Source organism: Phacochoerus africanus, chromosome 2 (genome assembly GCF_016906955.1).
Source record: "Phacochoerus africanus isolate WHEZ1 chromosome 2, ROS_Pafr_v1, whole genome shotgun sequence".
Lineage (NCBI taxonomy): Eukaryota > Metazoa > Chordata > Mammalia > Artiodactyla > Suidae > Phacochoerus > Phacochoerus africanus.
In genome coordinates, this window is record NC_062545.1 from 254,195,446 (window position 1) to 254,316,790 (window position 121,345).

At 40.8% G+C, this 121,345-nt stretch overlaps 1 protein-coding gene across 4 annotated transcripts; it reads right to left on the reverse strand.

Annotated features, from left to right (window-relative positions):
* Positions 1–1,514: 1,514 nt before the first annotated feature.
* Positions 1,515–104,176, reverse strand: ECPAS (Ecm29 proteasome adaptor and scaffold). 4 transcript variants are annotated; one of them, XM_047768141.1, is made up of 49 exons: positions 103,927–104,176; positions 80,746–80,876; positions 69,550–69,666; positions 67,973–68,091; positions 66,684–66,833; positions 63,603–63,771; positions 60,348–60,487; positions 56,561–56,642; positions 54,757–54,876; positions 51,475–51,560; positions 51,169–51,247; positions 48,749–48,798; positions 47,669–47,735; positions 47,455–47,577; positions 45,234–45,337; positions 44,710–44,833; positions 43,715–43,795; positions 42,479–42,713; positions 41,811–41,902; positions 39,949–40,083; positions 38,978–39,140; positions 38,360–38,532; positions 36,878–36,979; positions 33,273–33,396; positions 31,744–31,889; positions 31,008–31,062; positions 29,592–29,706; positions 28,234–28,302; positions 26,901–27,018; positions 26,452–26,619; positions 24,227–24,306; positions 23,628–23,733; positions 22,603–22,650; positions 21,360–21,481; positions 19,399–19,549; positions 17,184–17,249; positions 15,897–15,986; positions 14,548–14,614; positions 13,878–13,969; positions 13,733–13,799; positions 13,311–13,502; positions 11,838–12,046; positions 10,953–10,996; positions 10,664–10,856; positions 8,476–8,614; positions 6,167–6,272; positions 5,598–5,686; positions 3,211–3,282; positions 1,515–1,798 (listed from the first exon to the last, which is right to left on the reverse strand). In XM_047768141.1, exons 1-49 carry the CDS (start codon positions 103,946–103,948, stop codon positions 1,659–1,661), a joined length of 5,532 nt encoding a protein of 1,843 aa, XP_047624097.1. In that variant the 5' UTR covers positions 103,949–104,176; the 3' UTR covers positions 1,515–1,658. The 4 variants fall into 4 exon arrangements, with proteins under 4 accessions (XP_047624097.1, XP_047624095.1, XP_047624096.1 ...); XM_047768139.1 differs by lacking the exon at positions 103,927–104,176 and adding an exon at positions 103,277–103,331; XM_047768140.1 differs by lacking the exon at positions 103,927–104,176 and adding an exon at positions 94,633–94,736.
* Positions 104,177–121,345: the final 17,169 nt, after the last annotated feature.

Sequence of the window (121,345 nt, forward strand, 5' to 3'; positions counted from 1 at the left end):
TTACTAAAACACACAATTCTATTTCCTATTTAGTATCAGCTAAGAGAATGTTCTGGTAATAAGCACATAAATTTTCCATTGCACACCCCTTTTCCAACCAGAAGCAACCCCTGAACATAACACATACAGCTAAGTTTGGTTACTATCTATGGCAGTGTTTTTTAAAATACAGCAACCCATTTATGAGTCAGGAACTTAATTTAGTGGGACTGAAGAGCATTCAAAACCATGGTGGGGAGCTGGGGGAGGGGGGGGGATCAAAGCAAATCACACAGAGTAGGTATCATCTCACAAAACACTTTATTTCAGTTAAATATTTTATATTTTTTTTCTCTCTCTCTTACACACACACACATGCACACACACTCTGCTCTGGGTCACAATGTAAAATGTCAGTTTTACTATGGATCATAGTCGAGACAATTTGAAATACTTTGGTTAATAGAGACCACCAAAAATAATAAACATGGAGTTTCCACCCTGGTGTTAATGTCAGGAAGGGGCCACTAAGTGTAAGCCAATTTCGTGCTTGGAATTCAAGTTGAACTAGAGTTCTCGGTTGACCTTAAGAAATACTTAGGTTAGACTTGTTTTTTCCCCTTACCTTACACCCTTAGGCAGGAGCATGAGCAGTATAAGGAAGAAACCCTATCTGCAATTATTTACTTTGAATGCCCTCATGTTATTCCCAGGCAGCTAATTAAAATGCTTTCCTTTCTATCTCATGGGCATAATGTTAGCATAAAAATGGGTGGAAATTTTTAATTTTTAATTTGTCTTTACAGTTTCGAAGTTATAAATGGTCTACACCAAAGCAGTCATGATTTCGTCGTTGGTTTGTGTTTTGCAAATTACATAACCAAAGATACAGACGGAATGAACACTCTCGTCCTGATCTATCTTCATCCGCTTGCAGAAGGACGACAATGAGAATTACCACATGAGGGTCAAATTTTCCCTCCCAACCGGTAAAGCTGGTAAATAATCATTCTCTGAAAACCAATCATCTAAACAAATGTGCAGCTTCTGAAGTTCAAGAATCCAGTGGTGCTTAGGGAATGGGTCAGTTCCGTTCTGCTGCAAGGACGGTTGTACCATCTCGGGAGTTTCTCAGGGAGGCCAGGGGTAGCACTGATTGGCAGCTGGTTGTAAAGGACAGTATCCTGGGCAGGTCATCAAACACACAGTTTCCAGCCTTGGCACAGGCCTCCGAAAGGAAGCCAGGTCATTTCATAGCCTATCTCTTCAGGGGTAAAGAAGGGGGTTTAAACTAAATGCTTTGTAGAACCCCTTCCAGAAATAACTTCATTGAATTTGGATGCAGTTCTAAGATGTTTATGCAGCTTCCTCTGCAACTTTGTCTATTCCTTTAATAACGGCTTTAAAATTCTTTCAACAGCTATTTCTGTCAGTCTCACCTACAACCACCTCTCAGATATCCAAGGTTTCATTTAGCTCATTAAGCCCAGATACTTTTAAAACATCAAGTAAAATAAAGCTAATAAGGAACAAAATTTAAGGCATTTTTTTTTTATTTCAGCCAAGGAATGATGCATGCTACAGATTAATCTTTACTTTTCCCCACTTGGTTTTTCAAAGAATACCACCATTTCAACCCCCAATGAACATGGCACTTGTCTGTTTCTTCCCCTTCTAATTTATTCTAGATTTTCAAGTGTTTTCTTCAGTAACGATGCTTTCTCCTGCAGCTCGGGTCTGCTGTCTGTCTCCATAGTTGCTAAAGACTCAATTAAGAGCACTCTGCACTCAGATGTCAAGCTTTCCCACTGTTTAGATTCTGAATGGAAAGAGAAAGAACAACAACAAAAGAATCCTTATAGAACAAGCAGGCAGAAAACCCAAAACTATTCTTTCTGCTTTTCCTCCACATATCCTATCCCCAAAATAAATGCAAAGCAACCCCTTGGTAACAGTTCTGTAAATAATGATCACAGGCTTAACAGCTGTCTCCAAATCTATTATCAACAATAACCTGGCCTATCAGGGAGTTTCATCCTCTGTCCCCTGATGGAACAAAGAGAATGAAGCAAGGCTGAAGCAAAGCAGGAAGCAGGAGGCCCTGAGGCAGGGCACACACAGTGACAGAACACCTACTGCCGCCACAGAGAACACCTCTTTATAAGACATGCACAGTAAAAACCATCTTTAATAAATTTCACAACTGCAAAGACAGTTTCAACAGATGACACTTTATTACTCCTTCTTTAAGAAAAGCACCAGAGAACCACAAGCACACTCAAAATTTTAAAAACTCAGAAAGCATGTGAGATACTAAATCTTGCTCATAAGTTTCTGACACTTTCTGGTGATGCGGTTTCAAGCAAGTTGTTTCACCATTTAGCCTCGCCTAGAATATATTCAGACAGATGTGGCAAACTGTGAGAAACTGGAGCTATATCTAAGTGCCTACCTAGCTCTTTTACTTCCACAAGGACAAAATGGATTATGAGACGTGTAGTGTTCCTGGGTGTAAAAGGCCTGTTTTATGGAGCACTCAGTGAGGTGCTTTAGCTGTAAGCAAAAATACAGAAATAGGAACAGTAAATATACACGGTTCCATCTTCCCCATTCTTAATCCATGGGGTTGAAATAATGAAAAAGAGGAAAAAGAAAAGAGGCCTCCTTTTGAAATCAGTAACAGATATACCACCAGGGAAAATACTAACAGTTGTCTTCTGCCATTGATACAACAGACCATGAGGTGAAATCTGCTTTTCAATAAGAAGGTTTAAAAAAAAGAAACACAAAAAAATACAGGATTAAGAGAATTGCCATCAACTTTGATGACTCAGGTAGATGACTGTTAAATGTTTTCCCAACTCCACTTCTCAGTGTGTCATTCTGCTTATTCACATGTATATGGTGAGTTCTGTGCCACTGACAGCCGTGTGCTATAACTAGCCAGGATTAACTCAAGATTCATGATGGAAACGAAATCATTTTTTTCAGATAACTATAGCTTCATAGTGCATTAAAAGTATATAAAATCAATGAATACCAAATTTAACACTTAATAAAATTTGACGGGTTTAACTATATATATTTCACTTCCATGTACATATGTATTCATTTGTATTTTAGTGTATGTGCTTATCAAAAACAAAAACAGAAAACAACAAAGTTCCTAAAACATATACCATCAAGTACCCTGGCTTTCTGGTCCTCCAATCGGAACTATCAAGAACTCACCTTCAAGTTTTTTAAGCAGCAATTCTATCACAGATAAAGCTTCTGTTCTCACAGATGAGTAGGTCTTATTTTCTAAGAAGAAAATCATATAGTTCACATTATTTGCTTTATATGCCTTACAAAGAGAATGTCAAAGATTAAGTTAGTATTACTGAAAAAAAAGACGCTCAGAAATGATAAATTCAGGGAAAGTTACACTTGTTCTTAAGTAAGCCTCCCTTTGCCAATTATCATCAAATACCTCAAATGTGCTACATGTCCACATGCCCTTTAAAAAAAAAAAAAAAAAAAGCCCTCAGCCAAATACACCTATCTCCACAATGAATGGCAATATTTAAAGGACCCTAAGCTGAAAATGAAAAAACACTATCTCAAACAGGTAAGTCATCTTCGCAGGAGACCTAAGAAAGGTCTTTAGGTTTGCATGACCTCTTCACTTTACCAAATGACATTACACAACACAGGGGTTAGGCCAACTCAGGGACACTGGCTGGTTCCCTGCAAAGACTGGTTTCTTAGCTGGCAATTCTTTATCCAAAAACACCTGCTACCTCCAAAAACTGCCGCTTAAATATGCTTCCTTGGTGTCTACTCTAGACACAGCATCTAGTTCACAGTGAAACTGTCTACTGAAAAAAAAACACACAACCAAACCCAAGACAAAGAAAGCTCAAGATGGGCTTATAACGTCCATGTCCTGTTACGCTTCAAAGTACAGAAGCACTTAAAAGAATGATGGTGACCTGGCAACAGGACACAGGAGTCGGATTGAAGGGACTTCCACCAGCTCAATCTGGGACAATCTGAGCAACAAATTAAGGAAAATAATTATAAACCAATAGGGAAATAAAAGAGTCCAAGAACTAGTAAGGATAAGAGGTAAATAAAACTTAGGGAGAGGGAGGGACCCTGCTTATGAGTGGATACCAACTGTCAAGTGGTAAATGTAGAAGAAGTGCTAGAGTTGGAAAATCATCTTAGTAAAAGCTGGTTCAGGAAAAACCCCATCAATGCCACGTCTAGAGAAGACACTGTGAAGAGGAGCAGTGCATCTGCAAGGTCCTGAAGGGCCTTCTCCCAGACGGCTTAGGAGACACTGTTCTGAAGAGGAGCCTGTTCCCCAAGTGGTCCTGAAGCGTGTTCTCAGAGGCTGCTTATTAGACAGAGGGGGGAAACCAGTAGCAGCAAGAGAAAACCGAGTAGTACCTTGCCTGGGTAATCAAAATAGACATGGCCACTGAGGGCAGATGGACACTGTGCCTACTGATGTGAGAGGACACAACCTCACCTACGGAGCAGCCCACCTGGGACTTCACAACCTGCATCTACAGACCAACACCAAGTGAGAAACAGTCTTTTTTTTTTTTTTTTTGGTCATGCCCACAGCATGTAAAAGTTCTTGGACCAGGGATAGAACCTGCACCACATCAGCAACATGAGCCACAGAAATGACAACAACAGATCCTTAACCTGCTGAGCCACAGGGGAACTCCCTGAGCAACATTCTAGTTTAAGGGATGAGGCAGGGTGGGGGAAGGGGGGTTCTTCAAAATTGTCAGTGTCATATATGACAAAGAAAGACTGAGGAAGCATTCCAGATTAAAAGAGACTAAGATAGGACAACTAAATTCACTAGATGATTCTGGATTGGATTCCTTAATGGAGGAGAGGAAAAAATTATATAAAGGACATTACTGAGTCAAATGAAAACCTAGAATATGAATGGTTAACAATAATCCCTCAATGTTATACTATGTCAAGATGGTATCTTTACTCTAGTTATATAAAAGAATTTAGGAGGAAAGGGGTATGATGTAAGCAATATACTTTCAAATGGTTCAGGCAAAATAATATATAGAATTGCAAATAATAAAGAAAATGAGGCAAAATGCTAACAGGTGACTCTGGGTAAAGGATATACAAGTATTACATGCATTATTTTTATAACTTCTATGTAAGTTTGAAATTATTTCCAAGTACATGTTTTTAAAAGCTACTTATCACAAAGCCTTTTCTAACCTCGTTGTTAAAATCCTAAACCACAGTTCAGATTTGTATAAGACATTCCAGTTTGGGGGGGCACATATTGAGTATATTAAATAGGAGAGTTCAGTAGTTGTTCCATAAATTTAGCTCCTAGTACAAAGCAGGGAATATTTGAAGCCTAACTCCTTGAGCTTTAAAATTAGAACTCCCTGGAGTTCCCATGTGTTGCAGTGGATTAAGGATCCTGCACTGTCACCGTGGCAGCTTGGGTCACTGCTGTGGCATGGGCTCCATCTCTGGCCCAGGAAATTCCACATGCCATGGGCGTGACTAAAAGTATTTAAAAGTTTTTTTAATTAAATTAAATTAAAATTCCTTATCAATGTCAGTTTACCACTCACCTAAAGAATATGTGATTGATTTACAAGTTTCAAGGAGAATTTCAGCCAAAGCCTCAGGATCTGCATGTTCTTCTTCTAAAAGCATTAATCTGTACAAGTCAGAACACAAGATACAAATACCAGTTACTAATAAACATTCCAAAAGCTTTCTGGCACATACAATTTCTAACTCTATGTATCACTTGACGATGTCACTACAGCTTTTAGCTTTAAAATTTTTTTTTAATTCCATTGATTTTTTTTTTTTTTTTCGTCTTTTCAGGGCCACACTGGCGGCATACGGAGGTTCCTAAGCTAGGGGTTGAATTGGCGCTGTAGCTGCTGGCCTACACCACAGCCACAGCAACGCCAGATCCAAGCCACAGCTATGACCTATACTACAGCTCAGGGTAACGCCACATCCTTAATCCACTGAGCGAGACCAGGGATCAAACCTGCATCCTCATGGATGCTGGTCAGATTGGTTTCCGCTGAGCCATGACAGGAAACTCCCCCAAAATTCCACTGAATTTATAATGCTAAGGGGTTGGGAAAGGTCAAATAAGTGACTAAACTATGAAGCAAATTACCCCTGAAAAAAGGCATTCATTGACTGTAGGACTCCTAGCTGCACTTTCCACGTGCTGAGTTTTAGCCGTTCACACATCAATTTGCACAGTTCCTGGCGATAACAACCTGGAAAAGACGACAGAACAGGGCAGAGCAGGACAGAGGGTGTGAAGGAGCAAAAGACAGATCGAGGAGGGCGAGAGAGAGGGACAAAGAGATGGGAGCAGAGAGGGACAGAGGGACAGAGAGAGAGGGTAGGAGGAGGGGGAGGGAGAGAGGGAGAAAGAAAACAAATACTTTAATTAAAGCCATGAAATCTCAATGACACTTCAGTAGGAGTTTATGCCTGATTCCCACAAACTTCCCTGATCAGAAATACCCCTTCCCCTACAAGAGCCTATGTTCATCTTCAAGGCAATAGCCTTCTCTGAGGACCTGACACAGAGGCTTAACCACACTGCCTTTTCCCTGTGAAACACCCTGAGTGATGGCCAGAGACAGCAGAATGCCGGGGGCCGGAAACTCCTCTCTGGACGCTCACATGATTCTACATGCTGCAGGCTTGAAGGAGTCAAAGGTGCTTTATCCCAAACCTGTCATGCCAACTGCACTTACTATTGTAAATACAGAATTGATATTATGCCAACTGATAAAACAGGGGTATCAAACTCAACAGAATAGTTATCTTTAAAATGCTGTAGAATTTAGTAAAGTTCACAAATGTAAAAATGGATGGTGGTTTAAAAAAAAAATCCAGAATTCTGCATCTGAATTGCTTCCTAAGAGACGATGATTTCCTTCCCCACCATAAAGAAATGAAACCAGAAATGGAAGCTGTAACATTATGAGGAAGATGTGTACGAGAAGCCAGTGTGGAACAAACTCTCAAAGGCCAGAGCCCTCCCCCTCGATGATAACCAGCATAATCTTACACGAAAAGACCTTTGTATATGTATCATCTTTTTATATAATGCTCTGCTTGAACTTTTTCTACCTATCAAGCAAAAGTTATTGTCCTAATGATATAAAGTAAGTGGGCTTTCACTGCAGCCCGCACTGTAATACCAAGAAATAAGACCTCTTACAAATCTGTTTCTTTTGGGAACCCATCCTAAACACAGCAAAAATACTTTCTGAAGTTCACACAAAAGATGGCAAGGCTCAAAGATCATCTTAAGTCTCATTTTAGAGACCTCCAATCAGAGAGAGTCAGCAGTACTTTTAATAAGATTCAAAAATATTGGGAGTTCCCGTCGTGGCTCAGTGGTTAATGAATCTGACTAGGAACCATGAGGTTGTGGGTTCGATCCCTGGCCTTGCTCAGTGGATTAAGGATCCGGCGTTGCCGTGAGCTGTGGTGTAGGTTGCAGACGCGGCTCAGATCCCACCTTGCTGTGGCTGTAGTGTAGGCCAGCGGTGTAGGCTAGGTGTAGTTCCTAGCCTGGGAACCTCCATAAGCCATGGGAGTGAAAAGGCAAAAAGACAAAAAAAAAAAAATTAAGACATTCAGCAGAACGCACCAAAGTAGCAATGCAAGGCAAACTTAAAAGCAGCATTATCCCGAGGTTAGGCTCTGTCCAAAGGACTCCTACTAACCGCAACCTAATCTATCAGTAAAGGTTTATTCTTTACCTACTTCATCTTTTGGAAAGACATGTTCAATTCTGAAAAGCTCTCAAAACTCCTGAGTTTCTCAGTGAAATAGAGATTTGCTCATTGAAGATTTGGTAACAAAGCCATTAATTTCAAGATGAAGAGACCCCACTAATAAGTTCTGTGGATTCTTCAGAATACAGTACCATAGAGAAGAGTAACAGAATTCTCTGTAGAGTCAAACTACCTACATAGAATGAATCATGGTTGTTATGAAGTCCTAACCCCAAATGCGCCAGAATGTGACTGTGTTGGGAGATAGGGTTTTTAAGAGACCATTTGGCTGGGCCCTCATCCAAAGACTGGTGTCCTTATAAAAATATGTTAGGACACAAAGACACAGATGGCCATTTGCAAGCCAGGGAGGGAGGTCTCAGAAGAAACCAACACTGCTGACACTCTGATCTCAGACTACTAGTCTCCAGAACTGTGAGAAAATAATTTCTGAAGTCACCTAGTCTATGGTACTCTGTTACAGCAGCCCTAGAAAACTAACACAACAGTCAGTGAGATTATCTGCCAATGTGGGAATGAAACTTCTATTAGGTAATTCTCGCGATTAATCAGTCAGGCTCTACGAGAAGCAGCAGCTGTCCTCCATCACACAGAACACCTCTGCTCCCATGAAGAAGCCCCGGGTTACAGCACTGCTCCAAGGGCACGGTCTGCTGCTTACGTTGGGTCTCCACATTTCGGGGCCAGGCTTTGCCCAGACTTTCAAAGGCTCCCAGCAGAGATTCCAGCTGGAGCTCCTTTTCCTTCTCATTCTCATCTTCGTTTTTGCTTGTCCGGACTCCAGTGCTTTCAGGTGAGTTCTAAGATGTGCCAAAGACAAGGAAAGCAAGTTTTAATTTTTTTTTTCCTTCAAAGTCATAGGAATAAAATTAAAACAATCAGGATACCAAAGTAGGGGAGGTTGACCAAGAAATAAATACTAAATTTTCTACCAGGAGTTTTCCTATTTGCAAAAAGATTTTGTAACAGAATACTACATATCTCCAATAAATTTTCAGAAGGAATCTGTAAGCAAAGATAAAAAAAAAACACCATACAGGTAGTATTTTGAGACCAAGAGAAAAAGACTTGCGTTAGAATCACAGAATTAAAGGAGGAAGAACTTGGTCAGGTTGTAAAAATAAATCCAAACTCCTTCTTAATAAGATATGGAAAAGGCTGAGAAGTGACTTGTCCAGCTAGCTGGTGGCATAAGCCATTTAAAATATACATCTTCCAGTAGTTCCTGTCGTGGCTCAGTGGGAACCATGAGGTTGCAGGTTCGATCCCTGGCCTTGCTCACTGGGTTAAGGATCTAGCGTTGCCATGAGCTGTGGTGTAGGTAGCCAGACTCAGCTTGGATCTGGCGTTGCTGTGGTTGTGGCGTAGGCTGGTGGCTATAGCTCCGATTAGACCCCTAGCCTGGGAACTTTCATATGCCACAGGTGCAGCCCTAGAAAAGACAATAAGAAAAAAAAAAGAAAAAAAAAGAAAAAAAAATATATATACACATCTTCCAAATCCATCCACTGTTATTATGCATGTAACAAAAATTATTTAAACAGGATTTTTTACTGAAAGAAAACAACTGCAAATTAGCAGCATCACAAGAAATAGACTAAGAATGCTATTTAAAATATTTTGTGTTTCATGGAATTCCCGTCGTGGCTCAGTGGTTCACGAATCCGACTAGGAACCATGAGGTTGCAGGTTCCATCCCTGGCCTTGCTCAGTGGGTTAAGGATCCGGCGTTGCCGTGAGCTGTGGTGTAGGTTGCAGATGCGGCTTGGACCCTGGGTTGCTATGGCTCTGGTGTAGGCCAGTGGCTACAGCTCCGATTTGACCCCTAGTCTGGGAATCTCCATATGCCGCGGGAGCGGCCCAAAAGATGCCAAAAAGACAAAAAAATAAATAAAAATAAAATAAAATATTTTTCATTTCACAAAAAAATAAACCATACCCTTTTCTTTGAACCAGTGCTCAACCTTCAAAGGCAAGTACTTCATTTTCCAAATGAAACTAAAGTCTGTTTTCAATCAAAGTCCCCCAAAACATGCCGAAGGCAGTCAACAGTGACACACTGAGCTCCGTGCCTTCACTCCGGGATGCCCAGGGTGGCGGCTGCACACACACGTGCACGGCAGAGCTTAGTACAGCCGTGATGGAGACCGTTCCTTCACTCCAACATCACTCACGGGAACTCACTGCTCCCATAGCCCCTAGTTGCCCGGCACGCAGGATGACACTCCTGCAACAAACTCATCTTTCTGCTTTATTTTAGAAAAAAAATAAAAACCACCCACCCTTCTCCCACGGAGGGGAAAGAGATACCCAGAATGAAGACTACTATGCCCAGCCTCGCCTGCAACCAAGTGTGGCTACTTGGCTAAGAACTGGCCTGTGAAAAGTTCCTTTGCGGATCCAGCACTGTCACTGCAGCAGCTTGGGTTGTTGCTGTGGCTTGGGTTTGATCCCTGGCTGGCAAAGTTCTACATGCCATGGGCGCACCAAAAACAAAACAAAGCAAAAGTAGCCAATGGGAAAGAAGTGAAAGTGCCCTGTGGCAGCTTCCAGGAGCTCTCTTAAGAGCGAAGTGACATGACCACTTTGCGCCTTCCTCCTTTCTCCATCTCCTCTGCCATCACCTGCCTGAACTGCAGATACACTACGGACCATGAGGGCAATGGCCACACCCTGGGATGGCGGAGCTGGGAGCTGGAAAGAGCCAGACTCCCTAAACTATTACGGGAGAGACAAATGTCTACCTTGTTTGAAGCGGTGAAATTTTGTGATTTTCTACAATTTGCTTTTTTTTTTTTTTTAAATTTTTAAAGTATAAACCAGACTTGAAAGAATATGGCAGTCATTACCTTCTTGATGAGAGGTATGACAATATCAGCAAACTCCTGGAATCTGTCTTCTTTGGTGGCCTTTAAGACATCTGCGGTACAGCTGATTGCTACAATCTTGTATTTGGGATTCTCCTTGCCACACTCCTTCAGAACAGCCTGGAGAATTTCATTTATGCTGGGCTGATTGGGCACAGGCTTTTCCAGCTCTGCACTACAGAATTCATACAAAAGTACCAGGACAGTTAATAAAGGCTGAAGCTTTCAGGTTCAATTTAAGAAATGGCATCGTCACTGAAAGAACGCTTACCTGCAAGCTGTCACCACACAGGCAATGGCTTTCAAGAGTTCCTCCTAAAGGGTTGAAAGATGAAGGGATACCATTAAGCACACACGTGTCAGTTACATTCTCCATGCTGTGTCTACAATTACTTCAGAAATATCTCAAAATTATGACAACAAAAATTAACCAGAGTCACCAAATCTTTTAAAACACTTTACTGTTTAACAAGCATGTGTGCAGAGTTTCACTCCAACTACAGAAGCAAGATACATATCTTCGTCTCTATTTCATGAAGCCTAGAGAACAGACCTGTTCAAGGTCACGGGGCAGAAGCATCAACAATGGAATCAGAACTGCCTGACTCCTAGTCCTGTACTTGATCTAAAGTACTGCCCTGGCCACTACGAACTTCCACAATGCCAAGTGGACTGTGTATGATGCCACAGTCTCATGTTCCCCACAGAGCTGTCATCGTGTGTAACCTACTATCGCCCTTATGTGAAAAATGACTATTACTCGTTCAGAGGCCCAGAGCCAGGCATCCTCCGCTCGGGGTCTAGACGTAGTCTGCCTTGCTACTCAATTTCACAGACACTCAATCATGACTGGTTCATGAGGTCAATGGGTGCTAAGACTTATCTTTGAAAGCTGCACAAGATAAATAAAAACCAGCCTCCAGCATTACTGTGCAGTATTCAAGGATACGTGAGTTATACTGATGAAACGTCACATTTGATCAGGCAGAGTTTACTCAAAGCTTCCCACTGCCTAGGAAATCTAATTCACAGAAACAATCCATCTGATGTCCCACAAAACGACATTCTAATTGTTACAGAAAATGACAAAGGAAAGACGAAGTCATAATCCTTTAAGGATACCTTAAATGTAACTGGGCATGAATGGTTCCTTTACCTTTCCTGCCCATGTTCTTCCAGCCAGGCCTTGCAGTAATGCAGTCAGTATCATCCCCAGATACGGAGGCACCAGGGAGCTGGTTTGTTTAGCAATGGATGCCATGGCAATTGCACCCTGGGCTTTCATTTTCCAGGACTGAGACTGTAAAGCCTTCTGGGCAATGGTTATCAACTCCTGCAGGTATAACCGAATGCCGCCAAAGGAACCTAAGTTACGAAAAGCAAAATTAAAGCGACTTTCAAGTGATAAAAATAAATAAATAAATAACTGCTTTTTCTTTTCTAAGTCTGGAATAAAAGTCCATGACCGTCAGTCTAAAGCAATGATTCTCAATGCTTATACCACATCGCTCTCTGAAAGGGAGAGAAAGTGGGGGGTGGGGTGTCTTTACAGGAGCAGGACTTCATGACCTTGGATATGGCCATAGGAGGGCCATCATCCATGCATGCGTGTCAAGGAGAAAAGCAGAGTTCAGAGGCATTACTGTAAATTAATACTCTAAGGCAACAACAACAAAGATATCACTGGACACTCTCGACTGAAATAAGCAAATCTCTGCTTCTCTTGGGCAGGTGCCATTCTCTCACGTGGGCAGCAATGAGGGAGGAAAGAAAAGAGCTCTGGGGCCAACTTGAGAACCCAGAAACCTGGACAGGCTTAGACCCCAATGGGACACACATTGTCAAGATTCTGGAAAAGTAACTGCAAAAGCTTATGAGTAAAAAATGCGTGGTTCAAAACCATATGATATCACTTATATCTGGAATCTAAAATACGGCACAAATGAACCTTTCCACAGAAAAGAAAATCATGGACTTGGAGAAGAGACTTGTGGTTGCCAAGGGGCAGGGGGAGAGAGTGGGATGGACTGGGAGCTTGGGGTTAACAGATGCAGATTATTGCCTCTGGAATGGATAAGCAATGAGATCCTGCTGGGTCGCACTGGGAACTATGTCTAGTCACTTAGGATGCAGCATGATAATGTGAGAAAAAAATCTATACATGTATTTGTAACCGAGTCACCATGCCGTACAGTAGAAAATTGACAGAACACTGTAAACCAGCCTATAATGGAAAAAAATACAAAACGTAATATATAAAAAAAGTTAAAATAAATAAACAAATAAATAAAACGTGTGGTTCTTAAGAAGGTTTAACGCATAGGAGTTCCTGTCGTGGCGCAGTGGTTAACGAATCCGACTAGGAACCATGAGGTTGCAGGTTCGGTCCCTGCCCTTGCTCAGTGGCTTAAGGAGCCGGCGTTGCCGTGAGCTGTGGTGTAGGTTGTAGACGCGGCTCGGATCCTGCGTTGCTGTGGCTCTGGCGTAGGCCGGTGGCTACAGCTCCGATTCGACCCCTAGCCTGGGAACCTCCATATGCCGCGGGAGCAGCCCAAGAAATAGCAACAACAACAAAAGACAAAAAAGACAAAAAAAAAAAAGGTTTAACGCATAGGCACTGCTTACTAACCAGGTACGTTTTCCTGCCACACCTCAGTCCACAAGTTACATTCTTCTTTTTCTGCTTTCTCCTCATCGGCAATTTCATGCATGCCTAGAAACGCCAAAGGCAGGACTTCTTTGGCATGGTTCTTCAGTACATCGGGGCTGTATCGTCCAATAGCATGAACAGTCAAAGCACAAGAGGTCTTGTAGACGGGTTCTGAAGAGAAGCGGAAAAAAAACCATCATCTATTGTTTTTAAGGGTATACCTATTGTTTTTAAGGGTAACTGCTCAACTTGCACCAGAGCGAAACAGATCAGTAAAATCAATTAGAAGTGTTTCTAGCAAAGCACATAAAATCAGAAAGGGTTAAAACCTGATTTGTACTTTTTCATTAGGTTCTTTACATCTAAATTAACAATAATATAAAGCAGGAAGAGAAAGGCACCTTCTTTCTCCATATACCAGCCATTGAGCTTCTGCAGGAGTTTCTCAGTGCTGCTATCCCGTGAGGTCTGAAAGAGAAACAAGCCCGGTCATTTCTCTGCAATTATCCATGTATAATTACTCAACAAATAAGAACTTCAACTCACCCGAACTAAATGGCCCATGGCAAAAGCACAGGATTTCTGAATTACACTGTTCCGATCTGTCAGGCCGCTAAGCAAAGCACTCATAAGTTTACCTAGCAGAAACGAAGGAGAAAAATCTAATACCTGGTTGACCAAATGCTCTGTTCTGTTCCTAGGACCAAAACAAACTTAACCCTATATTTAGTATCTGATTAATTCTGTGATAGTCTAGAACCCTGCATGTTACCTTTGTACTATCCATTTGCCTCTCTTTGCATGGTGTAAAATTAAAAATTAATCTGTGTCTAGAATATTGTGGGGCAAGTTGCAAAAATGAGAACTAGTTACATAAAGTTCATCAGCCCCATCTAGGAGCCAATCCAAGAAGAGAAAAATGCTGCTGTCAAATCAGCTATAGATGGTAATAAACAAACCCCACAGGACAGCCAATACTTTCACCTCCTTATACCACTAGGAAATCAACATTTACAAAACAATGGAAACTTGCTAAACTTGATCATCCTGTACCTCTTACAAACAGCAATAAAGGTAGAGGCAGGGGAGTCTGAGAGAAGAAAAAGTATACAATATCACAAGCATGTCTGAATGATCACACTTTTCCTTTTAAAACCATGTCACGCAAGACATGGCCTTACAAAAGCATCACCCCATGTGGTTTTGACAAACTCACCTGAGTAAGGTGTTAGGTCCTGGGGACACTGGGTAGTTAATGACACAATGACACTGGCACAGCCTCCCTACAGGGTTACAAAGGCAAAGGTCTAAATCTGACGATCATAATGTTCTATCAAACCCTTCGTTTTTAAGAGCCAAAGATTTAAAAGACATACACAGTCTAACAGCCCCTTTCAGGATTCAGTGTAGAAAGAGTAAAACTAAATTATTAACACGAAGATTTTCAAGACCTCCAGTAGAAGGTTAGGGTGCGAGCGTATGCTGCTCTCATACACTGCAAGTGCGAAAAAGACCGGTTCAATCTTTTGGGAGGACAACATGTCATCTTGTCCATCCTTGTTCTAGAAACTTAACTACAGGAAAGTAGCTTCAGATGTGTCTCATCACAGTGCTTTGTCAAAAAAGCTAAAAACAGGTGAGGTGTTCCTCAATGGGTTAAAATCAATGACGTTCCAGCCACACAAGAGTAGATGCACAGAAAGAGGCTGGAAGAAACATTTTGAAACAGTGACAGCAATGACCTCTGGGTGGTAAACTTACAGACAATTTTGATCATTCTCCTGATAGAAATGATATAACTTTAAGATACAAGCAAGTGTTAATTTTGTCAGGAGAAAAAATGTGAGCTGTTTGCTTTCCAAGGGGCGGGGATAGATCTGATCTTTGAAAGATCTTGCACAGGAAGACATTTTTCCATCCAAATACCTGCTGATTCCTCTGTGAAAAACCCCACTCACCACCTAAAACAACCATGCCTTGATAACTAAGTGAGATTTCCATTAATAACGGATATGAACGAGGACCCAGGCACATGTACACGGCAACCAGGGGACGGAAATGATTCCACTAAAAACGCAAGACAGTATTTACTGAGTAAGTCACGTTGTATATTCTGAATGAGTTACATGTTTTACGTTATTAGTGCAACCATAGAAACAAAACAGTTAATGTAAAATAGTATTAGACTTTAAGGGAAAAAAAGAGTAATTTCACTCAAGATGGCTGTTGTATTTTTGTGGCCCAAACTAATGAGGACGCACACTCCTCTTATGAAAAATACACTGACCTAGGAGTTCCCATCATGGCACAGTGGAAGTGAATCTGACTAGCACCTGTGAGGACAAAGGTTCAATGCTTGGCCTCACTCAGTGGGTTAAGGATCCGGCACTGCCGTGAGCTGTGGTGTAGGTTGCAGAGGTGGCTCAGATCCTGTGTTGCTGTGGCTGTGGTACAGGCCAGCAGCTATAGTTCCGATTAGACTCCTAGCCTGGGAACCTCCATATGCAGCGGGTGCGGCCCTAAAAAGATACATACACACATACACACACAAACACACTGACCTACCTTAGTTCCAAGACCTACACCACTTCTGATCAGTTCACACAATCTAGGAACTAGCTCACCCAGCACCGACACATCAAGATATTGCAGGCACTTTGGGAAGAGAATATATATAAAGTTAACCTTAGCAAATAATTAAATCAGTACCACATCTTCAATTAAAAACTGCCCATGTCAACTATGTACCCAACTGGTCTTGACATGAAGTTGAAAAACTGCTGGTTTGATTTTGCTCTGAGGTCAGTGTTAAAACTATACTACAAACAGGAAAACCATTCATCAGTGGTTCAACATTAAAAACAAAAGTATTTAAAAAAAAACTGATTTATAAAAGAGCAAACAAATAATGATTACCCAAAAAGAAAGGATCTCTCTGGGCCTATTTCCTCTTTACCAAGTCATATTTAATGTGAAAGACCTAGATTAAAAGTGACCTTCTTCCGGGGGCTTGCCCTATCGAACCACCTTATTAATAAAGTTGACTGCTTAGTTGAACTTGCTACACTGTATTTTTGAAAATATCATGATATATATTCTATTACTGAGGAGCATATCTATAAAGTGTTTGCTAACTATTCCTATTTCTTTAAGCTTTCTTCTCCCCCATCATCCAGCTAACATCCTTAGACCATATTTTGTAACAGTTCCCCAGTAAGCACTAAAAAAATTTCATTTTTCTCTTGTCCAGCCTCGTGACCAGCCAAGCAAAACCATTTCCAGCAGCTCACAAGCTCTCAGTTAACCACTCCAGGGCATGCGCAGCAGAGTCGGTTCCGTGACCTTAGCCTCTCCTAATCCTTGACTCCAGAAACATTACATCTTGGAACCTCCATGCCAAGCAGTTCCCTTCCTTCGTCTGAACAACGTATCGACACTGCTCAATTCTCTTTCCCTACCTTTTATGCTGCCTACTTCATCAAACACTTCCAGCTTACACCTTCCTAGGTCCTCCCAAAGACGGTGCTCAGGCAGAGACAAACACCTGAACCCTTCTAACAGGCAGGCTGAAACATACACAGATACAGATTTATAGGGCGATCCTTTAATATATTGTTCTCTTATGGAACACAAATCTGGATTAATGGATTCTACTATTTGGAAAAGTACTAATTCCATTTATTAATACAGGAGAAGAAAACAGAATTATATTAAGAAAAAACTAGAGTCACAACAGCTGCTTGACACACCCCTTAAATCTCTCCTTCAGTTAATGTAACCTGAAGACTTGGAACAATTACACTGTAAGGCAGGCGAACAAACTGAAACGTTGTCGTTACATGAGGCACTGACCATGTTGATTGTTTCCATCATGGGAGAGGATTTGGCAGCACTGAGTCGGGCACTATCCATCGCAGCCTGAGAACACAAATTCAAGCACATTCAGTCAATGAAGAACCTCCACACACTCCCACTGGGCTTTGCTGCCAAAGTAAAGAATATTTTTAAAAATAATGTGGAGGGATTCCTGCTGTGCTATACCAAGTTAAGGAGCTGGTGCTGTCTCTGTGGCCGCACGGGTTTCATCCCCAGCCTGGCGCACTGGGTTAAGGATCCGGCGTTGCTGCAGCCATGGCAGAGGCTGCAGCTACGGCTTGGATCCAATCCTGGCCTGAGAACTTCCACATGCCATGGGCGTGGCAGAAAAAGGGAAAAAAAAAAGTATGGATGCAACAAATTCAAATACAAGTCTGAGTAATTTCTTTTGTCCTACACTCATATACACGTAGAGGCAGCATCTCACCCCAGGTGAGACATTCAGACAACAGTGTGAAATTAACTGCAGTTAAAAAATAACAGTGTGGCTTTGAACAAGTTATCTAAGCCTTCTTGAGCCTCAGGTTCTCCAAGCACTAAAAAAGAAACAGACTAAGTAATTTTCTATCTAAGACACAATTTTTAATTTTACACATGCATTGCTTTAGCTCTGTGAAGGACCTTCATATCTACAATGGTATTTTAGTCAAACTATGGTAGAGGCTGACAACAGCCAGCGAAAACAAATGAGAAAAAAATAGGCATACAGAAGTGACCTGCCTAGGGCTGCCAAGTTTAGACTAGAATTTATGTTTCCAAATTCTCAACACCCAGGAGGTGGGAACCTAAGGAGGGGCATGATTACTGCTGAAAGAGGAAAAGAATGATGAATAGAGAAGAAACAGTACTATGAGACACAACGGGAAAAGAGAGTAAGAGATTAGGATAGATTGTTTAGGCAAGTTAAAAATCAAATAGTGCACTGAGAAAAAACTTTTACAAGTCATATGACAGTGATTTGATATTCTTAATAAAGACAAACATAAAAACATAAACAGTACAAAGACAGACATAAAACAGAAACATACAATCCACAGAAGAAATATAAATGGCTAACACATTATGAAAAGGCAATGGACAACGCCAGAAACAGGAAAGTGTAAGTCAGAACAATGAGATTCTTGCTTAGGCTGATGTTACTCATGTTGGCAAAGATGTGGAGAAATTAAACATTCAGAGGAGTTCCCGCCGTGGCGCAGCAGAAATCCATGGGGGAACCATGAGGAACCACGAGGTCACGGGTTTGATCCCCGGCCCCGCTCGGTGGGTTAAGGATCTGGCATTGCCATGAGCTGTGGCGTAGGCTGGCAGCTGTAGCTCCAATTCGACTCCTGGCCTGGGAACTTCCATGTGCGGTGGGTGCAACCCTTAAAAGAAAAAAGAAAAAAAAAAGGAAATTAAACACTCCTAACTTTTGACGCCACAAATCTCTCCCACAGAAATTCAAAATCATCTCACTGTAGAATGCTATACACACATTAAAAAGAATGAAATAGATCTACAAATACATGATATAGTCTTTAAAAAAAAAATCAAGTTACAGAAAAATTCATAGTCTGATTCTATTTTAAAATTAGCTTTTTTGGTTTTGTATCCTATAACTACAAAAGAATTTGAAAAAAAGACCCAAGAAGCTGCTGACAGTGGATATTTTGCTGGTAGGGGAGAGGCAACTCCTAAGGAATTACTTACTACTCTTCCATGTTCTAATTTTTCACAATAAATATGTTTCATCTGTAACTTTTTTCAAAGAAAAAACAACTCTGATCAGAGACTAGGGAACTACTACAGTATACCTAAAAAGCAGAATAATTTTGGATTATGCCAAAGTCTAGACACAAATCCTCCTTTTAGGGCAGGAGTGGTCCACAGAAGGACTCTGAGGGTGTAGACCCAACCCCTAAAAAATAAACAAACGTGTACCCAAAACTGTGTTAAATCAATATATTAATGCAGATTTTAAATGGAAGAGTCATTTTCCCTCACTTCACGTTAACAGTATATGAACTGCCTCCCTGCCAGCACCCCTAAAAGAATAATGCATGTGGTCACAGGAGTCGAGCTGATTCGGGAGTGGGGAAATATCCCTGGAGTTGGTGAGTTTGTCTAAGGGCCCTGCAAGGACTGTTCAGTATCTTAACAGAGCTCTCCCTTCATGATAACGAACAATATGTCTGTGTGGTCAACTCACCTTTTCTTGGTCTGTAGCCCGGAGGCTCAAATAATTGAGAACCTGGGGCTCCAATACACTTAAGGACTCCAACAGGGCTGGGATGAGTTTTGGTGCATGTGGCTTCAACATGGCTCCTGCACTTTTGCTGATCTTCACAAGGGTGTTAATGCTACAAACACAGAAAACACAACTCCTGAGTCTTTTAACAAAAGTAACAGGCCCTACAGGTCTCATCATGAGGATATTCTGCACTTTACTTCATTAAGGAACATACGTAGTCTTAGCTCTACATCGTTTTTATTGATTTTTTTTTTTTACCTTTTTGTAATAGAAAATTTCACACATATAAGAAAGCAGAGAGAACCATAAATGAAATTCTGTATATTCTCCATCCAGTTCAACAACTCACAACCTTCGACCAATTGTGTCTCACTTCTACATCTACTGCATATACACACCATACATACTTTTTTCCCTGCCATTGTAGTATTTTGAAACATAATTCCCTAACAGAATTTCCTTAACTGTATCGTTAAGAGATCAGGACTCTTTTTCATAATGAAAATATTTCACACCAAAAAACATTAAGATTTTTATTCATTATCATCTAATATCCAAATTTCCTGTTTCACAAAGGTCTTTAAGAGTAGGTTTGTTGGAATCAAACCCAGAGTCCATCCATGCATTGTAATTTACTGCACTTCTTAAATCTTTTTAACAGTGTCCTCCTCCCTCCTCTTCTGTTCGTATAATGTATTTGTCCTCATTGGTTGTATTCTGATGGTGTCACTTAACATGTTCCTCTGTAGATCTGCAGGCTAAATCAAGTTCAGGTTCAAACAAGAACCTTTCATAGGTGGTCTATACATGCCCTGTCTCATCACATCAGGATATAAATAAAGGCTGCTTATCTTTTCTTATGCGGTGAAGAGTGATCAGTGGGTTCAAGTTCAGTCAGCATGAACCAGCCATCCATGATAACGCTCCCTATCAGCCTTTCACCAGTGGATTGAGGCGCCACTAATGATCATTACCTGAATTATCTTACTGAGGACGGCAAAATGGTGATATCCTAATTTTACCATTCCTTTGCATTTGTCAGGTGAATTTTTCTAAAAAGAACTTTCCCATACCGACTATTTAGTTACCATGAAATACTGTTGGTACTATTAATTTGATCTAATTTCAAAAGTGAAATAAAAATGAAACAGATGAACTACCTAGATAGCATTCTAGTTTAAGGAAAAAAAAAAAAAACAGAATCCTTCACTATTGATTTTAATTTAAAAGAGCGACATACGGAGTTCCCCTCATAGCTCAGCCCTAAAAAACCCAACTAGTATCCATAAGGACTCTGGTTCGATTCCTGGTCTTGCTCAGTAGGTTAAGGATCCAGTGTTGCTGTGAGCTATGGTGTAGGTCGCAGAAGTGGCTTGGATCCCATGTTGCTGTGGCGTAGGCTGGCAGCTACAGCCCCATTTCGACCCCTAGCCTGGGAACTTCCATACACCACAGGTGCAGCGCGCCCCCCCCCCCAAAAAAAGAGCTGTATATATCTTAATGTGTAGGGTGTATTTCCTGAATACTTCATTGCTGCAGGTGTTAAATAGTTCTTTTTAAATCTAGTAATCTGTGATATATTACCCAGTGGTATAACCAACAAGCAAGCTCCTAAGTACTGGTGAGCATAACAGAATTGGAAGATTTGACTGCTGGGGGCAGAGGCCAGTGACAAGAAAATAACATACTTTACTCCAGGCAGAAGCAGAGAGGATAAAGCAAGATTCCAATGAGAACATCTCTGCAAAAACTGTTCTGACTCACAACTTCCCACAAAGGGCTCTTGGGTCACCACAACAGATTCTCCTTAACTCATTCCTCCTCACTTTCAAGAACCTAACATTCAAGAAACCCAATTTCTGCTGGATGGCCGATAACTAAGTAAATCTAATACATTCATTTCATCAGCTGATTCAAACCTGAGGGCTCGAACTTCTGTCACAGGACTCATCATTCCTTTGTCCAGAAGGCAAGGCAGAAGGACAGCAATGGTTTTCTGGCCAGCTGCTCCTTTGGCAGGGTCACACATTTTCACACAAACCTCACATACAAAGAGAATGGAAATTAGGGAAACTGACCCCACACCCAGTAAAGCAATCACCTGACAACACTTCCACTTTCCCACATCCACAGAGAAGACTGAATGATTACTTTCTACGAGACCACAGAGAGAAAAAGAAGAACGAGATCTGGGACTGAGTTCCTGTCTGCCAACAACCAAGCAGAAACGCTGGTAATATATTTTACTTTCTAAGCTTTGGGCTTCTAAGTTGTGGAACAGGAAACAGCTGAAGATGAAATGAGAAAACGTTTAAGAAAGCACTTTCAGGAAGCCATAAGGTGCCATTATTATCAGCAGCAGCAAGAACTTTGGGTAGCAGCATGACACAGATCAAGAACACAAATGCGGAATAAGAAACACTTGGTTTTAAAAAAATTTTACTGCTTATTAACAACATGATTTATGGCAAGATTTATATAGCTAGAATACATTAGAAGTCCTTGGTATATCACAAAATCAAGTTCAAGTGGGAAACTAGTTTCAAAAAGTCTGCCACCTCATAAATATGAAAGGCAGATTAACACATGTAGCAACAATAAAGAGCACAGATGTTGCTTGATCTAAATGTAATGTGCTCTTCAAGGTCAAGAGAAAGTTAGACCCTCTATAAAGGCCCAGAAAAACTTGCCATTCAAAGAGCTCAGAGATACACTTTGTTAAAAAATACTAGTCTCCTAATGTAACAGCAACCAGTTTCCCATTCACTGTCAAGAACAGTGGACTGTGGAGTTCCCAGTGCAGCTCAGCGGTAACGAACCCAACTAGTATCCATGAGGATGTGGATTTAAACCCTGGCCTTGCCCAGTGGGTTAAGGATCCAGCGTTGCCATGCACTGTGGTGCAGGTTATAGATGAGGCTTGGATCCTGAGTTGCTGTGGTGAGGGCCAGAGGCTGCAGCCCTTATTCAACCCTTAGCCTGGGAATTTCCATATGCCATCGGTGCAGCCATAAAAAGACCAAAAAAAAAAAAAGAACCGTGGGCTATAAACTGAAGCACTAACATAGCAACTAATGTCACTTTATGTGACCAAAAAATGTCATTAGTGTTACTGTCGCACAGAATCCTGTCCCACTTCACCCCCAAAATAAGAGTTTTCACCTTGCTCAGAGTTTTCAAAGCTAGTTCTGCTGCTTTTCGTACAGATTCCTAAAAATAAGAAAAGTATGGTGTCATAAAAGTCAACATTTCCTTCTCATTTACTGCAAAATGTGTATTTAACTACTTCCAACTCTACACAAATTAGTGAAAAATTCTACTTTCATTACCAGGTAAAAAAATTATGTTTCATTAGGCTCAATGCCCATTAAGGAACATGTTACCATGCCATACTACTAAAATGTTTTAAATTAGATACAACCTAGTTTGACCTTATAGAAATATAGCTATTAAGTATAACAGTTTAGAAACTGTGGAATCTGAAAGAAGGAGAGAATGAACTTCTTTGCAGAACAGATACTGACTCACAGACTCTGAAGAACTTACAGTCTCCAAAGGAGACAGTTTGGGGGGTGGGGGCATGCGCTGGGGTTGTGGGTTGGAAATCCTATAAAATTGGATTGTTACGATCATTGTACAACTATAAATGTAATAAATTCATTAATAAAAAACTAAACATAATATAAAAGCAAATGTATAAAGTGCTATATGAAGATTCTAAAAGACTTAAAAAATCTCTGATGAATAAAGCTAAAAACCAAAGTGCCTCGTTTTAGGTAAAATTGACGTATCTAAAATATAGACTGCCGAAGCAAAATTCAGAGAAAGTGGTCATGCATGTTATTTGGGAATAACTGATCCAACTTATGAAACTGATCAAAGGAGGGTTATCTTGGATTACTTCTAAACTGTTTCTCTGTCTCGAATCAACAGCATCACAAGATACCTATTCAAAGAAAATCAGGCAGTAGGTGTTTTTTTTTTCTTTTTTTTTGAAGTTAATTTAGATCTAAAGATACCTAAACTTGCTAGTTCACAGACACGTCAAGACTGAAACTTTGGAGGAAGATTCTAGTCTTTTAAAAAAACTGTCTGAACTTTGAATTCTGAGATACGTGATACAACACATTTTAACAATTCTGGTTTATATTATTCTACAAGTAAATGCAGATTTCTTTATATAGTACCTTTATATCATCTTGTACTCTAAAGAGAGTTTCCCAAATTTCTGGAAGTTTATCAATGATGTCATCTAGGGGTCTTCCTCTCAATAAATCATTCAGAGCTAAACAGCTGAAAATAAACAATTTGGTTTCAAATATATGACTAAGAAAGCTCACTATTTTACTACGATACATTCATATCAAATAAGAGGATGGATGCAGACTAGACTTCTAATCCTCACCGTTCACCCCAGGACAGCGGTGATGACTCCCTGCTTGGTGCCTTGGATGTACCACAGGCACACGGCATTTACAGTCATCAAATGTCTGCGTCCCGTGGCTATGATACAACTTCCCTAAGACAACACTCAGTTTTTACTTACCAGTGTACTTCCAGGGCCTAGCTCATTGCCAAGTACATAGCAGGCACTGAATAAACATACATTGTATATGTATAAATAAATGCCACCCTACAAAGTCATGAGAGTATATAAACATATCTTGATGTCTAAGTTAACAAGTGAGCTTGCACTTCTTTAACTACACAAAGTATGATACTTGGAAATTTGAAGGAAAAAAATTTCAATTTTATTTGACTAGTCTTACATTTCCAAAAATGGTACCTGGATTCTCGAACTCGCCACATATTGCTGGTAAGATTCTTAACCAAATCCTGAAGAATTTCTTTCAAATACTTATCCACCTAATGGGAGCAAAAGGATAAAAATGTAAATTCAATATCCATCAACAATGAAATGATTCATCTCAACAGCACTGTGTTTCTGTAGTAATAGCCTAAGCGTCTCTCTAGGCATCTCAGGCTACAACTCTCTCCCCACTTTAGTTGCTAAGGGCTGCTCACCTGATCATCCTAAAATGCAAAGTTGATCCCTTTATTTTCCTCAGCATGTGAGACAAAGTCCCAGCACCCAGGCGTGGATGCGAAGCCTTCCTGGGACCTGCCCAGCTCCCAAGGTCTCCTGTCCTGTCCCACTGCCGTCCCTTGGCACACACTCACTACCTCTACCTCTCCCGTCTCCTACCTGCTTGGCTGACTCCTACTTCCCGAGACCCGAGTCAGACATCGCCTTCACAGATGGGACTGGCCTACTCTGCCCCGGGTTTCCACGGCACCTTCTTAAGGACATCACACCCGAGGACACGGTATCTGTCCTGCCCCATCACACTGAGACCTCATTTAACCTGCCTTTGCATCCCCGGTGCCTTGCACTATGTCTGGCACATGAAGTATCTGTTCAGAATGAAGATGAATTTAATCTTCTAACCCTCTTTAGTTTTGATACATATGTATCAACTTGGAAATAACGAACACTGATTCGCTTTGTATGCTGAACCTAAGAACTTCAAAACCTATGGCTTTTCCACTCTCATGGACAGCAGAGGCTTTGTTATCCTCACTTATATGTAAGAAAACCAAGGCGGGGTGACTAACTCCCCTGAGATTTAGGTAACCGAAGTCTTTCCATGTCCCCATCTCCAGTGATCTCATCCACACCTGTGGCTTTACCTTCCATTCACATCTCCAGAGCCTAGGCCCGGGCCCTGAACCTGGGTCTCTGATGCCAACCGGCCTATTAGATCTCGGCTGCCCCATTGGCACCAAGTACTCTCCTGGAGCAAAAAAGACTCACCGACCCCTCCAGTGCCTACCAACATCAGACCGGAGAGAGAAGAAAAATCCATGTCATGCAATGCTCAGGGGTGGAGAGCCATGGGAAGGGTCATGGGGTTTATTTAAAGTGAACGAGGATGCCACTCAAGGATTTTAACCCAAAATGCAGCCCAATTTGCATTTTTAAAAATCACTTTCGCTGCTGGTAATTAAATGGAGGCAGGCAAAGAGATGGGAAAGATGACAACCTTCCTGTTCATCGGGGAAGAATTAGGAAAAAAGGGAGTGGATTCGAGAAATACTCTGGAGGAGTTCTCTCATGGTGCAGCAGATTAAGTCTACGCATTGTCACTGCAGCGGCTGGGGTCACTGCTGTGGCACAGGTTTGATCCCTGGCTCACGAACTTCCACATGCCATGGGCACGGCCAAAAAAAAGAAATACTCTGGAAGCAGAATCAACAGAATTTGTTACTGGATTCAGTCGAGGGTGGGGATAAGAGACAATAATCAAGGCTGACACCCAGCTTCCTGGCTTGGATAAATGGATGCATGTGGAGGAGAAGGGGGGGGAGAGGATATTTTTTTTAAGTCCTGTTCTGGACGTGTTAAGTCTAAGGTATCCTGAAACAACATCCAGGTGACAATGTCAGGCGGGCAGTGAGAAAGGCAAGTCAGGAGTACCAGCTGTGCCTGGGCCAGAAGTATACGACTGGGAAGCATCACCGTCTAGATGACACTTACAAGCCTTGCAACAGATGAGTTCACCTAAAAAGGGAATGTGAAGAGGGTAAAAGATACTCAGAGGCAAGCCCTAAGAAATCGTAATATCTAAAAGTGGAAGAGAATATGAGAGGCAGCCAGATGGGAGAAAACCATATAGGATAATTGCCGGCTTCCTTATCTAACTCTTCAACCAAGTGAGCTCCTTGAAGGCAGGACCCATGGCTGTTCTCCATGTATCGGCAGTAACTATGGACTATTTGTGTGGATATCCATTTGTGTGGATACACTGCCATTTCCTTAACCATCCACACAATGGATATTTAGATTGTTTCATTTTTGAGCTTTCAAAAAATGTTGCCATGAGTACCTTGAAAGATGGAAGCAAGGGATCCATTTGTTTGACCAAAAAAGCATACAGAGTAGAAAGGAAGATGAGGATGGGGTTACATCACGTGTGTCATCTCAGACAAACAGGGTTCACAGATACTTGCCATTGATTTGTCAGTGACCAGTGCATTCCAAATACTTGTCATGGCCTGTCGAATGCCAAGGTTGGGATCAAACTGATAACGATAAAGACGAGGAACTAGTTGAGGCAGGAAAGGAGCCAGTTGTTCTCCTGCTCTGGTAGCAATTACATTAAAACCAAAAGCAGCACCCTGAAAATAATAAGATGAAGTGGCTCAGATACACCTGCTCCAGTGAGACAGTAACATATTAAATATCACAAAATTCTCCCTCCCAGCCTTGTCCCTGAATAGCGTTTGATTTATTGGGTGTCCAGCTTCACCCATCAATAACAGCAGCTATGTAGTAGTCCAGATCGCTCTAATCACAGACTTCTACAAAACACACCGCATATCAATTGTCACTGTCTACCAATGCAGCAGGTTTAACTGAGAGGAAGGAAAAAATAAATCATCTAGCAACAGCACCTTACCTTCCGAGAGTTCCACATTGCATGATGGTTGGCTAGATTCATAAATTTATAGACTAGATCTGGCTGACTAAGATCACTTGCCAGAGAACAAAGCTCCTTGTACGTAGAGAGGCCCTGGCTTGAAAACAAAAAACAGAAAGTATGAAGTAATGTATTTCTTTACCTCCCAACTTATAAAAATTACATCGTGAATGTTACTAGGACATTTTTAAATTATGTTTGCAATAAATTTCTAATACTAAGTTATCTCATTACCACAGAGGTAGAGAACCAGGGTGAGGAAAATACAAGAAGTGGCCTAGTTCAGTGATCAGCAATGGCTGGCAAATGATCTAAGGCAACTGCAAGGCCCACAGGGGTGCGGCCCTCATCACCCCGAGAGGTGGCGTTAACTCTTCGGTACCTGTGCACAAAGCCCTCTCAGGATCCTCAGAAAAGACAACTTCTGTCTTCCCTGCATCTTTTCTAAGCTGGAGCATCCCAATCTTGATAACAACTTCTTTGGGTCCTGTTAACTTCCTTCTGAATAAATAATGTTGCTCAAATACCTGATCATTTGCATTATCTTGTGAAAAGTGAGCACTTTTTAAAACTCAGAAGGAGTCTAGAGAGGGGGTCAGTGAAGCTAAACATCGTGGATGTGAAAACACGGAGCTACGGCGAGATGCCCTGAGGCAGGGCTCTGCGGACGCCCCAGCAAGGCCCAGCAAGCTGCTGCTGGACCTGAGCCACTTCAGAAGAAGGGCGCAGTACGATCACAATGGAATAACAGTAAGAGAGAGGAACGAACTTGAAATGCCAAGTTGGTGGACTCCAAAGTGCCATTAAGAGCTGCCTCCCCAAAAACTCAGTAGGTGTCGATTCTTCTCTGAGGACCCGCTGGCTGGTAGTTGACAAAACTGCCCTCAGGCCAAGGTCAGGTCCTCCCCCAGAGTAGCCCACCGCCAAGGGCTAGTCAGTGAGGGTGTGAAATGGCCTGAGGAGGGAACACAGAGCAGAGCCTCCCACAAGGCCCCACCAGCCCAGCCTCAGAGCTCCTTGACAGGTCAGGATCTCGAAAGCATGGGCAGCAGCTCAGCCCCTCCTTGGCCACCAGCCCTGTCCTGCCTTCTCATTCCCCCGGGGTGACTGCCCTGTGGGACCCTTCGATAAACTTCCAGCACTCAGAGCTCCTTCTCAGTCTGCTTCCCAGGAACAGCCAGGCTCTTTCATTGACGTCTTCTCCCACTGACGCACAATGCTTCCCACAAGGGTGGACATCAACTCAGGGAGCGCTCTCTTCGCCGGACGGACAATGTCTCCAGGGACTGAGTGATGGATGTGGCCCACTTACCCATCAGGGGTTTTGCCGAGGCTTCCCCCTTGAAACACCACTGTCTCTCCAGAAACTTCATGTTTAGCTCTAAATGAAAACAACGAGCATTTAAATTAGCCTCAAACTTTTCATACCACCATTCAAGGACTGCACACATTTCATCTATAAACTGATAAAAATCAAATTCCCTATCAAGAATCTACGGTGTGCACGAGGTAAAAGTCAACTAACCCTTCCTGTTGTAACCGAGCAGGACCCTGTGAGGCCTTCCCAGGGTGGGCCCCCCAACTCAGTGCTCCACCTGCCTTTTTACCTACAGGAAAACTTTAGTCAAAGAACCAATTTAATCAGAGAAGTGAAAAAAAGAAAAAAAAATACAGAGAAAAAAGAAAACAGTAATAATTCAGCCATTCAACAAAGTCAACGACCTTCAGTTCTTCAAAGACTATACATCATATACTAAGCCATGTCCCTGAAGCTGTTTTGCAGGTGCTAAAGCCTCCACCAGGTGGAAGAGGTTGGCTGGATGCTGCCCACAGGCCTGTGGACCCCAGACCAGTCGGAACCAGAGGGTTGAGGATGCTGACTCCCAGTTACCTCACCACCCACCCATCAGGAAAACGTCCATGAGCTGCTGAGCCCCGCTCCTCAAACACCACAAGATTCCTCACTACCCCCTCCGAGGCAGGGGCACAGTCCCTGAGGCACTAGCCTGCTGTGTTCCCCTCCGTGCCTGGCAATTAAAGCTACTTTTTCTGTTGCCTCCAACTCTGTCTCTGCATTTCTATTTGGCATTCGTGTACACAGAGAGGCAGCCAATATTTCGGCAACTCTATCAGTCTGTGAATTTTGTAAAATGAAGTCTAGGGAGGACAAGTAGATGTAAAAACATCCCATACAAAGTTACACTGGATTAAATGCAGTCACACATTAAGAACCACCCCTCCTACAAGGAAGGTAACATAAGGCAGCAACCAATCACGAGGATGACTGCCCCTCTCGTCCTCTACGCACGTCAGACTGTGCACGACACACGAGCTCCCTCTCCATGTCTTCACTTCCAATTAGCCAACAGTAATTATGGTACTTCCGTAATCCAATGCCTTGCCTATCCCGAAATCATTTCATTTCCAAAACCTGACCTACTGGCATGTTTTTTTTTTTTTTTGAAGCAGTAATTTAGTGTACTTTCTAAACAGCATACATGAGATAATTAAACTGCTATCCACAGCATAACAATCAATGACTTGCAATGTAGAAAAGACTTAATAAACAGGAAAATCAAAAGCTTAACTCTCCTTCTTCCACTGTACATTCTCGGTATGTGCGAAACCAGCCCCGTGTGCTCAAATCTGAAATTTTCCAATTCACCGTACCTTTTGCCAGTCATCAGTGTTTCTACAAGAGTAGAAACCAATTCCTGTTGATCTTGTTCATTGCCCAGTTCATACACCAACCCAAGGCCTTTTGAGGCAACATCTTGGCTAAGTTCTACAGAAAAGTCAGACAAAACAATACTCCTTTAAGAAAAATCTGTCCACCGGCCATCAAGTGGAAAAAAAAAAAAATTAAACTTGTAACATTAACCCAAAATGTTATGAAATTAAAGGTACAAAAACATCTTCAACCTGCCTGTTTTGTTAACATACTAAGTCATTTCAGTGGACATGACACCAGCAAGTCTCTGTAAATGAGAACTACGTTCACAAAAGATCCAGCTCACAAACCAAGTCAACCCCGCTGGGCCGTAGCGTGCAATGCACAGCGACAGAGGACCCACGGATGCCAGTCACACACGTGAGGGGTAATCACAGGATTTCAGGACACCCACGCGCAATTTTTTAAAATGAAAAGTCAATATCAGATCACATGTTTAAAACAACTTATAAAACAAATCTACTATTTAAATAACACATATATTTTCACTGGCTTCAATCACAAGGAAAGGAATGAGAAGCAGAAGAAAGCTATTATTTGGTAGAAACACTGCTGTTAAAGAAGGCCTCAGCTCCACTTTTAAATGGAAAACTGATCTAATGAATGATCTAAATAACAAATACATAAGAACCAAATTTTCCATAGCCTTCTTTTATGTTCATTAATTAAGATTTTTTCAAAATTTAAAATACAAGTCTAGGGAGTTCTCATTGTGGCACAGAAACAAATCCAACTAGGAACCATGAGGTTGTGGGTTTGATTCCTGGCCTCGTTCAGTGAGTTAAGGATCAGGCATTGCCGTGAGCTGCAGTGTAGGTTGCAGATGTGGCTCGGATCTGATGTTGCTGTGGCTGCGGTATAGGCCAGCAGCTGTAGCTCCGATTGGACCCCAAGCCTGGGAACCGCCATATGCTGCAGGAGTGGTCCTAGAAAAAATTAATTAATTAAATAAAATAAAATACAAGTCTAAATGAATGTATCTACAAAACAGAAACTGACTCACAGATTTTTGAAATCAAACTTATGGTTACCAAAGGGGAAACGTGGGGAGAAGAGACAAATTAGGAGTTTGGGATTAACATATAAACACTGATATACATAAAACAGATAACTCACAAGGACCTACTGTATAGCACAGGGAAATCTACTCAATGTTCTATAACAACCTACATGGGAAAATAATTCAAAAAAGAATGGATATATGTATAATGTATATGTAAAACTGATTCACTCTTCTGTACACCTGAAATTAACACATTATATGTCAACTATATGCCAATAAAATGCTTTTTTTTAAGATTAAAAAAATACAAGTCTAGAGAGGTTAGCAAATCAATTATTTACCAATTACTTACCATCATTCTCTGACAAAACAGAAACAAATGCACTCTGAATTTCTTTAAGATGAGACTGAAAGAAGAAAAAAGGCATTTAAGAGCACTGAAGCACTACTTCCTTGCAGGAATAAGAATCTGGCTGTCAGGGAACACAGTATCTGCAGTCTTACAACCCAAGGCTGTCACAAACCCTGCCGTGCTCTCATCTTTGAACGTGGCCAAATTACCTAAAGGTTGTATGGCTTACAGGCAGTCTAATGTGCACAGTCTGATCCTCCCTGTCCTTACCGCTTCCTGACTTTACATCTTCAAGTTAAGAATCAGCTTCCAGCCCATATGTATCAGGTGCTACTCCTCATTCCTTCATGCATAGCTTATTTCGAAATATGCATTACTGGGACTTCCCGGCGTGGCGCAGCAGAAATGAATCCGACTAGGAACCATGAGGTTGCAGGTTCAATCCCTGGCCTCGCTCAGTGGGTTAGGGATCTGGCATTGTCGTAAGCTGTGGTGTAGGTCACAGACATTGCTCGGATCTGGCGTGGCTTTGGCTCTGGCGTAGGCTGGCAGCTACAGATCTGATTAGACCTCTCCCTAGACAGGGAACCTCCATATGCCACGGGTGTGGCCCTAAAAGGACAAAAGATAAATGCATTACTGGCTAATGGCCCTCATATACTTTCCTTCCTTTCAATTATAAATATTTCATAAACAGGTTCCAATAAAGCTGGGTCACCTTTAGAACATGGCTTACCTTCACTTCTTTATGGGCACTTAGCTTCCTTACAAGGGAAAGGAGCCAGATGCAGGCTGCTTGTCTCACATGTGGGTTGGGGCTGGTGATATGCTTATTTAAAATCACATCTAACACCCAGGGGACCACATCATTAACTTTGGCTCCTAGAGGAAAACAAAGAATGATGATAAGCAATTAAAACAATTGAATAGAACTTCATGAAAAAAATTAATTTTAATCAACATTTACTCAATGCAACAATCCCACAACATACTAAGATCTAAATGACTAAGGTGTTTAAATAAATTGCTGATGGACCTGATATTCATTTCAGAACCTGGCATAAACTAAATAACCTCTCTAAGGTCCTCAGATAACTTTAGTTCCCTAGAATGAAAAATCTCTCTAAGGTCCTCAGATAACTTTAGTTCCCTAGAATGAAAAATTACTGACATAATGGGGGAGGCTATGCATGTATAGGGGCAGGGGGTGTGGGAAACCTCTGTACTTTTCTCTAAATTTTGCTCTGAATCTAAAACTTCTCTTTTTAAAAAAACTACCTTTTTTTACTTATTCCTATTTTCTCTAGTGTTGGCAATTTTTCCTTCTCTACTGTATCTTTTCCATCTCCCATCTAAAAACTAAAACACAGAGAGTTCCCGTCGTGGCTCAGTGGTTAACGAATCTGACTAGGAACCATGAGGTTGCAGGTTCGATCCCTGGCCTTGCTCAGGGGCTTAAGGATCCAGCGTTGCTGTGACCTGTGATGTAGGTCAAAGACAAGGCTCGGATCCGAGTTGCTGTGGCTCTGGTGTAGGCCAGTGGCTACGGCTCCGATTGGACCCCTAGCCTGGGAACCTCCATATGCCTCGGGAACAGCCCTAAAAAGACAAAAAAAAAATTTTTTTTTAATTTAAAAATAAAATAAAAACACACAAACAAACCTCTATTGACCTCACTTTCCTCCTCCAACTACCTCAACATTGTTCTCCTGTCCTGTGTCCCTTCAGACTTCCTCAACCTCAGCACTACTGACATTTGGGGGAGGACAGTCTGTTGGGGAGAGCCATCACATGCACTGCAGGATGTTTAGCGGCATACGAGACATGTGACGTCACAGTCTCTGTAACACAGTCAGAAAGCGCATGCTCCCTGCCCCCGCCCTTGCAGTCATGAACACCCAGAGTGACTCAGCCTAGAGGCACCTGCAGCAAGACCTTCACTATGCGATGAAGCGCTAGGGGACACAAAACTTGGAACTGCTATGCCCTGACCTCTGGCACTGGTCAAATGCACCAGTGCTCATGAAAAGAGCACAGGTCTGAGGTAATGGACAGCTCACTCCCCTGCCTGCTCGCTAGAGCACTAGCCTACAGTTCTCGTTCATTTTGCGCACGGTCTCCTTTAACCAACTATTTGATAAAACATATATAAATACTGGGAGGGAGAGTTCAAATTGAACATATACATTTTTTGCTTCAAAGGTGATCACAAGAACAGAAGAGAGTTACTAGGGGTTATAAACCAATTAGCTGACTACGTGGTACCAGCAGGGGGGGTATATTCTTCCTCAGTCACCAGCCAAGCGTCCCGGGCGGCCACGGAGCTGGTTCCTATCGCAGCGCTGGTAATGGCTTCGCCGATAGTGAACTGAAGTTCTATCTGCTTGGCCTGCAATGAAGGAGAAAAAACCAGGAGTCAGAGAGAACATTTTCTCCAAGAAAAGGCCGCTGACCATCTTGACTCTCAGTGTGCTTTGTTTTCGCTCTTTTGCCTGAAACTCTCTCAGCGAACTGGATAGTTGGAAAATGAAACAGGCTAAGAGAACGGAGAACACAAGAATGACCTGAGGGTTCTTCTCCCAAGTCCATGTTGCCTGCTCCTCCATCAGGAGAAAACCACTAGGCGGTGCTTTTCAATCTTTGGAAGAATGGAACCATTTACTTAGAGGAGAAGCACACAGACCTAGGTAGAAATTCTGTCTCCCTCCAGTTACATACCCTTATTTAAATTCTGAGCCTCAACTTTTTCACTGGTAACATGAGCATAAATAACACCATCACACACCTCATCAGGCCACAAGGATTAAGCGAAGTTAAGGCACATGAAGCTTCTAGTAGACATCTGACTGCTAGTAACTGGACAGTAACAGCAGGCATTCTCATTTATTAACACCTCCTCTTTGCACTCTTAAATTACATGATACCTATCTGCAAGTTACCCTCAAATGGGTCAGGAAAACAACAAGGAATGATAAAGCAAACATGTTAAAGGCTAAAATTTGGTAAATATAGACAAAGGGTTAACAGAAGTTCTTTACATTATGCTTACAAATTTGAAATTGTTTTAAAAATCAAAAGTTAACAAAATTCTCAAATATACACTCAAATGTTTAAAAATCAGATTTAGAACTTTTTTTTTTTTTTAGGGCCATACTTGGCGGCATAGGGATATTCCTAGGCTAGGATTCGAATAGGAGCTGCAGCTGCCAGCCTACACCACAGCCACAACAATGCAGAATCTGAGCCACGTCTGCGACTTACACAGCAGTTCATTGCAATGCCAGATCCTTAACCCACTGAGCAGGGCCAGAGATCAACCCGTATCTTCATGGATACTAGCCAGATTCATTACCACTAAGCCACAACAGAACTCCAGATTTAGAAATTCCGACACGTTTCACAATTATGAATCACTGACTCATGGAACTGGACCTGTCTTAGCTCGCTTTGGTCTCTTTCTCTATTCACTGTGAACTGGAAGAGACTTAGGAACAGGAGAACAAAAAGAGAAAGAGGAACAAACAGCATGAGGGGTACAGGAGCCCTGACCTTGGGGAGAGCTCTGAAAAGCACAGACAACAGGTTAGCCTTTCCCAGGCTCAATCTACTAAAGGCTCTAGCCTTGCTGAGGTGTCAGGGGCTGATACCTCATGCTTCCTACTCTGAGGAAGAAAGATTTCAGGGCTTCAGTCCTACAGCTTCCCTGGTCATCTCTAAGCTGAGAAAAGGTATCTCAATACAGAGACTACCACATTAGAGATTCATTTCACATGCCTGTTTTTACCTGTTTACATGTAACAAGATTCCTGACATTACAAACAAAAACAAAACTCCCTAATTCCATTTGTAAAGTTAATAGCTAGACTCTGCTTTAAATACTCTAAAGATTGGGTGAAGAGATGCAACAAATCAGGCACATGGGGATCATTTTATCATCATTCTCTCTACTTCTGGGCATGTTTGAATTTGTCCATAATAAAAAGTTAAAAGAAACCAAAATTCTTACCCTTTCATCTCTCCATCATGTTTTGAGCTTTCCATATTTCTGTACCTCTAAATGCTTAAAATAATGTCTTCAGTAGCAAGTTAAGATCAAGACAAACCTTCATTTATTTAAACAAAACTGGAAGGAACCCATCTCTATCGTAGACTTAAAAAAAGAAAAAAGCAGGTATCACAAGCTTTTCCCCAAGAGGTTGCAACGTCAGTTGACATCCAGGGAGACTCATCTCCTGTCAAAAAACTTCACCTTAAAAATACTGAATCAAGAATGCAGAGACCTGGGGAGTTCCCACTGTAGCTCAGAGGGTTAAAGACCCAATGTTGTCTCTGTGAGGATGCGAGTTCCATCCCTAGCCTCTCTCAGTGTGTTAGGGATCCGACGATGCTGCAAGCTGTGGCGTAGGTTGGATCCAGAGTTCTCGTGCCTATGGCATAGGCCGGCAGCTGCAGCTCTGATTTGACCCCTAACCTGAGAACTTTCATATGCCACAGGTGCAGCCATAAAAACAAAGGAAAAAAAAAAAGAATGCAGAGACCCAAATCCTAATACAGGCTCTATCACTCAGCAGCCTTATCACCTAATCCCGCCGCCCCTCTTTCTTCCTTCTCATCCTTCAAGGCCCAGCAGCATCTTGGCCACCACACAGTAGGCACCAGCCCTCCCAGACAAAGACTCAGGCCCTCCTTTGTGAGCCCACTGCCTGACATGCAGTGGCTCTTCATTCAGTTACTCTTCCAAACTTTTTTGAGGTCCTACCACTAAGATCGCATCGCCAGGCCCCTCTTTTATAAAGGTGGAGAAGGTAGACTTTGCCCTCAGTCTAGTAGGCCAATAGAAATTATGGTAAATGTTTAAGAAAAAGTATGGGAGTTCCCGTCATGGCTCAGTGGTTAACGAGCCCAACTGCCATCCATGAGGACGTGGGTTTGATCCCTGGCCTCGCTCAGTGGGTTAAGGATCCGGCATTGTTGTGAGCTGTGGTGTAGGTCGAAGATGCAGCTTGGATCTGGTGTTGCTGCACCTCTGACATAGGCTGGCAGCAACAGCTCTGATTAGACCCCTAGCCTGGGAACCTCCATATGCCGTAGGTGTGGCCCTAAAAAAGACAAAAAAAGAAAAAAAAGAAAAGTATGGAAAGGCACAAAAGCACAGATAATTAAAGACTCTACTCTAGTTTGAGGGGTGGGGAGGTTTTCAGAGGGGTGCAGCAACAACCCGAGAAAGAAGAGGAGGTATGGGTCTTTCCAAAGCTCAGAGCAGGAGTTCCCTGATGGCCTAGCAGGTTAAGGGGTCCAGCGCGGTCACTGCTATGTCAGGTCACTTCTGTGGGGCAGGTTCCATCTCTGATCCAGGAATGTCTACAGGCAGCCTCCCACCCCCCGAAAAAAAAAAAAAAAAAAAAAAACTCAGAATACACAAGAACAAAGAGGCTGGTGTACAAAAATGTAAGTGACAAGAACCAAGGACCAATCAGGGCCAGATTAGGCCACATTACAACACTTATCACACTGGCCACCAACTATCTACTTGGAGGTCTCCTTCACCACACTGGACATTTCTGTAGACGACAGAAGCCAAGTCACTAGATTCAATACCGGCAACCACGGCCACCCAGCTGACTGGGTAACTTTCCCCTTCTACCCATGCCATACCACACTTTATCAAAAATCATGAGAAAAGGACTTTCCCACATAGGTGATGTACTCAATGCTTGACTACCACAGTAATGAGCCCAAGGCTAGGACTCAATAAGTACTTGCTACATAAATGAGCAAATGTTTAATTCAAAACCTCAAAGCATGCAAAATTCCAGCTAAAAAAATGCCTTCTGTTTGAATGGCTAACAATCAGATAGCAATATAAATACCTCCACAGAATCCATCAGACCTTGCAAGAGGAGTTTCTGGTGAGGAAAATCTCCATCTCCAACAGGAAAATATCCCAGTGTTTGGATAGCTCGTTCTTTCATCTGGAAGAATAGAAAATGTTTTTAAAAAACAAAGTATACAACAACTCAATCCCAGAACGTTTCCAAAATGAGAAGACAGGGAGAGGGAGTCTATCTATCTGCAACAGGGTGAGCATTTGGGGTTTTCTTTTTTTTTAGTATCCAGTTTTACAGCATTATGTCTGTAAGACATTGGAGGCAGAAAGAAAGAAAACTGAGTTCATTAAGAGTCCAGAGCTGCAAAAGAAAAAAGAATAGTCTTTAGGTTCATTTTCCTACAAACTGTAACAGTTACAAATGCAGGTTCTGGGCCCAGAGTCACAACTCGAACATGTTAGTACCCTTTACAGCTCTGTGATCTTAGGCAAATTACTCAACCTCTCTGTGACTCTATTTCCTTAACTGGGAAAACAGAGATGACAACTGTATCTACTTCACTAGACCTTTTAGGGATTCAATTAATTAATGCATGTGAAACATTCAGCATATGCTTGGCAGATTACAAGTGCTCAACCATGGATGGTAATGATCGTTAATAACAGCTAATAAATACTACACTTTGATCTTCTTAGAAAGTTTTAAACAGTAGCTAGATCAAGAATAAAGTTACATATTTATTAAAATTGTAATTAATTGATTTTTCTCCACATTAAATCACCTTATCACAAAGAAAAATTTTTAAGCCTATGAAAGTTTTTACTGAAAAATTATAAATGCCCTTTTCCTCAGAGATTACTCGTACTCTACTTACGAATGCCCAGATTTCTTAAAACCAAATTGGCTGTAAGAGGTTAAATTTAGATTTGCTCTAAAATTACAAAAATCAAAAAACTATTTCACAATGTATTACCTACTTTTTGCATGACAAAAGAAGTACCTGATGCATTTCACAATGACCCAAATCTTAATGGTTACAGGCCTAAACTGAAGTCACTGGGTCAAAAGCTGTGCACAAGTCATGCCCACTTAAAAATTCAACAGTCAGCTGGACTGTCTTTTGTTTTGTTTTGTTTTTTGTTTTTTAGGGCCACACCCATGGCATATGGAGGTTCCCAGGCTTGGGGTCCAATCAGAGTTGCAGCTGCCAGCCTGCACCACAGCCACAGCAACGCAGGATCCAAGCCGCATCTGCAACCTACACCACAGCTCACAGCAATGTCAGATTCCTAACTCACTGAGCAAGGCCAGGGATTGAACCCACAACCTCATGGTTCCTAGTCGGATTTTGTTCCTCTGTGCCACAACAGGAACCCCTGGACTGTCTTCTTTATGTTACCACTTGTTCCCATTAAACTCTTCTTCCAGGTGTAATGCCATCCATCCTTTCTATGATTCCATTTTTACTCACTTATCTGTGAATGGAAAGAATTTTAGAAAGAAGGATAAAAAGGAGAGACTTGCCTTATTTGTTTCTTTACTGGAGGGTATTCTATTTAGCAGGCTTTCCACAAGATGCAACTTGGTGAAGCCAGATCCCTCACTGGGGATGGGCAATGGACCATTTCTACCAATTTCACCCAGAGCTGTACAGGCAGCAATTGCCAGGAGGGGTGAAGTACTGTCCAAAAATGAGCCTGTAAGCATATTCAGACAAAAGAGAGAATTAGATATTATTACCCCTGTGATCCAAACCGACCAGCAAGGTACTCCAGATTTTTTAAAAGAGCAAAATGAAATCAAAGTCTACAACATTTTCCAGTTGATAACTTGTTAGCATTTATTTAGAAATAAAACACCAGAGAGTATTGTCCTTTCTTACTGTTTAAATTTTTTCCCATAATCATCTCTGTTAACTAGAAACACGCAGGGAAAAAAATATAGAAAAACTAGAGTATTTTCACGGTTATTAAAAACACAATTTATTGAGCATCTAGATTTTGTGAAAAAGCTTGAGTGTTTAGAGTGCAAAGCTATAAAAAGAAATTATAGAAAGAAATGTTACAATAAATTTTAACCTAATTCACAAAAATTTTAACCGAATTATGCTGACCTCCAAGTTAGCATAAACACATTCGTTACCTATAGTTTCTGTGGCACTCTGAATGAGTTCCTCTTGCTCAGGCAGGAAATCAGCATTTGTCTCCACACCTTGTTGCTCTGCCATTTTCATTTTCTTTTTAGCCAAATATCTTCCTACTGTGAAACCCAATGCAAGCAGGGATCCGTGCTGTATCTCAGGGCTCTAGATTCAACAACACAATAGCGTATGTGTCTCTCTCTCTCATACGTGTGTGCATGCACTGAAATAACTGTGTGTTTATTACAATCATCTCTCCAATAAAAACATCAGGCCAAAGAATAAAGTGACCATTTGAGGCCCCACTGGATGTTGATAAATCAATTAGCGCACATGAGAAACCCTGAGTTTCTAACACAGAGAATCCTGAGAAGTCAAGCTGAGTCCTGACTCACTTCGAGATTGAAACTCCCTAATATCACACCCACTCCAACTCTGGGCAAGGGGATTTCCTTGCCCGCTCTTATACACACCCACTTTCTTTGAGCTTATAACACTTATGACTACATCAGCACAATTTTCAAGTAAAATTTTCCCCTACTGCCAACAAAACACACCGAACAGATCCTATTACTAATCACTAAAAACCTCCAAACACAAGGTAGGCAATAAAAGCATACGGTTCCTACAATGTCTTCTGATAGGACAGGTACAATGAGAAGTGGCGGTGGATGGAGAGGAAAAAGGAACTAACATTTCTGAGCACCAAGCAGTACTAGGGCTTCCTGCGTATTCACTCCCCACTGTATTCCTAGCACTTGAACCAGTGCCTATGAGACACAAGGCACTCTAATTTGCTGAATGAACTGACAGAATCTATGTATTCTCCATCTCATTTAATCCTTACAATCATAAAAGCAAGGAATTTGTGAGTTCATTTTACAAATAAAAACCTCAAAACTAAAAATATATTAGATGCTTTTGTAAAACTATTTTCCACAAAAAAAAGAATACAGACAAAATGATAACATACGTGATTGTCCTTTGTCGTCTTTATAAGCTGTTCAATCATTGACTTCAATTCATTTCCCGACACAGTAGAAACCACCACAGAATAAAACAATGCTGCCAGTTCACGCATCTCTTCTTTACTGCTATTCATCAGACTCTGAGTGGTACAGAAAAAGAAATACATACAGGATACAAGATCATCTCCCTGCTGACAACTTCTAACATTTAAAGTTAAGAATAAGTTACCCATTACAATGTTCAACCTACTGGCATCTATGAGAAAAGAACTAGCTGTTATTTCAAAACAAAATAAAAGCTGTTACAGACCAAAATCTGACATGGATTTTCAGCAAAGATACAAAGCATAAAACAGGGAATAAATGCACAGATGACATGAAACAAAGGTCAGCACGTTTTCTATAAAGGGCCAAATCTCTTGCAACAATTCTACTCTGCCCTTGTGGTGAAGCAGCAATCACAGACAACAAATGGGTGAGTGTGGGCTCCAATATAACCTAATGGACACAATTTTCACACATCAGGAAGTTTTATTATCCTTTTGATTTTTCTTTTCAACTCTTTGAAAGTGTAAACATGGAGTTCCTACCACGGTTCAGTGATAACAAACCAGACTAATATCCATGAGAACGAGGGTTCAATTCCTGGCCTCGCTCAGTGGGTTAAAGATCCGGCATTGCCGTGAGCTGTGGTATATGTCACAGATGGGGCTTGGATCTGGTGTTGCTGTGGCTGTGGCATAGGCTGGCAGCTACAGCTCCAATTTGACCCCTAACCTAGGAACTTCCAAATGCAGCAGGTATGGCCTTAAAAAGACAACAACAACAACAACGAAGTAAACACTGGAGCAATGGCATCATCGTATCTCTGCAGCACCAGAATGCAGGTTTGATACCCCGCCAGGCACAGTGGGTTAAGGATCTGGTGTTCCCGCACTTGCAGTGGTAGGTCACAACTGTGGCTTGGATCTGATCCCTGGCCCAGGAACTCCATATGCCACTGGGCAGCCGAAAAAGGAAAAAAAAAAAAAAATGTAAGCACTATTTTTAACTTGCAGGACGTACAAACAGGAGGCAGGCCAGATCAGGTATGTGGACCGTAGGTTAATGAGCCCTGATCTACAAGATTGAAGGTCAAAAACTCTAAGATCATTTTAAAATTAGCAAATATGTACAAAGAATAAAAAATTTTTCTAAACTAGAAACAATTTCATAAGACAAGATTTTCCAGAAAAGTGCAAAACTCATCCCTGGTGGTAAATTACATTCATGCTTTCACACTTAGACAGATAATTGGTACATTTTACTGTAATTCAACCTGCATTTTCCAAAAAGAACTGTATTATGTAGCATGAGCGGTATACAAAACTATATGAGCCAGACCTGTACTAATGAAGATTATTCATTGTCTGAAATTCAAGTTTAACTGAGCATCTTGCATTTTTATTTGCTAAACCTGGCAACACTTTTGGTGTGATCATGGGACAAGATACTTTCTGAACACATCGCTGGTGGGAGTGAGCAATGGCACTGCTTATTAGGAGGATGTGTATTATCTACCAAAATTGCATCCATGTGTCCTCAGTTCCACTTCTAAGCAAATCCATCAAAAGACACACCCGCTCAGATTCAAATGATGAATTGTTCATTGTAGCCGAATGGAAGCACCCTAAATGACCATTAATAAGGATCTAGTTCTCCTGTGGCACAAGAGGTTAAGGATGTGGCATGGCCACTGCAGTGGTTCAGGTCACTGCTGTGGTGCAGGTTCAAGCTCCGGCCCGGGAACTTAAACATACCACAGGAGTGGAAAAAAATAAAATAAAATATACAGAATCAAAAAGGAGTATACATGCACAGGATATACCTTTATCCATTCTGTTTTGTCCACAAATTTAGCAGCCAGTTTTTCTGGATACACTGAGACAGCTTCCAACAGACAGTACATGACTGGCAAACCTAAATAAGAAGGAATTCAGAAATGTTTTGATTTCAGGAAAGTGGTAAACACACAGGGATCACTAAATTCCTCTAAAGCATAAGGCTACTGCTTTAGGAGGTATTCCCCAGTTCTATGAAATAAAAATTAACCTAAACATAGTATGTGATTCAATGTAGCAAATTTATAGACTAGTTGTCTAAAAAGATGCCCTGTTCTTCACACCCACTTCCAAAGTAAAAATACACTATCCTCTGTTAGCATTTCTTTCTGAAAAGAGAAATAGTGTATCAAAGATGAATCAGATAAGTTTAGAAAAGAAACCAAGATTAATATTCAGTTACAGAAGTGAAGAGATAAAATAATATCTTGCTATAAATTCTCAGCTGAGTTTATCTTTTCTTTTTTTTCGTTGCCAGAGCATGCAGGAGCTTGATGTAGGACCTCGGTTCCCAGACCAGGGACTGAACCCAGTCCACAGTGGTGAAAGCGCAGAGTCCCAACCGCTAGACCAGCAGGAACTCCCTCAGCTGAGTTTAAAATTAGATTTGTGCTTAAGCGCTTTAATATCTGTCCCAAACATCATGACCTCCTACCTCCAACACCTGCTAAGAGCTGCTGAAGCAGGCCAATGTAGATCTGAACGGGGTTGGTTTCCCCACTCTTGGAGGAGGAGGAAGAGGAGGAGGATGACGTCGCCTGGCTGCTGGACATTAAAGTCCGTATATAGCGTCCAATGGCTGGGGCGTGATCTTGCATATCAGCCAGACTCTGAGAGGTGGGTACCACTCCCGCACTGTGAGCTAGGCACATCCGCAAGTACAGAACTATCTGCAAACAAAAGGAAGAATACCAGATAAGCTCCTCGAGAAAATCAAGATGGGAGATTCTCTTCAAAGTGACAGTTCCCAGTTTTGATTCTCCCACCTCCTTCATCAAGCTATTCAACAATCCTCACAGAAGCTGGAAAGCATGACTCACTATGTGAGCTGAAAGTACCATAATGGAGCAAAATTTACATAACCAGCTTTTATAATCCAGAGAGTGCTGTTTTTTTTTAAACAAAGTTTAGTGGAGTTAAAATGCAAACTCAACTTTTAAAGTCTAAAATATGACAATGAAAATCATTATTTTTTTTAAAGATGTGTGTGAGAGAGAGACAGACAGACAGACTCTGGGCAGAAACCGGGGGCCAATGATCTATTTCTCTGGAATTCCAATTGCATTTAATCCCCTCTGTCGCAAGAATTTGAGAAAATGGGTTCAAATCATCCACAGAAGAGTAGCTAAGATGCCATAAAAAGCTCTGACATGAATTAGCCACAAAGGAGTCTTCTGGAAGCTCTTTCCTTAACAGCTAGAATAGGACAGGCAGCAATTTCACTCTGAGTACTCCGACTCTGAACAAGATTACCTCTTGCATTTAATTAAGGCAAGTCAGTGACTTAAACGAGAATTTCCCTTAGTAAATGTGAAAATTAAGTCTCTTAACCTTCAAAACTGCATCATCCAAATAATGTCAATATATTGTGGGCTTTAGAATTCAAATTTAATTTGCTAAAAATTCCCAAGAGCAATCAACGCAGAGCATCCAGTTCTTTTATGAAGAGAACTGTCCTGAGGTAAATATGAGTCTAGATTCCAGATCCCACTATGAATTAAAATAATAATATTTACACCAAGTACTGTTTTCCTAATGAAGAACCTGGTATAAAAGTGACATCACAACATGCATTTACCTAGAACTCAAAAAATTCAGACCTTTTTTTGACTGTAACATTCTCTTCAAGAACCTTTAGTGGAAGCAAAATAGAAATACACGCCAGTCCTACCTCTCCAAAGGCAGCCGGGTTAAATGGAAGGACAGTGGTCCCAGTCATGTACTTGGCCGGAGTTTTCATTCGATGGGAAGCCTAACAAAAATAAGCCCCCAAACCAAATTACTGAAAAACAAAGCACATGTACTCTTTCTCAGCCCAAATATAAACTATCCTCTAGCTACACTGTTTTCCATTCATTGTGCTTGACTCGCATAGACCTCAAACCCTAAGTGACAGGTGTGTTCCCTTTGGACTGGCTTGTTTAAAAAGAATAAACCTATAAATCAACTGTAATAAAAGAAAGAAAAAGAAAAAAGCTGCAAAGATGACATAAAAGCAATTAACACATACAATAAAAATAAACAAAAAGAATAAACCTACTCCAGGCATCTACTGACACAGTCACCCCAGGACACTGCATGCCCGTTATTTTCATTAATAATAGAGGTAGAAGGAAAACATTAGCACGAAAGCATCTTCTGACCCTAACTATGAAAGAGCTATAGAGAAGAGAATCGGGGCCACTACACAAAGACCCAAGTGACCCAAAACACCCTAAGATGTCTATCTAAGCAAAAAGCTAAGACCACTAGGAGAGGTAGAAGGCAGCAATCGGGGGGGGGGGGGGGGGGGGTCATGACTGCCAATACCCTAAAGCATTCTTAAACTTATGATGCCCCACATAGGGCCCTTACAAAGAGAAAGACATATTTTTAAGTATGTCATGCCAAGGGGAAAATTTTTAAACACAGCCACAACGCTGAAGAGCATAAAAGGAACAGTAAGTAATTCAGATGTGGGCAAAAGAATTTCATTACAATTGAGATTTATATTTTTCTCTTCATTTTGTACCTTCCTCTTAGTGTAAATAATCACATTGTTAGACACCTTATTACTGTTAAACATTTAGTGAGTAACATTTTAAAATATATCACCTAAAAAAAGTATGTTCATTTTCATCATACATTATATGACTCAAACTAATTATCTGAAGTTAAATGCCATACCTTTTCTTGGATATAATATACCATTTCTGGGAAAGACGGCATCTGCTTAGAAGAACTTTCTTTTCTGTTTCTACCAGGAAGACACCTTAATACTCGCTGTGCTTCTCCATGAACTTCTTCCCGTCTTTCAGAAAGACAAATAAGAAAAATAAGTAAATTTCACCAACTAGAAAATGATCATATGAAGATTAAGAACAGCAATTTTATTTGGCATCTGTCTTAAATATATTCTTGGCTATCTAAGCAAAAAGTCATAAAATACATGATAAGCAATTACTTATTTTTGGAAATTTCATGAGATCTGTAGAGCCATGTGGCTTTTATCTCTGATTTTTACCCACAGGAAAAAGCAAGACATGGTATGAGTACAGATCTATATATTACATCGAGGAGGCCATACTTTCAATTCGAATGACTTGCTTCTAAATTCCACAGACCAACACCGCAAACGACACACGTTTTAATCAATTTTCAAACAAATTTTAAATGAACTCGAATTCAAATTAACATTTTTTGAAACTTACGGATCTCCGGCAGCTAGTAAGAGCAAATATCTGGACGGTATATGATCTGAGGGAAACACCGTGCTGGCAAATTTCACAGCCACTTGTCGAACTTGAACTTCAGGCTATTTGACACACAAACACAGGCACACACACGTGAACAAAGAGATATAAACATTACCAACAATTCATTATAGTCAAGATAAGTCATTTTAATTGTAAACAATTAAAATTTAAGTTGCTATTTCAATTATCTTTAAATAAATAAAATCATTTAGTCAAGATCTTTAATCATGTTGTTTAGAAATCTTTGGACAATGACACTTTTTAAAAACTACTTTTATGGAGTTCCTGTCATGGCTCAGCAGTAACGCACCCGATCAGCATCCAGGAGGACACGGATTCGATCCCTGGCCTCATTAAGTGGGTTAAGGATCTGGTGCTGCCATTAGCTGTGGTGTAGGTCACAGACACAGCTCAGATCCCAGACACAGCTCAGATCCCATGTTGCTGTGGCTCTGGTGTGGGCCAGCGACTACAGCTCTGATTAGACCCTTAGCCTGGGAACCTCCATATGCCACAGGTGTGGCCCTAAAAAGACCAAAAAAAAAAGAAAAGTACTTTTATGATCTCTAAGAGGCCCCTCCCAATAAAACAGGAAAGCCTACAAAAACCACAGTCAGAGAATCTCTGTAGAAGCACATCCTCAGCCCAACGATAGGACCAATGTCACCGAGGCAGTTTCTGGCCACCACCCCTGCTTCCCCAACTCTCAAACTCTCAGGCACATGAGTGAAATTCAGATACTTCACAGGGAACACACACAGAACTTGCTTGGAACCCTTACAGATTTAAAACAAAATACCTCTAACATTTTTAGGTTGGAGTTCCTGTTGTGACTCAGTGATTAATGAACACGACTAGTGTCCAGGAGGACACAGGTTCGATGCCTGGCCTCACTCAGTGGGTTAAGGACCCAGCATTGCCAAGAGCTGTGGTACAGGTTGCAGACATGGCTCACATCTGGCGCTGCTGTGGCTGTGATGTAGGCCGGCGGCTACAGCTCTAATTAGACCCCTAGCCTGGGAACCTCCACATGCCACGGTGCGGCCCTAAAAAGACGAAGAGATTAAAAAAAAATAGATACTGTCTCATTCATTCAGGTGTTCCTGCTCTTTGGCATTCCCTGAGCTGTTGTGAAGGGCAATGAGGACTAGTCTATATGATTTAGCCCAGGGTAAATCATACAGACTGCCTTACATGTAGCCTGAAAAAAGAAAATAAATTACCTTTGCCTTGGAAATATTGTTATATGCTTTGATCCACATAAGTATAACCAACACCCACGTGCATTACACAAGCATTACATTTCCTTGTAAGGTTACCTACAAAAAGTTTTAAGTATTCTAATGTGCTTCCAAATAAGCCTGTATTTCTTTGTCCGTGTTCTATGACCATGAACCGTGTACACTGAACACCAAGAGCATTTGACAATGGAACTCTACATATAATAAACCCTCTGAGTGTACATAATTATCCTGTGATATTTCAATAGAAGCCAGATACCTTTCTGAAGCTTTAATAATTCCTTCAATATAAATGTATGAATATGATGGTGAAATTTCAAGAAGACACAATGCATGTTAATCTCACCAATATTTTACATCATTCCCTCTTTCTACTCCTAGAAATGGAAGACAAAGAGCTGACTAAAGCAACTGCATAATAAATTATTTTACATTGCATTTTTTCACTTTAAATATATTACATATTATGCATTGTGTATACATATGTGTATATATAACCACAGACATTCAAATTTCTGCTACCAACTCCCATAACAGGCAAAGAGGACTAGAAGGAAGAAGAATATGTATGATGGTACTGGCTGACTTCCTACAAACACATTTTGATAAACAAAATGTGTCTTTCTTTCCTTCTGCTTTTCCCCCCAAGGTTACCTACAGAATTCCACCCCAATGGACTGTAGCACTTAACTACCAGTTAAAACCAAAACACTTCCAACTGGAAGAACTATGGCATTAAGAACAGTTTTACAACAAGGAAGGCTTTAAACATAAGACCTTCTCCCCCCAAAAGAGATGCTAAATCACAGTCCAAGTAAAAGCAAATATTCCTCTTCCTTATCGAGAGTTAAGACAAAAAGCAATTTAAATTTTGATCTCACAAATGTAAAATGCAGACACTACCAGCCATGAGAGTTCACATGGTTGAAACCTACCTTTATTAAGTACGAAGCCACAAGTGCCTCCATGAGAGTCCGCTGTGCTCCTTCCAAAGTACTATAAGCTCCAACCATCATGGATAACGCTTCTTGAATAGCAAGTCGCGTCTCGGGCTCTTCCTATGACGATGATAAAAAGAATGTTTCCCCCCGTCGAGCTTCTGAGTGGGCATCCAAATAGAAAGCATACACTTGCCAGGTGTTTCCCTACCTTGCACAGGGCTTCAAAAAGCTGCTGCACGAGAGCTATGTCCTTAGTGAACAAGTGGGGCATTCGACTGTAAGAGAAAACGAGAGCATCGTTACTGTCACAAGTTTCCATGAGGTGGAAGAAACTGCAACTAAGCACAAATGTTCCTGAACTTGTACTTTCACCTTTGAGCATCACTGGATTACCTCCCCAAAGAGCCAAATACTTTTTAAGGTAAATATTTAATTCTTCAACCGTCTAATCCAAGTAACCCTGGATTAATACACATATTATCCAGATGGTATCATTATAATCCATGCATTCAGTTAACATTTCTGATTTTAAAATAAAGAAAACAGGTAAGACTAAATGGTATTTAAACTAAAGACTATGGTGATAAGGAGCTTTGTCACTTTGTGACCACACACAAGGGACAAGGTTTGCTGTGGTGTATGAGATGCTCTGGAGTGGCTTTCTTCTGAGTCCCAAAGCTCCTTCCCCTACACAGGGCAGAGCAAGACCCAGTCCACACAGGCCAATACGGAACGCGTGCCAGAGGTGGAGGCAGCACCTGGGGCCACTGAGGAGGTGAGCCTCTATCCCTCTGCTCTGAAATACAGAGGAAGAGGAAACCAGGAAGAACTGGGTGCAGGAAACTATACCAAGTAGAAGAAAAAAAAAAAAATCCACCTTCGGCAACAGGGTAACTCAGAATCATAAAATAATACTATCAGAAAAGATAATCCCTAAAAAAAACCTTGATTACAGAGATTATAAAAACTAGTAGGAAGTAGCAACAAGCACACTTAAGGTCAATTAAATGTCTCGAGGGTACAAGAAATGGAACACTTTAGATGACACAGTCCAGTTCAGAATCTCAATTCAAGACTGCCATTTAATATGGTGACATAGCTTCAAATGTAAATTAAAATATTTCACGTCATTATCCTTCTACAAGGAAAACATTTATAAACAACCTATGGTTATTAAATACATCTCCTTTCAGAATCATGACAAATCTATTCTCTATCCATTATTAAATGCCACAATTTTTCTTAGTTTACCGACAAGACATCTCTCACTGAAAAAGAGTTTACTCACCTGGAGAGTTTTCCAACAGCTGAATATGCCATTGACAGTAGCTTAGGGTCCTTGAAATTAAGGGGGGGAAAAAAAAAAGAAAAAGAAAAAAAAAAAGAACAAAAGCAGACAAAACAAAAAAACACAGTAAACGGCAAAACCTTTTTGCTACAATTAAATGCATTATTTTACTCCTTGTTAAACCTAGGCCTTACTCTGCCTACCTATATGATATCAGCATCTGAACAAATAAACAAAAATGTTCAAACCCAGAATAGATCACAGGACTAAAAGGAAAAACTAAACAAAACCTTACATTCCTGACTCAAAAGGAAAATACAGTGGTCATATGCGAAAAGGGTCTCTTAGCTGCCACTAAGCTCAGAATATTTTCAATATTATGTAAACTGCAAATACCAAAATTCTCTGCCAACATACTAGGAAAACAGCTTAACTTATGAGAAAATTCACCACTGGCCCACCTGACTAGGACCCACCCTCTCTCACCCCAAACTGTAGCAAACTGGGGAGCTATTGTCTAAAAATCTGCACTCTAGTAAACTTCTCATACCTACTACCATAAAAAAATTAAAGGGCTCATAGTATTTGGGTGAGTCAGTGAGGTTCCCACCTCAAGATACAGGTAGAATTTTACATGGTTTTATGAAAACCGATAGTCTGACGTTACTCAGAAGCATTACCCAGTAACACTGAAGTTTATACATTTAACATAGGATCCACACAGCTGCATGGCCACTCTTAGGGGTTTGTGTGTTGGGAAGACATGCAGGCATCATCTGGAGGTAAGAGGATTAGAGCCCTGTAGTTTATATGGTCTCTCTAACCTCTTTTCTTTCTTTCTTTTTCTTTCTCTTCCTTCCTTCCTTTCCTTCCTTCCTTTCTTTTACTTTGCTTTTTAGGGCCGCACTCACTGTATATGGAAGTTCCCAGACTAGGGGTCAAATCAGAGTTACAGCTCTGGCTTGCACCATGGGCACAGCAACGCGGGTTCAGAGCCGCATCTGCGACCTGCACCACAGCTCACAGCAATGCCTGATCCCAACCCACTGAGCAACGCCAGGCATGGAACCCACATCCTCAAGGATTCTAGTCTCATTCATTTACACTGTGCTACAAAGGGAACTCCTGAACTATTTTCAAAAATACTTTTTCTCCCCAAGCCCCAAAGTATTTTTATTTCTACCAACCACCCAAAGCATTTGACTGTCTATGTCATAAAAATAATCTGAGAGTGTCTCAAGGTCTTGTGAACCACGCAAGCTCTATTCAGAGGAAGACAGGAGAGTCAGACCTAACACTGCGCCAAACCACAGCCGCACACAAATACATAGCTTTCACTAATAATAATATCTACTAATATGCTTCACTGTGCTGAACAATTTACATTATCTCATTTAATCTTCACAATAATCCAATGAAGTGATTTTTTTTTCTGATAAAGAACAGAGGTCCAAAGAATTTAAGTAATTCACCAAAGAGCAAAACTAAGATTCAAACACAATTCTAACTCTAAATGACAAAGTGTTGGTCAAGCATGCATTCATGTTGAGCTAAGACTTCAGAAAACAATGCTAACTTCAGAGTTCTTGAAACCTTACCTTTCTTACCAAATTCCCCTGAAATACTAGAGATGGTAAGAGTGATATGGCAAGGAGAAATAGGATTTGAAAAATCTATAATCCAAGGAATCCTCCTCCCACTTAAAGAATCAAAAATTTACTGAATGCATGTTTTGACAGAATTTTGAATCAATAAAATCAGAGTCCCTAAGAATTAGCACTATTTCTCAAGACAAGCAAATCCAAATTGAACCATATGGAAACAAATCATAAAATTTAATTCTTTTCATTCCATTTTTGCACAGTGCCTAAAAGTAAATTAAAATGTACTTTTAAAAATGGTATCTAAAAAAAGTGTTAAGACAACATCAAGATCCTTATCAGTTTTGTTTTGTTTTTGTTTTTGTCTTTTGTCCTTTTAGGGCCTCAACCGCAGCATATGGAGGTTCCCAGGCTTAGGGGTCTAATCGGAACTGTAGCTGCCAGCCTACGCCACAGCCATAGCAACACCAGATCCGAGCCATGTCTGTGACCTACACCACAGCTCACGGCAATGCTGGATCCTTAACCCACTGAGCGAGGCCAGGGATCAAACCTGCAACCTCATGGTTCTTAGTTGGATTCATTTCCGTTGCGCCACGACAGGAACTCCCCTTATCAGTTTTTAACACTCATTGCCCAAAAAAGGGCAAAAGATGGCAGTAATTTCTAAAATTTGCATCAGTTCAATTTAAAATGTTAAGAAACAATGGAACAAGAGCAAACTTTAACTATATCAACATATAGACCAGAAAAGTTTACAATAGAAAACACTTTAACGTGTAAAGTATTAAACACAAATTAAAAAAACAAGTCACTTACTTCTTTATATTCATTGATTAGCTTGGTGAGGCCATTCAAAAGCATTGGACCTAATGGCTTAATCTTGACTTCTGGACAGCTTTTTAAAAAATAACACATACACATAAGCAAGATATAAGAATCTCATAACGACATCTTTCCAGGTGACTACTTAAAATAGAGACATAACTGAAGTTAAGTTTAGATAATCTATTAAAATACAAAATATTTTAAGAGAAGCAAACAGGATTTCTTTCTAGGTAAGATATACTTGCACCACTTGATCACTCCAGCTTGAAAACTTTACAAGTAGTTCAAAAGACTTACGTTACACAAATGTGATGTACGAATTGGAGAGATAATGTTCTTAATTTTGAATTTGTATTTGTACCAAAGAGTCCATCATACACCACCTATGAGAAAGGAACAATGTCACGAACACCAATTAACAAGAACAGCAATATACTGTGTTCAAATACTATTAAGGATCCAACAGCAGATCTTTTACACGACATCTTGCTCTTCAAAAACAATGCAGTTCTCGTCAATAAAATATTTTCGCTGAGAAAAAAGAATGGTTACATTTACATGTATGACTGATTCGCTCTGCTGTACACCTGAAATTAATACAACATTGTAAATCAACTATACTCCAATAAAGTTTAAAAAAATAAAAATAAAATAGATAACAAAAATGAAAAAAAAATAATACAGTTCTCTTCAGTACAAATATTTTCACTAAGCAACTCAGGAAGCCAATCAGTAGCTTCAATCGACAGTCTGTGAAAGTTCCTGTCATGGCTCAGGGGAAACAAACCCGACTGGTATCCATGAGGATGCAGGTTCAGTCCCTGGCCTCGCTCAGTGGGTTAAGGATCCGGCGCTGCCAGGGCTGTGGTGGAGGTCACAGATGTGGCTCGGATCTGACATTGCTGTGGCTGTGGTGTAGGTCTGCAGCTACAGCTCCGAATTGACCCCTAGCCTGGGAACCTCTATATGCCACAGGTGCAGCCCTAAAAATACAAAAAAAAAAAAAAATCAGTAATCTGTGGTGCAACAAACACAATGGCTGATGTTACAAGCCTGCAAAACTTGGAAGCAACAGACTTCAGGCTGCAGCAGGCCACCACCCTGTCACACAGGGGACATTAGCAGATAAGATCACTCTGGGGGGGGGTTAGATTTCTTAATTACACATAGTCATTCAGGACAAATTATAATAAAAGCACCATGGAAAATATCAAGATTAAAGTATTCTTCAAGTGTACAGTTGGAATATGGGTGCTCCATGTATTGAGGAGTCACACCTAAAAGGCAAAAGTTCTTGTAGTAGATGAGTCCTGGGCAGCATCCAGAAGGTTCAGACAGTACATCAACATCAAAGAAATCTACACTCCTCCACTTCCTATTTTTATAGGAAGGATAGTCTTACACTTAATTAAAACAAATGAACAAACAAACAAACACTTACTCTGGTTCCTAAAACTACTAGCAGCAACCTGATCTTACGTGACAATGTCGTGTGACTGGACACAGACTAGTACTGAGCATGTGCTGTGTAACTGACACTATGCAAGGTGCTGTAAGATATAAAAAAGGTGAGCACTGCTATCAAGTCACTCCGTCTTGCTGGGAAGTCAAGACATACATAAGTTAAAAACGACATAGCACAACACATAATTAAACACTACATTATTTGGCAAAGACTTTTTTTAGAAAATTATCTGATCAGCTATATTATGTAGAATCATATGGTAAGATGACAGAAACAAAAGAATTAGCATACTAAAGTTTTGTGGGAAAAAGTAAAATTCATGGCTCACATATTACACATGAGGAACTGTTCTAGGTGCTTTCATAGGTTCAAAATTGAGGTGAGATAATAGGTGCTTGGTTAAAGGTACTGATACCAGGAAAGAAGAGGCTCATCGGAAAGACGCTTTCAAGAACTCTGAGACTGACGGAGAAGTGGAAAAGAGAGGGGTAGGGCCCACTACCTAGGAGAATGGAAATGCTACCCTTAGAAATGAAAATGATATGAAGAATATTTATGGGTGATGAACAATGAGTTTATCTCTGAATACGCAAAATTTTAGTTGGGCTTATTTTGAAAACATAAATAACTACAAATAAAGTGTATACCTAGAAATATTTTACTACAAAACTCCATCTGTTTATTACATAACATAGTGTTACTACAACCAAATTTTCTGATCCAAAATTGTTAAGACATTTTCAAAATTGTTAAGACTTTGCAGGAACCAGTGCCTGCAAAGTGAAATGGAAGCAGCTCCGTGATTATCCTATGTTTATGGAGACACAGAGCAGCGTACTTGAAGTCGGTAAAATACTAGAGAGCTAGATGCTGGAATGAAAGCCGTGTCACCTACAAGGAGGAAGCAGCTGCTTAAACAAATAAGCCTTAAGAGGGAGAGATTGCTAAGAGAAAAGTCCACGACCACCACACGCGCACACCAATATCCACAGTGAGCAAGAGGAGAGTGTTCCTACTTTGGGACTGAAAGAGGGGCGAGGCAGGAAGTGGGAGCATTTCAGATAGCAGGGAGCACATTCGAGCAAATCCTGAAACTCGAGTAGATGTTTACCAGGCTACATACAGGAGCAGAGGCTCCGTGCCAGGCAAAGGGAGTATCGGGAGCAGAGACACAGAGCCATGAAAACAGCATAAGGTACAGGGTAAGGGGGTGGTGAGATAGGAGCCCAGAAGGGAAATTAACTGCTACCTTTCCACCATTTACTGAGACCTTCCTAACCGAATGAGCACAGGCTACTATGCTCTAAGCTTTCTACTTGTTCTCCCACTCAGTCCTTATAACAGTGCTACGAGGTAACTGCTGTCATTACACTCATCTTACAGATTTAAAAAAAAAAAAAAAAAAAATTTAAAGAAAAACAGGCAGACCCCTGAGGCTTACTTCAGAATAAAAGCAAGTAACTAATGATAAAGTTATACTCGAACGTTATCTGCCGCCAGAACTGAGCTGAGCTGGTCATCACCTGAGTAAAAGGCAAGGGCTTTTGCAGAGGGGCTTATAACCCACACCGACAGAGTACAAGGATTTCCAGCTGCGAAAAATAACTCTGGCGACAATACAGAAAACAGACTGGCCGTGGGAAGACTAGGGGCAGGGAAACAAGGAAGATGCCTGTGATAACCAAAACAAGGAGTGCCGACCTCCACTAATATCAGCATTAGATGTAGGGAGACGAAGACCTGGAGGCGGCAGGATCCAGGTGATCTGGCCACTGCCTTCACATACGGTTTCCCGTAAGGATGACTCGTTTTTCCATTTAAGTGACAGTTTAGGGTGGTACCATTTTTGGAAAAAAACACTCAGAAAAACACTAGTTTGAAAGGGACTATCACCATACCTTTAGGGGGAATAATAACCACAGAGAGTATATATTCTACAAGACAAATTTTAAAGTATTTTCAGCAGCTTAACTTGAGAAAAAAAGATGGAATTTCATCAATCATGTGATACACATCAACCTGCCTCCTGGATATCCATCAGTGCAGTTCTTTCTCTAATTAAACAGACACAGAAGCTATAAACAGGCCATTTTTCTCTGGAAAGAACGAGTTACCTGAATGTTAGCGGGGAACGTTTCTGCAGCTTGTCTAGAACGAAGAAGATGGGGGACAATCTTTAACTTGACCCTCGTACTGACAGGGTCCCTTTTCAGCTCTGGCTTCAGCACTGCTCCCTGTTGAAAATATGTTTGATCAAAATTCAACATTTCAAAATTATTGTGCACTGAAAAAAAAAAATCATGAGATCATCTAAACCAGTGGTCTCTCAAACTTTTGTTTCAGGATCCCTTTATACTCTTGAAAATTACTAAAGATTCCAAAAAGCTTTTGTTTATACTGGAAAAATCTATCAATATTTACTATACCAGAAACTGAAACCAGAAAATTTTAAATACTTATTCACCTTAAAATATTAAACTCATTATATATTTCTGTAAATAACACATTTTTAAGAAAAAGAAAAAATTACTTTCCAAAACAAAAAACTGTACTGAGTGGCAGTGTTCTATATTTTCTGTAAATCTCTTCACTGTTCACCTTAATAAAAGAAAGTTACTATCATGACCAATCTCATCAGAAACGTCTGTAGGTACTGACAGGCTGTCAAGCTCATTGTGATGAAAACAAATTACTCAAAACTCCAATTTTTGCTTAAAATCTCAACTTTCATTTCTGCCAATAAAGCATATTATTTTTCTTTAAGCCTCATTTTTTTCATTTTAGAGAAAATGCATGCCAAATACCCATCTCAAGAACCAGAGTTTGCCTATCTACTCTTAAGGTAAAATCATTTTTGCTGCTTCATCTAGGATATTTTTAAACTGAGTTTTATTTCTTTTTCTTTTTTTTTTTTAACCATGCATGCTGTCAGTGAGGAATAGAAGACTCGCTAGCATTATTTAATGACAAAGCTCTGATTCGTGCTAGGATCCCAGCACTGACACCCACCATCGCTTTTACACTATCAGTGCAAGTATCAACATATTAAAAAAAAAAAGGCAAAACAATTTGTCCTTGTGGACCTCTCTAGAAGTTTCTCTGTGATCTGACAAATGTGCACGGACCACACTCTAAGAGTCACTGATTTAAATCCAACTCCTTCATTTTCTATATGAAGTACATGAGGCCCAGAGCACTTCAATTATTTATGGTTTAGAAAGTAAGCAAGACAACAAATAACCTTGCATGTCAATACTTGGACTTGGAACACTTTTAAACATACCGAACTAAACAGAACTTACGTTATTAAGCAAACATCTTACTTCAAGACTTAAGAAGAACCAACCTACTGTTCTAGATCTAGACCAGGGGCCAACAAACTACAACCCACAGGCCAAATCTGAGGGTTACCACCCTCTGACTTGGTCAGGCCAGTGAGTTGAGCAGCTTTTACATCCTCAAATAATTTTTTTTTAATTGTAATAATGTTTTGTAAAATTGTATTTCATGAAGATAACATGAAATCCAAATTTCAGGATGAATAAAGCCTTACTGGCACGTGGCCATGCTCACTCAGTTATGTTCTGCCTCTGGCTGCCCTCATGTTATGACAGAGTTGAACAGCTGCAGCCGCAGATCTATACAGACAATAAAGCCTTAAATATCTATAGAAACGGTTTACTGAGTCCTAATCTAGACAATTATTATTTAAGCACCTGAACTGAAAACACCAGGTCAGGCTAAATATGTTGGCAGGAGATTTTAATACACCTACACCAGTACAGCTTAAAAGCAGTATTTCCTATAGTATAAGTTCAACTTAAGTAAAAATAACCAGGAGAAAATGTTCAGATATATAGAGCTCATGTCACCTAAATACTTTTTATGATGAGGTGAGAATAAACCAAAACAACCTACCTCTTTTGTCTTCAGCGGTATATCTCCAAGGTATACTTTGTACATCTTATTAATGATGGCAGGATTATTCCAGTCAATCAAGCTATAGAAGGTTTCAACAAAGCTTGTTAAATTTTTTTCTCCCATTTCAATAATTTCAAAAAAAATCATAACCCCAATATGTGTTACCCAAAGAAAAATGTTAAAATACACAAATAAAATAGCCAACGGACATTGTCGAAGGAAAGGGATTAACCTCTATCAAAGTTAGTTTCCAGATAGAAAAAAAAAGTCACTTATGCCACCATGATTCAATGTAAAACAGATCACAGTATCCAGTGGCCCAATGTGGTACCACACAAGAAATCTGGACTGCATCTCATTCTCAGGATCAATGCCATGGAGCAATTCCAACAGATCAGAGCCTTGGCACACTTGTTCTTAAAGCCCTAAGGCATGATCCTTCTGCTTAACCACTTGGGAATTCAAGATTGACAGGGAAAGTAACAAAAAACATTTTACCCATTAAAGCTACAACCCTAGGAAGATTGCATTCCTGTAAATCTGTGTCACTATGATTCCCAGTATATACCTTACCTACCAACACAAACTTGCAGTTTTAGCATCTAATTCTCCAGAGCAGGCATTCTGCCATTAGTCACTAAGACTTAGCCCTAACTGGGCCCCACAGGTGACTCAGAATACAACATGATTGGTGGCTGGCACCCACTCTCTGCAGGAGCCCCAAGACAGTCATTTTATAAACCTAGCAATAATGCAATGCTGCATCTCACCTGATTAGTAAGATTTAACCATATTACCTCCTCTCCTTTGACATGGGTTCTGCTTTCAAACCAGGCTGATTTTGTACAAACACATGATGCTGCTTGGACTGTTTTTCTTTTTTTTTTTTTTTAATATTTTTTTTTATTTTCCCACTGTACAGCAAGGGGGTCAGGTTATTCTTACATGTATACATTACAATCACATTTTTTCCCCCACCCTTTCTTCTGTTGCAACATGAGTATCTAGACAAAGTTCTCAATGTTATTCAACAGGATCTCCTTGTAAATCTATTCTAAGTTGTGTCTGATAACGATTTAATCATGAACATGCTTCAAACAAAATAAAATTAAAAAGAAAAAAAGAAAAAAGAGTCATCAAAACCATAAAATGTGGGCAAGGGATGTTAGGAAGTAAATAACCCTTTTTGTTTGTTTGTTTCTCTTCTTAATTTTAATATAGTAATGAAGTGTTTGAACTTACAGGACCATCAGGCTAAAACACACAATTATGGGAAGGGGTTAGCATACTTAAAAAACAGGGCAACCACAAGCCAAAACCAAATATTGCATTTGCAAAAAATGAAAAAAAAAATACACTCAAGCAGATAATAACAGGAGACCATCCAACCAAAAAAAAAAAGAAAGGAAGAATAGAGAACCATAGAATCAACTGGAACACGAGGTTCAAATGGCAATAAATAATCATCTATCAATTATCACCTTAAATGTCAATGGACTGTTTTTCTAATCCATCTCTCCTTTCAAAGTTTATCAATCCATCCCTTGTTTGGATATCCACAATTCCACTATCCTCAAAGACATTCTACAATTCGATTTTAGTTATTATTTACCTATATCTTTCCTCAGCTGATTGCCATTAACTAATCTGCAATCTCCACTTTTGTTTCCCTTCTGTATACTTCAGGTTTAGAGATTTTGACAAAACACGTACACACACAATCTTCGGAAAAACAAACAAAAATTTGGTAGTGCTTAACTGATAGGGACAATTTTCACTGTTCATTCTACTTTTCTTCTTGCCTTCTTTCTAGTTTTAGTTTTCTGATTACATGCTTGCGAAAATTCAGAAATAAGTAATATAGAAGTAAAATTTCTTATAATCTGCACCACATCCCTCTCTATTCCTTTTCAATAACCACTAACTTTTGTGTATCATTCTTTAGACTTCTTTCCTATGCAAGCAGAATAGATAAAGGTATGGCAGGGAGATAAAGAAACAGATCAATACTTAGATATGTCACCTGAAGAGACATTTGTGGATTTTTCTTTAATCAAGCGGGATATCTACATATGTTCTCAACTCACTTTTTACCTCTTAACAATGTTACACTATTTTTATGGAAAAATGCATACATATGTTTTAATAGACAAAACCAAAACTGATTAGCATACTTAAGTACCATATTCATATTTCCAACAATCCAATCCACTATATGGTGTAAAGGATAGGGCCAGTTCAAACACAACTAGAAATTTTAAAGGAAGATTTTTTTGATATTTCAAAACCAAATACATTCCTTGAAAGAGATACTAGGAAGATGCAGTCATAAGCAACATGAAGGAATCTGAGACTTGGGAGGGAATGCTGAGTACAGTCTAGTCCAACTTTTATCATTTTACAGTGATGAGGGCCTGATGAAATTGAGAGGCTTCCAAACTCAGACAATCAGCAAGAGGAGTGGTCAGAATTAACTCCAGGACAAACATGCTTCTCCTGCATGCCACCTCAAAGAGCCCCTCGGTAAGCCGTTCCCAACCACCACCACAGTTTGCTTATATTTCAACAAGCAAACTAAGACACAATGAAGTTAAAGTCCTAATTCTATCACATCTACTTGTATAGGTTTCTTTGGAGAGGGAAAACTACAATACATACCTTTAAGAAGGTTTTATGGTCTTATCCACATTCCATGATCTTTTAGAATTTTATTACATTAAGCATTAAAATAAATTCAAAAAAGAACTAGTCCATAATTTGATTTTTTTAACCAAGTATCTTAAATTTTTCATGTATTCTTCAGCCTTTGCAATGCCATTTTTAAAAACCAGTACAGGTATCCTTTTGTATCATGCTTTCTTCACTTGCCATTACTTGGGGGCAATTTACATGTTGCTTTATTATTTTTTATAATTATTTGGGCAGATATAAAATATTCCATATAGATCACACAGGTAGTTTACTTAACTATTTACCTATTATGGAAATCTGAATTTGTTCCTCTTTTTTTTTAACAATTACAGGAAATGATATAATGAACAAATATAACATTTTTCTAAATACAATGTTTTTCTCCTTTTGAATGATTCTCTTAGGAAAAATTCCTAGAAGATTCAGATAAAAGATTATAAAGACTTTTATGATTCATTACCTACTACAAACTGCTTTTCAAAAATTATTTCAATTTACAGTGACAACCAACAAGGCGTAAGAACAGCAGTTTCAACAGAAGCCTAAATGGAGTTATCAACTGTTATACAATTTTATTCACCAATGGGTACAAACTGGCACATCACTGTTTTTATTCTGCATGATTTTATTTCTTATATGGAATATTTTTACAGCCTATTTACTATTTGTATTTCCTCCTGTGTAAATGAAAACTGTTCAGGCACATCTTTTCACAGGACCCAATTTTCATCATATTAACCATAATACCTACTTATTCTTTATTAAAAGTCATCTCAAATGGTTAGAGATAGAGGAAAGATCAAAAACAAATAACTCCTGGGTTTTTCTTAATATCAGTTCCTAAAGTTCTCAATCCTTATGGTAATATTTCTAAACTATGACAATTTTAAACCATTTCTCCAAATGGTTTTCCTCTGTTCTTAGAATTCTGCTCTCTTGCAAACTGCCTTTATTACAAATTAGGTATATTTCACAATCTTACAAAATGGATGTCTCATTACACAAAACCCTAAAAGAACAAGTCTGTGCTGCGCGAGCTTTAAGAAATCTAGTCTGTTTTCCATTTGGAGGGTTAGAAAAGGAAGCCATTTACCTCTGCTTGCTTTTCAACTCTAGGTCCGCGGCCGTGGCCACACTGTGGCGTGTGTCACTAGAAGCAATCACCAGGTGGAGGACAGCTTCGAGTTCGGGCACCTGTTCGGCTTCTATGAATTTCACTATACCCAATTTGCACTGTAGATAAATGAAGGGAAGGCAAAGCACTCATCAGAGAAACAAAGACCACTGACCAAACACACTCGTTTAATGTATCAGTGTGGTCATAAACCAAGGATTACTAGAACAGGAGCCACTCCTATTTAAGCCTACAACGTGCCAGAGATGATACCAAACCATACATACTCATCAATTCACTTAACCTTCACAATCTATGAGGTATCATTATTCCCACATTTCTGATAAGGAAGCTGAGGCAAGGCTTAAGAGCTTAAGACATCATTAATAAATGATGAAGGCAGGGTCCAAACCCAGATGTCTCAGACTCCAAGACCAGCATGATATACAGCCTTCCTACTTAGCTTACAGAGCGACTCTAGAATGATGAAGCCTTGAACTGAAGTCCGAATCTGGAGGCTCCAGGTACAGTGAGGTTTGCTAGGGGTAAAGTACTCCATGGATTGTTTCGACAGTTCAAAAAGAACTAAACTCATTCCATGGAGTTCCACCCTACTGTTAATATACTCATCCTTGAACTCAATATTCTCATGTACTGAAAACAGTATGATTTCAAACATAAAATGCAAGTAAAATTCTAATCAAACAGTATTCAATCTAATTGGCCAAAACGAAACAGACTGAAGAGAGATTCTGCTCAGAACTTCATGCAACGTGAAGGAGCTATGAATTTCACTACAAATAACTCTATTTAGGATAAATACACCTGAAGAATAGAACTTTATCTTTAAAAATCAGTTACATAATAGTTCTCATGTATATATAAATTAGGATGGATAAAGCTTAAGGTTACTAAATGACAGAGGATACAATTTTTAAAGGTAGACAAACCTATCTACCTGGGAATTCCCATCGTGGCTCAGTGGTTAACAAACCCAACTAGTATCTGTGAGGACTCGGGTTCAATCCCTGGCCTCGCTCAGTGGGTTAAGGATCCAGCACTGCCACGAGTTGTGGTGTAAGTCACAGACACAGCTTGATCTGGTGTTACTGTGGCTGTGGTGCAGGCCAGCAGCTGTAGCCCCAAGGCTGGGAACCTCCACGCACCACGGGTGCAGACCTTAAAAAAAAAAAAAAAAGCCTGCCTTCCCTCCCTCTGTTCAACACAACTGACTTGCAACAAGAGCTACAACAGAGAAGACTCAAGCATTTACTATAGCCACAAAGTCAACGACACAAAGATATAAACAAAAAGTGTGCAAAGGAAACTGAAAACAATATTAATGTCCAGAAATAGGAGACTAGTTTAAAAAATAATATGATAGGTTTTGGAGTTCCCATCATTGCTTAGTGGTTAACGAATCCGACTAGGAATCATTAGGTTGCGGGTTCAATCCCTGGCTTTGCTCAACAGGTTAAGGATCTAGCGTTGCCGTGAGCTGTGGCATGGGTTGCAGACTCGGCCTGGATCTGGCATTGCTGTGGCTGTGGTGTAGGCCGGCAGCTGTAGCTCTGATGAGACCCCTACCCTGGGAACCTCCATGTGCTGCGGAGCGGCCCAAGAAATGGCAAAAATATATATATATGATAGGTTTAGACATATTTTATACAGGCATCAAAAAAGATGACATTGTTTAAAAACCTGATATACTGTTGAATGAAAAAAAATGAAGTTCATTAGTATATTATATGGTATGCAAAAATGTATCGTGTAAAATTAAATCTGCGTATACACACACAGAGCAGGCTATGAGTAAATGACACAGGGAGGCAGGTCTCCGGGTGGTTTTTAATTTCTCCTTATAATGTCTGTACAACTCAAATATTTACATTACCACTAACTTTATCATTAGGAAAAAAAAGCTGTTTTATCTGAAAGAAAAAAATGTAAAACAAAAGAGATATTTAAAAATTAGAGGAAAACGGCTTTCATCCTTGAAATTAAACTGTTCAACACTAGATCATGAACTTGACAAAAGGCACACAGAGGCCCTTAGATATTAGCAGACAATGACCAACATAAGACTATGATTTAATGTTAATAATTCTCCAGCACTTAAAACTAGCCCTCAGAGAGACTCAGATGCAAAGCCTAGTACCAGGAGCGAGACCTCGGTGAATCTCAAAACCTCCGTTTCTTTCCCAAAATGGAATTAGTTTAATTTCTGTACCTCATCAGGTTGCTGTGAGGATTAAATGAGATAATGTATTCAAAGTACTCAGCACAGACCCTGTCACATAGATCACACTTCAAAAGAGTAGCCTCTGTTGCTATTTACTTTTCTTCCTTACTTACTTACATTGTGGTTGAAGAAGAAGAAAGATCTATAAAACAGGAAGGCATTAATCTCATCAAACAGAACCCTCACTGAACAAATCACTCTATAAATGTGAGTGGCAAGAAATGCCCATGGCCTTTTTCCCTCTACGGGGAAGACTGTTTTGATCAGTGGTCACTCACACTGCCAAAAAGAAAAGGGTCAGGCCATTTAGACCGCCACGGAGAGATGATGGAAGGGCTGCAAGACTACCTCATGCCGCCTGAATTCCACAATAATCACAAACTCATCTCATCTGCTCTCCCCTGAGGTGCCTGATGACACAGACACAGTGTGGCACCTTCTCTGGAGAGCACCCGTTCTGTTTTTTTTTTAAAAAGCTGCTCAGAGAACATCTGTATCCTGTTTAAATCGAGAATAAAACTCTTCATGCCAGTTTTTCAACCCCCAGGAAGAAAAGAAAAAGGGCGTCATGCTTCCTCCCATATGGTCACTTGCTCCTCACTTTACACAAAACATGCGGCCCTAGAAAGCTGAATGATGTGAGATAATCTGAACTTTAACTGCACCAAAGCAGCTAATTATTAAATCTATAATTAAAAGCTAAAGTGAAAGAAACTAAATATACTCAGTTTGTAAGTGGGCTGTATTTTATACTTGAACTCCATAAGCACTATTAGGAAAACTAAAGAGCCTTTCCCACTCCTCCCTTTCCCTGGGGCTTGAACAAATAAAAAATGTGATGACAACAACACGAACATGAGCCATTCCTCTCAGGTGGACTGCACAGGAGAGCTAAACACACTGGCGGCAGGGCACCCATGCTTCCACAGACTTGACGCGGCCGGCCGCGGGTGCAGGGTTAAGTTCCATGGGAAACAAGCAGTGTTTGCTACCTGTTCCAGCTGTTCAGGTGTCCACGGGTTATCACCAATAACTCGTTTAGCTGCATAAAAGCTCATTCCTGGGGGAGGCTGTGGGATTCCAGAACCTCCTCCACTATTTGAAGAAGAACCCTGTGCTGAAGATGAATTTTGGCGACTCTGGGATTCATTTAACACATATCTGGAAAGGAAACAGGAATTTAAACTGGTCTATAAAAACACATATATACACACACAAGCACATGTAACACATTCAATTATACACTTTGCTCCCATAGAATTTTCCTATAAGAATAAACATTTGACATTAAATTCCATCACAAAGAAAAATTTTAAAGCTACCTTAAAAAGTACCTACATCTTTAGCAAATGAACCATGAGAATACCTCTGCTCAACTTGGTTACAAATGAACTATCACAGTAACCAACAATGAATACAAATATTTTGTTCACTCTCAATCTATAAAAATTGTTCTAAAAACCACTGACTCACTGTATTTTGAGTTTTTGGTTGACAAATAAAGAGAAAGCTTTGTTGATTGCAATGGGGTTTTTAAAAAAAAAAAAAAAAACTATTGGGCATTCCTGTTGTGGCTCAGTAGTAATGAACCTGACTAGTATCCATGAGGACTCAGGTTCAGTCCCTGGCCTTGCTCAGTGTGTTAAGGATCCAGAGTTGCCTCAAGCTGAGATAGTCACAGACACAGCTCGGATCTGGTGTTACATGGCGTTACGTAGTGGTGTGGCTATAATTGTGGTGTAGGCGAGCAGCTATGACTCCAATTTGACCCCTAGCCTGGGAACTTTCATATGCCATGGGTATGGCCCTAAAAAAAGACAAAAAAAAAAGTTTAAAAAAACCCCTACTGTTTTATACCCAAATCAGAGAATATTTTTACAGTCTTTCCCATTTCTGTTAGTTTGCAATTTACCTTCAATTCTCCTTAAATTCTTTATATCCCTATATTAGAAAACCCACTGAAGCTCCCGAACCACGTACCACACAAGCACATAATGCCCCACAATGAAAAAAATTCAAAAGGACCCAAAGAAGAAAAATCATACTAAGAACCAGCTCTGCCTATTACATGTTCAAAGCATAACTTTGCAGCTACTTATTTATTAACTTATCATACTATTTCATTTTTAGCTTCTATAGATTAAGAAGACGATTTCTGATCAATTTATTTAGAACCAATTAAACTGGTACTCCTCATCTACGAGACAAAAATTTTGATATAAATATTAATTCAAGTCCCTCTGAACTCTAAAATTCTATGCTGACAAATTATCAGACTGGATATTAAATTAAATACCCATTATAATAAAAATTAAAGAAAACACTTGGACCCTAACAGTACAGTCAATTATTCTACTTATATATATCATATTCTACATATACCATATTCATTCAGTTCCTAAATTCAGCTATCTAAAAAAAAAAAAAGCTGTTAAAGAATCACTTTAATATTTTTATATAAATGAGACAAATTTTTACTGGTACAAAAAATGTGAGGAATCACCGGCTTGGGTACACTGTGTGTCTAAGTTAAATTTGGATTTCAAACTTAAATCACCAAAGTCATCGTCGCTTGCCATTTTTGGCTGCCTCCTGATTTAAAAACAATAAAAGGAGGTTTTCATTTATTTCTAAGTTACAGCAAGACTGGAAGCAGTAAGTAAATCAAAATCAACAATTATGAACAGCTAACATAGTACAAAACACTACGCACAAGAGAGGACGATGGGGAGGGGTAAGACCGAGTCCCCACCGCCTAGAACAAGCTGAGACAGTAACACAACACACGCTGTTATCAGACAGACATGTCTGATACAGAACACGTTATCAGACGACAAAGACAGTGTAGGGAAATAAGAAATGCTGTGACAGAGATAGTGGAAGTTGCTGAAAATAAAGCTGCCAAATTAAAGGAGTAGGAGGAGAGGCAAGTAGGAGAGGAAAGAAATCGTACAGTGTCAACTCTCTTGTGGCTGGATTGAAGGACAGACGATCTGGAGCCCCACATGCCAAGCTCACAGCACACATTACATTTCTCATCAGAGAAGAAACATTACGGAGCAGTATTTTGGAAAAATATCTAGGGCAGCAGGACAACCCAGAAAATGAGTAGGGTGGAATGAACCACAACACGGGCACTATACCAGGGACCGGGGCTAGATTAAACTGGTCCTGATTACAGAGAGTTCCCAATCTATTAGGCAAGATGGACATGCCAACAACAATGCAGTAAAAACACAAAGTGGCATAAGATGGGTGTTCAAAGTTAGGAGGACACGGAAAGGAACGTCCCATGCCTACGGCAAGGAACTTGTGTCAGAGACAACAGGGCTGATGTCTAAGCTAGTTTGTGATGCTTTTGCGGAGTGGGTTTTTTGGCTGTCTCTTACTGTTTTCTTTCTTTTAGCATTTCTTTCCTTCTTCTTTTCTTTTTCAATGGGTAAGCACTCTAAGCAGAGAGAACGATTTCTCTTAAACCATAGACAGAGACAGAGTGCATGAAATGCATGAATGCATGTAATGACTGGAAAGTAACAGCCCAAGGACTTCAAGGTGTGACCTGATAAGATCTGTGTTTTAAAAACCGGGAAACACAGTGTTAGAGAGTTTTGAAGAAGAGCAGCTGGTGAGAAAGTCGTGACACGAGCTAAAAGGAGCTGAAACTAGATGGGAGCAGTGGGAATGGTTCCAGGCCACATCAAGAAGGAGGGAGATAGGACTGTGGAACTGATATTGTAGCAACAAGGAAGAGAAAGCTGGAGGCAATTTGTAATCATGTGCCTACATGGCTCAGAGAATCATCACAGCGCTGGTAGTAATTAAAGAAGAGAAACTATTTTTAAGGGAAAAGACTGATTTCAGGTCAAGTCTGAAAGCACAACAGCAGCTCCACACTCTAAGGTCAATAAGCAGTGAGGCTGGAGTGCAGAAGAGAGCAGGACTGCAGCAAAACAAATCTGAGACACAGTGATTTTCAAATGAAACCTGAATCACTGAAAACAGTACTTGATGCCACACAGTCAAAGCAGTCAAGAGCAAGGTTGCTTTCTTTCTTTTTTTTTTTTTTAACTTACCCATAAGGCATCAGAAGGACATCGAGCATGAAGTCCAAAAGCAGCTGCACAGTCTTTGGTTTCTCAGCAAGATTAAACGGAGAAGCTGATTTTGATGATTCAACAGGGTATTTCATGTGAAAAAGGGTTGGTATTAAAAGATGCATTAAGCTGAAAAAACAATTACATTTATTGCAACTATTTAAAAAAATAAGGTTTTCATACATGCAAATAACAGACAACAAAAAAAAAATCACATAAAGAAGTGGTGAATGTTGCAAGGGCTATTCATTTTTAATACCACTAATTTACAAAGTCCTAATCTAGGAACCGGCCTAGATTTCTTATTGAAAGCTCAGTATATTGAGTGACAAGCGACATTTAGCCAATCTGGCTCATCACCAAAAACACCTGAAAAAAAATGTACATAACATGGGCTCAGTGTTAATATCTATTAACACAAGAGATTTAATATTAAACCTTAGGTAAAGTTCACCTTATAACATGTCCTTTCAATAATTTTTCCCTTTCCATATTTAATTAAAATAAAGTCATTCTAAATCTAAAGAAATTAAACACCAATCATGTCAATATTTGAAATAAAATATTAAATTTCCACTGTGTGATTTTAAATAACATAGCTTCAGTAATTACTTTTTTCACTATACATCTTTTGCTATTAAACTACAAGAAAACAATTTCTAATAGTGTTTATAGTGCCTATTAATTTCACTTGTAAATATCTGTATTACAACCTTTTAAAATTACGTACGCTCTAAAAAGTGAACTGAAAACCTGACTTAACTCCACCTTTCTCCCACAACTTCCCTTCATGATTTTCACCATAAGGCTACAATATGGAACTTTTGGCCTAAACCTAGAAACAAAGGATGATACTCTAAACCTTCTCACCTCTCCAATTCCCATATTAATCCAAATGAATAATCAGTTCCTTAAGAAAACTGCTCTGAAACTTTATATTCTCCATGATAGAAATATTTGATTAAAAGCATATAACTCTAACTTTTACAATTACAGAAAATCCATTGAGAAGCAACTCACCGAAATAAAAACACATTTACATTGAGAAAGTTGTTAGTTCTATACATTTTTCGATATGCTCACAAGAAACTCTATAATTTAGAAAATTAACAAAACCATAATGTTGAGGTAAACACAGAACTATCAGGTCAAAGAGCTCAGCTCAAGCCTTGGCACCTGCCCAAGTGAAACCAAATGTGTGGACCAATTTCTAAAAGGCAGCTGCTGACTCTTGCAGGTGGGAAATAAGATAACTGAGGAAATCCTACCTGTCCTGCTGGGGCTGAGGCTTCCCCTCCATGGCAGTAAGAAGCGTAGGAGCCAGCTCACACTGTTTTTCCACTGGTAGGCGAGGATAGCCCATCTTAACATAAATTATAGTGAAATTCTAAAGCAATGAGAGAAAAGTAAGTCAGTTAGCACCAAAGAAACACTCTAGGATTTCAACCAAAACACGTGACTGATAACTTAGGCAGTTACGTTATAACAAAGAAAATGCACCCTTCCTTCCACATGTTTATCACCCGTTTGTTAGAGCTTTTGACCAATTAACTGTATCTCAGAAGGCAGCCCAGCCTCACTCAAAATATTTGCTTTGGGATGGGCTTCATACGAGGGAGCATGACCTAGTCTAAAGCACTTATACATCTGTCAAACCATCATGTTGTACACTTTAAATATAGTCAGTTTCATCTGCCAATAAAGCAGGGGGGGGGAAATTAAGTACTCCTATTTCAATTACTTTTCACTGAAAAGAAAGAAGTAATCATTTGACCTACCCAAACCTACATGCGACATACACATCAGCATCAGATTTCCCAGTTTCTTACATTAACCCTTTCAAGCTAAGGGGAGACCCCATGCTACACCCTAGGGTGCCATTTCCCATCTGGTTAGTCACTAAAATACCCTCAGTATATTGCGGCACTCTGGCTCCTCCTCACCCTAACAACTGACCAACAGATGATGAAGCGAGGGACGCTGAGTGCTGTTGGTTTGTCTGCATCACCATAACCCATGTAATGCCTCATTTTAAGCACAGTTGGATTTATGCATAAGACAAAGATTTGCTTTTCTGAAGGATTCTTCACTTTAGAACAGGACTCATAAAATTACTCCTTTAAAGACACTCTACTTGGCAGTTTTGTTGGGACCATCTCTATTTGTGGAACTGTATGTTCAGAGCAGGCACAGACGAGATGCCTAGACCAGGAGGAGGCTCCAAAGGTTTGGAATCCAGATGTTAGACACGACCCAACAGATTCTGCCTCAACTCAAGGAACCACAAAGACTGGGAAGAGAATATCATCTGTCATCATAAGGCATCGACACTTTTTACATTTAATTTTCATGAAGAGAATATTTAATAGGAATATTTCCTACCAGCCTCAGTTTATTCTACTTCTTTTTAAAAGTGATATACCATATATATCAGAAACAGATTTTTTTTAGGTCAGCCTTCCTATCTCTTCTTGCCATTTTACCTTTTTTTCTTTTTCTATCAACCTTTATTCATGCCTATGCTACATAATCCTTCTCTTTCTACTCAGACTGACCTCTTATAATCAATCAATCATTCTTTTATATATCAACATACCTGACAAATCACTACATCAACATTCCTCTGCCCCGTGTAAACGGCCATGCATCATCCTGTTCCTATCACTTCCTCCAGGTCAATACTTAGCGGAAAAACAGGGTGTCCATTTGAAGAAAAACATCTCATGTTTCATTCAGAAACAGTCTAAAGTAAAATTCTAGGCTGGTCAATATACTGATGACATCTAATAAACATTACAAAGGAAAACTTCCTGCAAGTCAGAAAATACCCCAAGATAATACTCACCGTGACAAAGGAAACTGCAGCAGGGTCCTGGTACTGAACCAATAGTGTCTCCACTGGGAGCTGTATTTTGGGGCGGCTTTTTATACGCTTATTCAGATGGACCAATAGTTCCATTACCTAAAATACAGGAAGATATGAATTGAAATTACTGATCATATCTTAAAAACAAAATGCACTTCCCAGATATTGCCTTAATGAACAGCAGCTACTTTGTCCTCTTAAAGGATGTAAGTCTGACGTTCCAGAAAGGGAGCAAACAATATTGGAATCTTGTTCCAAAATGCTATTCCAAGAAACCATGCACAAGAGTTTCACTAGTGAAATTTTTTTTTGGTCGCACTCACGGCATGTGGAAGTTCCTGGGCCAGGGACCAAACCCGCGCCACGACAGTAACAACATTGGACCCTCAACCTGCTGCGTACCAGGAAACTCCGTTTTACTAGTGAATTTATTTTTACAAGGTCCTTTAGTTAAATTGAGATTCCAGATGGGCCTATGCTGAGGCACAGTGCCCCCAGAAGACCTCTGAAAAATGATTGCAGGACACCATGCTATAGACTCAATGCTCATGTCTCCCCAAAATTCACACATTAAAGCCCTCATCTCCACTGTGCTGGTTCTGGGAGGTACTTAGGTTTGGATGAGGCCATGGGGGATGAAGCCCCATGAAGGGCTGGGTGTCCTCACAAGGGGATGACGGTATCTTCCCCTCTCTGCCTTCGGAGGATAAAGCAAGTCAGTCCTCTGTAAACCACGAAATGGTCCCGCTGAAAAGCCTAACCATCCTGGCACCCTGACTTTAGACTTCCAACCTCCGTGACTGTGAGAAAGAAATGCTGTTTAAGTCATCCAGTCTATGGCATTCTGTTACAGCAGCCCAAACTAACTAAAATGCGCCATGAATACTACAGAAAGAGAAATATACAAGGTACTAGAGTTTCAAGAAGAAAAAGCATCTGCCAAGATCAAAGAGGACCTTGGGGAGGATGTGACAGAGAACGAAGTCCTAAGGAGCAGATGAAATCCCCAGCGGAAAATCAGTCACGAGGCAGTATCAGAGGCCTAAAAGAACACGGTGCACTCTACCTGACTGAAACAGAAGGGGGGCAAGAGAGAAAAGCAGGGCCCGGGTGAACAACAAGCCAGGTAAAATGCGGAGCAATTTTTTACTTTATTCTGAAGGTCATCTGACTCTACTAAAGAGTTTTAAGTACGTAGTATCAAGCTTCCCCTCCTTTCCGTGGGAAAAGACAGCAGAAATAAAGGTCGACAAGTCTAACAATTCCCATGGGTAGAAAGGAAGTTACAGGAATTTATGCCAAACGGCCCCAATCTTACTGTAAAGGTGGGATTACCTTGCTGAGCGGAGCACTGAGATATAAGACTTAGAAAGCCTCACCTAAGAAAGACTGAAGAATTTAAAGGGACTATTGGCCCTATTCCAGAGGGCCAAGTCTATTCTCTATCATTTTTGAAATCTGAACTCTAGCTTCAAAGCAAGTATTAAGGAGAGCTGTAGAGATGTTTACAGCAACAAGAAAAGTTCAGTTACCTATAGCAATAATGAAATAAGTGAATTTTAAGAAAAACAACAAACAGGAGTTCCCCTGTGGCATAGCGGGTTAGGGATCCAATGTCGTTGCTGCAGTGGCTCGGGTAGCTGCTGTGGTGTGGGTTTGATCCCTGGCTCAGGAATTCCCACATGCCACGGACATGGCAAAAAAAAAAAAAAAAAAGAACAACAACAAATATAATAATCATAATAATTATAATATATAATAATGTAACAATCGCTAAATGAGTGATAATAATAATCATAAGGCAGCTGACATTTATCAAGCAGTTTCCATGCCCAAAAGCACTTTACATTCTTTATCTCATCCGCGTTTGGTGTTACTACCCACACTGCCTGTGAGGAAGCAGAGGCTCAGGAGGTGAAGTAACTTGTCCCACTTACTGTGTCAGCACATGGCACAGTTAAGACTGACTCCAGGATCCATATTTTTAACCTTATCAGACACTGACAGTTGAGCTCAATTTATCTAAAGCGTCTGTCACTGTGAAACATCCTTGGGACCCCTGATACCTTAACAAAGACCTAGAAACTTGCCTTACCACGAATACCTCATCCAACCGCCTGCCTATCCAGATCCATGATTTAGCTGGAAGACAAGGAGAAGAGTCAGGAGAAGCCAGGCTAAAAGAAACGACCCTCTTCTGTGATCTCATCTAGGCTGATTCCTACAAGGACCCTATGAGAAATCATTATTGATGGTGACTGTCAATCATGTCCTTTTTTAGGACAACTTAAAAAAATTTATATAAACTACTTAATTTTCTTCTAGCAATATTATCACCATAAATATTGATTCATTTCCTATATTTAGTTATCCATTGCCTGGAATCCTCTATAAGCCCATTAAAAAAAAAACAAGAAATCAGCTGAACCACTCTTTCCCCTGGCTAAATATATAACTGTTAACCTCTGTCCATACGTCTAAAGAAGAACCAGCCTCCAGTATATAGAATTTTATCCCTATCAGTTGTCCTTATTCTTCATTTATTTATCCTCATTTGCTCATCAAACATTTTAATTGAAGTAGCATATACAGCCAAAGTACAAAATTGAGAGTGTATGGCTTAATAAATTTTCACAAAGTAAACACACCTTTGTAACCATCAGAAGCACAAAAGCCCTGTACCGCACTCAGCCCTGTTCCTGAATTCCACCACCATCTTTAAATTTATATAACTAGAGAAAATAGGATGAACCCGTGTTTTTCATTCTACATTACATTTGATAATTCATCCAAGTTGTTGTTCATAGTAGTAGTCCACTCTCACTGCTCTAGCAGGAAAAAAAAAAAAAAAGAATTTACCCATTCTCCTATATCATGATAGACATTAGATTATTTCCAGTTTGGGCCATTATAAATAATGCTATGGACATTCTTAGCAAGGCCTTTTGATGCACATGTATACACACTTCTACTGTATATAAGCCCAGAATTGGAAATGTCCTGTTATGCAGTATACATATGATAAGCCTGAGAATATTTTGAACAGTTTTCCAAAGTGATTATACTGATTTACTCTGCTACCAGGAATGTGAGAGCTCCAGCTGCTCCACACCCTGGTCAATACCTCGTATGGTTAGTCTTTAATGTGGAGCTCTTCTAAGAAGGCTGAATAGACGACGTTTGCGGTAAAACAGATTTCTACATAACGTATCTCATTTTCCTTAAAATAGGAAACATACTCTAATGATATGTCAGTAGCAATCTAAAACTTATTTCTCTTTCACCCAATTTATCCACAAATTATCAGCTACATGACAGGTATCCTTGTTAAGCCTAACATACATTATGAAACTGACAGTCAGGAACCCTAAAATTACATAACTGAAAGTCAAGTCAATGCAAAATTAATTCCTAGTTCCATTGACAATAAAATTTTACATACTGAAGTTATTTATACATAAGCTTTCATTAAAAAGTTCTGTGCTTTCATACGGTAGAAAAAGAAAAAGGCCTAATATTTGTAACTGCCCACAATTCTAGATTCGTGATCAATATCCATATTCTTTGTTTTATTAACAATTATATAATAACCCAAACTGCAATTATTATATTCATCCTATTTACAAGAGGTTTAGCCTGAGTACATGACTGTACAAATCATGAAAGTCTGACCAAGTATCTATACTTCGGAACAAATAAAAGGGAAACATAAATAACATCAAGCCTCTGCTACCTGGGCGTCAAAATAACATACAAGCAAAATTATGCTATGGCTTCTGGTCATTCTTTTTCTTTTGGCCACAACCACAGCACGTGGCAGTTCCCTGACCAGAAATCAAATCCACACCACAGCAGTGACCTGAACCACAGCAGGCCTTAACCGCTAGGCCACCAGGGAACTCAGGAATTTGACTTTCAGTCATTCTCTATATTCAGCTTTCATTCACTGACCCTTCCTGCACTGAATTCACTTTCATACATAAGCTAAAGAACGAACATGTCTGTCACCACATGGAGGTAAAGCCTGGTAGAAATTATTGAGTTTCGGAACAACATCTCATTTGTAAAATCCCTTGTTCGTCATGTGACACAAAGTGAATTACTCCACTTTTCTGAGCCTCATTTTTTTATTCATAAAATGGGAATAACATGAACACCTACACCCCATAGAGTTGTTAACTGAGTTGTGATGAACTGCGACAATGCCCAAAGCAGCATTTAATGCTTTGTGCTATTATTACTTTCAGAATGACTTCCCCCCATGCAGAAATCAAACGATAACATTTCACAGGCTACTGGGAGGACTAAATGAAATGTCAACAGGTGTCCCAGCTGTTAGATCTCTTTCCTCTCACTGCAGAAGTTTTCAAACTTATGTAATAAAACCCCTTTACCAACAGAAATTTGATAGGTACACAAAAAAGTATTTTATAATATAAAATAAATAGACGAGTTCACTATGATTATGACTTTATTATCTTATTCTATCTTGTTGCTTTTCAAAATTCTAATAGGACAGATACATTGATTCTAACTATCCCTTCTCCCTAGTCCATTCACTGCCCCTTGAAGACATCAGTAGGAACAGTTTGGTGTTTATCCTCACATCTTTCTCTGTATCCACAAAAATTTCTACAAACATATTTACATCTTTAGATTTTCCTTGTTTATTACTTTTTACAAAAATGAGCTATACATCATTCACATTAGCATAAGTCCACAGTGTTTCCACTTAAAAATATAGACACGTCTTAATTTAGAATTAACTTATTCTCTGCAGTAGTTGCATAATATTCCACAGGATTCAAAGTTGTTTTTTAAAAAATCGCCTGTACCACTTCATCACTCAAAGTAAATGTATTTTCATTTATATCCTTCAAGCTTTTTGTAAAATGGTTAGAAAAGTTCACCTATAGATCAAAGTCAGCATTATTTGAAATATGACAGGAAAATCGAGGGGTAATTTCTACAGAATAAGCACCAAAAGCCCTTTTGCAAATTTCCCCAAAAGCGACATACTGCACAGAGAAATATAAATATGAGATTTTTTTTTCCAGAATTCTATGGCTTGAAAAGAGGCTGGGCCTTCTTTGGAAAAGATCTTTAACACGTATTTTTTATTGAAAAAACCTTGGAGGACACGATGAGGAGTGGGGAGACAGTGACAGAACAAGAAATAAGAAAAATGAAGAAAGAAAGTGGCTATTGCTTAGAATTCTAACAACAGTATGTGGTTTAAAATTCCGCAGAGGATCCAACCAAACACAGATCCTCAGTGCTTCCTAAAGAAGTAAGAAATAGAAGGGGAAGGGAAGAGAGAAGAAATCTGAACAAGATAAAATAATGTATTGCTGGTAACTGAGTAAAACATTTTGTATACTCAGATACTTAATGACTAATAATGTGGATAAGACTACTTGATTAATCATTATATTAAAACGGAATACAGGTTATCAAAGTCCTAAACAGAAAACGTGTGGCAGGAAGGAGAGAAACGAAGGGTGGGCGGAGACATGGAGAGAATGAGAATAGATCAAGTGATGAAACAGATTATTAATCATAAAAATTTATGTAAATGTGCCTTCCAATCACACTTCAAAAACAAGTGACATCCAGAGTTCCCGCTGCGGCAAAATGGGATCAGCTGAGTCTCTGGAGCACTGGTAGGTTGCAACTGTGGCTCAAATCTGTTCCCTGGCCTGGGAACTCCATATGCACTGGGGGGGCCAAAAGGAAAAAAAAACAATCCAACTGCAGCAGCTCAGGTTGCTGCCAAAGCACAGTTTTGATTCCCAGCCTGGTGCAGTGGGTTAAAGGATCCAGCAATGCTGCAGCTGCAGCTGTGGCTCAGATTCAGTCCCTGGCCTGGGAACTTCCACATGCTGTGGATGCGGCCATTAAAAACAGAAAACAAAACAAAACAAAAAAACAGGTGACATCTCTCAATTTTAAAAAAGTGACATCTCAATTACATTGATGAAGAAATGGAGCCAAAGTAAGTAAGGTTAAAACTTTTGACTGGGATAAACATTCATCAATCAAACTTACAGTGAAGGAAAACACACTTATATAATTAGTATTATATTAGTTATAATACTAATCTCTGACAAAGCAGGTGATGTAGAAAAAAATCTTAAATGGGATTTAAAATATAAGAAAAATACGTAGCAGTTCCTGCTGTGGCTCAGTGGGTTAAAATCCCAACTAGTATCTATGAGGATGAGAGTTTGATCCCTGGCCTCACTCAGAGGGTTAAGGATCCAGCACTGCTGCAAGCTGCGGTGGATTCTGAGCAGACTGGCAGTTCGGATTCCGAGTTGCTGTGTCTGTGGTGTAGGCCAGCAGCTACAGCTCTGATTCAACCCCTAGCCTGAGAACTTTCATATGCTGCAAGTGCAGCCCTTAAAAGCAAAAAAAGAAAAAAAGAAAAAGTATGTACTATATTACTAAGACAAGATCTTAAACTTGTGCATCAAAACACATCAAGGTGAAATTAATAAAATTAAAAGGCAAATCAGAAAAACTACAACAGCAGTAGACTGTAATTCATTACCAATGTACAACAGGACTGGAAGACAGGGTTCTCAAGAAATAAAAGCACGGTGCTGAGTGGCCTCACCGTACTCGGAGCTCCCATATTCCGCCAAGAGGAAGTATTTTTTTTTCAATCCTATGAGTAGTTTTTATGAAATAAAGTGTCAGGGAGTTCCCGTTGTGGTGTGGCAGAAACAAATCTGACTAGTATCCATGAAGTGGATACAAGGCTAGGGGTCAATCATGAAGTTGACCCCTAGCCTTGCTCAATGGGTTGGGGATCTGGCGTTGCCATGAGCTGTGGTGTAGGCTGCAGATGAGGCTTGGATCCCATGTTGCTGTGGCTGTGGTGTAGGCCAACAGCTGCAGCTCTGATTCAACCCCTAGTCTGGGAACTTCCATATGTTGCAGGTGCAGCCCAAAAAAAAAAAAAAAAACTCAGAAATAATATTCTTTAGGAAACAAGCTAAATGTCCTTCAACAGATGAATAGATAGAGAAAAATGTGGTATAGATATACAATCAAGTATTAGCCATTAAAAAGAATGAAATAATGCCATTTGCAGCAACATGGATGGATCTGGAGATTATTATACTAAGCAAAGTAAGTCAGACAAAGATAAATATTATATGATATCACTTATACATGTAATCTAAGATATGACACATGAGAGTTCCCTGGAAGCTCAGCAGGTTAAGGACTCGGCGTTGTCACTGCTGTGGCTCAGGTAGTTGCTATGGCATGGGTTCAGTCCCTGGCCTGGGAACTTTCGCATGCTCTGGGCACAGCCAGTGAATAAAAAAAAAATGGCACAAACGAACATATCTACAAAACAAAAACTGACTCCCAGATACAGAGAATAGACTTGTAGTTGCGGGGGCAGGGAGGTAGGGGGTAAGAGAGGAAAGTGTTGGTAATTTCGGATTAGCAGAGGCAAACTAGTATATATATACATAGGATGGATAAACAAGGTCCCACCATACAGCAAAATTAAGCCAAAATGGAAAAGAGGATGAAAAATATTACAGGGAGTTCCCGTCGTGGGGCAGTGGTTAATGAATCTGACTAGGAACCATGAGGTTCTGGGTTGGATCCCTGGCCTTGCTCAGTGGGTTAAGGATCCGGCGTTGCCGTGAGCTGTGGTGTAGGTCGCAGACACGGCTCGGATCCCGTGTTGCTGTGGCTCTGGTGTAGGCTGGCAGCTACAGCTCCGATTTGACCCCTAGCCTGGGAACCTCCATGTGCCGCGGCAGCAGCCCAAGAAAAGGCAAAAAAAGACCAAATAAATAAATAAATACAAATAAAATAGTACTTTAAAAAAAAAAAGAATATATATAACCAAACCACTCTGCTGTACAGCAGAAATTAACTAAACATTGTAAATCAACTATACGTCAATAAAAATTTTTAAAGATTATATCTATACTTTTTTTGCATAATTAAGACACCCCCTTATGAAATTCCTTGTGTAACAATTTAAGCAATACCAAGGCAACAAAGTCATTTGTTATTCAATATAAAGCTTCTTGGAGTTCCCACTGTGGCTTGGCAGGTTAAGGACCTGACATTTCCATGAGGATGCAGGTATGATGCGCTCAATGGGTTAAGGATCTGGCAATGCGCCTCATATCTGGCATTGCCATGGCTGTGGTGTGAGCTGCAGCCAAAGCTTCAATTCGACCCTTAGCCCAGGAACATATGCCACAGGTGCAGCTGTTAAAAAAAAAAAAAAAAAAAAGGAGTATACTTTTTCTTTTTTTAGGGCCCCACCAGCAGCATATGGAGGTTCTCAGGCTAGGGGTTGAATCAGAGCTGTAGCTGCCGGCCTACACCAGAGCCACAGCAACATGGGATCCAAGCCACATCTGCGACCTACACCACAGTTCACAGCAACGCCCGATCCTTAACCCACTGAGCGAGGCCAGGGATCGAACCCAGAACCTCATGGTTCCTAGTCAGATTCATTAACCACTGAGCCAGGATGGGAACTCCAAAAAAAGTATATTTTAAAAGACTAAAAACATGTAGTAAAACCAGGCAAATTTTACACTATTTTGAAACTAAAAAAAAGTTCTTATAAACTAATTATTCAGTCAAAAAAAAAAACTAATATGGCTCATTAATATAACTATGGGCTATAACCAAAATAGTAATCAAAGAGAAATCCATAAACTAAAGTCATTTTTGTTTTGTTTTTTTTTTAAATACAATTAAAGAACAAAGCATTTACCTTGGTGGCTGGCAGGGCTTACACTTTTAGGTTGTAGAGCCCTGGGTTCAAATCCTGCCTCAACCACTTACCATCTGCCCTTAAACAAGTTATTTAAATCATTCCAAGCCTCAGCTTCATCTATAAAATGAGAAAATATTCTACACCTCATATAACCTTAGGAAGATTTTTAAGTGATTAGCACTTTTCTTGACACATAATAATCTCTACCATTACTATACGAACAGAAATTTTTTATTAAACATAGTTGATTTATAATGTGATTTCTGCTGTACAGCAAAGTGACTCAGTCATACATATTTATAATTTTTTTTTAATTTTATTTTTCATCATGGTCTATCCCAGGAGACTGGATATATTTCCCTGTGCTATACAGAACCTTACTGTTTATCCATTCTAAATGTAATAGTTTGCATCTACTAACCCCAAACTCCCAGTCCATCCCACTCCCTCCCCCTCCCCCTTGGCAACCACAAGTCTGTTCTCTATGTGTTTTTATACAAATGGAAATCCTGCATGAGAAGAATCTATCAAAGGAAAACAAGATAAGAAATAATTTGGATACAAATGAAAGAAAAATACACTTTAAAAAGGAAAATTAATCTAAAAGCTGTTTTTCCTTTTAAAATGCCCCATAAAAAAAGTAAACCTTTGGCAGTAATAATAAAATTAGAAACAACAGAATTTCTCCACTTGAATGGTTAATGGAATATTAAGAATACTATGATAGTGTATGTGTGACCAGGTCATCTTGCTGTGCAGTAGAAAATTGACAGAACACTGTAAATCAGCTACAATGGAAAAAATAAAAATCATTATAAAAGAAAAACATGATAGAAGTAAATTATATTACCAAACATTTAAAGCAGATGGTTAGAGATGAATGCTTTTCTACAAAAAGATAAAATACAAGGAAATACTAAAATCCTAATAAGTTAAAAAAAAAAGGGGGGGGGAACCATCTACTGAAAATAGCCTAGAAATCTGAACTAATGCAAAAACTTCCTTCTGTCTACTCTCCTGGTCTCCACTCCAAGTCTTCCTCCACGCAGCAGCCAGAGTGACTGTGTCACTACCCCCAATACCCCTTCAAGTGGCTGCCACTGGAATCCCCAGGCTTGACCTCCAGTCATCCGTCCTCTGGTGCACTGGCTGCATCACTGTGGCCTTCTTTAGCTCCCTGAAGGCTTTACACTCCACTGCAACTCAGCGTCTCTGCACAAGGCCTTCTCTGCCTCGAGTGGTCTCCCCATCTCTCTGCCCGACTACTTCCTACAACCAGAGAGGCCTCCCTTACATCCCACACTTAATTTAAATCAAGTCCCTGTACATATTCTTTCATAGAATTCTTTTCCCTATTAGCATTTATAATTTATAACTGTTCACTGTTTGCCTAATTGTTTAATACTGATCTCCCCAAGTAGATGTTTCTTTCCTTCACCAACATATCCTTAACTCCTGGCATATACAAGGTACTCAGTAAATATTCATCAAATGAATGATGAGATTGATGAAGCTAAATAAGAAAACAGAGACCAACTCATGAAGGGCCTTTCATACCTCACTATTCCAAGGGTAAGAGAAGGCAATAGAAGAGTTTTAAATGGGAGAATGACATCATCGAACACATACCTATCTCAGCAAAGCAGTATTAACAGCAGGCATGTCATACGTATGACAAGAATGTCCTATTCCTTCCTACAAACATAACAGACACTCTTCCAAGATACTCTTTTTCCACTGAACTCAAATCGGGCCTCAGAATCCCTCTCCGGGCAGACCTCCAGGAAGCCACTGCCAGTCAATTAGTGTGGCCCAAGGGAAGAAACTTGATGACAGCTCAAAAACCCCAAGGTCTAGTATAAATACAGTGGAAGACTATGAACCATTTTAAAAATGAAGGAGCCAAATGTTCCATGGAGAACATTAGGTTAAAAAAGAAAATCTTGATGTAACAATTATCCAACTTTTAGTAACAGTACTTTACAAAAGCCTAAAACAAGAGCTGTACAACAGTAGCTTGCTTTTAAAAACATTTCTTTTGCTTACTTTTAACTAAATTTATATTCACAGTCGGCCAATGATTAAAGAATATTCTTGCCCCATTACCACTTGACTTTCGTATTGGAATCAAGGGCACGAACAAGCCTCCATATATTCCAGAATAATTATCCCAATTACATCATCTAGTACTGGTGCCAAGTGTACAGTTGGTGCTAAATGCAGCTGTGCTAAGCATACAAAAGGTACTTTTAAATAATGGGAGCTGGTCCTGGACTTACTCTCCATTTTTAAAGGCCTTAACTGGGACCAGTGAAACTATATTTTGATAATGGGAAGAGAAAATTCACTTGATAAAATATATCCACGTATTCACCATTTAATTCCCCCAACTGTCCCAGCATGCTTACCTTTTTGCGTACTCCTTCTTGGGTGCTGGACAGCTTGAGCAAAACAGGAGGAAGGAATTTAGATATAATATTCTGTAACTGTTCATCTGTTTCAGCATGGCCAAGTCGTAAAAAGACCCGTTCAAGCTGATCTAAAATACAGAAGAAAAAAAAGGAGAATTTAGCAGATCAAACACAACCAACACTAATTACTTTTACAGTTTAATCCTTTTTTCCATACTGCAGATCCTTCAGTCAGAACTTTAAAGCTAGCTCTGTATGCAGATGCTTTTGACACAGCTCTGAAACAACACTAAAAAGGTTTACTAGCTAATTATACTGTCTTAACACTTGTCCTGGTCATTGAATCTCTAGATGAGAAGAAAACAAAGCCAAGAACAGCAAATCTCTCTCCTACATACAAAGTTACTTGGCTTTTCTAAAGGATTTGGACACTAGGAAAGACACAAGGTTTTGAAGAAATCTTCTAGACCTCACTAGCAGAGCGAGGCAGGAGAACTATAATCAGATACCAGGGATAAGACATCTTTGGTGAAACCATCTCACTGATGAAGTTCTCCAAAGGCAGAATCACTGCCCATTACCACTGGGATTAGCTAACCGGACCGTGAGACAAATTTCCACCAAGAAAGCCACTGAGAGAGAAACATGATAGCACCATGGGAATGCTCTCGGCAAAAGCCAGGTTGTGATAAACTGGAGAACAAGAAACCCAACCAATACACTGCAGGGGAGGAGATGCGACAGAGGTGAGAAGGGAACCTACCAAAGGCATATGACTGAATATTTGATTTTTTTTAATTACTGTTAATTTTGTAGGTGTTATAATGGTATTTTGGTTATGTTTGTTTTTTAAAGATTCTTACAAAAAGTATCAGTAATGAATAGGGAGTTTCCTAAGGGGTTGGAAATGTCCTATATCTCAATCTAAGTGATGATTACACAGATACATACATTTATAAAAATTCACAAGCTCTATACTACCATAATTTCTACTGATTCTATTATACCTCAACTTTAAAATTTATTTAAAAACAGAGAAAGACAAATACCATGTGATACCACTTATATCTGGAATCTAATATATGGCACAAATGAACCTATCTACACAAAAGAAACAAACTCATGGACATGGAGAACAGATTTGTGTGCCAAGGGGAAGGAGGAGGGAGTGGGATGGACTGGCAGTTTGGGGTTAGTAGATGCAAACTATTGCATTTGGAGTGGATAAGCAATGAGATCCTGCTATAGAGCACAGGGAACTAGATCTAGTCACTTATGAAGGAACATGATGGAGGATAATGTGAGAAAAAGAATGTGTGTGTGTGTGTATATATATGAATGACTGGGTCACTTTGCTGCACAGCAGAAATTGACAGAACACTGTAAATCAACTATAATAAAAAATAAAAATCTTAAATAAAATAAAAATAGAAAGCAGAAAATTTTTAAAAGTCCTTTTTCAGAGATAAAGACTGAAATATCCACAAGTGAAATAACACAGTTCCTTAGATTTATATCAAATAATCAGAGGTGTACCAGAAATCTGCTGGAGAAGTAAATTTCAGATGTTCTCCTCACACACAAAAAAAAGACAACTGTGAGAAAAAGACATGTTAACGAGCCTAATGAAGTAATCATTTCATTAAGCATAGGCATATCAAATTGCCGTGTTGTACAACTTAAATACATATAATTATTTCAAAAGTAAAAATAAATTCATGGCCTCCTTTAGGTACTCAATTAAAAGTAAATAAATAATTGGAGGTGCTGGGGTAAGGAATATGGAGGGGCTGTATGAATGAAACCAAGACTGGTCACTAGTTGATAACTGTTCAAGCCACATGCTAGATACTGAGAATTGCACTTTTGTATATGCTTGAAATTCCCACAATAACTTTAAAAGGAAGACAGATACACACACACACACACACACACACACACAGATACAAATATATAGATAAGTATCACCAGAGGGAATCTAGTGATGACAGCCTGGTCACAACCTAGAAGCAACAATCACATCCAGCACCCAGACCTTGCTTTGTAAACCTCATTCTCCAGTAACAGGAACCAGACTCTTGGAGAAATGGCTGACCCTAGGGGTGCAGCAGGGAAATAGCAAGATGAACCTGAAGCATCCTGCAGTGCCAGAAAAGAAATGGGGCCTGGAGTAAGTCAAAGGGATACAGGAACCACCCTGAAAGCTCCATTATGGCCAAGGCTGGAACAAATCTGAGGAAGGAAATTAATAACATAATACTGGATTCTAACCCAAAGCATAAAATAAATTGACATGACTCCATGATATAAATAAATGATTAAACGATTAAATGCACTGGCGAAAAGAGACAAGCTTTTCTTAAAGAATTCCAAATGTTAGATGTAGATACTTCCTCTCCAGGAGGTAGAGCTTAATTCCTGCCTCTACCCACCCCTTCAGGGCAGACCAGATTTAGCGACTGCTTCCGAAGAAGAGAAAAGGGAAAGGGAAATGTTAACCTCTCAGCAGTGAAACCTGATAAATACCACCTTGACCAAGTGACGAAAGTGTTATCATCAGGGATCGTCACGTGGGTATCATGATTCCGAATGGGACAAGAAGGGCCTTTCACCTCTGTTGGATTCCTTCCAAAAACTTATAATCACCCTTGAATCATGAGTAAAACAAACAAAAACAGCAAATTAAAATATATTCTACAGGATACCTGGCCGGCGCTGCTCAGGATTGTCAAGATCCCAAGAAACAAAGAAAGACTAAGAAACCGTCACAGACCAGGAGTCTGGGGAAACACGACAACAAAACGCACTGTGGTGCCCTGGACTGGATCCTGGAACAGAAAGAGGACATTAATGGGAAACTGGTGAAACCCAAATAAAGCCTCAAGTTAGGTTTGAAAATTAACAATAAAGGAAGAAAAGAATAAGGAAGGAAGGGAGGGAGGCGAGGCAGGAAGGCTGCCGCTGTGAGATTACCAAACCAAATGTTTCTAATGCTGCTATAAAAGGAGCTCTTAGGAACAGTGAATTCAACCCACCACAGAGTGGAAGTTACAGGTGAGGCGTCTCCACCCTAGCCCCTTATAGATCTCAAGCAGTGGAAACTGCCTACAGATCTTAGCTCCAGAAGCTTAGAATATCTGTCCTGTGGAAGAAAGCGGGAAGCTAATTTGTTCATGACTAACGGACCTGGAGAATCTCTTGTGCCAAAGGCTGAAAAAACAAGTGATATCTGGTCCCTTTCATTTTTCATACAATCACTTGGGCGCTTCCTACGTGTCCGCAGCACAACACCTGTCACTTCCCACTCTCCTTTACTAGAAAGGAAAATAAAACATTCTCAACACAGCGAAAGTAGTTATGATGGGAACATGGGAAAGGAAAGAAAGGTCACCGAGCATCCCAGGGGGTCCGCGGCAAGCACACCGAGCACACGCGAGGAGGCGGCCAAGCCTCTACACCCTCTGAGAGGATCAATGTAACCCTGCTGAGTCATCCTGAGAGACACATCAATACTTTAAATAAATAATCATTGGGCATGCTCGAACTTTACTAAAAGAAGTGTAAATAAAAGTACAGACACAATCAACCACTAAACTGTTCTGCCTATCAAAGTTAGCAAAATACACCAAGATTTAGCAACAGCGTGGTGCCTGAATCCTGCTGTTGGAGGCACAGGAAGGAATGTGAACGCTGTGCTTTTACCAACCTCAACCCTTGGAACTGAGTCTGTGAGAGTGACAATCCAAATCAGGCCTTTTCCTCCAAAACCTATCTATTGTGAAACAAGACGGGATATAACTAAAAGTGCTGAAAATTCAAGAGGATCTAAAACTCAAGTTCACCTTTCACAAAGACGAAGTATTTAGCTGTAGCAACTGACATCCCCCAGGTCATCACAAAAGTATCTGAGGTACAATTAACATTACTTTAGAGTTTCTCTGCCTTTAAGTTCTCTACTTGCAAGAAATAATTCCCCGGTCCTCAGACTACATGTGGTAAATCACTGTACTGGAGAAAAATTCCCAGGGAAAGACAACGCAAAGCACCTATAAAACCTGTAAAAAAAAACAAACTGTTCATAGCCACAGGATCAGAAAAGGCAAAAAAGGGGGGGGGGGAGACGGGGGGGGGGGGTGGGGGAGAACAATCTAAATGTCAGTCGACAGGAAAACCGAAAAGAAAATATGGCAGGGGAGTTCCCGTCGTGGCGCAGGGGAAATGAATCTGACTAGTAACCATGAGGTTTCAGGTTTGATCCCTGGCCTCATTCAGTGGGTTGAGGATCTGGTGTCGCTGTGAGCTGCGGTGTAGGTCACAGACAGACACAGCTCAGATCCTGCATTGCTGCGGCTGTGGCATAGGTCAGCAGCTGTGGATCCAATTTGACCCCTAGACTGTGGGAACCTCCATATGCCGTGGGTACAGCCCTAAAAAGACCAAAAAAAAAAAAAAAGGAAAGGAAGGAAGGAAGGAAGAAAGAAAGAAAGAAAGAAAAAATGTGGCAGGGTCATAGAGCAATGAAAATAAGCAAGAGCCACATGTCACAAGGACCAACATGACAATATCTTAAAAACTAAGATCAAAGAAAGCAAGTTGCAGAAGAACATGTACACTACAGTTGGACTTATGTCAAATTTCCTTAAATGCTATAAATATATATATACATACACACACACACATACATACATATATATATATATATATATATATATATATATGGCTTATGATACATACAGCACAGGAATGTCAACCCCTGGGCAAGGAGGTAAGAGAGAAGAAGAAAAGAGAGAAGAGGGAAAAAAAGGAAAGAAAAGGAAAATTTGTAAAGGATAAATAACACAGGGAGCTTGAATTCTATCAGTAACGTTTATTTCTTAAAAAAAAAAAAAAAAAAAACCTGTAGCTTATAGCAAAAAATGTAGAGCTCTGACAAAGATAAGTAGGACATACATAAGTGTTCCTAAGATTATTCTCTATACTTTTCTTTGTTTTTTCTTTTTTTTTTTTTAGCGCTGCACCCTCAGCATATGGAGGTTCCCAGACTAGGGGTCGAACTGGAGCTGTAGCCACCCACATACACCACAGCCAAAGCAACAAGGGATCCAAGCCTTAGTCTTTGACCTACACCACAGCTCAGGGCAATGCAGGATCCCCAACCCACTGAGCGAGGCCAGGGATCAAAACCACGTCCTCATAGATACTAGTCGATTTCGTTAACCGCTGAGCCACAACGGGAACTCCCCTCGATACTTTACACTTGATATATTTCATTATGTTAAAAAGAACATATGCATCATCATAATTTTGTTTTCTGATACAATATGAAAAGGAGAACATATATATCAGCAACTTTTCTTCTTTGTACTTTCATGTACTTTTTAAGCATCTTTCTGTACAAATACCATTCTTTTTAGAAAAAACAACACACAGAGCAAATTTTTTTAAAACAATCCATGCTTCAAGGCTAAAGAAAGGAATTTAAATCACAGAATTTTAAAACTTGAAAGGAGCCTTAAAGGATATGGAAGAACAAAAATAAGAACGTTTACTGATGGGAATGCAAAATGGTACAGCTGCTTTGGAAGACAGCCATACTCTTACTATAGAATCCAACAGTTGCACTCCTTGGTATTTACCCAAAGGAGTTGAAAACTTATGTCCACACAAAGGCCTGCACATGGATGTTTACAGCAGCTTTATTCATAACTTCCAACACTTGGAAGCAATCAAGAGGTCCTTCAGTAGGTGAATGGATAAATGAACTGGTACATAGAGACAATGGAATATTACTCAGCACTGAAAAGAAATGAGCTTTGATACCATGAAAAGACATGGAGGAAACTTAAAGGCATATCCCCAAGCGAAAAAGGCCAATCTGAAAAGGCCATATGCTATATGATTCTAACCATGTAACATTCCGGAAAAGGCCTAACTATGGAGACAGTAAAAAGATGAGCAGTTATCAGCAGGGAAGGGAGAGCGAGGGATGAATATGAAGAGTACAGAGGATTTGCAGGGCAGTGAAAACACTGGAAAATACTCTGAATGACATTACAATAATAGATACACATCATTATACATTTGTCCAAACCCACAGAATATACAACACCAAGAGTGAACTGTAATGTAAACTGTGGGATATTGGGTAATTATGATACGCCAGTGTCAGTCCCTCCTTGGTAAAATATGTACCATTCCGGTGAGTAATGTGGATAATGAGAGAGGCCATGCAACTGTCGGGGCAGGGGGTATAGGCGAAATCTCTGTGTCTTCCCGTCAATTTTGTTGTAAACCTAAAACTGCTCTAAAAAAGGTCTTTAAAAAAAAATTTAGTCTCAAAGGAAACATGTCAAAAACACTGGGATTCTTTTTTTTTTTTTGGTCTTTTTTTTGCCTTTTCTAGGGCTGCTCCCACGGCATATGGTGGTTCCCAGGCTAGGGGTCTAATCGGAGCTGTAGCCGCCGGCCTACGCCAGAGCCACAGCAACGGGGGATCCGAGCCGCGTCTGCGACCTACAGAGCTCACGGCAACACCGGATCCTTAACCCACTGAGCAAGGCCAGGGATCAAACCCGCAACCTCATGGTTCCTAGTCAGATTCGTTAACCACTGTGCCACGACGGGAACTCCAAAAACACTGGGATTCTTAAATCCCAAAACAAACAAAACCAATTTCCAGCTTAGCTTATATCAGCTATTACATTCATATAGGGAAAAAAAAAACCTACTACGAATAAATATATTCATTTATTTTCCATTAAATTAATCTCTAATTCATATTATTCACTTGTCTTTAATTTTTCAATCTAAAGTAGAAGAAAGGACCTTCCTTCCTTCTCCTTCCCCCCCAAGGAAGAAATAACCAGTAGAGGACTTCACTCCAGTGTTATCTACCATTAGCCGCTGATAATTCTGAAAACATGTAATTATTCCTGAGAAATAAAACTGTCTACATAAATCACTCATTCCGCATATCACTCGAAAAACCACAACTTTGGCTTCTGAGTCAAGGAGGAAAGGCTATTTTCTCACAGTCTCATAAAAGGCAAGCTCTGGCTTTTCACTCATATCATCACTTACGAAAAAAATGCAAACGAAAAAAAAGAAAAAGCAATAAATCACTTTCCTCAGATAAATCACCTCTTCATGACAACCTGAACATCAAAACATTCCTTAGAAAGTATGCGAGAAAAACATGACTGTCAAAAAGACCAGGGAAAGGGCTTTATTTAAGGTAGTGATTATCCTTGTGTGGTGGAATTTCAGAGGATTCTTTTTTGGTTTGTTGGTTTAATTCTATGTCATTACTAATTTACTTCACAAGCATGAATTACTTGTGTGAATTAAAAAAAGAAAATGGTTATTTCAGGGTGACAGGTTTCTGATTTCTTCAAGCTTGTTTAAATGTTCTACAAAGAACACTGTTTTTTTTCTGAATGTGAAAGTAAAGTTTAAACTATAAATCAGGTCAGAAACCTTAAATGGAAGCTGAGATTAAAAGGGAAAGGTGAAAAATACCTAGATCACTGTCAACTGCATCATAAATCAATTAATAATCTAATGCTACAGAATATTTTGAAAAAGATCTGTCAAGTTACCACTGAAATACACTAGACTACAACAGAATAATTTCACAAGGAAATAGTTTTTAATTTCTTTTAATTCACACATATGTTAATACATTACAGTCACAAAGCAGTCTCACTTGGCCTCTGGGCCTCAGAAAACCACTGTGAGATGGGCAGCTATTGTCTCAATTTGTAGATGAAAAACTGAGGCTCAGGATCTGACTTGCAAAAGGTTACCCAGCTAATGAAACAAAGAATCATAAGGTGGGGTTCCTGCTATGGCACAGCAGAAACGAATTCGACTAGTATCCATGAGGATCCAGATTCAATTCCTGGCTTTGCTTAGTGGGTTACGGATCCCCAAGTTGCTGTGTGCTGTGGCTGTGGTGTAGGCTGACAGCTGTAGCTCTGATTAGACCCCTAGCCTGGGAACTTCCATATGCCTTGAGTGCAGCCCTAAAAAGCAAAAAGAAAAACTCATAAGGTGAACCTAGAGAGAGAGGTCTTTACCCTCCAAATGACCCTCCACGTGCACACCAGAACACAGTACCTCCGTCTCAAGTACTACTTATTAAAATGGATAGTATCAGCTTCAACTTACAGATGAGGAAACAGAGCCTAGAATTCACTGAGGAAGTTAACCAAGATTACAAAGATCCTAAATGGCAAGGCTGGGCCTCAAACTCCAGGCAGTCCAACTCCAAACCCAATGATCCTCAGTATGTTAAACTACAGCACAGCTGAAGCTGAGAAAGTGGGTGCAGGTGATGCTAAGACTTAATAGACAACTACGAACAACACGACTTTGTACCCTGAACACAGCCAATGTGAAAGGATGGGTCCCTGACTCATTCATCCCTTCCTCGGGAATTCAGAATGGAGACCAGAGGTGAGCCTCCCTTGAGTACCTGGACCTCTGAGTGAGCCAGGGGATATGATATAGGCATCTTCAGCCTACCTCATGGAGCACAAAATCAGAAGAAGCCGGTCTTTAGAAGGAAAAGCAGGGAGGTACAGAGAGAAGCTGGAAGAAATGAATGACCTCTAGTCCTTAGTTCCAAAGCCCTCCTGAAGGACCCTCTTATTTCATAAAACTCTCTCATTCCTTATAGTAAGCACACCATTTTTGCTTAAGCCAGCTTACGGCTGGGTCCAAATACAAATGGAAGGTCTTTGTCAGGGGGAAAAAAAAGACCTACTTCCCCAAAAGTGCGTTAAAAAAAAAAATAAGCAGCCAAATTCCCACTGCGGTGCAACAGAATCAGTAGTGTCTTAGGAGCACTGGTTTGATCCCCAGCCTGGCACAGTGGGTTAAGTATCCAGTGCTGCTGCAGCTGCAGCTGCAGCTGAGGTCGCAACTGCGGCTCAGATCTGATACCTGGTCTGGGAACTCCACATGCTGCAAGCCGGCCAAAAAAAGAAAAAAATAAATAAGCAAGCAGCTAATCTATGTAGCATATGCCCAGGGTGAATACCCGATCAGAGAAGTCCTTCCTAGGAGTGGGCCAGTCTAGCACCAAAGGACTTTCTCCACCACGCACTGCATTACTTCCCAACAGCCATCCAAAGCACAGGAGTTTCTTAAGGGCATCATATGCTGTTCCTGCCCAATTCAACCAAGTCCCTCAACCAGAAATACTGTCCCAATCTCTCCTGACCATCTCTCCATCTCCATTCTCAGCTCAAATACTACATGCTCCACATCCCATCCTGGCCCTACAAACCCCAAAGACCTTTTCTTTTTTTTTTTCTTTTTTTTTGGATGATTTTTAATTTTTCCACTGGCTTACAGCGTTCTGTCAATTTTCTACTGTAAGCAAGGTAACCCAGTCACAAATACATGTATACATTCTTTTTTCTCACACTATCATGCTCCATCATAAGTGACTAGACATAGTTCCCAGTGCTATACAGCAGGATCTCATTGCTTATCCATTCCAAAGGCAATAGTTTTTTGCATCTATTAACCATAGGTTCCCAGTCCATCCCACTCTCTCCCCATCCCCCCTGGCAACCACAAATCTGTTCTCCATGTTCATGAGTTTGTGCCATATGTTAGATTCCAGATATCAGTGATATGGTATGTGTCATATATTAGATTCCAGATATTAGATCCACTTGTGCCATATATTAGATTCCAGATATTAGTGATATGGTATGTGCCATATATTAGATTCCAGATATTAGATTCATTTGTGCCATATATTAGATTCCAGATATCAGTGATATCATATGGTATTTGCCATTCTCTCTCTGACTAACTTCACTCAGTATGAGAGTCTCTAGTGCCATCCATGTTGCTGCAAATGGCATTATTTTGTTCTTTTTTATAACAGAGTAGTATTCCATTGTGTATATATACCACATCTTCCTAATCCAATCATCCATTGATGGACATTTAAGTTGTTTCCATGTCTGGGCTATTGTGAATAGGGCTGCAATAAACATGAGGGTACATGTGTCTTTTTCAAGGAAAGTTTTGTCCGGATATATGCCCAAGAGTGGGATTGCTGGGTCACATGGTAGTTCTATATTTAGTTTTCTGAGGTACCTCCATACTGTTTTCCATAGTGGTTGTAACAATTTACATTCCCACCAATAGTGCAAGAGGGTTCCCTTTTCTCCACACCCTTTCCAGCATTTGATATTTGTGGACTTACTAATGATGGCCATTCTGACTGGTGTGAGGTGGTACCTCATAGTAGTTTTGATCTGCATTTCTCTAATAATCAGCGATGTTGAGCATTTTTTTCATGTGCTTGTTGGCCATCCATCTTCTTTGGAGAAATGTCTCTTCAGGTCTTTTACCCATTTTTCAATGGGGTTGTTGCCTTTTTTGCTGTTGAGTTGTGTAAGTTGTTTGTATATTTTAGAGATTAAGCCCTTGTCAGTTGCATCCTTTGAAACTATTTTCTCCCAAAGACCTTGTCTACATCTCTCTGGGCACCTGTTATTTTCACTGTACACTATGGAAGTGCCCAATCATCTTCCCTTCCCTAGACCACTACAGTTCTTTGAGGTGTTGTTTGACTCTGACTCCTTCTCACTGCCTACGCATTTGTCCATCCATCTCTAGAGCTCCTCTGATTGAGAAGCTGTGATGTAGTGTCTTGGTACCCAGCATTTAACTCAGTGCCTTACAGAGAGAAGTGGTTCAAATACCTGTTGAATGTATCAAATAGTAATTTCTCATGCACAAGGAAAGCCATTTAGAAGTCTATACCTCTAACCTCTGCAGCAAAGGAAAGGAGAGGATCAGTGGCAGTTTGTAACATCTGACATCAGAATCTCTTGGAAAGGGGACTGTACATTTTGAAATACCATGACAAGCACTTAAGGCTTTTTTGTTTTGTTTTGTTTTTAAAGAAAAGGAAAGGAAAGAAATTCCAGCAGGTCTGACTATGTGACAGAACCCTTCTGCTCCAAATGAGGAGGAGTGCAGTAGTCACTGCAAAGAGAAGGACTGGGGGGCGGGGGTGAAAGGGGAGGACAGACCAGGAAAGGGGGGAAAAGCAAGGTGTTTCCCCATGACTCACCAGATCTTCAAGAGGTAAGTGAATTCCTGAAATGCTTGGGAAAAGAGGACTGCGTGTGTGTGTGTGTGTGTGTGTGTGTGTGTGTGTAAGTAACAGTGAAATGGGTGGGCTTCATGTCCAAAGTGACATGAGAACCAAAACACCATTTGCAGAAATGGGAGCCCAGAAGCGAAGAAAAACATAAGTACACTAAATTAGGGGAAATTCACAAAGCTGGATATGATGGAGTGCGGGGGAGAGGGTGAGGACCTCTGAACTTTGACCATCTCTACAATCAGGAGTTTGAGGCTAAAACCATGAAGAGGAAGGAAGCCCAAGCTATCATCCAGATTTTGTCTGTAACAGTCAATCTCTTCTAGTAGATCAATCCTATGAATTAAAAATCTAACCAGGAGTTCCCGTCACGGCTCAGTGGTTAATGAATCTGACTAGGAACCATGAGGTTGTGGGTTCGATCCCTGGCCTTGCTCAGTGGGTTAAGGATCCGGTGTTGCCGTGAACTGCGGTGTAGGTTGCAGACGCGGCTCGGGTCCCGCATTGCTGTGGCTCTGGCGTAGGCCGGCAGCTACAGCTCCGATTAGACCCCTAGCCTGGGAACCTCCATATGTCGCAGGAGCGGCTCTAGAAAAGACAAAAAAAAAAAAAAAAAATCTAACCAAACTGGTAGTTAAGTCCACATCACCTACTGATTCCTATATACCATTTCAATTCACTAAATGCCACTATAACACCTGGCCAAACCTAAAAGAGGCCAGTAGGATACTTCACTAGAATTGATGTCCACTCCTATGTTTTTAAACACAGGTTTGCCCCCATTCCCCACTTTAAAAAAAAAAGAAAGAAAGAAACTCATTAATTGCAAATGTATTAAAAGGAGAATGTCAAGAAGTCCAGCAATAAATATAAGTCAGGGTGAAGGGAGGAGCCATTCCCAGAAAGATACAATCCCTCGTGGTTCCAGTGGGAGTTGCCTCCCTCCAGCCAGGGTAGCCCACAGGGGCAGCAGAGAGGAGCCTTTGCAGGCAATGAGGTCCCGAGTGGGAGGTTCCTGCCGACAGTCCCCGCTGGTACTCCTTCCCCCAAAACGAAGCCAATGAGACAGGCCTGTTCCTAGTCCCTGGCCCACAGGCCCTACTCCCAGGCCCAGGAAGATGCTCGTGCATCAGGATGCACCAGTGACTAGACTCTTCCCAGCAAAGGGGAAAAGGAGCCTTTCTTCTTCTGCCACTTCAGAAGTCCTAGCCATCTGCAGATAATGTTAGGCTACTTTAAGCCCCTTACTAACTGGCAAAGCCCAAAGTAAGGCTACCCCTCCCTGTTCATTCCCAGTACCCACCCCCCAAAACACACACACACACACACACACACACACACACACACACACAAGGAAGGTTGGAAGAAATCACAGCATTAGCTTGGCAGGGTTGGGTCAAGTGAGGAAAGAGCAGCGCTCAGCTGTACCTGAGATTTAATGAACAAGTGCCGGACTCCAGAGGCGCTGAGGCTCACTAACACACCCATCTCCCACAAAGGTCCTTTCCCCCAAGGACAGCAGCTGGCAGAGGCCCAGTTAGTGACACTAAAGTGATGAGCAGAAAGATTAGCTCAGTTTATGCAAGTCAGCTTAGAGGAGATGATACCCGTACTATCTACGAGTTCAGACTGCATGGAAGTCAAACGCATGATGGTTAAGATCCGCCCAAAGCAGTTCATTACTTAGGACAATGTTCACTTGGATGTGTAAACTCTAGGATGTATAAACTTTTTTATTTAAGTCACCATTTAAATCTCAGCATTTGTGGTTTGACCTGCTTGCCTTTGGTACATCATAACATCATTAACACCTCTCTCATAGGCCCAAAAGCTCTAAGAAGGAATCGAGGCACAAGTAACGTCCTCGTTTCTCATCCAAACACTTTCTGCAACCTTCCAATTTTCCATTTCTCTATAATGGAATGAAGATATGTGAAATAGCAAAAAATAAAACAAGTTTATTCTAAAGCTGAACTTTGGTTTATAAAATATTCCATTCATTCCACCACTCAAATTCCACCTAAATGAATTCAGGCATCATACACCATCAGCAGCAACATGCACACCAAAAAAGAGTAGAAGGCACTTAGGGAAGGGGGTCCCAGCAGTTAAAACAGAAGACAGCAACAAAATGGACCTCTGGACTGAAGCTACAAAATCTCAGGTACTCAACTGGATACTGGCTGCAGAGAATTACAATCTGAACTTAGGGAGTTTCAACCAAAGGACCATCCAGTAGCATCCAAGAGTGCAATTGACACCATATTGTGTTCAGCCTCTTAATGAAGTGGCTTTTCCGTCACAGTGCATGTCCAAATGGCAGAATCAGGAATATGCAAACACCATGATGATACCTTTTTCAGTACCTCTCTTTTCACAAATAAAACAACTAACTCCATGATGACATTGCTGGAGCAGATAAAGTCATATTTTGTGGTTGTGGCAGACAATACCACTTATAAACGAATACCCATAGTCTTTTCCTTGTGCACACTGCTACGTAACAACTTAAAGTTTTATCTTTCTCTCTCTTACTAATTTTTTTAAATTAATGTTTATATGATGACAGAGAATAGAGGCTTCAGACCTGTGTAAAATGACATGAACTTCACTGATTCTCTCAGGATAGCTAGAAAAGGAGAAAAACCCAGGAAGTCTTGGGAAGAAATTGCTACTTGATAATCTATGCATTTTAAAGGTACTAAAAAAAAAAAATGCACACATCCTAAAGAACTAAATCTACTAACCTCTACAATCAATGTGATACATGGTTTATCCAGTCTTGACAAAAATCCTCTGGATCACCAATGGTATGTTCATCCACTCGTACATATGCAATTGTATAAAGAATCTATTATTTAGAACACCAGGAAAAAAAAAACAATTAAAAAATTTATACTCATAGCTACCATTTAAAAGAACAAAATAAGCACTTTTCATTTCTATGCTAAGATCTCCTAATTTGATGCCCTGCTTTGCAAATTCAGAATTGGGGGGGGGGGGCACATAGCGATTACCAAACTGGAAAAATAGGAAGGAATATGTAAAATACAATCTGGTGTGCAGAAGTAATATGCTAATACTTTTTTTAAAAATACAGTGGTAGTTATTTACTGAAGGCCAAAAATTTCCAATATAACATATTTTATCATATATATACACATATGTGCGTATCATAAACATACAAAACTTTACATTAAAATCAGAACGAAGTGTCTGAATTACACAATAGTTTTACAAGAAGAGTCCTGGTGGATGAGCACACATGCTATTAACACATTACAACAACTGAGAATGCAAATGGTTGATAGTCAGAACCCTGGGAAAACTTTGCACTCTCTCAAGACTTCTCATCCCTTTCCCTGGTTTGTTTTGTCTTCTTTTTACCCCTACTTATGCACGGCCCCCAGACAGCTGACCTCGGGATCATCTGTCCACTCTCATGACTCCGCCATCACCCAACACTCTCCCAAGCTTCAGAACCAAAGTTCCCACACACCTGCAACCCACGTGGCCGGAACTCTGCCAAGTTCTTTTTTTTTTTTGTCTTTTGTCTCTTTTTTTTGTTGTTGTTGTTGTTGTTGCTATTTCTTGGGCCGCTCCCGCGGCATATGGAGGTTCCCAGGCTAGGGGTTGAATCGGAGCTGTAGCCACCGGCCTACGCCAGAGCCACAGCAACGCGGGATCCAAGCCGTGTCTGCAGCCTACACCACAGCTCACGGCAACGCCGGATCGTTAACCCACTGAGCAAGGGCAGGGACCGAACCTGCAACCTCATGGTTCCTAGTCGGATTCGTTAACCACTGCGCCATGACGGGAACTCCCACTCTGCCAAGTTCTTAATGTGCATTATCTCCTCCCATTCTTAGAAAAACTCTGTAAAATAGTTTTGTTACTATCCTATCTTACAGATGAGAAATCCAAGGCCCAGAAGTCAGGTCCCTTGTTTAAGGGCACTAAAACTAAAAAGATGCAGAGTCTGTATTCAAAACCAGCTCTGACTGCAAGGCCAGAGGTTTTACTCACTATTCAAAACAGCCTCCCTAAATAATTCAACCCAGTCATTCAACAAATGATTTATTTCTTGAACACAAATCTGTTCCCTCTTTGCTCCACTCCTACCGCCCTAAATCTGTCCAGAGGCTACACTCTCTACCCCCTTAATCCCTCAGGTAGATTCTTGGAATCATCACTAACTTCTCCCTCTCTTGAATAACTCTGAACTACTGGGCCGATCATTTCTGCCCATTTGGGGGATTCTACATTATATTACCTCCTTGCCAAATCCACTTCCACTGTCACAATTCAGAACCTAAGCTTCTTTTAACTTGGCTGCTGTGTGATCCCTTCCTTTTCGTCTCGCCGCTCTGGGTCTCTGGACCCTTGTAATCAATGTTACACCACTGCCACCTGTTATCCTTACACAACAGATCAACTCAGGTTACAACCCTGCTTAAAAGCCTTTGATGGTCCTCGACTGGCTACAGAACCAAGTTCAAACTAGCTGTGTTGGCATTCCTACACAAGTTGGTCCCAACCTACCTTCCCAGCTTCATCTCCTACCCCCCGCCTCACTAAAATTAATAACAGTTTATATAGTTTGTTACACAGTACATTATCACACCCATTAAGCCTAACAACGCTATGAGTATTTCTCATTATCCCAATTTTATGAGGAAGAAACTGATACTTAGGAAGGTAAGATAATTTGCCTAAGATCCCAAATTGGAAACGGCAGAAAGGGCCAAGTCTCAAACTCTCAATTTTCTCTCCTTTCCCGGTACTTCATGCAGCCACAGGATCTCCATTCCAGCATATCAGAGTCGCTCAAACTTTCTCTGAAAATGAATGCTATTTTCCAACCTCTATGTCTTCGCTCAAACTATTATTCCTTAGCCTGGAATGCTATTCTCACTCCTTGATGTTTCTAAAGAAGAGTGTTAGATATTTTTCATATCATGCTTCATATTAGTTATTTATATTTACATATAAATCTGCCTCTACACTGAATTACAAGCCCTATGAGGCCAGGACCATAAGTCAGTCCTTTCATGTTTAAAGCCTGTTTATTGAATTGGAAAATGTGTGGGGAAAACATGCCATATAAAATGGCAAGCATCGAGGCCGAGACAGGCCAGGCCTGAAACCAGAGACCAGTAACTTGGATCAGACCATCTGAGTACACTGGCAGTGCCTACAATTTTAACATTCATCTTCTGAACAAGGTCGAATGCCCCAGCGCCAAATATTCTCACTGATACTGGCCTTTATTAAATATAACAATTTACTGAAAGCATAATTCAAAACAAGACAGAGTAGAAGTGAAAAACTAAATGTTAGAAAATATAGAAATACCATGGTTTTCCATTTTAACCTTCCTATTTGGGTAAGTAACCAAAATGAAAATGATACAGACTTGATTTAGCCTTTCTGCCCAGATCAGCTGAGCTGCATGGGCGGCTGTCATTAAAGCAGCCATGTCTCTGGGCTGCTTCAGTATGCTCACAGAATCATGTTCCCCACTTACACAGCTTCCCACGTCTCAGCACCTAAAAGAGCCACTAGCATTCCTGACATTGGCAGAGACTGAAGTTTCCCATTGCTGCGTCAAAACGGTCAAGTTGAAAAGCGTCAAGGTGCTTTAAGATTACAGGCTGTTACCCCTTCATGAGTTGTCTTCATCCCAATGAAGATCAGATCCTAAGGATGCCTTGGAATTATAAAGCCCATAATATGAAACCACTAAACAGTTGACCAGGTGAAAAGTCCCAAATGCTTCCTTCCCTCTGTCAGAAATCTCCCTATGCACTGCTACAATGTAACTACAATGTCAACTTGTCCATGGACTGGCAGAGGATAATATTAGAAGAAAAACTAGCCCACATGCCTTCCATTGAATTTCATTCCATTCCAAACAGTTGTATCACCCTAAATATAAAGAAAGAAAACTAGAGACTATGACTTTCAGTAATTAACAAACCAGATTCCAGAACTGCCTTTAACAGCACTAATTGTTCTATATGTTAGCATCTTAACTAAAAAGCTAGTGTGTGCTATTCAACGAACATCAGAATATTACCACATTTTATACACCATAGGTTTCTTCTGGAGGCCAGCAAGACATGGGGGGAAAAGCCACATTGATCTTACTATAATCCATATTTTCCCCTTCAGAGACAGTAATACAGTGATCGCACAGAATTAACAGAACCTTTGGAATCAAAGAAACTGAGTTCAAGCCCCAATACTGTAATATGACACAGTAAGCTTTACTACTATTCTATTACAATCACTTGACTCAAAGGGACAATTACACAATATTTATGAAAGGATAACAAATTCTAACAAATCTCAACCCAAGATTATCCTGCTTACCTTTTGGCAACTTTCATACATATTACTCAATGATACTACTCAGAGGGGGAAAAAAAGAAAGAAAAAGATAAAAAGAAAAGAAGCAAATAAAAAAAAAAAAACCTAGGAGTTCCCAGTGGCCTAGTGGGTTAAGGACTCAGCACTGTCACTGCTACGGCTCAGGTCACCGCTTTGGCACAGGTTGTCCCTGGCCTGGGAACTTCTGCATGCCACAGGAACAGCCGAAAAAAGGGAGAAACTTAACATCAATGCTGCTTCTCAGGAGCTCCTACAGAGTATGGTAGCAGATACAACTGAAAGCAGCTACATACTTAAATTTATGACATAGATATCACTTCAACTGCAAAGGTGACACACAATGATCTAAAATCCACAGAAAGGCAGTGTTACCAGCTATACATCTCAAAATAACAGACCTGGGAACCAGAGATGATGATATTACTCTCGCATTATCTATATCATATAATCATACATTTTGTTCCTTACATATCCGTTTACATGCACTCTTCCTCTTTTTTGTCAACAGTATTATAATTCCATCATTGGACTTTGGTATACCCCACAACAATGTTAAATAGCATGATTACAGTAAAAGAGTTCAGCAATGCATCTGATTTGATCTCCTCACTGGCATAAACACTCAGGTACACAGACGTAACACAGCCTAAAGGCTGGTTATGCATGCAAGCCATCTGGGATCCAATTCCAACTCCACCACTTACTAGCTCTGGGACCTTGAGAACCTAAAAAGCCTGTTTTCCATTCCATAAAACAGCAATAATTTTACCTACCTCTTAGGATTATATTGACAAACAGAAGAATATAAACAAAGCACTTAACACTGGTGCTGAAATATTTAAGGGGGAGTATACCAATGTCTCCACAATTTACTTTGAAAGGCATCAAAATAAGATAGGTTGAGTACTTAATGCCACTGAACTATACACTTAAAAAATGTGGCGTGTAGAAACAAGATGACAAATTTTATGTTTTGTGTATCTTGCAACAATCTTTTTTTAAATTAAAAAATGGTTAAGATAACAAATTTTATGTTATGTGTATCTTACTATGATCTTTTTTTAAATTAAAAAACAGGAGTTCCCGTCATGGCTCAGTGGTAACAAACTCAACCAGTATCCATGAGGTTGTAGGTTCGATCCCTGACCTTGCTCAGTGGGTTAAGGATCCAACATTGCCGTGAGCTGTGCTGTAGGTTGCAGACACAGCACAGATCCTGAGTTGCTGTGGCTGTGGTGTAGGCCAGCAGCTACAGCTCCAATTCGACCCGTAGCCTGGGAATTTCCATATGCCATGGATGCGGCCCTAAAAAGCAAAAAAAAAAAAAAAAACCCAGAAAGAAAAAAAAAGGTAAAATAATGAAAATAACATTTTAAAATGTGGTCTGAAAATGGACCAACGGACATGTAATAAAGCTAGCAGTAAAATATCACATGCAGAACCCAGGTAGTCAGTGTATGAACACTTGTTTTCAACTTTCCTGCTTTTTTTTTTTTTTTGCTTTTCAGGGCAACAATGCCAGATCTGAGCCGAGTCTGCAACCTACACCACAGCTCACTGCAAGGCCGGATCCTCAACCCACTGAGCAAGGCCAGGGATGGAACCCACAACGTCATGGTTCCTAGTCAGATTCCTTCCGACTAGGAACACCACAACGGGAGCTCCCTTCTCCTGTATTTTTGAATATTTTTTTTCTTTTACTTTTATACTGAAGTATGGTTGATTTACAATGTTGTTTTAGTTTGAGGTGTACAACAAGTGGATCAGTTATACATGTAGACATATCTATTCTTTTTCAGATTCTTTTCCCATAAAGGTTATTACAGAGTATTGAGTATAGCTCCCTGTATTTTATAACAGGTCCTTCCTGATTATCTATCTTACATATACTTGTGTGTATATGTTAATCTCAAACTCCTAATTCATCCCTCCCCCTACCTTTCCCCTTTGGTAACCGTGTTTACGAGGTCCTAGGAAAAATGAAGCCCTAGCTTACTGCGAGACTGTTTCTTGAAGGTTTTTATAATAAAATGTTAGGAGGAAAAAACAATGCTGACCTTTCGTAGCTTATTTTTATTATCATCTACTCATCAGAAATAACAGCCAACAAGTATTCAGTACCTAGGCTCCTTTTTTTATAGCAGAATCCTAAAAAGCACCTTTTTATCAGCCATCTCTTCTATTATAGCCTTTCTGAAACTAAAACGGGTTTATTTCAAGTTCCTTGGCCAGCATGTATGTGTGTGATTTCAAGTTAAATTATTGTAAGGTACCAACTGCCAGGTATTTAATATCTCCTGAAGAAATATAGAAACCAAGTCAACAGGTATCTGTGGTAGAAGATAGGTGATTTGACCAAAACAAAACAATGGAAAAGCAAGGATTGGAATGATTGGTTCCTAACGTTTCCAGTAGCTGCTAAAGCCAGTAATTCCTTAACAAGAACTACAAGCATCTTAACAGAAGCACACCACGTATAAACAAATACATCAGCCACTTAAGAATGATATACAATTCTTTCTTCAGTTTTTTCCTCATTCCAACCAGTAAGTCAGACTTTAACATGTTCAGTGGTACAACACAAACTCTGACATCCTGCAGTGTAACAATTTTAAAAGTCAGATCACCTCACACCCACTGGGATGACAGCTCTCATAAATATGGAAAATAACAAGTGCTGACCAGGTCCTAGAAAAATTGAAGCCCTTGCTTACTGTCGGTGGGAACATAAAATGGTATAGCCACTGTGGAAAACAGTATGACAGTTCCTCACAAAATTAAAAATAAAATTACCATATAATCCAACAATCCCACTTCTCAGTATATATCCAAAAAAACTGGAGGCACAGCCTCAAAGAGATATTTGTACACGCATGTTCATTAGCAGCGTTACTCACAACAGCTAAAACACAAGCAACCCAAGTGTCCATCCACAGAAGAATGGATGAGAAGATACGATACATGCATACAATGAAATATCACTCAGCCTTAAAAAGGAAGAAAAATTGTCACATGGTACAACATGGATGAACCCAAAGGCCATTATGCCAAGGGAAATAAGCCAGTCACAAAAAGGCTAATCCTGTATGAGTCCACTTATATGATATCTAGCGTCATCAAAATCATAAAGACAGAATCCAGAACCGTTTCTGGTTGCCAAGAACTGGGAGGAAGGGGAACAGGGAGTTAGGGTTGAATGGTTATAGAGTTGCAGTTTTAAAAGATGAAAAGGGTTCTGGAGAAAAATGGTGGTGGTTGCACAGTGAATGTACTTAATACCACTGGCCTGTACATTTAAAAATTGTTATGATGGTAAAGTTTATGCTATGTGTATTTTACCACAATAATGAAAAATGGAAGAAAAAAAGTCAGGGAGCTCATCTCCACAGAACACCTAGTGGTGTTCCAGATTGAAAGTGACAGATAACAATCAATTCTGGGGCTACCAGCCCTTGCCTTTTTTTGTTTGTTTGTTTTTTTGTTTTTTTTTTTTTTTTAGTGCTGCACCTGCGGCATATGGAAGTTCCTGGGCTAGAGGTCCAATCAGAGCCACAGGCACACCAATGTGGGATTCACGCTGCACCTGTGGCCTATGTGGTAAGCAGGCCAGGGATGGCGGGGCCAGGGATAGAACCAGAATCCTCATGGATACTTGTCAGGTTCTTAACCCGCTGAGCCACAATGCTAACTCCCCTTGCCTATTTCTAACCACAGCAGGAGACTTTATCTACTCAGGTACTCCCTCCTGCCCAGGGTCACACCAATTGTTTATTTCAGCTCTAAAACGATCACACCACTGCTGCTACACTAGTCTTGTGGCAAAGCAACAAGGAACTTAATCTAAGCCTGCCTCCTCTTTAAAACAAGGATAATTCCTACCTACCTGCCTTACTAGGCTGTTATGAGGGCAAAAGTGACATCATGTATATAAAAGTCGCTTTCAACTGCAAAGCACCAAAGAAACAGAAATTATGATGTTTATGGCTACGTTCATATGGAAAGTCAGAGGGGGCTGGAACAGCAGAAACTTCACAAGGCTTGGGACACCTCACCCTTGCTTCATTCCATTTAAAACTCACATCATCCCTAAATAACACCTTTCTTGTATCTGTCATAAACTGAAGGGGAGCACTGAAGAAACAGACCCTTCAACCTAAAGCTTTTCATCTAACCACCCTAAACCCAAATAGAAATTACCATACATGTCCTGGGATAATTCAATTTCTATGACCCCAGCGTGGGCCTGCGGCGCCCTGAGACTACACTTCCCACAAAGCACCGAGGCGAACCCGAGCGGCAGGCGGGGCGGCCTGCGATTCGGGGTGACCACCGCTCTCCCCGAACGTGGATCGCCGTCCCCTGGAAAACTGCAACATTTAAGGTCAAGTGTGCACTGGCTCTCCTTTCTGAAAGCGCTGTCACCTCGAGGTTTCCCCTGCGGCTAGTGCCACGACGCTCCCTGCCCTGCCGTCCTTCCTGCTCCACCGGAGGGTCACTGCCTATTCTTGACCTTTCCACTGATTTCTAGAGTGTCATCATAAGGCACCTTCTCCCCCCCCCCCCCCCCGAAGCTCCGTTTCTAGAGCTCGCCCAACCTTTGGGACCAGGGGCCACGGAAGGGTCAGACGGGACGGCAGGCACAGCCCGCCACCCCGAAGCTGCGGTCGCTCCGCCAAACCAGCCCCTGCGGGCAGGGGGCTAGGCTCCCCCCCAACCTCCGGGCCGGGGCGGATCGCACACAGAGGTGGCTCCGCCCGGGGCTCCGGTTTCAATTTCGCAACGTGACGGTGCAAACCTGAGGCCTACAAACGCCGCAGCCGGCGGCCGGCGCCCCGCCCGCCCGCCAGGCCCGAGAGCCCCAGTCCCCTGCTTGCCGCGGCCGCCGCCCGCCCGGCCACCCAGCCCGGCGCCCCGGCCCGCTTGCCCGGCCCCGGCCTGGCCCAGCGCAGCGCCGGCTCCGTCTCCGGCTCGCGGCCGCAGGCTCGCGGTGGCACTTACTCAGCTCGTCCTGGGAGGCGGAGGCGGCGGCCGCAGCCATGTTGCGCCGGGGAGGGAGGGAGGGGCCGGAGGGGGAGGGCGCGGACTGGCGGCGCGGGGGGCTCGCCGCTCGCGGTGCGGCAGGGGCCGGGAGCCGCCTCCGGTCGCGCGGCGCGGGCCGCGCTGCGCCCACGAGGCCCGCCTGCCGCCGCCGCCGTCTGCGTCCTTCTCACTGCACGCGTCGCTCTCGCCGTCCCCCGCGAGCTCGCGACTCCAGCAATCCCGCAGCCTGGCGCCTCTGCGGAGCCACGGCCGTCCGTCGGCCGAGTCCCGGTGCGCTCGGCCCGCGCGGCGGCTCTGCGGCTCCGCGCCGCGCTCGCCCAACTCACGCCGGTTTTATATTTAGAAAGAGCTGAGCCATCCTCCCAGCGGCCCCCCCGCCGGGCCCCTCGCGCGCCCGCCCGCCCTCGCTCGCTCGCTCGCGGCTTGTCCTGCCCACCTGCCGCCGCCCGCCCCGCGCGCGGGAGCCGGCCCGCGAGCGCTCCCCGCGCGGACCCGGCACGCGGCGGCCTGCGCGGGCGGCCCGGCCTAGCCGCTCCTCGCCGCCCCCCTACACCCGCGCAGCCTGCGGCGGCCCCGACGCGAAACGGACGCGCGGGCCTCGCTCTGACCTGAGTCCGAGCCGGTCTCCATGCCGGGGATGCTGCGCTCGGCGCCGCGACGTGGGCGCCCAAAAGCCTGGCGAACGGCGGGCTCGGCCCCGGGGAGCGGCGCGCCGCAGTCCGTGAGGGGCTCGGCCGAGCTGGCCCGGGCTGCGCCGGCTTGGGGAGGTCCTCAAGGCGGGGCCGGAGCTCTTTTTGTAAAGGTCTGTGGCTGTCACGTTGGCCGGTCCCGACCTGAAGAAACACGCCCGTCCAAAGGAAGAGACGTGGACTAGGAAAAGTAGAGCCGAGTTCGGAGTCGGCGGGAGGAAGCCCCGCCCTGCGCCTCCCGCCGAACTTCTCGGCCCCGCCGCTGACTCAGTCCCGGGCGAGCTCCCGCGCCGCGCTCGGCCCACGACCCCGCGCCCCGAGCTCCTTTTTTAACTTAAAGGCAGTGACAAAGTGTAGGTTTCTGATGTTCTTAGGTACTGGACTACCGAGTGAGCGAAGATCACTAAGCCCTACTAAAAGTTCAAGGAACCAAGATTTTTAAAGTTCAAATGCAAGTATATATGCTTATATGAGATGTTAAATTTTTATTCTAATCCCGAGGTCCTTTTTGGTAATCCGAGTGATTTATTTTTAATATACTGGTTTTAACTTTATGCCTCAAGTTTGTCCGTGAGGTCACGTACGTGAAAAACACTTCCAATATGGAATTCAAATTAAGGGGTTGCATAATCGCTGTACTTGAAGTGGCAGTACCTCATAACAAATTAGATACAAGATCAGATACTTTTTCTTTCCTTTTTTTTTTTCTTGGCGTAAGAGGAAAAAATCAAGATCCTAAATGGATTGAAATTGCATTTATCCCTAAAAGCAGAAATCTATAAAGCTCTCGTTAATGTCTTTAAAAATGAACATGTCATGCCAGATGTAACTTGGGCAAGTTTAAAGTACTTAACACGACATTAAAGACATTTATGTCCTTTATTGCTTTTATTAGAGAAATTATAAAAAATTTCACATGATGCAGAAGATAAAATTAAAAGAGAGTTCCCTGGTGGCCTTGTAAAAAATTTCACATGATGCAGAAGATAAAATTAAAAGAGAGTTCCCTGGTGGCCTTGTAAAAAATTTCACATGATGCAGAAGATAAAATTAAAAGAGAGTTCCCTGGTGGCCTTAGATCCAGGGTTGTCACTGCTGGGACTCCAGTTACTGCTGTGGCAGGTGTTGAACTTCTGCAGTCCACCTGCATGGCCAAAAAAAAAGTGAAAGGTCTTCCTCCCACTCCAACCATCCATTCCCCAGAGAAAACTATTGGTTAACAAGCACAGTGAGTATGTATCCTCTGAGGCCTTGTCTCTGTGCAGGTGCATATACAGACCCAAAAATAACCGAGAAGGGGGTTCAGACTCATGATAACATTCTGTATCAGAATTTTCCCCCATAATTATTCCTCCATTAATTCAGAAAATGGCACCACCGCCACTGTTCTTGTTAATGACTTAATAGCACATGAAGTAAACCAATCCCTCTTTTTGAGGACATTTTGATGTTGACACAAAATCAATACACAGTAACTATTTGCCAACAACACAATACATAAGTGGAAAAGGAAAGGTCCCCACCTCCCTACCCACCATCCCCTCATCCTACTCTAGAAATCATCCCTGTTAGCAGTTTGGTGCCGGCAACCTTTCCCGACCATTTCCATGGATGTATAATGACTGCACCACGGCCTAGTTTGAGGAAACTTTGACTTCCCATAACCTCCAACAGAGTCTCCTAAAACCACCCTGCAAAAGTATAGAATCTAAGTTTAAAAAAAAAAAAATAGTTGCAGACCAGTTATCAACTTCTAAATGCCTCCTATATAGAAATTACAGAGACCTAGACATGCAAATTACATATAGGTATAGACACACAAAATTTGCTTTGACAAAAATGGAATCTTATTATACATATTATTATGTAACTTGACTTTTTCACCAAACAACGTATCACAGGTGTCTTTCTATATAAGGTAATGATAACAGCTAATACTAATTGTGCCAGGCAATTTCAGGCAAGTGTTTTAGGAAATTCCCTTGTGGCACAGGTGGATTAAAGATCTGGCATTGCCCCAGCTGTGCTGCAGGCCACAACTGCATTGCAGTTTCCTTCCCTGGCCCAGGAATTTCCACATGCTGCAAGTGAGGCCAAAAAAATAAAAATAAAAAAGTGCTTCACTTGGATAAGTTCATTTAATCCTTACAATAATATTATAAAGTGGGGATTTTTATTCACAGGATGGTTGAAGGACATATCTAAAGTGCCACAAACCAGGAAGTGGTGAAGCAGGATTTGAACCCAGGCAGTATGAATCCAGAGTCTGCATTCTTAACTATTCTGACCTGTACATACAAAACTACCTTCTCTTTTTAAATGACTGCATGGTAAGTGCATGACAAAATTTAATCATTCCACTACTGATGAGCATTTAGGATTCTACAGGGTTTCTCTCCCTCCCTCCCTCTCTCCCTCCCTCTCTCTCTCCCTCCCTCTCTCTCTCTCTCTCTCTCTCTCTCTCTCTCCTCTCTCTCTCTCATGCCCACAGCATGTTCCTGAACCAGGGATCAAACAGTGCTACAGCAGCGACCACAGCTGCTGTAGTGACATCAGGTCCTTAACCCATTGCACCACAAGGGAACTCCCAGGATTCTACAGTATTTTACTATTGTAAATGATGTTGCTGTAAAACATCTATCTTTATAAAGTCACATATTTCTATATGTAGACATAGAACTGTTAGGCAAAAAAAAAAAAAGATATCTTCGATATCTCACTACATACAGTAGTTTATAGCAGCTTACAACACTGCTTCTAATCATTACTGTTTAAGTTTTTTATAGTTTGCTTCTCTCTTCAATCTACTTATAGTTTATTTTTTCACTAAATAGCTTCATAGTCTTACTAGACACTTTGGCTTTGAATAGTAGCCTTGGGATATTCCTGTCTAGAATTTACTTCAATTTTCAAAAAGACACAGGTTTGATGCATGACCTGGAATGAAAAATGAAAAAAAAAAAAAAAGACTCTCATGCTCTCATGCACTGTTAGGAATGTAAATTGATGCAGCTGCTATGGAAAACAGTACGGAATTCCCTCAAAAAACTAAAAATAGAACTACCATATGATGCAGCAAATGCACTTCTAGGTTTTTACTTGAAGAAAATAAAAACACTAATTGAAAAAGATACATATAGCAGCATTATTTACAATAGCCAAGATATGGAAGCGACCTAGGTGTCCATCAATAGATGAGTGGATAAAGAAGAAACAGATGTGGAGTTCCCACCGTGGCTCAGTGGTAGTAAACCCGACTAGTATCCATGAGGATGTGGGTTCAATCCCTGGCCTCACTCTATGGGTCAAGGATCCGGGATTGCCATAAACTGTGGTGTAGGCTGCAGACTCGGCTCAGATCCCACATGGCTCTGGCTGTAGCATAGGCTGGCAGGTGTAGCTCTGATTCGACCCCTAGCCTGGGAACTTCCATATGCCTCAGGTGTGGCCCTAAAAAGATCAAAAAAAAAGAAGAAGAAGAAGAAATGGATATATATATATATATATATACAAGAATATTATTCAGCAATTTTTTAAAATCTTGCCATTTGCAACAAAATGGATAGCTCTAAAGATATTATTATATTAAGTGAAATAAATCACACAAATACCATATGATCTCACTTATATGTGGGATCTAAAAAGCAAAACAAAACGAAAGCACTCATAGATACATAGAATGAATGACTGGCGACACTGGAGGAGAGTGCAGGGTGAAATAGGTGAAGGGGGTAAAAAGATATAGGCCTCCAATTATAAAATAAATAAGCATAGGGTGTAATATACAGCATAAAGAATATGGTCAATAATATTACCATAACTTTGTAGGGGACAGATGGTTACTAGAACTATTTTGGTGATCATTTATTTCCTAATTTATGCACACGTCAAATCACTGTGTAGTACACCTGGAACTAACATAATATTTTACATGAACTTTACTTCAATTTTTTTTAAAAAACATACAAAGTAATTGGGGGAGGGGTAAACAGGGAGCAAAGAAAGAGGCTACTGAGAAACCAAAATAAGATCTCACAAAATCCAAGAACTAAAAACATAGGTCTTTACTCCTTACAAGCCCCCTCTGCTCACACTAAATATATACAAACTTGCAATAAGGTGAACAATCATGTTTCATTGTCAGATCAGATTAGAAGCAGCATGTTCTCTTCTAGGCAGGTACATGGATGATAGAAGTGCTAATGGACACCCTAAAAACAAGGGAAGAAGCAGGAAAACTATGAAAAGAAGCTAGAAGAACTCAAAAAGTGGAGTCCCCTGGTGATCTAGCAGTTAATGATCTGGCATTGTCACTGCTATGATACAGGTGGATTTCATCCCTAGCCTGGGGAACCTCTGTATCACGTGGGTGCTGCTGGAAAAAAAAAAAATCAAAAAGAAAACATGCTGGGGTTATTTATAAAGTGCCAAAAACACTACCTACCCCACAGACACTGAAATCATTTCACTTGAATAACTGATGTTCATGGTGCTAATCCTGACATCAAGAAATGGTAAAAATTGGAGTGGATAAGAAATGAGGTCCTGGGTGTTCCCGTCATGGCTCAGTGGAAATGAATCTGACTAGTATCCATGAGGACGCAGGTTCAATCCCTGGCCTCGCTTAATGGGTTAAGGATCCGGTGTTGCCATGAGCTGCGATGTAGGGTCACAGACAAGGCTCAGATCTGGCGTTGCTATGACTGTGGTGTAGGCCATCGTCTACAGCGCCAGTATGACCCCTAGTCTGGGAATCTCCATATGCTGTAGGTGTGGCCCTAAAAAAAAAGACCAAAAAAAAAAAAAGAATAAATGAGGTCCTGCTGTACAGCTACAGCACAGGGAACTATATCGAATCACTTGTGATGGAACGTGATGGAAGATAACATGAGGAAAATAGTGTATCTATATGTATAACTGGGTCACTTTGCTGTACAGCAAACTATAATTTTTTTAAATGTTTTCAAAAATTAAAATATCAAAAAAGAACTGGTAAAATTATATCTAATTTCAAGCATCAAAAATCAAGGAAGTACAGAGTATATACTTTACCAAGCTTTTCATCTAACACAATTATCATAAGCAACGTTCAATGCCTAAAAGTATTAATGCTAAGCTACCTAGAAAATCCAGCTATCGTAAAGGTTTCAATTATCCATTCCCAAAGAGCTCCAGATAAGCCAAAATTCAATATAAATAAATCTCATGTGGTCTTTGTTTTGGTTGCTGAAAAAGTCAGGGACTGGATCCAACCTGGCAACAGAGCCACAACACTAAAGACCTTTATCTCCATTCTCTTCAGTCAGTCATTAATTAAAGACATATTTTAAATCACATAAAACCATGTCATGACTCAAAACATTCCACTTTCTAAGACTCGAACTTAGAAATGTATCTGTAACCATCATGTAGAATCCTGTCTCAGTTTTACTAATTCCTATGGATTTAAAGTACATTTTTTTAAGTACATTTTTGTTTTGTTTTGTTTTTTTGGGGTCAAACCCAAGGTATATGGAGGTTCCCAGGCTAGGGGTGAAATCAGAGCCACAGGTGCTGGCCTACACCACAGCCACAGCAACTCCAGATCCAAGCCACATCTGTGACCTACACCGCAGCTCATGGCAACGCCAGATCCCCAACCCACTAAGTGAGGTCAGGGATCGAACCTGCAACCTCATGGTTCCTAGTCAGATTCGTTTCAACTGCACCACGATGGGAACTCCTAAGGCACATTTTTTTAATCACAGAAAACTCTATTTTCAATTTTAATGACCAGGTAAAACTACTAGGCTCGACAGAGCAAATTAGAGAGTTAGCAAACTGCAAGATAGCAAAAGGCTAAGCGTAATGCATTGCAAAACAATGAAGAGGGAAAATACAAAAAACTAGCTTGAAAATATAAAAGCTTCAAACTTCTCTATTAGAAGACTAGGTAGAGAGAACATAGAAAATTATGGAAAAGCAATTTTTGATGTGTCAAAAATGGCCAAAGTGCATCTAGTAGCTAATTCAATAGCCATAATTTGTTTAGAAGAGGCTGAGTCAACATGTCTTTTTTTGCTTCCTGCCTTTTCCATTGATTCTGCCCAGAATTTACACAAGGCTGGAATTCCTGCCACTGTATCGTGAATATAAAATGACCTCTGAACATATAGGTCACTGAAACAAACCTGGGAGAAGGCCAGTTCCCTGAATTGCGGAGCTACCACAGAAGCCTTATTTTTAGGGAAATAGAGTATATTTTAGTTGCTCATCATTGCCTCGAAGGTTTTAACCACTTTCTGATCATGGCCATGAATTCTTACTAGCACCTTCAAGTTTTTCCTTCCTTGGTTTCCATGCCATAGGCAGTGCCAATCACTTCCCCACCTTGGGCAAACCCCACCATTCACTTCATTCACTCAGGCAAAAAAACGGACCTGATCCAATAAAATACCACACCTTGCATTTTAGAAAATGAGGCAAGCTTTCCTCTAGGGATAGGATTTAGCCCTACACCAGAAGATTCTATCTCCCATGATTTCCTTAGGACATTGACTTCATAGTTTTTTGTTCACAGCCCCCTCCAAAAAATTCGAAAAACAATGTAATCGATTCACACGTTTTTAGGTTGGCAACAAAGTTTTCCCTCATAACTTTTTGAAAAGAAGAAATGTTGACATTGAATTCTACTATAAATTGTAACTTTTTCTTTTTCCTTGTCTTTTTAGGGCCACACTGTGGCATATGGAAGTACCCAGGCTAGGGGTCAAATTGGAGCTGTAACTGCTGGCCTACACCACAGTCACCGCATCTTGGGATGGATCCCAAGGCTTCATGGATACTGGTCGGGTTCATTACCACTGAGCCACAACAGGAACTCCTGTAAATTGTAGCATTTTAAAATAAAGGCCCTTCCATCACGTAAAAAATGTATAGCACCTAAATATGATTTTTTTTCTGAATAAAATATTGATTTGATGCTCACCATCATCTGTTTTTTTTCTGACCCATGATTTTGTTTTTAATTCTTAAGCTTTATGATCAGGCAATTTACAAACGTGTGCTGATGGCACAGTTCCTCTACTCTAAACCTTTCAATGCGTTGGCAAAAGCACCATTACCAATCACATGTATTTAGTAGTTCTACGGCTGTGTTTTTGAATACCTGTTTAAAACACACTCCTGAATTATGGCAGCCTGCCTTTGTAAAGAATTCACAAGCAAAGTTCACGAACCTATCTTGTGACAGTGAGTTTTAAAAGCATCTAATCTTAAAGATCATCCATAAAATGTGAGAAGTGCTAAATATTCTTCATCTGATGCTGCACATAAACCACACTAAAACGCCTTTCAATAAGTAAAAGGCAGTATTTTAGATACAGAGAATTTTAATTAAGTTGGCATGGTTAAGACCAAAAAGATAAAGTGGACATTGTCAGTTTATCCTCAGCTCTTACCTTAAGAGGCTAATGAATACAACTTGAAACGTGAATCTTGCTCTGTTCCCATGACAGAATGAAGGAAGCTTCTCAGTATTTAAATATATTAAAATAACCAGGAGTTCTGATTATGGCTCAGTGGTTAGCGAACCCGACTAGTATCCACAAGGACTCGGGTTTGATCCCTGGCCTTGCTCAGTGGGTTAAGGATCTGGCGTTGCTGTGGCATAGGCTGGCAGCTACGGCTCTGATTAGACCCCTAGCCTGGGAACCTCCATATGCCGCAGGTGCAGCCCTAAAAAGACCAAAAATAAGTACCTAAAAATTTTTAAAACAAATAAATATATTAATCTAACCAGTTATAGAAATCTAAATGTAAAACCAATCCCTATAGGTTTTAAAAAGGTATTCACCATCTTCTTGAAAAGTTTAACATTCCTTATTCACATGGAATCATCTCTGTAGAAGGGAAAGCAGTGACCTTAGTTGTTGAACTGGAATTGCTACTAAAATTTAAAAAGCTGACCATATTCATGTAGTCACAAGCCAATCTTATTTAAGTCAAGACCGTCCAACAGAAATAGTCCCTCAGCCATTCATGACCTTAATTCTAGTGTATGACATCAATTTAAATATGGTACACATAAAAAAGTCAGGAGACATAGCTGGGCAGCGGCCAACTATTAGTCATTAGCAGCTTTTTTGAGACAAGCTATCAGATCTTCCCTTTCTTCCTTCTTAATGCCAACAAAGACCACTTGTGTTCCAGAGATGCACTTCTTGGGATTCTCCCAAGTACTTCAGCAGCATCTCCTCTCCCCAGGTGATGCCTTTGTTGTTGTTGGCATCCATGTAAGTGAATCCAACAGTCTGACTTGTCTTTCTCCAAACAGACCGTGGAGATTTTACCCCGTCTTGTGCTCACCGCCCTTCCCCACAGTATGGCACCAGGCACATTTCTGAACAAAAATCTTCTTGCCCTTCGCAACATCACCCATTTTTAAATTGCTCCTTTGCCAGACGTGCAACAGGGAAATGACCACTTGCAAGCAGGATGTCCCACTCTCTAACCATCATCTATTTTAAAAATATATGAACAATGGGAGTTCCCGTCTTGGCGCAGCGGAAACATAATCCAACTAGGAACCATGAGGTTGTGGGTTCAATCCCTGGCCTCACTCAGTGGGTGAAGGATCCAGCGTTGCCGTGAGCTGTGGTGTATGTCACAGATGCAGCTCGGATCTGGCAGTGCTATGGCTGTGGTGTAGGCTGGCGGCTACAGTTCCGATTACACCCTGAGCCTGGGAAGCTCCATATGCTGCAGGTGAGGCCCTAAAAAGACCAAAAAAAAAAAAAAAAAGAACAAGTTCCTAGGAACCAGAAATTTTACATAACTGTGTTTTCTCCCTGAACTTGTATTTTAATTTTACTTTGCCCACAATAATTTATACTAGGGCAGGAGTTCCAATTGTGGTTCAGTGGGTTAAGAACCCAACTAGTATCCATGAAGATGAGGGTTCAGTCCCTGGCCTCTCTCATTAAGTTAAGGATCTGGTTTTGCTGTGTCTGTGGTGCAAGCTGGCAGCTGCAGCTCCAATTTGACCCCTGGCACGGGGAACTTCCATATGCCACAGGTGCAGCCCTAAAAAAATAAAAAAATTAAATAGGAAGTTCCTGTCGTGGTTCAGTGGTTAACGAATCTGACTAGGAACCATGAGGTTGCAGGTTCGATCCCTGGCCTTGCTCAGTGGGTTAAGGATCTGGCATTGCCATGAGTTGTGGTGTAGGTTGCAGATGCAGCTCGGATCCTACGTTGCTGTGGCTCTGGTGTAGGCCGGTGGCTACAGCTCCAATTGGACCCCTAGCCTGGGAACCTCCATATGCCGAGGGAGCGGCCCTAGAAATGGCAAAAAGATTTTTAAAAAATTTAAATAAATAACTGATTTATACTAGGACAATATACTTTTAACCTTGAAAGTCTAATTGTTTACTTTATCGTTCTTTCCTTTTAACAAAATATGTATATTAAAAATTAAAATTTTTTCTAGGGCTACTTAAAAATGATTATGACTGAGTAATCGTAATTAACAGTACACAATTTATCAAAACAACATAAATACATAGAGACTTTTTAAGGCTTCAACTATTAGTGAATAGACATTTTTGTTATAATTTGAGAGTTATTAAACATAAGAAGTAAAAATCTGCAGTTCCTGTGTGGCTCAGTGACTTAAGGATCCTGCACTGTCACTGCAGTGGCCCAGGTCACTGCTGTGGTGCAGGTTTAATACCTGGACTGGGAACTTCTGCATGCTGCGAATACAGCCAAAACGAAAAAAAAGGAAAATTTTACTGGAAATGTGTATGTTGAGCTGTCTAAGCAAACACTGTCACTCCCTTCCCATCCACTTTATTTTTTCATTTTTTTAAATTTTATTGAAGTATAGTTGATTTACAATGTTAATTTCTGCTGTACAGCAAAGTGATTCAGTTATACATATATCTATGTTTTTTCAAATTTTTTTCCCATATAGATTATCATAGAATATTGAGTAGAGTTCCCTATGCTATACCACAGGTCCCTGTTGACCATCCATTCCATATACGATAGTGTGCATATGCCAATCCCAAGCCCCTAATTCATCCCTTCCCCCATATCTTACCCCCTTGGTAAACATAAGTTTGGGGGTTTTTTGGGGGGGCACACTAGGGATCGAAACCACACCACAGTAATCAGAGCCACAGCAATGATAATGCCAGGTCCTTAACCTACTGAGTCACCAGGGAACTCCATAATTTTGTTTTCTAAGTCTTTGAGTTTGTTTCTGTTTTGTAAATAGTATCTTTTTTTTTTTTTACATTACAACAAGTTATATCACATGATATTTGTCTGTCTTACTATTAGTATGTGGTCCATCTATGTTGCTGGAAATGGCATTTTTGTTCTTTTTGTTATGGCCGAGTAATATTCCATCACATATATGTACCACATCTTCTTTATCCATTCCTCTATCAATGGACATTTAGGTTGCTTCCAGGTCATGACTATTGTAAATAGTGTTGCAATGAACATTGGGAGGTATGTATCTTTTTAAATTATGGTTTTCTCCAGATAGATGGCCAGGAGTGGCATTTCTGGATCACAGTGTAGTTCTGTTTCTCGTTTTTTAAGGAACCTCCATACTGCTTTCCATAGCATTTACACCAATGTACATTCCCACCAACAGTGTTGGAGGATTCCCTTTTCTATGCACCCTCTCCAGCATTTATTGTTTGTAGACATTTCAATCATGACCAGTGTGAAGGGATACCCCACTATAGTTCCGATTTGCATTTCTCTAATAATTAGCAATGTTTGGCATCTTTCCATGTGATTTTTGGCCATCTGTCTATCTTATTTGGAGAAATGCTGAGCTGTATGGGGTATTTGTATATTTTGGAAATTAATCTCTTGTCCACGGCTTCATTTGCAAATGTTTTCTCCCATTCTGCCCAACCACTTACTTTCAAAAAGTACTAAAAGGTGTATAAAGGAGAAGTTATACAGAAGAGCAGAGGTTCTGTAAAAGGTTCGTCCAGTGTCTAGCAACCATCCAGCTCTAGGGATGAGAACTGACTCCTGAGTCATGAGTGCCTAGCATATTTCATGGGAGTCTAGCTCTTGTATCCAGGGGCTCAAAGAATTGTTTAATTCAGATTTCCTTTGGAACTGAGTCTATGAGGCAGGGAAGATTCGTAGGCAAACAATATTCTACATACTATCAGATAGAAGAAAAATAGCCACTAACACCTTTGAACTTACCCCCAGGTTAAGAAATGCAGGAGATCTCTCTGTTCCTGTGCTACAAACCCCCTGCTTCTGTGCATTCCTCTCAGGCTGACCTAACCCCTCTTAAGCACCACACCCACCTCCCTCACCCAGCCTTCCACTGAGCCCTCTAGAACCTGTTTAGTAGTTAAGAACACCCCTACATCTTCAGTAGCTTCATAGAACCCACTTCTTCTTCCTACCTTGTCTGATAATGGCTTTTTCCATGCAGCTCTCTCCAGTAGAAAGTGTTTAACCTCCTATCTCACATTCCACTGGTCAGGTGGTAGAATGAGCATCCTCCTAGCTCTGCACTACTGCTCTCAGACCAATGTTCTCCCTGGCTTAGGTCTCCCTCTCCATCCTAAGTCCTGGAGCATCTTGGGTGTCAACATCCACTGATGGAGCCACCCATTCTTGGCCTCTCCTTGAATGCATCTTCTTGTTCCCCAGTCCCTTGACTCCACTGCAGTGACCCACTCCCGCAGGCACACCCTAGACCTGGTCACCACCTACAGCTCTTCTACTGCTTAAGCTTTCCCATCTTTTGGCCCATCCACTAGCCTGCCATTCTGCCTTTCGCTCAGTCACTCCAATATTCATTCTTTTTCTGAAAGTCAGGTTTATTGAGTTACAAAAATTTTAAGCTTTATCCAGCTTTAATTGATACAGAATAACCTACATGTATTTAAAGAGTATAATTTGATGAGGTGGTTTTTTTTGTTTTTGTTTTGTTTTGTTTTGGCCGCCCCACAGCATCTGCAGTTCCAGGGATCAGATCCAAGCCACAGTTGTGACCTAAGCCACAGCTGCGGCAACGCCAGATCCCTAACCCACTGGCCAGGCCAGGGACTGAACCTGCATTCCAGCACTCCCAAGATGCCACCAATCCTGTTGGGTCACAGTGGGAACTCCACAATTTGATGAGTTTTGACACCTGTGTACACCATGAAAACATCACCACAGTCAATATAATGGATATATCTGTCACCTCCAAAAGTTTCCTCATGGTCCTTTGTAATTTCTGCCTCTATCCCCCAGGCCCTCTCCCCTCCCAGGCAAGCACTGATCTGCTTTCAGTCACTATAGATTCATTTATATTTTCTAGAATTTTACATAAATGGAATCATACACTATGTATTCTTTTTTGTTTGACTTCTTTCATTTTGAGATTTTACCTGGATATGGCACCTGTCAATCACATATGGTAGTATTCCATGTATCACTATTGTTTATCCATTCAACAGTTGCTGGATACTGTGGTTTTTTGTTTTTGTTTTTGTTTTTGTTTTGGCTGTACTCACAGCACACGGAAGTTTCTGGGCAAGCATCAAAACCAAGCCTGCACCACAGCTGTGGCAACACCGAGTCTTTAATAAGCCATTGTACCACAAGAGAACTCCAGTTTTTAACTATCACCAAAAAAGAAGAAAAAGCTGCTGTGAACAGCCACAAACAAACATGCTTTAATACTGAAGCATAATTCACTCATAATAAAATTTACATTTTAAGGTGTCCAATTCTACTTGACAAGTGTATATTATACATAATTTGACTGACAATCATGTATGATCACCATAATCAAACTATAGAGTATTTCCATCATTCCAAAAAGTTGCCTAAATCCCTTCCCTCCACCCCTGGCACCTGGCAACCACTGATCTGACTCTGTCCCCGTAGCTCTGTCTTTTTAGAATGTGATGTAAATGGATTCTTACAGTGTGTGCCGTTTTGTGTCTGGCTTCTCTCAGCATCCTGCTTATAAGGTTCAACTATATTTCTGTATATACCAGCAGTTCATTCCTTTTTGTAATATTCCACCCTGTAAGTGTAAGACATTTTGTTTCTCGGTTCACTAGTTGTTACAAATTTGAGTGTTTTCAGTTTGGTGGCCATAAATATTCCCATCCAGCCCTTTTGTGGGCATATGTTTTCATTTCTGGTGAACACACACCTTGATGTCCTTGAAGCAGCTCAGACTGCTGAAGCTCAGGGGCCCTCGGGGTCCTAAGGAGACACTTCAAAGGATGCCTGGGGCAAGGAACCCAGGGCTTCAATCAAGAATGCCCCTCTTGGGAGTTCCCGTCGTGGCTCAGTGGTTAACGAATCCAACTAGGAACCATGAGGTTGCAGGTTCGATCCCAGGCTTCTTGGGAGTTCCCATCAAGGATCAGTGGTTAACGAATCTGACTAGGAACCATGAACCATGAAGCTGCGGGTTCGATCCCTGGCCTTGCTCAGTGGGTTAAGGATCCGGCGTTGCCGTGGGCTGTGGTGTAGGTTGCAGACGTGGCTCGGATCCTGCACTGCTGTGGCTGTGGCATACACCCAGGGTTACAGCTCTGATTGGACCCCTAGCCTGGGAACCTCCATGTGCCGCGGGTGTGGCCCTAGAAAAGACAAGAAAAAAAAAAAAAAGAATGCTCCTCTTGGGTGTGAGGGTGATCTGGCTTCGACATCTGTCACCCCATTGATCGCCAGGGTTGGTTGGGCTGATCTGGCTGGCTAGGCAGGTGTCTCCTTCCTCCCTCCCTGCTCCATGTGTGTCCCTCCCGAAGCTGAATGCTTGATTGGAGAGGACGACCATCCCCGATAGAGGAGGACCGTTCTTCGGTCAAGGGTATATGAGTAGCTGTGCTCCCCTGCTAGAACCTCCAAACAAGCTCTCAAGAATGAATGCTCCTCTTTCAGAGTTCCCACTGTGGTGCAGTGGGTTAAGAAACCAACTGCAGCAGCTCAGGTTTCTGCAGAGGTGAGGTTTCAATCCCCAGCCCGGAACAGTGGGTTAAAGGATCTAACATTGCTGCAATTGTGGCGTAGGTCTCAGCTGCAGCTCAAATTCAGTCGTTGGCCTGGGAACTTCCATATGCCTTGGGTGCGGCCCTAAAAAGACAAAAGACAAAAGCAAACAACCCTCTAAAAAAACAAACATAAAAAAGAATGCTCCTCTTTAAAAACAAACAAACAAACAAAAACAAACAAATAAAAAGGAGGTCCCTGGTGGCACAGTGGGTTAAGAAGGAAGCTAAAAACAAACAAAAAGAATGCTCTTCTTTCATTTTTTTTTTGGCTGTGCCCACAGCATGTGGACGTTCCCAGGCTGGGGATTGAAACTACATCACAGTAGCAACCTGAGCCACAGCAGTGACTACCTGGAGATCCTTAAGCCTCTGTGCCACCAGGGAATGCTATCACTTTTAATATTTCTTTTGGATAGAGTTTGGCACTGAAACAACAACTTTAAAAACTCTTGTGTGGGAGTTCCCGTCGTGGCGCAGTGGTTAATGAATCTGACTAGGAACCATGAGGTCGCGGGTTCGGTCCCTGCCCTTGCTCAGTGCTCAGTGCGGTAACCTGTGGTGTAGGTTGCAGACGCAGCTCGGATCCCGCATTGCTGTGGCTCTGGTGTAGGCCGTTGGCTACAGCTCCGATTTGACCCCTAGCCTGGGAACCTCCATATGCCGTGGGAGCAGCCCAAGAAATAGCTAAAAAGACAAAAATAAATAAAGAAATAAATAAATAAACCATTAAAAATAAATAAATAAATAAAAAATAAAAACTCCTGTGTGGGACTCCTGCTCAGAGTCCAAAGCTGCCCTCCTCCCTCTGGCTATGGGGAAGATGTGCTTCCTGCTCATGAAAAGCTTCTGCCCAGAGCCCAAGCTTCTACCATTCACCACCAGCTCAGGGATCCCAGGCAAGCACCTTCCCTGCACTGGGAGTACATTTTCTGTACAACAGGGATGGCTTTTCAGTTTCTTTAAAGGGGGAGTGATTCTAAAAGGAGTAGAAAAATCAGACAGTCTCACCTCTTCACACGCACGAACTTCCTCCCCAACTCCATATAAGGGAGCAAAAGCTGGGCAAGGGGCTGTAAAAACAGGAACCTTCAATCTAACTAACAAGTCACAGGGGAATACGACACAGCAATGAAAATAAATGATTTTCATTGATTTATAACCACATGCAACTATACTGGTAAATCTCAGAGACATAACGTAAATGAAAAAAGCCACATGCTAAGAGTACATATTATATGATTCTGGTTATTGAGGCTCTAGGTTCTAGGGTATGAAAATACATAAAACTGTTCTACTCTATTACAAGTCAGAATAGTGGTACCCTTGGGAAGATAACTGAATGGGAGTCCGAGGGGAAGTGGGGCTTTGGGGCTGCTGGGAGTATGTGCCCAGTCTTAGAAGTCAGGCAGCATCACTTCCAGTGCATTCTATTGGCCCAGATTTGCAAAGGTCAGCATAGGTTCAAGAAGGAGGAAACACCAATATCGCCTCTCCGTGGAAGGACATCAATGTCACATGGTAAGACTGTATATCCAAGTGGGATAAATACTGGTGCAGCCATTTATCCAAAACATAATCTGCTGCATAGGGCATCATCTTCCACCTTTTATTTGCCCTCCCACACTCATTAGTTTTTGCAAAAAAAAATCACCAAATTCTTCCACTGCTGTCTCTTGGTACTACTGTTTCCTAGGTCTTGTTCAGTCCACCATCATTTAGACCACCTTTATTTCATGCCATCATCATTATCCCACCTGGATTACTGCACAACGTCCAACAAGACTGGTCCTTTTGCCTCCAGCCTTACCTCTTCTAATCTATTCTCTATACGGATGCCAAAGCAGCTAAAACAAACAAACAGCACATGGATTGGCTTAAGTATTTCTAGGCAGGTTTACCCTGGTTAGGGATCCTGCTAGATTACGGACAAGTGAAACTAATTGATTTGTAGGTTTATCTTTCTTGACTGCTGCATAATCCACCACTCATTACCATGATGGTTGTGTTTAACTAAAATTTGACCCCCAGTTCCAAGAAGGTGTCATTCTCTCCTGATAACGTATTCATACGTAGCATGGTATTTAACTGCAGAAAATTTCAACTAGTGTAGTGTTTCTCAAACTGTAGTCCAAGGATCACCCGCAACAGGTTGTGGGGGGAAGGGAGGATCTCAAAATTTATATCCAAATGAAGAACATCATGGGATTCTAGCATATCATGTGATGGAGAACCACGACAGAACGTTTCTCTGACTTACCCAGTGAAACCAATGAGTCCATTTCATTCCATGTTCCCCCACTTTCTCCAGCTTCTCCCTAATGTCCCCTCCATTTTCAGCCAGCCAAGGAACACCAAGCAGAGGAGAAGAATACACATTCAGACATTGGACTGGACAGCTTCTTGACTTCTGGCAGCTAGGTCTCCCGGGCCTACCTTGCTGTCCGCGAGATAAGTGCAGTGGGTCATTTACAGAGCGTGCTCTCTTGTTTTAAAGTCTCAGAGCCTTAACTCACTCTGTTCCTTCAGCCTAGAACACATTTCTCTCCCAAGTCCTTCTTCTAAAAGTCATCTAGTTGTTAGGACCCTCCAAACAATCCCTCTGGGGTTCTTCAGAACTCTTTGCTATGCCCCCAGTAATCCATGCAAGTACCACTTACATATTCAACAAATATCTATGAAGATTCTATGTACCAAGGCACCGTTCTAGGGCGTGGCAAGTGTATTTCCATGGAACAAACCAGATAAAAATCCTTATCTTTGTGAAACTGATATTCTAGTGAAAAAATCCAGACAATAAGTAGTAAACAAATATAAAAAATATGTTGGAAGGGGAAATAGGAGTGGAGATGGGGTTCCAATTGAAGTACAGAGGTTGGAAAGCTTCACTGAGCGATATCAAAGGGCAGGAATACGAAACATACAGGATATGTATGCTGGGAGCAATTCAGCCATAACTGCTAGGCAGGCTGAGGGGAGAGGGTGATGGAGGCTATTGTGACTACAGCGGCTGCGGTGGCGGCGGGGGATGGGGAAAAGACGTCAGGAAGGCTACGAAAGGCCAGATTCCATCTGTCTTGTAGACTACTGTCAAAATGTGAATTTCTACTGGGGGTGAAATGGGAAGCCTTCACAAAGTTTTCAGCAGAGGAGGGCCATAATTTGTTTTTGTTTTTGAAGCATCTCTCTGGCTGCACATGTGAAGAGACAAGGGAAGGAAAGTGGGCCCAAGAAGCTATTGCAATAACCCAGGCGAGGCATGATCGTGGCTTGGACCATCATGGTGGCAACTGTGTTAAGTCATAAAATTA

Coding starts and splice junctions, on each gene's coding strand:
- ECPAS (XM_047768139.1), bottom strand. CDS start 103,316: ATGGCTGCGGCCGCCGCCTCCGCCTCCCAGGACGAGCTGA. Junction 43,796..44,709: donor TATATTATATCCAAGAAAAG/GTATGGCATTTA, acceptor TATTTTTGTTAG/GCTTCCCATCGAATGAAAAC. Junction 15,987..17,183: donor TGATGGAAACAATCAACATG/GTCAGTGCCTCA, acceptor CTCTTCCCAAAG/TGCCTGCAATATCTTGATGT.